The sequence below is a fragment of the Bufo gargarizans genome, chromosome 2 (genome assembly GCF_014858855.1).
Source record: "Bufo gargarizans isolate SCDJY-AF-19 chromosome 2, ASM1485885v1, whole genome shotgun sequence".
Classification (NCBI taxonomy): Eukaryota; Metazoa; Chordata; class Amphibia; order Anura; family Bufonidae; genus Bufo; species Bufo gargarizans.
In genome coordinates this window covers 187410638-187519673 of record NC_058081.1, presented here as the reverse complement: position 1 = coordinate 187519673, position 109036 = coordinate 187410638, and the positions used below count along the sequence as shown (strand labels likewise).

The 109036-nt window shown below is 43.6% G+C and overlaps 1 protein-coding gene across 1 annotated transcript; it reads left to right on the top strand.

The window, feature by feature from the left end:
- Positions 1 to 6652: 6652 nt before the first annotated feature.
- Positions 6653 to 90906, top strand: LOC122927685 (very long-chain acyl-CoA synthetase-like). The gene is made up of 10 exons (XM_044279771.1): positions 6653 to 7227; positions 17340 to 17549; positions 39433 to 39591; positions 60130 to 60254; positions 60716 to 60910; positions 63880 to 63970; positions 76692 to 76890; positions 80719 to 80816; positions 88769 to 88899; positions 90231 to 90906. Exons 1-10 carry the CDS (start codon positions 6738 to 6740, stop codon positions 90405 to 90407), a joined length of 1875 nt encoding a protein of 624 aa, XP_044135706.1. The 5' UTR covers positions 6653 to 6737; the 3' UTR covers positions 90408 to 90906.
- The last annotated feature ends 18130 nt before the right edge of the window (positions 90907 to 109036 follow it).

The window sequence follows — 109036 nt, the reverse complement described above, 5'->3', positions numbered from 1 at the left end:
AGGTATGCTTCTGATGTGAGTAGAAGGAAGGATCCTAGATATAAGAGCTGAAGCAACCTTTTTTCTGTGAGGCAAATGCCCAAGAGGGAGCATCACGCTGCTGGAGGCCCTGCTGTAGTGGTTGCTGCAACAAGGAGATAAAAGAGCCTGCTCCAGAGCTAGGGAGCAAGAAGCGGAGAGGTCCCTGAGGAGGAAAGAGAGATGGTCACAATTGAGCAAGTAAGGCTGCAGATGATAAGGTGGCCTACAGGTGGTGGTATGTGAAAATGGCACAGGAGCACCAAGGATTGTGCCACAGTCAGGCCCAGAAGCAGACTGCAGACCAAGGTTGCCAACCGTCCAGAAATTCCTTGACAGTCTGTAATAATAGGAAACTTTGGTGGTCATTTATTAAGACTGGCATTTTAGATGCTGGTCTTAATAAAGCCCTATGAAGAGGCACAGGCATCTTCATAACTTTGGCTGATCCTCCACCAGTTCTAAATGAAAGACAGCTTCCTAGCTGTCTTACATTTAGACCTTCCTAGCTGTCTTACATTTAGACCTTCCTAGCTGTCTTACATTTAGACCTTCCTAGCTGTCTTACATTTAGACCTTCCTAGCTGTCTTACATTTAGACCTTCCTAGCTGTCTTACATTTAGACCTTCCTAGCTGTCTTACATTTAGACCTTTTCTCCGCTTACACCACTCCCACTTATTTAGACCTGGTGCGAGCGGGAAAAAGTCACAGATTGCTGCACAAGTAACTGTTGAGCTGCAATCTGCGCTTTAAATACACCTAATTTAGGCATATTTCAGCTTGATACATGACCCCCTTTTTTCCAGTGTACATGATTATATTTTTTTGGCTGGTGGTACATCATTTTTTACCTCACACTAAATGCTGATAATGTATTCAGTATTATCTGACCTATAGACATGACTTATAATCTTTATAGTTATGGTTTTCAAATTTGTCTGTAAAAAATGTTGTCTGTCTGTGATTTTTTTATAAATTGTCCAGAAAGAAAAAAAAAAACACATTTCGGTTGTCAACCGTGCTGCAGACTAGGCCTGACATATTTACTTAATTTATGCACTTATATATACTGTATATGGCCTCTGGCTGGAATGAATGGCAGTGGGCTCTTTGGTAGTAGTGAGATGGTTGCATGAGCTGGAAGGCTGCAGTGGAACATGTGAGGAGAGGAGTCTGCCCATAGGATACCACAGTTAGCTGCCAGAGGACGGTGATGCCAAACAGGAACCACCATCCGCTTGTATAGCCTAACATTGCTTCTATACCAGGGAGGTCCTCATTGTAACTAATTGGACTATTATGGACTTACTGTATAAGGATTGTTTAATGGCCTTCATTGATCAGGACTCTATATAATTAATAGTGACACTATATACTGTACTGTGAATGTTTCCCCCTGTGTCTGTAAGGCCTGTTAGACTGAATCTGTTATGCAATGTATACATATTTGTGCCCTCCTGTGCAGTGTAAATAATGTTATTTGGTTGATGCTTCAGGACTATGTCTCCTCCTGCCTTAACCCTTACATGCCATCAAACCAAGTTTGCATTCCCTGGTCATTAACAGCTCATAAAAGTGTCTGCTGTGGCTGACCATGGTTACCATGGCAACCAGAGAGATAACACAGGCATCCAGGCTTGCCATGGTATCTAAGTCTGACAGGGTCCTTAGTGTAAATGAAAATACACTGCAGTGCACTATACAGTGCAATTTTTCCCACCTCACTTCCCAAAAAATTGTATAAAAAGTGATTTAAAATGTCATATGTACCCCAAATTAGTACCAATCAAACTGTATAAAATAAAAATAAATATGGCTTTCAGAAAATAGACACAAAAAATGCTTTTAATGTGAAAAAACTAAATAAAATAAGAAAAATAGACATAATAGGTATTGCCACGTCCCTAACATAAAAAAAGCATAATTCAAAGTGACCAAAAAGTCCAATATAGACCAAAATAGTACCACTCAAACCATCATCTCATCCCGCAAAATATTATCCCCTACATTAGACAATCACCCAAAAAATAAAAATAAATGGCTTTCATAAAATGGAGACACAAAACATGATTTCTTTTCAAAAATGCTTTATTATGTAAACTGAAACCATAAAAAAGACATATTTGGTATCAACGTGTCCATAACGACTTGCTCTATAAAAATAGCACAACCTGTCAGGTGAACACGAAAACAGCAGTTTGGTTACCTTGCCTCACAAAAAACGTAACATTGAGCGATCAAAAATCATATGCATCACAAAATAGTACCAATAAAACTGTCACCTTATCCCGAGGTTTCCAAATGGGGTCACTTTTTCGTAGTTTCAACTGTAGGGGTGCATAGGTGGGCTTCAAATGTGACATGGTGCCTAAAATTCAGTCCAGCAAAATATGACCTCCAAAAACCATATGGCGCTCCTTTCCGTCTGCGCCCTGCCGTGTGCCCATACAGGGGTTTATGACCACATGTGGGGTGTTTCTGTAAACTGCAGAATCAGGGTAATAAATATTGAGTTTAGTTTGGCTGTTAACCCTTGCTTTGTTGCAGAAAAATAGATTAAAATTGAAAATATGCAAAAAAAAGTGAAATTTAGAAATTTCCTCTCTATTTTAATTGTTGTGGAACACATAAAAGGTTAACAAAGTTTGTAAAATCAGTTTTGAATAACTTGAGAGGAGTAATTTCTAAAATCAGGGCATTTATGGTGGTTTCCACTATGTAAGCCCCACAAAGTGACTTAATAACTGAACTGGTCCTTAAAAAGAGTGGGTTTTGGAAATTTTCTTAAAAATTTTAAGAATTGCTTCTAAAATTCTAAGCCTTCTAATAAAAAAATAAAATTACATTTACAAAATGATGCCAACATAAAGTAGCCATATGGGAAATGTAAAGTAATAACTATTTTGTGAGGTCTCGCCTCATCCATTTGCTCGCACCGTGGTGAACACCAGCTGTTGACTGGATAATGCAGGACAGGACCTGAGAGACGTCACAACGCTGGAGCACAGGTCCTGTCCTGAGTTTCCAGTGAGCAGTGAGTGTTCATCGTGGTGCAATCATATGGAGGAGGTGAGGTTTTGGGGTTTTTTTGCACAGAAAAGTGACGGTGACATTACTTTTACTGGGAGGCACTAATGGGGGGCACTACTATTACAAAGGGGCACTAATGGGGAATTACTATTACTGGGGAGCACTAACGGGGGCATTATTATTACAGGGGGGCATTACTATTACTGGGGCCAGGTGATATTAATGAATTGATAGTAATAATTGGAGTTACTCTTTTTTCTTCTGTATGTGGGCCATATCACCATGATAACTTCTCCTGGCCATGGCTTGTGCAATGAGCAGGACACTGGTGCAGTGGCCAAATATGCAGTGGGTCAGGATAGATGTGTATAAGTCTATAAGTGGTTTGTGACGCCAATTGCAATGTGCGCAGGGTACGGTTGCAGGGCCCTTTAAGATGTAATAATTCACGTACCAGGTGAGGAATGCCAGAGTGGGGATAGTGTCTCTGTGTAATGTCAACGGTGTCTCCTACCTGGGTACGGCTGGACTCCTGGATCCTGGCTCACTTGCAATAAAATGAGTGCTTTGCTAGTAGGAATAACTGAGGAACTTTGGTAGCAAGAAATGAGATCCAGACTGGTGATATGATCCAACTTGTCTTTACTGGATCCAGCATAAATCCATACGAGTAACAGCAATAGTCTTGGGTCCCAGCAGGTATTGGCAATATGTGGCAGGGATCAATATCTCTTCTGCTTCTGATCATATGCCTGGAGAATCTGGCAGGTATCTATCTTCTGCTCTGTCCATCTTCTGCTTGTTATGGGCCTGACTAGCTGAGGAGGAATTTGGCTTCTCCTGAATTCTGGATATGTACTCACAGTACTGCTCGCAGGGAATGGTTCTTCCTGGAGATCTATAGTTCTGGAGGTGCTGCTTGCTTGTCCACAGTTGAGGCTGCTGGGCTCGGACTGGGAAGAGTGATCTTTGGCCTCAACCGAGGTTCGATCCTGTCTTGGGATCCCTGTTTTCTGGGAGCTCCTACTAACACACAGCCTTCCCCTAGTCGGGGTGGCTGGTACACTAAACTTGAACTTCCTTCTCTTCCCCACGAGACAGGACATGGGACCAGCCCACTTCTGCTCACAGGGGGGGGGCTAAAACTGGAATGAACTATTCCAGTCTAGCAATAATAAACTGGCTATGGTCCTGCTACATACTGCTGCCACCTGCTGGTGTACATGGAAATTACATCAAAAGTATAAAACAGGCCTAGAAATACATAAAATGACAGTAATGACAATATAATTACACAAGATGACAATTTACATACACCTAACATGTTGTAGTGGGGAGAAAGAGTTTGGTAACATGTTACACTTGTCTCTGCAGAGAATGGCACTCAGATATCTTTATTAGTCTCGCTGTCTTTAATAGAGCTGGTCTGCTCTTCCCATCACCACTGACCTGAGTATTTACCCAGTTATGTTAAAGTAGAGTGAGAGTATTCTTGCTGGTCAAATCGAGGTAAAATGTAACTCTGAGCATGACTCTAGTAAAAGTGCAAATCCCCTCAAGACCTGACAAAAAATCAATCCAAAAAAGATTATTTCAGAACACATATCCCTAACACACAGACATTACACAACATATTACTCACAGTCCTCCTCCTCTGCTGTATCTGGTGCTGGACCTTTGACATGTGACTAATATGTCATTTAAAGGGTTTCTACCACTTAGGTGTCACATATTTAGCTGTCAGACACTAGCGATCCGCTAGTGTCTGCTCTGCCCAACCATCCTTAATATAATTGCTTTTGGGGCAGCCGTTTTGCTAAAAAAAGAACTTTTATTAATATGCTAATGAGCCTCTAGGTGCTATGGGGGCGTCATTAGCACCTAGAGGCTCCGTCTACAGAAACTGCCGCCGCCCAGCGCGTCCCTCCAGCCCGCCCATCTCTTCCTGAATGCGATCCTCCTTGTGAGCGTATGTATTCTGCGCATGCGCAGTGAATGTCTGACCGCTTCCTTGCTGAGACATCTCCACTGCGCCTGCGCGATGACGCCATAGTGCTCCGAGGAACAGGCGCAGTGGAGATGTCTGAGCAGGGAAGCTGTCAGACATTCACTGCGCATGCGCCGAATACAGGCGCTCACAAGGAGGATCGCATTCAGGAAGAGATGGGCGGGCTGGAGGGACGCGCTGGGCGCGTTTCTGAAGGTAGACGGAGCCTCTAGGTGCTAATGACGCCCCCATAGCACCTAGAGGCTCATTAGCATATTAATACAAGTTCTTTTTTTAGCAAAACGGCTGCCCCAAAAGCAATTATATTAGGATGGTTGGGCCAGAGCAGACACTAGCGGATCGCTAGTGTCTGACAGCTAAATATGTGACACCGAAGTGGTAGAAACCCTTTAAGGTTCTTCATTCATTCTAGCGTATCTTTTGCTGCAATTTATGCCAAATTAAATAAAAAACATAGTTTTACAGCAATTTACGAAGAACTACATCGTAAACAACATGATTCTAGGCAAATTGTAGCCAGTTTCGCTGCAATTTTGTAAATCGCAAGAAACCTAGCATATATCTATATAGCCAAAGACTATGGGTCCTATTTTGTAAGATGCTGGGACTGGACATCGAAAGGATGCCACAAGCATGTGAAGGATCCAAAGCCAAACAGCCAAAGATCAGACTGTCAGTAAAAGTGATGCCAGAGGTTGCCCATCACTTTTACTGACAGTGTGCCCTCTGTAGCTAGCTGAGTGTCGACCAGCTGTGCCCCAGCCCTTCGCGGTCAGAGAGCGACATGTCTCACAGGTCGCACATCCCTAAGGGCTCTTTCACAAGAGCGGATCCCGTGCGGGTATTTTGTAGTAAAAAGGTCACAGAGATGCACGGAGCGTTATCAATCATGTTAGTGCTCCTTGTCTCTGCTGCTCCTGCTCCGTACAGTATTAGAACAAAGTTTTATGCAAATAGACTTCGGATGTTTCATCCAAAGTCGATTCGCTCATCCCTATCTATGACCAATCCACCCTTGGCATGGGTGATCAATGTATGATCATTGGGGATCTGACCACTAATCACAATAGAGGGTCCCCAAGTCCCTTGTAAGAATGGAGTGATGATTTACATGTGAGACTATCTCTCTATTCACTTCTAAGGGAGTACAACACTTGGCTATCTCCTCATTCCAGTGATCAGTGGGGGTCCCAGCAGTTGCTCCCCCAACAATCATACATTTATCAGCCTGTGGGTAGGTGCTCAGTGTTATTAACGGGGAAAACCCTTTAAATGTCTGAAAATGGAATACCCCTTTTAATCATATCCAACCATATCATAGTAGCCTATTCAGCTACTTGTGGGTCGATGCACTGTTCTTTCCTACAAGGGATAGCAAAGTGGAGGGGACATACACTGTAGGCTATGCTGTCCTGGAATGTCATGTACCTATAGGATTTAGTTTTATCTCCCCGAAAATAATAGCGTCAACACAGGTAACTTCTGTGAAGGGAACCTATGACATTCCTTTAGTTATGGAGACGAGCTACCATGGTAGTTATAAGGTTAAAGGTATGAAATGCAATCTATTCAGAGTCCATAGTACAGGATAGTCTTTGTGCTGCTTGCTAATTCTAAGCGCACACCTCCCCTGCTTCATTGTTCGTAACCAGGCTGTGACATTCAGTAAGGCTCACACTATGCAGTTCTACAGGATGCCTATCGTGAAGAAAGCTCTGATTGGGATACCGCTCCTATGGATGTTGAAACGGATATTCCTCCCTTACCTGTGGCAGGACCTCAGGTTTTTTTATCGAGCTATTGGCTATATGCGGCAGATCGAACGAGCAGTTAAACGCTGCCCCTCTTTTGGCCTGTTGGACTTGTTTGCGAAACAGGTGTCCATAAGACCAAACCAGACCTTTATTCTGTATCAAGACCAGTCATATACCTACAAGGAGATAGATCTGAAAAGCAACCAAGCAGCGTGGGCTTTGAGTCACTATGCGAAACTGAAAAAAGGTGATTGTGTCGCCATCTTCCTGGGCAACGAGCCTGCATATATCTGGCTTTGGCTGGGACTAGCCAAATTAGGATGCCCAATGGCTTGTATGAACTACAATATCCGTTCTAAATCCTTTCTGCATTGCTTCAAGTGCTGCGGGGCAAAAGTGCTAATTGCTGCTCCAGGTAAGAGGACCCCAATACAGAGCGTAATCCGCGATATTTAATAAGATTGGTAGCAATTGCATGCGTACAGTTATACATTTGGCTTCTAAATATTATTTAGTGCTGTAGTTGCCTATGTGTAGTAGATGTATGCAAAGAAATGCATATGAGATTATAAAGAAAGGGTTAATTATTACTGTTCATAAACGGCATGGAAACAAACACTGATCCAGTCCCTAGGGTGTCATATAGAAGTCAGAGATTGTCTTTAGTAATGTGCTTTATGATCGCTGGCAGCCCCTATGTAATCACAAGACAATCCTGATTACAAAATATTGTCATTTTTTCTGCTCCCTTCTGGTAGAAAACGAAAGTTTTTTTTCTTAAATGCTTAGTGCGTAACCTACAGCCTTCACCTTCACCGACACACATTCTTATCAGTAAGATAATGATTGAGATTTCATGAGTGTTTATAAGGTCTAAGATCAGAGATAAGGAGCCGTAAGCTAGCTATCTGACAGAGCAGAGAGATCCCGCTAGTAAAGCATCTCAGCTCTGTACAGAGAAAAGGACTCCATATTTTTAATAAAGACCAATTGAAAAAATGATTTCTAGCTCATAATGAGTGCAATGCGCTAATAAACAAAAATTAATGAGCCTCTTTAGTGTCACCCACGATGCTAGGGAGGCTCATCCCTGTCCCCTCCTGACATTGGCTTCTCCCACCCGACACCGGATGTTTTCATCCGTGTACAGGGAGAAGCAGCAGCGGCAGTGCGGGCACCGGGAGCGGGGTAAGTATATTCCCTCTGAGGGGCACGGCACATGGGGGGGCAGTTTGGGAAATTGGATAACCCCTTTAAGGGTAGGTTGACACAGAGGCAGGCTCGGACTTGCCCACTGGGGAGCCAGTGAAATCCTCGGTGGGCCCCTTGCCTGTCTGCTTATACTAGTCGGGGGCAAACCCAGCTGCCTGCTGACAAGCGCTGTTGTAATAAACAGCACAGCATTTACCATAGGCACAGTGTATATGTAGCAAGCAGACAGATGCTTGTCCTCTTTAAATAGGCAGGTTTGGGGAAGAAAGGGGACATTTTGGTGTGAAAAAATCGAGAGCTGTGCGATAGTGTAAGCGTTACTTAAAGCAATGGAGCAGCTGGATGCTGTGCTGGGAGAGTTGAGGGCAGAAGCAGCGGTTCGTGGAACTGGCAGGTGCAGCAGTTACTTAGGGGGGCGACTGAGGCGCCTACTTCGCCTCAGCCTTCTTCATTATGGCCACAGCTGGCCCGCCTCCCGGCGCTCCTTAGCCCGGAACTATACCCCCCCTCTGGCTCAGCACTGCAGACGGAGCCCTTCACAGGACCCTTCACGCCTGCGGGCGGCAGGTAAAGCCAAAGCCTGAGCGCCCAGGAGTGGGTGGAATCCAGACAGTTGTCAGAGCCTGGGGGGAGGCCTTGCCATGTCTCCCCAGTCAGCAGTGAACCGCAACTGGGAAACAGGAGCAGGTACGGTGGGCCCCTTCCAGGACGGAGTGAAGAAGGGGCCCCTCGGTGGGAATGCCATGATGGTGGAAATGGGCCTGCCGCAGGCCACGTGGATGGAGGCGGCAGGCCCTCGTCTTCTTTGCAGCAGGAGTTGGTAGGCTCCTCCTCCCCTGAGGCAGTTGAGGCAGTGAGCGAAGATGCCATCGACAAAATTCTAACATTTTTGGCTCTAGACACCATCACAATGGATTTGAAATGAAACGAGCAAGATGTGCTTTAACTGCAGACTGTCAGCTTTAATTTGAGGGTATTTACATCCAAATCAGGTGAACGGTGTAGGAATTATAACAGTTTGCATATGTGCCTCCAACTTGTTAAGGGACCAAAAGTAATGGGGCACAAAAATAATCAGAACTCAAATTTTCATTTTTTAATACTTGGCTGCAAATCCTTTGCAGTCATTTACAGCCTGAAGTCTGGAACACATAGACATCACCAGACTCTGGGTTTCATCCCTGGTGATGCTCTGCCAGGCCTCTACTGCAATTGTCTTCAGTTCCTGCTTGTTCTTGGGGCATTTTCCCTTTAGTTTTGTCATCAGCAAGTGAAATGCATGCTCAATCGGATTCAGGTCAGGTGATGGACTTGGCCATTGCAAAACATTCCACTTCTTTCCCTTAAAAAAAACTCTTTTGTTGCTTTTGCAGTATGCTTTGGGTCATTGTCCATCTGTAGTGTAGTGTAAAGCCCCGTCCAATGAGTTCTGAAGCATTTGGCGGAATATGAGCAGATAATATTGCCCGAAACACTTCAGAATTCATCCTGCTGCTTTTGTCAGCAGTCACATCATCAATAAATACAAGAAAACCAGTTCCATTGGCAGCCATACATGCCCACGCCATTACACTACCACCACCATGCTTCACTGATGAGGTGGTATGCTTAGGATCATGAGCAGTTCTTTTTCTTCTCCATACTCTTCTCTTCCCATTACTCTGGTACAAGTTGATCTTGGTCTTGGTCTCATCTGTCCATAGGATGTTGTTCCAGAACTGTGAATGCTTTTTTAGATGTTGTTTGGCAAACTCTAATCTGGCCTTCCTGTTTTGAAGGTTCACCAATGGTTTACATCTCGTGGTGAACCCTTTGTATTCACTCTGGTGAAGTCTCCTCTTGATTGTTGACTTTGACACACATACACCTACCTCCTGGAGAGTGTTCTTGATCTCGCCAACTGTTGTGAAGGGTGTTTTCTTCACCAGGGAAAGAATTCTTCGGTCATCCACCGCAGTTGTTTTCCGTGGTCTTCCCGGTCTTTTGGTGTTGCTGAGTTCACCAGTGCCTTCCTTCTTTTTAAGAATGTTCCAAACAGTTGTTTTTGCCACACCTAAAGTTTATGCTATCTCTCTGATGGGTTTGTTGTGTTTTTTCAGCCTAATGATGGCTTGCTTCACTGATAGTGACAGCTCTTTGAATCTCATCTTGAGAGTTGACAGAAACAGATTCCAAATGCAAATAGCACATTTGAAATTAACTTTGAACCTTTTATCTGCTCATTGTAATTGGGATAATGAGGGAATAACACACAACTGGCCATGGGGTATGGCGGGGAGCCCTAGCAGAGCTGGGGGTTCAGGTGCGGCCATTTTAGGTTTTCGTGGTAACATGGCGTCGGTCCAAACTCAGGCGGGTGGTTCCGGGGAGGAGGAGGATGATAATGCAAAAGGAGAAGTCTATGTTTGTTTTGAGGGCCCATTGGGGGCGCATTTGAAACAGGAGGTGAGGGAGCAGATTTGGAAAGGGGAGTATGAGGATATATTTTCCCTTCTCTCCTTGGAAAGGTTTAATTTGGATAGAACTAGGAAGGATGAGGGTAGGAAAGAGGACAAAGAAAAACTTAGATATCGGTTAATACCACGTACGTTCCCGAACTGGTTGTGGGCGTTGGCGATATTAGCATGTGTGATCGGGAAAACAATCGCCGGAGTGTTGCTCGGTACTTTTTTGTTTTCTGGATGCTATCGGGGAAGCTTATCGGGTGTATGGGGGACTAGCATGGCTGCGTTACGATGAGCAGTTTAGGCAGCAGAAGGCAGTACGCCCCAATATTAGTTGAGATCACAATGGTTGAAGGTGACGGTGCCAGTTAGATCCGGTCAGTCCTTTCAGAGTAAATCATGGGGCGGTTGACAATCCAGTTTAGCGGCGCTGTCTGTAAGGGGATTGTGCTTCCTGTTCAATGAAGGGGGGTGTAAAATTGGAGCCAAGTGTAAGTTTAAGCACGAGTGCTCCACTTGTGGTGGGTCCCACGGAGCCACACTGTGTTTCAGGGGAAGCAGGCAAAAAGGGGGTGATGTTAATAGAAAAGGGGGAGACACCGATTCGTCTGGAAAGGATAGAACCGTACCTTGATAGGTACCCGAATAAGAGGGCTGCAATTTGTTGCGGGAGGGGTTTTCGTTGGGTTTTCAGATTCCGCTTGTCTCGTTGCGTGCGGTGTTAGTTAAAAAGAATTTGCGTTCGGAGATGGAGCACCCAGATGTAGTTGTTATGTTATGGTTATGGTATTAAATAAAGGTTAAGTATTTATATGTGTATTTTATGTTAATAAAACGGATGCTGTGGCCGATTTAATCCAGTCTGGTGTCCATGTTTCATCGGGGGTTGGTTAGGTCCGGGAGGTATAGTTTGAGGAGGCATGGGTAGGGGCCGATGTAAAAGGTAAGTTAAGTAGTGAAGGGGTCGAGCGGAAGGTAACCAATACCTCCGTCAAGTAATGGCCGGACCAAGGGGCGGGAGCCTTTAGGGGAGGCTATCATGACGGGGGTTGGTTCAGAGAGACCCCGGGGTTTAGGGATTGGCCAGTTCAATTTAGGGGGGGCAGGTATTGGGGGCTTAAATAGGCAGGTTTGGGGAAGTAAGTGGCCATTTTGGTGTGAAAAAATCGAGAGCTTCCACCCACCCACCCTGTTTTGAGGAGGTTTGATGGTAACGTTTGATGGAAGAGGGATTCAAGGTAAAGCAAGGGTGGTGGGTTTGTGGGGCTGGGTGATGGTAAATTTGCAATTTCTCATGGCGGCTGTGGCGGTGGGAGGTCCTTGAAGTTCGTGAGATTCTCAGGTGGAGAGGATGGGAGGGCTTCACAGTTGGGGTTGGACTCCCATGGTTGGCGGTCGGTTGTGGCTAGGTTTTGGGGGCCATCAGTGGTGCCTCTGAGCTGGTGCTCAACAACTGGAGGCAAGATGGCTCACCCCCGCGGGGTAACTCTTTTGTTTTGAGGCTTCAAGGACCTCCCCCGTTAATTGATTAGTATATGTTGTACATAAGTTATGTTATGGTTATGGTATTAAATAAAGGTTAAGTATTTATATGTGTATTTTATGTTAATAAAACGGCTGCTGTGGCCAGTTTCATCCAATCTAGTGTCTGTGTCTCATTGGGGGTTGGTTAGGTCCGGGAGGTGTAGTTTGAGAAGGCATCGGTAGGGGCCGATGTAAAAGGTAAGTTAAGTAGTGGAGGGGTTGAGTGGAAGGTAACCAATACCTCCGTCATGAGTTGCTTAGTGAGAAACTATTTGATATAGTGCAGTGCACAATACTGTTCTGTTTAGCATACTGTATTGTGTGCTAAAATGCATACATTCCTGTGCGTGAGACTGAAAAATGAACAAGTAATATCTCCAGCTCTAGGGTGGGCCCCTAAAATCAATTCCACTGGTGTGCCCTAGGCACCCCAGTCCGACACTGACCAGAGGGGTAGCTTTATCAACACTAGTGTAAAGCAAAACTAGCTTAGTTGCCCATAGCAACCAATCAGATTTGACCTTTCATTTTTCAGAGCTCCTCTGGAAAATGAAAGATGGAATCTAATTGGTTGCTATGGGTAACTAAGCCAGTTTTTCATTACATTAGTTTGATAAATCTCCCCCAGAGTTTTTTGGAGCAGATTTTGAGGCAGGTTTTCATGCAAGTTTTTCAGCCAAAGCCAGAAGTGGATTCAGACAGAACTAGAAATATAAAGGAAGGAACTTACACGTCTGCTTCCTGCTGGGCCAGCCATGACCTCTTATTGAATATAACCACTGCAGTCAATCACTGGTCTCAGCAGTATATGGCATGAGACCTCTGAGGCCAGTGTTTGGCAGCTGCAGTTATGTGTATTATACAGACATATCACTGCTTTAGTAACGTGAACAAAGCCCGGCTGCGGGAGCAGCAGGTTTTATCTTTTTTTCCCTGCCATTTACCACTTTTTAAACTCCGACAACCCCTTGAACAATGTGCATAAATGTCATTCAAAGTATTCAAAGTCCTGTGTTTTGCGTTATATACAGTATCATTGACCACTTGGTATATACAGTAAGTACCACAGTCCATTACCATTAGTCATTTTGGATGACATATTGTTTAGTCATTTTTGTTGCCATACTTTGTCTTTTTATTAGCTGGCAGTCCTGATACTGAGGCCTCCTTTGTGTCCCACAGCCTGTAGTATCCCAGCAACTGTTACCCGGACTGTGCATGCTCAGCACACAAGGGACATTTCAAAGGAAACCGAGATGAGGTAATTTGTGAAAACAGTCCCTGATAATGTATCTAAGAACGAACCTGTGACCTCCTGTTTCATCCATATGGAGCCTGCAAGGAGGCAGCATGTAGCAGCTACATAGCGAAATATGGTGATTTTCTCGTGTCGAGATCTTATCACGGTTTTATGCCATTCATTTCATGTTTTTCTGAAAATCAGTTCAACACAGATAATGCATGAACCATCCATGTACTAATATCATATAGCTATATACAAAAAAAAGTTTTTATTACTACTTCCAGATATGTAAAGCAGCACGGTAATCTTCTGAATTGTACCGTGCTATAATACGATGTCTGTAGAAATGTAGTATGTGGTCATTCCGTACCTCCATATACACTCACCTAAAGAATTATTAGGAACACCTGTTCTATTTCTCATTAATGCGATTATCTAGTCAACCAATCACATGGCAGTTGCTTCAATGCGTGTAGGGTTGTGGTCCTGGTCAAGACAATCTCCTGAACTCCAAACTGAATGTCAGAATGGGAAAGAAAGGTGATTTGAGCAATTTTGAGCATGGCATGGTTTTTGGTGCCAGACAGGCCGGTCTGAGTATTTCACAATCTTCTCAGTTACTGGGATTTTCACGCACAACCATTTCTAGGGTTTACAAAGAATGGTGTGAAAAGGGAAAAACATCCAGTATGCGGCAGTTCCTGTGGGCGAAAATGCCTTGTTGATGCTAGAGGTCAGAGGAGAATGGGCCGACTGATTCAAGCTGATAGAAGAGCAACGTTGACTGAAATAACCACTCGTTACAACCGAGGTATGCAGAAAAGCATTTGTGAAGCCACAACACGCACAACCTTGAGGCGGATGGGCTACAACAGCAGAAGACCCCACCGGGTACCACTCATCTCCACTACAAATAGGAAAAAGAGGCTACAATTTGCACGAGCTCACCAAAATTGGACTGTTGAAGAAAATTGGTTTCTTGAACATGACAATGAGTTCACTGTACTAAAATAGCCCCCACAGTCACCAGATCTCAACCCAATAGAGCATCTTTGGGATGTGGTGGAACGGGAGCTTTGTGCCCTGGATGTGCATCCCTCAAATCTCCATCAACTGCAAGATGCTATCCTATCAATATGGGCCAACATTTCTAGAAAAAATTATCAGCACCTTGTTGAATCAATGCCACGTAGAATTAAGGCAGTTCTGAAGGCAAAAGGGGGTCCAACACCGTATTAGTATGGTGTTCCTAATAATTCTTTAGGTGAGTGTACATCTGATTATATATGTTGGGTTGCGGCATACTCTAATGGATGCCATATGATAGAGCTATTCTCCAATAGAAGCATTACTTTTCTGGAAGCATAGGTGCTAATATGGCGCTCTACAGAGCACCATAGGGCAGTATTGAGCTGTGCCACCATATAGTCTTCTGCATGAGGCCTAAATCCCATAATCACTTTATTCCTGAGGTCAGCATGTAGCTGGAGGGTTCTCAGGATGCCTCGCAGTGACACCCAAACAGTGACTCATCGTGGATGCCGCTGCCTACGCTGCAGTAATAAAGGATCAAGCGAGACGTTTTCTGCAGAAGTACCAACCATTGTAGATTCCCACAGCCAGTGAAAGCTGAATGTGCATCCAAACCTCACTTACATTGACTACATAGTGTGAAAGGGGTTTCTGACTTTTTTTTTTTACTGATAGGTCATCAGTATCTAATCGGTGGGGGTCCCAACACTCAGGACCCCCGCTGATCAGCTGTTTGAGAAGGCACTGGCACTTGCAGTAGTGCCGTGGGCTCCTCCCAGCTCACCAAGCACAGAGTCGTACATTGTATAGCGGCTGTGCTTCATATCGCAGCTCATTCAAGTGAATGCGCCTAGGTCATGTGACCGATGAACGTTGTATTACTGGCCTAGGGAAAGCTGAGAGAAGGCCACAGCGCTACTGCGAGCGCCATGACTTCCTATACAGCTGATCAGCAGTAGCCCCGTTTGTAGGACCTTCACCGATCACATGGTGATGTTAGTGGCTTAGTGCTATACTTAATATAAGAGATCCATCAACAGCAGCTTGTAGATAGTTTTCAGATGAAAATAAATATTAACTTTCTACAATCCACACAGTAAAGTAAACTGTAAAATAAGTTACAATAGGAAAGAAGTGATGATATATTACAGATATGCCACATTTTACTCTTCCTAACAGTATAGCCAATGTTAGTCAAAGGAGGTGGTTCAGATTTTAACATTTCACCTATTTAGACTGTTTAACATAGTTTATATCTATGATCTAGATAAAATGCAGTGTTACTTTGCTAATGTGGTACATTACTTATCTGATACTGATAATCTCTACTTGCAGACAGCATCTGCAAAAAACTGCAAGGAAGAGTTCACATCTGTGTTGGACGCTCTATTAGTAACCCAGCATGTAGTGCTACGAAGGCTATTTTCACACTAGCGGCACTAGCGGCATCCCCTATTGACTATAATGGGGACGTCGGGCAGAGCTCCAGCGCAGCATGGCAGTGCACGGCGAGAGGCCGCTGGACTAAAAGTACTGAATGTCTGACTTTTTAGTCCGGCGGATTCTCACCGCGAACTGCCGTGCTGCGCTGGAGCTCTGCCCCCGTCCCCATTGTAGTCAATGGGGACGGAGCGGCGATCCGACGGCACGGCGAAATAACGGCAGGACGGATCCAACACGGTGAACAGCCTGTCGGATCCGTCCTGCCACTAGTGTGAAAGTACCCTAAGAAAAACCACGAAGGGACCCCGATGGACCCCAATACAACTCAGTGAGGTCCAATGAGCACCATTAGTTTCAGTTGTATGACAGATCTGGTACTCCCATCATTTTCATTTTTCTGCTCCTATGATGGAAAAGAAAACCAGAAAGGACGGCAAAGATGTGAACTGAGCCTTAGCTCCTGTGATGCAGAAGGCCACTTGTGTTGTAAGCATCACTACAGAGATTACATTATGATTCCCATAATACAAATCACCTTAGGAAGCAGTGTGGAACTGGGGTTCCTTGGGCACACAAGAGGTAATTATGCTTAGGGCCTAAACCCTATATCATAAATAATGTCTATACCATAGTGGCAAGTGACTGGCTCAAAAGGCAGCTCTAAACAGATTTTATAACTGACCTTTGGGGCCCACTATGGTATCAGAGCCTGGGCCCACTGGAGGACCCTCTGATATTCTGGTGGGCCAGTCCGACACTGTCAGGAAGTTCTGTTCAGGCACTGAGCCAGTCAGGAATGCTGGGATATGTTAGCCCTGAAGCCTACAGAATTATAACTATATGCAAACTGTAAAACATCGTTTACCATCGTATTTAGATAATTGTGAATGTGTGTGGGTGTGCACCTACTAATAACCTATAATGTAAAAGAAAGTGTAAGGGGTTTTCTAGCACTATCATGGGTTTTAACAGATATACTCATGCTAACCTCATGTACATATTCCCCCCCTTTTTATTTAGACTCCCCCATTTTTACCATGGGCACCATGGTGGCTCATTGGTTAGCACTGGTGCCTTGCAGCGCTGGGCAGTGCCAGACTGGGATGCCTAGGGCCCAGCAGTAAGATTTATTCTTGGGTCAACTGGTGAGATGCATGCAAATATTACCTGCACACACAGTGGGGGAAAGCAGTAAGACACTACAAGATAAAGGATTTTAGGGGTTCCTTCAAGAAGCTGGGTCCCTAGGAAATGAAGATAGTGGCTGACCTGCTTCTTTACGTAGATGTCATCTCAGCCTCTTGATTTATCTATAATAATAAATTGGGTGGTTTCTTAAATATTGTTATTATATGAACATAGAGATGCTGTCTGCCTCATATCTGAATGTAGTGCAGTAACTCTACTGTGTTATGTGTCACTAGTGCAGGGGTGGGAGACTAGGGGCCCACCTTGCTCAGGGGCCCATGGAGGGATTCACCTGTACCCCTGTGGGCCAGTCTGAGCCTGCAGCTGGTGTCCAACGGTGCAACGGAATTTGTACCTTTCTGAAAATAGGTATATCTACTCTCTACAAATATAATTGTTATTAAGCCTGCAGTACATGACATCTCTTTTCATTTTCTTAAGAACTGAAGGCTGCTGTGGAGGAAGTACTGTCCGATCTCAGAGAAGATGGGGTGCTGGTTTTTTACCTGAGCCGAGACTCGTCCACGGAAGGTGTTATAACTTTACTTGACAAAGTGGAAGCTGCCTCTGAAAAGCCTATTCCTGAGTCTTATAGGGCAGGTTCTACCATGAAGACACCAGCTCTGTATATTTACACATCCGGGACTACAGGTAAATCATCTATAATAACTAATGATTCAGGGTCCAAAAACAGAGCCTGGAAACTATAGGCCGGTAAGTTTAACATCTGTTGTGGGTAAACTGTTTGAAGGTTTTCTGAGAGATGCTATGTTAGAGCATCTTAACGGAAATAAGCAAATAACGCCATATCAGCATGGCTTCGTGAGGGATCGGTCATGTCAAACAAATTTAATCAGTTTCTATGAGGAGGTAAGTTCTAGACTTGACAGCGGCGAATCAATGGATGTCGTGTATCTGGACTTCTCCAAAGCATTTGACACTGTACCACATAAAAGGTTAGTATATAAAATGAGAATGCTCGGACTGGGAGAAAACGTCTGTATGTGGGTAAGTAACTGGCTCAATGATAGAAAACAGAGGGTGGTTATTAACGGTACACACTCAGATTGGGTCACTGTCACTAGTGGCGTACCTCAGGGGTCAGTATTGGGCCCTATTCTCTTCAATATATTTATTAATGATCTTGTAGAAGGCTTGCATAGCAAAATATCAATTTTCGCAGATGACACTAAACTGTGTAAAGTAATTAACACTGATGAGGACAGTATAATACTACAGAGGGATCTGGATAGATTGGAGGCTTGGGCAGATAAGTGGCAGATGAGGTTTAACACTGACAAATGTAAAGTTATGCACATGGGAAGGAATAATGCAAGTCACCCGTACTTATTAAATGGTAAAACACTCGGTAACACTGACATGGAAAAGGATCTAGGAATTTTAATAAACAGCAAACTAAGCTGCAAAAAACAGTGTCAGGCAGCTGCTGCCAAGGCCAGTAAGATAATGGGTTGCATCAAAAGGGGCATAGATGCCCGTGATGAGAACATAGTCCTACCACTTTACAAATCATTAGTCAGACCACACATGGAGTACTGTGTACAGTTCTGGGCTCCTGTAAACAAGGCAGACATAGCAGAGCTGGAGAGGGTCCAGAGGAGGGCAACTAAAGTAATAACTGGAATGGGGCAACTACAGTACCCTGAAAGATTATCAAAATTAGGGTTATTCACTTTAGAAAAAAGACGACTGAGAGGAGATCTAATTAATATGTATAAATATATCAGGGGTCAGTACAGAGATCTATCCCATCATCTATTCATTCCCAGGACTGTGACATGTGACGAGGGGACATCCTCTGCGTCTGGAGGAAAGAAGGTTTGTACACAAACATAGAAAAGGATTCTTTACGGTAAGAGCAGTGAGACTATGGAACTCTCTGCCTGAGGAGGTGGTGATGGTGAGTACAATAAAGGAATTCAAGAGGGGTCTGGATGTATTTCTGGAGCGTAATAATATTACAGGCTATGGCTACTAGAGAGGGATCGTTGATCCAGGGAGTTATTCTGATTGCCTGATTGGAGTCGGGAAGGAATTTTTATTCCCCTAAAGTGAGGAAAATTGGCTTCTACCTCACAGGGGTTTTTTGCCTTCCTCTGGATCAACTTGCAGGATAACAGGCCGAACTGGATGGACAAATGTCTTTTTTCGGCCTTATGTACTATGTTACTATGTAATGTCACATCCATTACAAACAGGATCTGACAAATCTCTGCTTTATCAAACACTAGCAAAAGGACCTCGGGTATATTTCATCTATTTCATTTACTGTTTGTGTGTGTTGTTAAAAGATATCGACAGTAACCCCTATAACAGTGACCTCCACAGCCCCCCACCCCCTAACACTGTCTGACCCCCCCACAGTGCCCATCTTATTAAAATAGGACCTCCACAGCAGCCCACCCCCTTAACTTTGACCTTCACAGCAGCCTGTCCCTTTAACAGTGAGTTCCACAGCACCCTTGACAGTGACGTCCACAGGGGCATGCCCCCTTAACAGTGACCTCTACAGCACCCACCCCTTAACACTGACCATAGGTTATAGTCCCCTTAACTGTGACCTCCACCATTCCCGGCCCCCTTAACAGAGACCTCCACAGCGACTGGCCCTTTAATAGTGGCCTCCACAGTCCCCTTCTCTCTTAACAGTGGACTCCACAGTGCCCACCCCTTTAACATTGACCTCCACAGTGGCCAGCCCCCTTAACAGTAACATCCACAGCACCCTCCCTTTTAACAGTGACCTCCACAGCGGCTCTCCCTTTATTAGTGACCTCCACAGTACCCCGTCCCCTTACCAGTGATTTACACAATAATCCGCCCCCTTAATAGTGACCTTCACAGAGCTCCGTTCCCTTAAAATTTGACCTCGACATCACCTATCCTCCTTAGCAGTGACCGTCTGCAGCACACTGCCCTTTAATAATGACCTCCATAGCAGACTGTCCCCTTAACTGTGACCTCCACCGTTCCCTGCCCCCTTAACAGAGACCTCCACAGTGTCCGCCCCTTTAACAGTAACCTCCACAGCATTCTGTCCCCTTAACAGCGACCTCCACAGCGACCCGCCCCTTTAACAGTGACCTCCACAGTGGTTGTCCCTTTATGAGTAACCTCCACAGTAACCCGTCTCCTTACCAGTGATTTACACAATACTCGCCCCCTTAAAAGTGACCTCCACAGAGCTCCGTTCCCTTAAAATTTTACCTCCACAACACCTCGCCCCCTTAACAGTGACCTCTACAGGACCTCGCCCCTTAACACTGATCCCCGTAGCAGACCGTCCTCTTAAGGGTCCATTCACACGTCCGCAAAATGGGTCCGCATCCATTCCGCAATTTTGCGGAACAGGTGCAGACCCATTCATTTTCAATGGGGCCGGAATGTGCTGTCTGTATCCGCATTTGCGGATCCGCACTTCCGTTCCGTAAAAAAATAGAACATGTCCTATTCTTGTCCGCATTTTCTATGAAAGTGTCGGCGATGTGTGGTTTGCAAAATGCGGAAAACACATTGCCGATGTACGTGTTTTGCGCAAAACACATACGGACATGTGAATGGACCCTGATCCAGGGAGTTATTCTGATTGCCTGATTGGAGTCGGGAAGGAATTTTTTTTTTTATTCCCCTAAAGTGGGGGAAATTGGCTTCTACCTCACAGTTTTTTTTTTTGGCGTTCCTCTGGATCAACTTGCAGGATAACAGACTGAACTGGATGGACAAATGTCTTTTTTCGGCCTTATGTACTATGTTACAATGTTTATTGTGCCCTCCACAGCAGCCTGCCCCTAGGTTGGCCAGAGGTCCGGTTTTAGGCAGGACAGTCTGGCTTTCAGACTCTCTTGTCCTCTGTCCGGCGCAGGGCCTGGACAGACACAGGAATGTCATTTTGAACAACTCACTCTCAGACAGCAGCACTGTGCAGTCTGAGCGTGAGCTGCAGGGAAAAAGTCACCCTTCCTCCCACCCCTGACAGAAGTTTATTTTTACCTTCATTTTTTCAATCCCTGTCGACTTACCGAGTTGGGCGTGGCTTAGCAGGACCTGGGGGGCGTTTTTTTTTTAGTTCATCTTTTGACCTGCCCCCTGAACTGTGACCTCCACAGCACTCCACGCTCTTAACAGTGTCATCTACAGTGCCCTGCCCCTTTAAAATCTATTGCTGGAACAAAGGTACATCTGAAAATAAGGTACTAAGTGCTATTAGGCCACGGCTTTACTTCAATAGCGATTATCCTGGTGACAGATTTCCTTTAAAGCTGACCTACAGCAGTGAAGAAAAATGGCTTGTTTGTTATGGAAACCTGGAGTAAAGCTGTGTGTATGTGGAGACTAAGGGCCTGCGAGCTTCTGTTGGCTGATAAGGGTCATGTGACCAGGCTTCTATTGGCTAATGCATTTTTGGGGAATATCTCAGGAACGGTACATGCTAGAGAGTTGAGATCTGGTCTAAAACCTTCCCGGACACCTGGTGTACCTGTGTGCCAAATTTCATGATTGTAAAATGCGACAGTGCGGATTCCTTTAGTGGACATACATAGACACACACATACATACATACATACATACACTCAGCTTTATATATTAGATTTTTTATTATTAGGTAGAGAAATGTGTATAAATTAGTTTGTAGCCCAAATGAAATAGGTTAAAAACTTCATAATCACTTCCACTGTACCCCTTTAACCCCTTCTGGAAACAACCAGTTTTCAGCTTATGGAGCAAGCGCAATTTTGCTAATCTGACGTATCACTTTATGTGGTAATACCTTTGGAATGCCTTTACTTATCCAACCAATTCTGAGATTGTTTTCTCATTACATATTGTTAGTGATAAATTTTGGTCAATATATTTTACCTTTATTTATAAATAAATAAAAATCCAAATTTTACTGAAAATTAGGGGGGGGGGGTCACAATTTTTACAATTTGATTTCCTCTTCATTTAAGACAGTGTGTGATACTTCACAAAATAGAAGCAATTTTTTTAATGTTCAATAAAATTCCAAAACCAACTTTTTTAATGGGCAATTCAGTTTCGAAGTTACTTTGAGGGGTTTGCATATTAGAAACCACAAGACATGAGCGAATGGAAGCTGATGAAGTGGAATTCGATCCGAATTTCAGTAAAAATTCGATTTGCAACGAATGCGAATTTCCTCACGCTTTATGGTAACAAATCACATTTTTCCTAAAATGGCGGCTACACGTGTGAGGACTGAGGACATGGAGCAAGGAACTCTGGGAAGGGGAGATCACCCAGATTAACATGCCTGCATGTAGCCAATCAGCAGCCAGCCAGCCCTGTGATGTCACAGCCCTATAAATATGGCAACCATTTTAGATTCTGCCATTTTCCAGCGTTGTGTGCAGGGACAGAAGGGTGAAAGTGCTAGGGACAGCAATTGGAAAAACCTCTATGTTTAAAAAAAAAACTCAAAAAAGGATTTATAAGTGCAGGGAAAGGATAGGGAGGAGTCATTTCACAGCATCTTAGTACGGGGGAGATGTCAGAAGGCGCTAGGGACATTGATGGAAAAGTGATTTACAAGTGCAGGTAACAATTATTTGGGGATCCAAATAGTCATTAGACAGCTCTGTCATTCCATCTTTTTGTTATTGGGCTGCAAGTGTTGCATTGAAGAGCTTATATCTTAAAGCGTATAGGGGCGTATTTCAGGACAACAAGAAAAATATATACGCACTGCACTGTTGCAGTTATTTCTGGTGAAAGCGTATAGGGGCGTATTACATAAAAAAATGAAAAAATATATACGCACTGCACTGTTGCAGTTATTTCTGGTGAAAGCCTATAGGGGCGTATTAAAGTAAAAAAAAGAAAAATATATACGCACTACACTGTTGCATTTATTTCTGGTGAAAGCAAATAGGGGCGTATTTCAGTAAAATAAGAAAAATATATACGCACTGCACTGTTGCAGTTATTTCGGGGGAAAGCGTATAAGGGCGTATTTCAGTCCAACAAGAAAAATATACAGTATAAGCACTGCACTGTTGCAGTTATTTCTCGTGAAAGCCTATAGGGGCGTATTTCAGTAAAATAAGAAAAATATATACCCACTGCACTGTTGCAGTTATTTCTGGTGAAAGCCTATAGGGGCGTATTACAGTAAAATAAGAAAAATATATAAGCACTGCACTGTTGCAGTTATTTCTGTAGAAAGCCTATAGGGGCGTATTTCAGTAAAATACGAAAAATATATATGCACTGCACTGTTGCAGTTATTTCTGGTGAAAGCATATAGGCGCGTATTTCAGTAAAATAAGAAAAATATATATGCACTGTTGCAGTTATTTTTGGTGAAAGTGTATAGGGGCGTATTTCAGTAAAATAAGAAAAATATATATGCACTGCACTGTTGCAGTTATTTCTGGTGAAAGCCTATAGGGGCGTATTTCAGTAAAGTAAGAAACATATATACGCACTGCACTGTTATTGAAAAAATGGTGAAAGCCTATAGGGGCGTATTTCAGTAAAATAAGAAAAATATATATGCACTGTTGCAGTTATTTCTGTTGAAAGCCTATAGGGGCATATTTCAGTAAAATAAGAAAAATATATACGCACTGCACTGTTGTAGTTATTTCTGGTGAAAGCGTATAGGGGCGTATTTCAGTAAAATAAGAAAAATATATACGCACTGTACTGTTGCAGTTATTTCTGTAGAAAGCCTATAGGGGCGTATTTCAGTAAAATAAGAAAAATATATATGCACTGCACTGTTGCAGTTATTTCTGGTGAAAGCATATAGGCGCGTATTTCAGTAAAATAAGAAAAATATATATGCACTGTTGCAGTTATTTCTGGTGAAAGTGTATAGGGGCGTATTTCTGTAAAATAAGAAAAATATATATGCACTGCACTGTTGCAGTTCTTTCTGGTGAAAGCCTATAGGGGCATATTTCAGTAAAATAAGAAAAATATATACGCGCTCCATGTTGCAGTTATTTCTGGTGAAAGCGTATAGGGGGATATTACAGTAAAAAAAGAAAAATATATTCTCAGGGCATTTCTGCAGTTAATTCTGGTGAAAGCGTATAGGGGCATATTTCAGTAAAATAAGAAAAATATAGACGCACTGCACTAATGCAGTTATTTTGGGGGAAAGCGTATAAGGGCGTATTTCAGTGCAACAAGAAAAATATACAGTATAAGCACTGCACTGTTGCAGTTATTTCTGGTGAAAGCCTATAGGGGCGTATTTCAGTAAAATAAGAAAAATATATCTGCACTGCACTGTTGCAGTTATTTCTGGTGAAAGCATATAGACGCTTATTTCAGTAAAATAAGAAAAATATATGTGCACTGTTGCAGTTATTTCTGGTGAAAGTGTATAGGGGCGTATTTCAGTAAAATAAGAAAAATATATACGCACTGCACTGTTGCAGTTATTTCTGTAGAAAGCCTATAGGGGCGTATTTCAGTAAAATAAGAAGAATATATATGCACTGTTGCAGTTATTTCTGGTGAAAGTGTATAGGGGCGTATTTCAGTAAAATAAGAAAAATATATATGCACTGCACTGTTGCAGTTATTTCTGGTGAAAGCGTATAGGGGCGTATTACAGTAAAAAAAGAAAAATATATTCTCAGGGCATTTCTGCAGTTATATCTGGTGAAAGCGTATAAAGGCATATTTCAGTAAAATAAGAAAAATATATACGCACTGCATTGTTGCAGTTATTTCTGGTGAAAGCGTATAGCAGCGTATTACAGTAAAAAAAAGAAAAATATATTCTCAGGGCATTTCTGCAGTTAATTCTGGTGAAAGCGTATAGGGGCATATTTCAGTAAAATAAGAAAAATATATACGCACTGCACTGTTGAAGTTATTTCTGGTGAACGCCTATAGGGGCGTATTACAGTAAAATAAGAAAAATATATAAGCACTGCACTGTTGCAGTTATTTCTAGTGAAAGTGTATAGGGGCGTATTTCAGTAAAATAAGAAAAATATATACGCACTGCACTGTTGCAGTTATTTCTGTAGAAAGCCTATAGGGGCGTATTTCAGTAAAATAAGAAAAATATATACGCACTGCACTGTTGCAGTTATTTCTGGTGAACGCCTATAGGGGCGTATTACAGTAAAATAAGAAAAATATATAAGCACTGCACTGTTGCAGTTATTTCTAGTGAAAGTGTATAGGGGCGTATTTCAGTAAAATAAGAAAAATATATACGCACTGCACTGTTGCAGTTATTTCTGTAGAAAGCCTATAGGGGCGTATTTCAGTAAAATAAGAAAAATATATATGCACTGCACTGTTGCAGTTATTTCTGGTGAAAGCATATAGGCGCGTATTTCAGTAAAATAAGAAAAATATATATGCACTGTTGCAGTTATTTCTGGTGAAAGTGTATAGGGGCGTATTTCAGTAAAATAAGAAAAATATATATGCACTGCACTGTTGCAGTTATTTCTGGTGAAAGCCTATAGGGGCGTATTTCAGTAAAGTAAGAAACATATATACGCACTGCACTGTTATTGAAAAAATGGTGAAAGCCTATAGGGGCGTATTTCAGTAAAATAAGAAAAATATATATGCACTGTTGCAGTTATTTCTGGTGAAAGCCTATAGGGGCATATTTCAGTAAAATAAGAAAAATATATATGCACTGCACTGTTGCAGTTATTTCTGGTGAAAGCCTATAGGGGCGTATTACAGTAAAATAAGAAAAATATATAAATTGCACTTTTGTAGTTATTTCTAGTGAAAGCGTATAGGGGCGTATTTCAGTAAAATAAGAAAAATATATAAGCACTGCACTGTTGCAGTTATTTCTAGTGAAAGTGTATAGGGGCGTATTTCAGTAAAATAAGAAAAATATATACGCACTGCACTGTTGCAGTTATTTCTGTAGAAAGCCTATAGGGGCGTATTTCAGTAAAATAAGAAAAATATATATGCACTGCACTGTTGCAGTTATTTCTGGTGAAAGCATATAGGCGCGTATTTCAGTAAAATAAGAAAAATATATATGCACTGTTGCAGTTATTTCTGGTGAAAGTGTATAGGGGCGTATTTCAGTAAAATAAGAAAAATATATATGCACTGCACTGTTGCAGTTATTTCTGGTGAAAGCCTATAGGGGCGTATTTCAGTAAAGTAAGAAACATATATACGCACTGCACTGTTATTGAAAAAATGGTGAAAGCCTATAGGGGCGTATTTCAGTAAAATAAGAAAAATATATATGCACTGTTGCAGTTATTTCTGGTGAAAGCCTATAGGGGCATATTTCAGTAAAATAAGAAAAATATATATGCACTGCACTGTTGCAGTTATTTCTGGTGAAAGCCTATAGGGGCGTATTACAGTAAAATAAGAAAAATATATAAATTGCACTTTTGTAGTTATTTCTAGTGAAAGCGTATAGGGGCGTATTTCAGTAAAATAAGAAAAATATATACGCACTGTACTGTTGCAGTTATTTCTGTAGAAAGCCTATAGGGGCGTATTTCAGTAAAATAAGAAAAATATATATGCACTGCACTGTTGCAGTTCTTTCTGGTGAAAGCCTATAGGGGCATATTTCAGTAAAATAAGAAAAATATATACGCGCTCCATGTTGCAGTTATTTCTGGTGAAAGCGTATAGGGGGATATTACAGTAAAAAAAGAAAAATATATTCTCAGGGCATTTCTGCAGTTAATTCTGGTGAAAGCGTATAGGGGCATATTTCAGTAAAATAAGAAAAATATAGACGCACTGCACTGTTGCAGTTATTTTGGGGGAAAGCGTATAAGGGCGTATTTCAGTGCAACAAGAAAAATATACAGTATAAGCACTGCACTGTTGCAGTTATTTCTGGTGAAAGCCTATAGGGGCGTATTTCAGTAAAATAAGAAAAATATATACGCACTGCACTGTTGCAGTTATTTCTGGTGAAAGCATATAGACGCGTATTTCAGTAAAATAAGAAAAATATATATGCACTGTTGCAGTTATTTCTGGTGAAAGTGTATAGGGGCGTATTTCAGTAAAATAAGAAAAATATATACGCACTGCACTGTTGCAGTTATTTCTGTAGAAAGCCTATAGGGGCGTATTTCAGTAAAATAAGAAAAATATATATGCACTGCTGCAGTTATTTCTGGTGAAAGTGTATAGGGGCGTATTTCAGTAAAATAAGAAAAATATATATGCACTGCACTGTTGCAGTTATTTCTGGTGAAAGCGTATAGGGGCGTATTACAGTAAAAAAAGAAAAATATATTCTCAGGGCATTTCTGCAGTTATATCTGGTGAAAGCGTATAAAGGCATATTTCAGTAAAATAAGAAAAATATATACGCACTGCACTGTTGCAGTTATTTCTGGTGAAAGCGTATAGCGGCGTATTACAGTAAAAAAAAGAAAAATATATTCTCAGGGCATTTCTGCAGTTAATTCTGGTGAAAGCGTATAGGGGCATATTTCAGTAAAATAAGAAAAATATAGACGCACTGCACTGTTGCAGTTATTTCTCGGGAATGCGTATAAGGGCGTATTTCAGTCCAACAAGAAAAATATACAGTATAAGCACTGCACTGTTGCAGTTATGTCTGGTGAAAGCTTATAGGGGCGTATTTCAGTAAAATAAGAAAAATATATATGCACTGTTGCAGTTATTTCTGGTGAAAGTGTATAGGGGCGTATTTCAGTAAAATAAGAAAAATATATACGCACTGCACTGTTGCAGTTATTTCTGTAGAAAGCCTATAGGGGCGTATTTCAGTAAAATAAGAAAAATATGCACTGTTGCAGTTATTTCTGGTGAAAGTGTATAGCGGCATATTTCAGTAAAATAAGAAAAATATATATGCACTGCACTGTTGCAGTTATTTCTGGTGAAAGCGTATAGGGGCGTATTACAGTAAAAAAAGAAAAATATATTCTCAGGGCATTTCTGCAGTTATATCTGGTGAAAGCGTATAGCGGCATATTTCAGTAAAATAAGAAAAAATATATACGCACTGCACTGTTGCAGTTATTTCTGGTGAAAGCGTATAGCGGCGTATTACAGTAAAAAAAATAAAAATATATTCTCAGGGCATTTCTGCAGTTAATTCTGGTGAAAGCGTATAGGGGCATATTTCAGTAAAATAAGAAAAATATAGACGCACTGCACTGCTGCACTGTTATTTCTGGGGAAAGCGTATAAGGGCGTATTTCAGTCCAACAAGAAAAATATACAGTATAAGCACTGCACTGTTGCAGTTATTTCTAGTGAAAGCGTATAGGGGCGTATTACAGTAAAAAAATATATATATATATATACGCACTGCACTGTTGCAGTTATTTCTGGTGAAAGCCTATAGGGGCGTATTACAGTAAAATAAGAAAAATATATACGCACTGCACTGTTGCAGTTATTTCTGGTGAAAGCCTATAGGGGCGTATTTCAGTAAAATAAGAAAAATATATATGCACTGCACTGTTGCAGTTATTTCTGGTGAAAGCATATAGGCACGTATTTCAGTAAAATAAGAAAAATATATATGCACTGTTGCAGTTATTTCTGATGAAATTGTATAGGGGCGTATTTCAGTAAAATAAGAAAAATATATATGCACTGCACTGTTGCAGTTATTTCTAGTGAAAGCATATAGGGGCGTATTACACTAAAAAAAGAAAAATATATTCTCAGTGCATTTCTGCAGTTATTTCTGGTGAAAGCATATAGTGGCCTATTTTAGTCCAACAAGAAAAATATATGTTCAGTTCAATTCTGCAGTTATTTCTGTTGAAAGCATATAGGGGCGTATTACAGTAAAAAAAGAAAAATATATACGCATTTCACTGGTGCACTTATTTGTGGCAAAAACATTCAGGGGCCTATTTCAGTATAGAAAGAAAATATATATATGCACTTCACTGGTGCATTTATTTCTGCTGAAAGCGTTTACTGGCCTATTTCAGTGCAAAAAGAAAAATGCATTCTCAGTTCACGTCAGCGGCGGTTATGTGTTGAAATCGTTTAGTGGCCTATTTTAGTACAAAAAGAAAAATACATTCTCAGTTCTAGTCGGCGGTGGTGATATGTGTTGAAAGCGTTTAGTGGCCTATTTCAGTACAAAGAGTAAAATACATTCTTAGTTCAGGTTGGCGGTTATATGTGTTGAAAGCATGGCTGGGATTCAGCAGGGTGGCAGCATTGGGAGGTCGGAAGCCAAACGTGCCCGGGGTAGAGCACCTGCTTCTCAGCAGCCTACCTACCCGGGAAGTAGTGGTGCAGGGGTTCACGGAAGTAGCGGCAGTAGCAGTCAGTCAGTGTGGCAGTTATATGTGGTAAAATCTTTATTGAAGTATTTTGGTCGAAAAACTAAATTGATTCAGCGGTCAGCGCTGCGGTTATATGCGGTTAAATCTCCATGATAAATCTTCAGCATGGGGGCCCCGTGTGGCTTCTACACACTTTCAAAATAATCCTTCAGCAGAGCGAATAGATGCTTGATGACCGGGATGCTGTTGGGAGCAGCGGTTCATTTCTGAGATGTCTATATAGTGCGGGGGGAATCCGAAGACCCTTTCCATCTCCGTGCTCCGTTATATATGGTAAAATCTTTATTTAAGTATTTTGGTGGAAAAAAAAATTCATGCAGCGTTCAGCGCTGCAGTTATATGTGGTAAAATCTTTTGTGAATTATTTCAGTGGAAAAACAAATTTCATGCAGCGTTTAGCACTGCAGTTATATGCAGTGATTCTAAGAGTGACGCCTGTCATCTGCATGTCATACTGACTCAGTATTATTTCACTACCAAAGCAGACTCCCTATGTGTGTTACTGCAAGGCAGTGTTCTACACCACTACAAAGGCTCTCAGCAGCAAGGAAATAGCAGTTTCTTAACGCGATTCGCAGCAAAAAAATTTGGATCTAAGTGAATTTTTCCGAAAAATTCGGCAAACCGCCGGAATCGAATTTTTAAAAAATTCGCTCATCTCTAGAAACCACCCATATTTACCTAATTTTAGAAACTGCACTCCTCAATTTATTCAAAACTAATTTTAGAAACTGTCCAGCTGTCCAAGATCTGAGGCCGATCATTTACATATGTTCTGGACCTATACAGAATTAGAAGGATATTGGAGGGTAATACATAATTATACTACCCAAAAAGAGAAAGTGGCGATACCATTTACGGTAGAGTCCTGGATCTTGAGTGATCTATCCAAGGTTGGGTGCCATAAATGTAAAGGATTCTTTTGCTTAAAGGGAGTCTTTCATCTAAAATACCCATTATAGAACACTAACCCCATGATCTACATTATAGTTGCATATTTGAATGCTACTTACCGTATAGCTGTCCGTCGCTTATTTTCGCTGAAAAACACTTTTATTCAATATGTAAATTAGGTTCTGAAGGTGCCCAGGGGCCCCAGGCCCCTCATCGCTTTTCATATGAAACCCCTCTCCTTTCACCCCTCTGGCCCGCCCTAGGTTCTTCAGAAATCCAGCACCAGCGCCGTTCACAAGATTTGCCACGTCTACGCACTTTATTCCCCATTATGGGCAGAGGCACAAGGCCGGATAGATGTACGGGCCAGCACATGCGCATTAAACGCTCTTGAGCCTCTGTTTGGGAGGGAATTGGGGGGTTAAGGTTTATGAAAATGGAAATGATTATTTAGATTTTTTATCTTCTATGGTAATATTATTCTTCAATAAAAACTTATGAAAAAAAAAACTTTTTAAACCTTTTAGATTTTCCGCAGGAATTAAAGCAAAATGTACGTTATTGGTACATGGCAGAGGTCAGAAGAGTAGCAGAGTCATTTGGCTTTTGGAGGGCAGATTTTGCAGAAATGTTTTTCAGGTGCCATGCTGCATTTGCAGAGACCCTGAGGTACCTCTACAGTGGAAACCTCCAAAAAGTGATGGCATTTTGGAAACTACACCTCTCAATGAATTTATTGAGGGGTGTAGTGAGTGTTTTGACCTCACGAGGATTTCATAGAATTTAGTAACACTTGGCTGTGAAAATGAAAAAAAAAATTCTAATAAAATTATGCTTCAGCTCCAAATTTTTTATTTGCACAAAGAGTAACAGGAGAAGAAGCACCTAAATATTGGTTACCCATTTTGTCCTAAAAAATTGCAACATCCTATATGTAGCCATAAACTGCTGTATGGGCATACTGCAGGGCTCAGAAGGGAAGGAGCACCATTTCACTGGAAAGGGGTGTTGTGAACATTTTGACCCCATGGGTGTTTTGCAAAAATGCATGCACAGCATATTGCAATTTTTACACAGATATGCCATTTCAGTTGCCAATATGTTGTGCCCAGCGTATGTCAGTGTGAAAAACAAGTACTCTTCTTATTAGGCGGTGCTTCCTGTTTTAGAAACACCCTAAATTTGGCCCTATTAATTTGCCTGTATACGTATAAGAGGGCTTAGGAGTATGAGAGAACGTGCTGTAAGGGATCATCTCTTTTCGGGGGGGGGCACACTCACAGATATCTTCGCAGACACGGTTATAATGTCCAAACTCTTGGTTTATTTCAGACACTTCAGCAAAGCACAGGTTATGAAGTCGCAGCTTCAACTTATCACGTGTGACATCTACACAAAATAACAAACCCTTGCCCGGCTAGGCTCTAACTAAACACATAAACGTATCCCTGACTCGCCTAGAGAGCTCTGTTCACACATGGAACACAAATGCGGCTTTCCTCGGCCATACAGTCCAGCAACCTCCAGGCTGTGACACTTCAATACCTTTAGGGGGATTGTGGCCCAGTAGTCCTCCCGACTCTGGCCTCGTGATCCTTGTTTCACAGGCGTCACTGTGTCCCCCAAAGTTCAGGCTATCGCCTAGCCTCGTGGCCCCTCAGCCAACCCGGCTGAGACCACTCACACAAAGCCTCTGCTCCAGGGTCACAAACACTACCCCCAGACTGACATACTGGGAGGCGCTTTATGCCGGCCTGATTACAGTAGGCCTCACCTGCGATCACATCAGGTAGAAGGGAATACCCGTGCTGAAAGGGTGTGGATTGGCAGATCCCACTGCCAAGCCTATCTGCCAATCCAATTAAAATCCAGCCCAGAATTAATAAACAAAACTGTCTCAGCAAACTATGCTTTGCTGAGACTACTGCAACTCTCTGGATTTTAGTTGTCTCACCAATCTGAGGTACCTGAGTGGAACATAGACGCCTTCCAGCACTGTTCACATTACCACAATGTGCATTTTGAGTCCCACCTTTTGTGCTGCCAACTGTAGAGCCTATGGGGCAAAATAATAAAAACTTGGAAACTCTGCCCCTCAAGGTATTATGGAGTGCAGTGAGCATTTTGACGCAACATGTATTTTTTAGAAATTAATTTGCAGGTTTTAGTGGATACGGAAATGCCATAAATGTGGACATAAGCTGCTGTATGGGCACATGGTAGGACTCAGAATTGAAAGAGCACCATTTGACTTTTGGAGCATGGATTTTGCTGGAAAGATTTGGTGGACCTACACCACATGAAGACCCTAAAGTACTTATACAGTGAAAACCCCCAATAAGTGACCTCATTTTGCAAACTACACTTTTCAAGTTATTATTGAGGGGTGGAGTGAGCATTTTGACACCACAGATATTTTGCAGAAATTAATAAGCAGGTGACCGTGCAAAATGAAAATTGAAAGTTTTTAGTATGGAAATGGCATAAATGTGGATGTACTGTAAACTGCTGTTTGGGTACACTGCAGAGTCCAAAAGGGAAAGAACACCTTTTGTTAAATCTGTGCTAGCAAGGGAGCTGGTGTAAATTTAGGCTGGTGGTGGATCAGTTATGAAGAAGTCGGCTTCTCTGCATAACTTAGGCGCATCAAGCGCCAGAGCAGGGGTACTAATAAATAACCCCAAATGTTTTTGTATTGCCATTTTCTGAGAGCCATATTTTTTATTTTTATGACAATAGTCTTGTGCAAGGGCTAGTTTTTTGCAGCATCAGGTAACATTTTCATTGGTACCATTTTGAGGTGCATAAGATAGTTTGAGGTGACTAAAAAATAGCTGTTCTGGCATAGTTTCTTTTTTTTTTTTACTGTGTTTACAGAATGTGATATTTTTATAGAGCCAATTGTTACAGATGCAGCGATACCAAATATGTCTGTATTTTATGTCGCCATTTTATTTTATTTTATTACCATGGGAACGCTTCAAGTTAAAATATACCATCGGATTGGAGAAAACTCAGATAGGGACTCCTGACTTTACATTGAAAGTCAATGGGGGACGGATCCGTTTGCAATTGCACCATATTGTGTCAACGTCAAACGGATCCGTCTCCATTGACTTGCATTGTAAGTCAGGACGGATCCGTTTGGCTCCACACGGCCAGGCGGACACCAAAACGACTTTTTTTTTTACTTTCCTTCATGTCTAGTGATCCTCCAAAAATCACGGAAGACACATGGAAGAAAAAACGGACACGGATCACGGAACATAGGAACCCCGTTTTGCGGACCATGAAAAAATACTGTTGTGTGCATGAGGCCTTACACTTAGTTCTTAGTAGCCCTAAGGCCGTTTTAAGCCTCCCAGGTACCATGGAAACCATCAGCACCCCAAGATCGCATCACGTGGAACCAATGGAGTTACAGAGGGGGGGTCCTTGTCTTTTCATACCCCTTGTATATCCCTCTGGCAGTCCCATAGATAATGAATGGAGTGAAAGGACACATACTACATACAAGGGGATGCAGGAACCACATTCTCAACCACACTTATCACCAGCTGGTGGATAGGGAATAAGTTTAAAAGGCTTGTGCAGTGCTATAATACTGATAACCAGTCCTCAGGATGTGTCATCAACATACACCACCGCCAATCAGCTGTTTTAAAGTTGTGCTTCCACTTCAAAATTACCTGCGCGTCGTCTCCTTTTTAGAGGCAGCGCAGTGTAATTACAACTGCTTGTCCCATTCGAGTGAATATATCTAGTTACACTGCACAGGTAATTTTGAAGCGAGACCAGAATGCACACGAGCACCATTACCTCTTCGAACAGTTTATCGGAGGGAGTACCAGGAGTTGGACCCCTGCCGATCTGATATTGATGACCTGTCCCAATATTGTACCCCTGTAAACCCCTTTTATATCTAGGTGCAACCCCTTTATATCTATGTGCAGTTTATCCTAGCATACGACCTATATACTGTATGTACCATGATGAACAATTATACAGAAAAGCGTATAAATCTCTGAATTATAATTGAGGTGGAGTCATGGACAATAAGCCATCAAAAAAATTTCTGGTAAATGCCACCACAACCAGGCTGCATGATGTGGCCTTCCGCCTATCAGTCTTCTCCAAAGAATTGTTGGCATTTCTCTATAACAGCTCCCAACTGAAAGGTTGTTATGAAGTTTTCATACGTATAGTACAGTACATAGAGTACTTATCTGACTGCATTCATTTCTTCTTTTCAGTCTTGTGTTTTGTTTTTTTGTTTTGTTTTTTAATATTTAACTTGTATTCTTTGAATTAGTATTGAACTTTTGGACTTTGGGTACTTATGTGCTGCAATAACTAATGTGCAAATCTACTAGTCTACTGCTGCATACGATAGTTTAAAACTTTCGACTAACCTGAGATCAGGAATTTTATGGATTTATATAAAAATTTATTCTACTGCAAAACTGTCAAGCCATACTGGCCATTTTTGACCAATTAAACAACAGAAAAAGATGTCTCTTCAGCCTCCTAGGCTAGGTTCATGACAACAAAAACTCAGCACATATGACAGATAAAAAACACTGTAGATTTTTGTTACCCATAGTTTTCATTTGTCATATGTTTGCCTCAACTATATTTGAATATAAAAAAATGCAATGGATTGTGCTTTTTAATTCAACTCTAATCAAAAAAGTACAGTATGTGTTTTCTTATATAGGGCAGGTGCACGCAACTATAGAAGCATCCAGTTGCATAGGTCTGGGGCGTAAGTTAGGTGGTCTGTTATAAGTAGCCCTGCCAAACATAGTTGATAACTGTTGTGTGAACCTAGAATATACTAATAAAGCCGTTCTCCACGGACAGCACCCGTCCCCATTCAGTTTAATGTGTGTATTCACACATCAGTTTTTTTGACCATGGTCCGTTGGTTCATGTTTTTAGGACGGATGCTTGCTCTATCTTGTCCGTGTTCATGGCTCTATCACGCCCAATATAGTCTATGGGTCAGTGAAATCCATGGATGCCAAAACAAATTGCTTACAGGGATAAATTGGCAACATAATGTCCACGCTGTGGGTACATCTGTTTTATAGGGAGAAACCTGTCAACCAGAGACTTGAGACGCGAGGGGGGTTGTGCGGAGAGGCCATTTATTATGCATACCACCAAACTCCTTGCTGGCTGCACAGTTAAAATTTACACACCACATTACCTCCTAAGTGACAGTCTGATGAAATCAGCATATCTGCCATTCCAGTATGTTGCGCTCAGAGAGGGCAGCATAAGGAACCTGACAGGTTTCCCTTAAAGTTGCAAAGTTCTTCGGGAAAACTTCTGATATGTCATAGCGACATCAAAAGTTTTGATCAATGGTGCTGAGACTCCCCCTGATCGCTAGAACGAAGAGGGAAAAGACCTCGCATAGAACGTTCTCTTGGCAGGAGAATGAAGAGAGACTCAATAGAAAGTCTATGGAGTTGTCTCAATTCGGTGTCCTAATGGAGGAGAGAAAGTGCGCTACGTGAGTGCCTCTCTCTCCTCGTTCTAGCCATCAGTGGATGTCGCAGTGCTCGGTACAAAACTTGGATATGTTGCTATGATGCTATGACATATCAAAAGTTTTCCTAAAGTACAGGGAAACTAAACATTTGGCCATTACATTTGAAATGATTTGCGGAACATATGCACAACACATAGGTAACTTTACATCTGTACATTTACCACTGACTGCCATTTAAAAAATACTGGGCGCTGAAGCTACACAGCTTGGCACTGTCTGCAATGTTTGGACAATGTCACAGTGTAGATTCAGTGTCAGCCTGTGTTTTCTTCCAGAGGAATTTATTCTGAGGGACCACCCTTTGTGTATACAGGACATATGCATATTCACTTATAAGTAATTTCTGTTATCATTGTAAATTCAGGACTTATCATCAATACAGTTTCATTAGTTCCAAGGTCAAGGGGGGCAATAAGGACACAGGGCCCCTTTTAGTGATATCATGGATGGTACCCAGGTGTAGGAATGGCCAAGTGGTATAGGGTGGCCTAAAATGTCCCTTGGTTTAATGTTGTGTCACGGTGCTCCTACCTGGATACACTGGACACCAGGCGTTGGCTCCGAAGCAGAAAAAGGGTATAAGTTAACATGGGGATGAAGAATAAATTGAGTCCAGACCTTGAGATAAAGTTCAATAGCAGCTTTACTTTGCATAAACATTTCTCCAAACGGTTTGCAGACTTCATCTTGGTCCCAGCAGGCTTTAGCATTAAAACTCTGGCAGGCAAACAAACTCAAACCTGCTACATCTGTTGATTTCTGGCTCTGCTGTACTGACAGGCTGGCAATATAACTTTGCTTCTTCTGTATGCTGCAACTTCTCTTGGTAGTCTGTCTCTAGATTTGTCCAGGGGAAACTCCTCCTGGCTTCTGAGACTTCAAGCTGTGGCCTCTATATCCAGCAGAGATGAAGGTGCTCTAGCTGGCTTATACAGGGCACGTCCAGCAGGGACGTGCTCCCGCACAGCCTCCCTTAACAGGGGGTAAGCTGGAGCTGACTCTAACTAGAACTCCACCCTCCCTGCAGCAAGTGGGACAGGCGCACCACACCACAGAGGGGGTGTTAGAATGGAAGAGAAGTTCCACTCTCTGTAAATGTAGCACTTCCAAGCTTGCTGCCACCTACTGGTGAACCAGGTATATTACACTTTAACATAACAGTTACAAATTTAAGAATGCACATTGTAAAGGACCTGCAATAAATACACAGATGCCATGATATTAGCCCATTAGAGATAGTACCAGGGTGCAGAAGTGGCAATGCCACTCTGGAGCGTTACACTAGTCCTTAGAATCCCTGGCCCTATTATTTTGTGTTTATAGGGCTACACCACCAACTAGTAACAACCAGTTGACAATTAATTAATTAATTAATTTCTAGGAGGATTAATAGAGGAATGGTATTATTAATCTTAGGATAGGTCATCAATATCAGATCTGCAGGGGTCCGACTCCTGCCACCTCTGTTTGAAAAGGAAATGGCGCTTGTGTGAGCACTATCGCCTCTTCCCAGTTTAACTGCACGGTGTCTTATTCAAGCACATGTAGTCAGTGTAGAGAAGAATTTGCGGCACTTACTGATTAAAAACATGGCAATTTAATTTTTTCATCAAAATGTAGCTTTGCTTGTGTTGGCAAAAATCCTTGCACTGGCCCTGATTGCCTGTGAGTACTATTGATCTTTTGGGACTGAGATGAGTAGTTGTAGTTATGGCATGGCATGCAGTTAAACAGTGAAGAGGCCGCAGCACTCACACAAGTGCCATGACCTCTATAAACAGCTTATCAGCGGAAGTTCCACAAGTTAGACCGCCACTGATCTGATATTGATGACCTATCTAAAAAGATGGAAACACATTTAATATATTTTGGAGTATTTGCAAGTGACATTTATGTTAAAGGGGTTGTGCAGCCGGTATATATTAATGACCTATCCTCAGAATTGGTCATCTATATCTGATCAGCAAGGGTCCGGCGCCCCACCGATCAGCTATTTGAAGAGAAGGTGGCGCTCTGAGCAAGCGCTAATTCCTCATGATTACACTGCCCGCCTTCTCGGAAATCTTGGCAGCGCAGTGTAAATACAAGCAATTGCCGCTGCCGCAAGGGAGATGACGAACAGTGTAATAAAGAGAAAACGGCACTTACATGGAGCTTCACATCCTCTTTAATATAGATGATCACCGCGGGTGCCAAGTGTCAGACACATGCCGATCTAATATTGATAACCTCTCCTGAGGATTCATGATTAATCAATTAATATTTCCAGTAATTGACTCTGTGCGGGTATTAAGAAGAGGAGGAGACAGGGAGATGATTCTTAGGAGGAAGGAATTGAAATGGATTTTCACATTGAGATCATTGCAGTCTTTTGGATTGAATATAGAATTGAATGTAAGTGTAGAGTAGGAAATTCCTTGTCAATGTTGCTTTTAGGCTATAAGTATGATGTTGTTTTTAGGTTAATTTATCTTTTTCCTGTTTACACAGGAGAGAATGAACAACAGTGGACCCTTATCATGCACAAATTTATACAGTTGGTGGTCCGTGGGTTAATACACTGCAACGGCAATTGGATATTGATATATAAATTTAAACTGCATCTATAACTGAGGATGGATTCATTTAAAAGATGCCCTGTGATCAGCAAGATTTTGCCTTGTATGGGATTGTGAGGGCTATCTCTATGACTACATGATGCTATCTACGTCAGAGGCATAGTTAGCGTGAGTTGCGATCACTTGATCGCAGTTCAATCACATGACCTGAAGACTCCAGGGAGGAGCGCAGGAAATGTGATCACTATAGTTACGTGGAAGCCAGTGAGGCCGGAGAACAGTCGGGCTAGATAGAATAGCGCGAAGATCGCATTTTGATCACATGACCTGCTGATGTCATGAATTGTTAGGTGGATCGCTACGTGTAATTGTACATGCGCAGAGATGATGTTGAGACGCCAAACTGAAGTAATGTGAGGTAGGGTGTCCATTGCTGGATATTCTCCGTTTCATATTTATGCAAAGGTGAATTGCGATAGTAATCATGATGCAGTGAATTTCTATTGGTGGCCTTTCAAGTCGGGTATTTGTGATCATTAATTACCTATTTTGATAGGTTTAGGTGATGTTGTGGGCGGCACTAGATGCACTATAAAATTTGGTGGGGGAGCACTTTATACTATGCTTGACAAAGACTCCAGGGTAGTCGAAACGTTGCTGCTTTTTATTGGCCTTTTTGTACATTGTTCATGGAGTAACGACTAATAGAGGACGTTTGAATGAATATGCTGCCGTCAACTTCTATTTGAATACTATCCTGAGGATAGGTCATCAATATATACTGCCTGCATAACCCTGTAAAATTTCCAAAATATAAAAACAGAAGATTTTTGTATAACAGCTAGTGACATTTTTTATTCAGTTGTCCCAGGAAATATGATTTAAAATACATTGTAAGCATAGATGTGTTAAATACACATCACACAAAACTGAACATATGTCACATAATGTCATTCTGCATAAGGAATAATAATAATGTAAAATAATACTAATGGCTCAATATATAAAAATGTCAAGAAGGCATAATAATGACTTCCGACTTGATATAAGTAATAATGCCTTTGGTCTGACTTTACGCAAATCTTAATTTCATATAGAATTTTTGCAGTCAGCAAACTTAGGTATAGATTATATTTAAAAATAATCGAACATTGCTATTATATTTCTGATGCATACGTGTTAGCAGTATAAAAATGCACAATTTTTCTTGGTAGGTCTTCCCAAGGCAGCTGTGATAAATCAAGGACGCCTTTTGATAAGTTCCTCGATAAGTACCCTGGCTGGAGTTTCATGTAATGATGTTTTGTACATTCCATTGCCTTTATACCACAGTGCTGGTCTTATGATTGGGGTCCGTGGATGCATCCAGCAAGGTAACTCTGTCTTATGTGTCTGTCTATCTGTCTGACTATCTATCTGTCTATTTATCTTTGGAATCATAAATCCCCTTGCAAGCATAAGCCTACATATTGGTCAACACTTAAACCCTTGCTATATTATACCTTTACTATTACTATTGCATACTATGACATGTTTGTCTGCAAACAAGTAAATTAGTTAAAAAATATGAAAATATAGGCAATTAAGTACAATGGTAAGAAAACACACATTTAAAGTTTTAATCATCTTTCCTGTGCAATATGGCTACATCTCTGCTCTACTTGCTCATACACATTCAATAAATATTGATTGAACCCATTCAGATAGGACCGACTGACCATCTCATGTGCATGTGAGCCTCCCTATTCTCCTTCAACACCATCGGGCATTTCAAATACCCAACATTTGTTAAGCTTGCGTGTGTATGAAGGGGTCAGGAGAAATAGCTGTTGGCCGAATAACAGGTGTATGCAAAACTTCAGCTGGGCAAAGTAAAAACGGGCATGCCTCCACTGCTCTAGCCTTATTTTAAGAGTAGGGGAATGAAGTCTGAGCTATAACACTCACCAGAGCTAACAAAAGGTTACTTTCAGCCACTTGGTCTTGAATATCACTGGCAAGATGGTGGCTGCCCTACCAAGTGGCACTACCTAAGGAAACTTAACAAGCGAAAGTAATGAGACATCACATACTTTTACCTTGTTCCTCCTTAAAAATGGAGCAGTTGTCACTACCAGAGCTTTGAGACGTTCTCACAGCTCTGTGTCTCCACCCCTGTGATGATGTCACTTAGAGTTTGGAGGTGTTCTCACTGTTCTGTTTCTCCGCCCCTGTGATGAGGTCTTTACTCCCAGCTGTCTCTCCTGTGTTTGATTTCCCTGCCTTTAAATCACCCCTCCTCCTATTGCAGGGCGTGGATTATATTTCTCATTTCAGTTGTAGCTCTGGCTTGAGTATCTTCACTTCTTAAGCTACTAGTTCTCTGGACCTGTGTTCTGCTGCTGCAAGCACTCCGGATATTGCCAGCGGCCCTTGGATCTGTCTTCTCTGCGGCTGCAGCTCCATCAGCTAAGTGTGCAGACTTTGTTGTGTACCTGGTGATTTCCTGACTGGATCTGAGGTGGCCACGGTTCCCTCTATATTCTGAGCAGGGCATCGATGGCCGTGCCCCTTCCACTATTGTAGGGGTTACAGGGCTCATCAGTCTAAGGTACGCGGTCATGCCTCGTTCCACCATTTGGATCCGGGCATGTGCTTTAGCAGCATAGGGAGAGTGTTGAGGGTCTGACAGGGGTCACCCTTTCTCTTCCCTAGTTTGGGTCCGGTCAGTAGCTCTTGTTACTGTGTATGCTCTGGTTACCCTTAAACAGCCGTGATATTATAATCCACCAAAACCGTCCTTGTTGACATGGATCCGCTTTCTGGCTTGGTTGACCGCATGCAGGGTCTTTCTTTGGAAGTAGCGGATCTCCGTCAATCTGTGACTCAGCTACAAACATTGGGCTCTGCTCCGGCTCATGGAGTCTGTTGCGAGCCAAAGGTCTCACTTCCGGAAACGTTCTCCGGGGGCAGTGAGAATTTTGTTCGCTTCAGAGAGGCATGTAAACTCCATTTTTGTTTGTGTCCCCACTCCTCTGGTAATGAGGAACAGAGGGTGAGGATTGTCATCTCCCTGCTCAGGGGTAATGCTCAGACTTGGGCTTTTTCGCTGTCATCAGGGGATCCCTCCCTTCGATCCGTGGAAAGATTTTTTGTGGCCCTGGGGCAGATATATGATGACCCGGATCGTGTTGCTCTGGCAGAATCGAACTTACGTGTTTTATGCCAGAACAAACTGTCTGCGGAGCTTTATTGTTCTGAATTTCGGAGATGGGCAGCTGATTCAGGCTGGAATGATGCTGCACTCCGAAGTCAGTTCTGCCATGGTCTCTCAGAGGGTTTGAAAGATGCCTTTGCTTTCCATGAGAGACCAACGTCCTTAGAGTCTGCCATGTCATTGGCGGTACGCCTTGACAGGCGTCTAAGGGAAAGAAACAAGACCTCTCCGTCCATCCATTGTCAGTCTAGGGGCAATGGTGCGGACTCATTCAGTATGCAGGGGTCTCATCCTGTCTCGCTCCCCTCTGAGGAGGAGCCCATGCAGCTAGGCCGACACTCTTATTGACACTCAATTTGTAGCCTTGCATGGTTTTCAGGTTTGTACATTAGAAAAGGATATACCTGTTTTTGCTATCGACTCTGCCCCACTCTCGCAGAGATCTCTGAAAGGCATTGTTCACAATATCCGGCTAGCTGTAGGTGACACTCATGTGGAGGAGATATCTTGTTTTGTCCTTAACGGATTGCCTTCTCCTCTAGTTTTGGGGCTACCCTGGCTCACTAGACATAACCCCACTATTGATTGGCAAGGAAGGCAAATAAATGAGTGGAGTGACTTTTGTAGAGAGAATTGTCTCACAGCGACTTTTGCAGAGGTGTCTACTAAAACTGTGCCATCATTTCTCTCTGATTTCTCGGATGTGTTTTCCGAGAGCGGTGTTCAGGAGCTACCTCCTCACCGGGAGTTTGACTGTCCCATTAACCTCATTCCCGGCGCCAAGCTTCCAAAAGCACGCCTCTACAATCTCTCACAACCGGAAAGACTCGCAATGCGAACCTATATCTCCGAGAGTCTCGAGAAGGGGCATAGTCGTCCCTCAAAGTCACCTGTTGCCGCGGGGTTTTTTTTTGTTAAAAAAAAAGATGGCTCTCTGAGACCTTGTTTAGATTTTAGGGAGCTGAACCGTATCACGATTCGCGATCCCTATCCCCTTCCTCTGATCCCGGACCTCTTCAACCAAATTGTTGGGGCCAAGGTGTTTTCCAAATTGGATCTGAGAGGCGCGTACAACCTGGTCAGGGTCAGAGAGGGGGATGAATGTAAAACGGCCTTTAATACCCCTAACGGGCATTTCGAGAATCTCGTTATGCCTTTCGGCCTGATGAATGCTCCGGCCGTCTTTCGGCATTTTGTTAATAGTATTTTCTATCATTTAATGGGGAAATTTGTATTGGTGTATCTTGATGATATTTTGATTTTTTCCCCTGATGTTCAGACCCATCAGGATCATCTTTTTCAGGTCCTGCAGATACTGCGGGAGAATAAACTGTATGCCAAGCTGGAGAAATGTCTTTTTATGGTATCGGAGATTCAATTTCTGGGTTTTCTCCTCTCTGCTTCTGGTTTTCGCATGGATCCGGAGAAGGTCCGTGCTGTGCTGGAGTGGGAGCTTCCTGAAAATCAGAAGGCATTGATGCGCTTTCTGGGTTTTGCTAACTACTACAGAAAGTTCATTTTGAATTATTCCTCTATTGTCAAACCCCTTACTGACATGACAAAAAAGGGGACGGATTTTTCCTCTTGGTCGGAGGAGGCGCTTGCAGCCTTTTCTAAGATTAAAGAGAGTTTTGCGTCTGCTCCCATCTTGGTGCATCCCGATGTTTCCTTACCTTTTATTGTTGAGGTGGATGCTTCCGAGGTGGGTGTGGGTGCAGTTTTGTCCCAGGGCCCCTCTCCTGCCAAATGGCGACCTTGTGCCTTTTTCTCTAGAAAACTCTCCCCGGCAGAGAGAAACTATGATGTGGGAGATAGGGAGTTGTTGGCCATCAAGTTGGCTTTCGAGGAATGGCGCCATTGGTTGGAGGGGGCCAGGCACCCTATCACCGTTTTTACCGACCATAAGAATCTGGCGTACTTGGAGTCGGCCAGGCGTATGAATCCGAAACCATCCAGATGGTCTCTGTTCTTCTCCAGATTCAATTTTGTTGTTACTTTCCGCCCTGGGATCAAGAATGTGAAGGCTGATGCTCTCTCTCGCTGTTTTCCGGGAGGAGGAAACTCAGAGGACCCGGGTCCCATTTTGGCGGAGGGGGTAGTTGTTTCTGCTCTATATTCCGATTTGGAGGCCGAGGTCCAGGCTGCCCAGACTGAGGCACCTGCCCGTTGTCCCTCCGGGAAGTTGTTCGTGCCTCCTGAGGTACGTCACAACCTCTTTAAGGAACATCATGATACGGTTCTTGCTGGTCACCCCGGGAGTAGAGCCACGGTAGATCTCATTGCTCTGAGATTTTGGTGGCCGGCTCTTCGTAAGTCTGTGGAGGGTTTTGTGGCTGCTTGTGAGACGTGCGCTCGCGCTAAGGTCCCTCGTTCACGACCTTCAGGTTCCCTTCTCCCGTTACCCATACCTTCCCGTCCTTGGACACACCTGTCCATGGACTTTATCACGGATCTTCCTCGTTCCTCGGGGAAGTCGGTGATCCTGGTGGTCGTGGACCGTTTTAGCAAGATGGCTCATTTCGTTCCTTTCCCTGGTTTACCCAATGCTAAAACGTTGGCGCAAGCTTTTGTCGACCATATTGTTAAATTGCACGGCATTCCCTCTGATATTGTTTCCGATAGAGGCACGCAGTTTGTGTCCAGGTTCTAGGAAGGCTTTCTGTTCTCGCCTGGGGGTTCGGCTGTCCTTCTCTTCTGCTTTTCACCCGCAGTCGAATGGTCAGACTGAGCGCCTCAATCAGAATCTGGAGACATATTTGCGCTGTTTTGTGGCGGAGAACCAGGAGGATTGGTGTTCATTTCTCCCTCTTGCTGAGTTTGCTTTGAACAACCGTCGTCAGGAATCTTCTGATAAGTCACCATTTTTTGGTGCATATGGGTTCCATCCGCAGTTTGGGACATTCTCGGGAGGGGCTCTTTCTGGTTTACCTGAGGAGGAGAGATTTTCCTCGTCTTTGTCTACCATTTGGCAAAAGATTCAGAGTAATCTCAGAAAGATGAGTGAGAAGTATAAGCGTGTGGCTGATAAGAGACGTGTGCCTGGTCCGGACCTGAATGTGGGTGATCTGGTGTGGTTGTCTACAAGAAATATTCAACTGAAGGTTCCCTCCTGGAAATTGGGTCCCAAGTTTATTGGGCCTTATAAATTTTTGTCAGTCATCAATCCTGTTGCCTTCCGTCTTGATCTTCCACGGGTTTGGAAGATGCATAATGTATTTCACAGATCTCTCTTAAAACCATATGTCCAGCCCACGGTACCCTCCTCTTTGCCTACTCCTCCGATTTTGGTTGATGGCAATCTGGAGTTTGAGGTTTCCAGAATTGTGGACTCTCGCATTGTCCGCGGTTCTCTTCAGTACCTCGTTCATTGGAAGGGTTATGGTCCTGAGGAGAGGATGTGGGTTCCGATGTCGGACATTAAAGCCACTCGCCTTATCAGGGCATTTCATAGGGCTCATCCTGGGAAGGTGGGTCCTGGGTGTCCGGAGTCCACCCGTAGAGGGGGGGTACTGTCACTACCAGAGCTTTGAGACGTTCTCACAGCTCTGTGTCTCCACCCCTGTGATGATGTCACTTAGAGTTTGGAGGTGTTCTCACTGTTCTGTTTCTCCGCCCCTGTGATGAGGTCTTTACTCCCAGCTGTCTCTCCTGCGTTTGATTTCCCTGCCTTTAAATCACCCCTGCTCCTATTGCAGGGCGTGGATTATATTTCTCATTTCAGTTGTAGCTCTGGCTTGAGTATCTTCACTTCTTAAGCTACTAGTTCTCTGGACCTGTGTTCTGCTGCTGCAAGCACTCCGGATTTTGCCAGCGGCCCTTGGATCCGTCTTCTCTGCGGCTGCAGCTCCATCAGCTAAGTGTGCAGACTTTGTTGTGTACCTGGTGATTTCCTGACTGGATCTGAGGTGGCCACGGTTCCCTCCATATTCTGAGCAGGGCATCAGTGGCCGTGCCCCTTCCACTATTGTAGGAGTTACAGGGCTCATCAGTCTAAGGTACGCGGGCATGCCTCGTTCCACCATTTGGATCCGGGCATGTGCTTTAGCAGCATAGGGAGAGTGTTGAGGGTCTGACAGGGGTCACCCTTTCTCTTCCATAGTTTGGGTCCGGTCAGTAGCTCTTGTTACTGTGTATGCTCTGGTTACCCTTAAACAGCCGTGACAGCAGTGGTCTGGTAAGATTTTCTGGGGGTCATTGTCTTTCTGAATTAGTACTTCACCATCCAGAGTGTGTAGTGAAGGTAATGTCTTCTCTTTCAAGATTTTTGCATTATATCGGAGGATTCATGAAGTACAGCTCCCCCACACATTTAGCACTTACACACCCACTGCTGCAATCAAATCTGTCACGATCACAACTTACACTCAGGATGTGAGCTCCAAGGGTTCCCCAGATTTAAACGTCAACCTCTACCTCTACCTTACGCCACATCTTCCCCCTATAGCTATCTGACATCCACATCTAAGGGATATTGGCTGCCACCACTTGTCATATTCAGCAGACAAATCACAATTTCCCACTCAAACCCACTATGCTCTCTAGCATTCACAGATTAATATACAAATATATGTAATTCTTCTTCTAAGGTCATGGAATCATTTAGAAAACAAGAAGTTTTAATATCCAAAGGACAGTGCATACAAAAATATAGTTATCAAAATGTAGCAATACAATGCAACAAATAACAGTTTGAAAATAAAAAGGATAAAAGAAATGGAACTTAATATGTTATGAAAAGGTAGAAGTCCGGTTGCTTAGGGGTAGAATGAAAGTCGTCCAGATCATCAAAGGAGTTGTACCCCAAAGAAATGACAATTTGCTAAAGGGACATACAACTTAAGAAGGTTTGCAGATTCCACCACTAGCCCCTTTCCTCAGATGTCATGCAGAGGCAAGTGTGTATGCTAATGGGTGTTTGGCTCAAAATCTGCCCTCTAAGATATATTTTCTTGTGGGCATCATGCAACTTCATACTACCTTCATCCAACCCATCATAATGTTCCACACATGGCGGGTTAGAGGCAGTACTTGATGAGTTCATTAATTACTACATCTTACAGAGCCTTGATTAAGGTGACATTAACAGAGGTGATGCCAGTAAATGGCCTAAATCCAACATGAGCACCAGGCTGCCAAGTTATGGATTAGGTCCAGTATTTCTTTGATGAATATTCACCTATATGGATTTTTATACATGACCCCTTCTGCAGGTCAAGGTATCCTCAGCCTGACATCCCAAGGTCCAGCAACAGGTTTTATGAGGGGGTACTTCATGTCTGTTGTACTCCTTCCCTCGTTTTGTTTAGACATACCTTGGTTCCTACCACTCTGCTATCTAAAAATGTTTTTTATATCTATACCACCACACATCTCTAGATGGGAACTTTATCACCATCATACTTCTGTATGACCATGCACTTCTCAACATACTCATTCCTCTTATAACACTCTACATTTGAGATGCCATCAGATCCAAAAATGTTGACTTTAGTCTCAAACCAGAGTATTGGTTGTCATATGTCTTGACCATTAACAGTATGATCGTTGCTAAAATATAGAGGGAATTTCTTGTGCTTTGGCTTTAACAGTTGTGTTCTAAGTGGACAAAAACTAAGCATTGCTCTTCTATGCATGAGATGCATCTTACTGTGCGATGAAACAGGCCCTCCAGTTGGGCCTGCCATAGCTTTTACCAGCTTTGAGACACTTTCTCGATGATTTTCTTAGCAAAATCCTCTTATCATTAGGTGAAAGCTTACAGTATTTAAGTGAGCTTGTCGTGGACCACATTTTTTGTAGCATTCAGGAAGCTGTGCTTGTATTGTTACTAGTGATGAGCGGCAGGGGCTATATTCGAATTTGCAATATTTCACTAATATTTGGGCGAATATTCATCATATATTCGCAAATTCGAGATTATTTTCTTGATTGCGAAAAAACGGCAATGTAATATACGCATAATGCGCATGAAATACAGGCGTGGGTTTCTTTTGCTACGTTTTCCAATAAAATTGGAAATTTCCATTAAAAATAGCTTTAAATGCAGATAGAGTGCTCCAATATAATCGCGATTGCACTAATTGGCACTAATGATGATAATATTTTGGTGCAATACATGAAACTTCACATTTTCGCAGGTCTGCATGTCTGTATGGACAGCAGAACCTATCACACTACCTAACACACTGCACAGCTACACTATATCAGGATATAACCTATCTAATGTAGTGTAGATGGCACAGAGCACAGCAATGACATTGCTGTCTCTCTCAGAACTTTAAAAAACTGTAGAAATTGGCTTCTGGGGAGGTTCTTATGTAGTAAGGGGTAGGCAACCTTCCTATTGGTTGCTAGGGATGTTGCTAAGCTCAGACAAAGACATTGCAGCCTTCTCATTGGCCCACAAGCAAGAAGGGAGGTTACTGATGAAAAAAATATAAAAAAAAGTATTCGAAATTACTAAATACTAATGAATTCTCGAAGTGCCTATATTCACGATTAATATTTGCGATTCGGATATTCGCGCCCAACACTAATTGTTACTTGGTCTTTATATAATTTTGATCATATTTCATATTTTCATATTTGAAAATTATATTTTCCTTTTTAGTATTGTCATGACTGGTTGGTAGCCAGAGTTGCTGGAACATTACATTAAATATAAACTCTAACTGCTGTATTCTTTACAAACAGAAATTGCTGAATTTATTAGGTGTTAACAACAATATTCTTAGGCTACTTTCACACTCGCGTTTTGGCGGATACATCATTGATCTGCAAAAACGGATCTGTTACAATAATACAACCGCATGCATCCGTCGTGAACGGATCTGTTTGTATTATTTGTAACATAGCCACGACGGCTCCGTCATGAACTCCACTGAAAGTCAATGGGAGACGGATCTGTTTTCTATTGTGCCAGATTGTGTCAAAGAAAACGGATCCGTCCTGGCATGCATTGTAAGTCAAGAAGGCAGCATTTTGGTGTCCGCCTCCAGAGCAGAATGGAGACGGATCGGAGGCAAACCGATGCATTCTGAGCGGATCCTTTCCAATTCAGAATGCATTAGGGCAAAACTGATCCGTTTTGGACTGCTTGTGGGAGCCCTGAACGGATCTCAGAAACGGAAAGACAAAACGCCAGTGTGAAAGTAACCTTATTTACGCAGTGTACTGTATCTGCAAAAGAGATTTATCAACCATTAGTAGGAATGAGAGGGCATCCTGTGACATGAGAGAGAACTGATCGGTTGAATGCTTTTGTTTAGAGTGCCATAGTCCAGGTAAATATCTCTGGTGTTTTTTGAGCGTGGGCGGACATACCTTTAGCACAGCCTGTGTAGTTGCACAGGGTCCCTTTAAAGAAGGGGGGTCCACACTACAATAAAAAAGGAGCAGCAAGGTTCCCCTGGGGTGCACCTAGTCTTCCTGCTGCCAGAAGCAGAAAGTGCAATGGCTCCCTCTTCCTCCCAAAAAGTACGTAGGTTCAGAAAAAAATAGCATTGAACGGTAAAACAGAGGTAGAAAAACATTTTTTATGGTGGTTCAGTTAACACCTTAGTGACTGTCCACTGTACAACATACACACACATTCATATACTCACTACCTGTAAACAAGCAATCATACACACATCCACTACAACAACACATATGCATACTTTGCACACGCATATGCCCAAATAGCTGCATGCTTATACACACTAACTACATACATACACAAAGTGATATAACTAAAGTCCTATGGCAGTAAATTTTGGGTCAGGATCCCCTTTTCCTCCAGTACCATTCACAGACATATTGGGTGAAGGTTATCATCCCCTGTATGGGAGAAAAGGGGCACTAAGAAGTTACAATGTTTGTCTGCATGCTGCACTGGAGCAAACTTTGGTGAATTTTCTGGGGTTTTGTGCCCCGCTTGTCACTTTTACAAAAATGGGAGGGGCAGGGCGAGGACGGTCTGGGGCCAGACACAGCCTATTTATTAAAATCTACACCAGGAAAAAGACATAGATTATACCTGCACAGATGTGCCACCGTTATTAAAGGGGTGATGCCATGATTGATTGACGTCATATAGTACATGACAATAACTTTCTAAGGCCTCTTGCACACGAGCATATGGTTTTAAACGGATCCGTTTTCCAGTTTTTTTTTTCAGTAGTGTTTCGTTCCGATTCTGTTCCGTTTTGCCGTTCCGTTTGTCGCAAATGGAAACGGAAGCATGGCATATACAGTAATTACATAGAAAAATTGGGCTGGGCATAAAATTTCAATAGATGGTTCCGCAGAAAAACAGAACGGGTACGGAAGACATACGGATGCATTCCGTATCCGTTCCTTTTTTTTTTACAGCCCCATTGACTTGAATGGAGCCACGGAACGTGATTTGCAGGCAATAATACGACATATTCTATCTTGGAAGGGAAAACAGAAATACGGAAATATGGAAACGGAATGCATACGGAGTACATTCCGTTTTTTTTGCGGACCCATTGAAATGAATGGTTCCGTATATTGAACGCAAAAAATGGAACATAAACGGAAAAAAATATTCGTGTGCAAGAGGCCTAACAAAACTAGAACTAGCCCTGTTCTTCACATAGATCCAAAGCCAACCTAATTAACTGCCCCAGTTACTCTGCCAATTTCCCTTCAGACTGGCAGCTCTGGGTGCGTGTCCTTTCTCAGGAGGCATGCCACAGCTTCTGACACTAGATATGGGTGGTGTAGTTAAAGATGCATGTGCACATTACTAATTGTTCCGCAAACCCGTTCTGCAACCCATTCATGCGGATGTGTGAATGGACCCTAAATACTAGTGGGCTCCATTGTAATGAAGTAGGAAGAGTATCTCACAACTGGGGCATTTTTCTACAGAAAGTATATTACAGAAATAACTAGTTTTTCAGAATGAATTATACTAAAATAACATTTAATGGTGGCACAACGTTTTTAAGGGGCATGCGCCTCCAAATAATTGTGGCACATCTGAAGCCAGCAACGTGTAAAATGCCAATCTTAATGAATGTCCCCCCTTATGTTCCTTTCAGCTTCCTCCTTGCAACTTCCTCAGTTAACATAATCAGAAACTTTAATACATGTTAAATGCCAGAAAGAGACCCTAATTGCATTCAGACCCCAGAAATAGGCACACAGATTCAATTCAGACTCCCAAAATGAATCTAGACCACAGACTTAACCCCTCGGAATTTATTCAGACCAGACCCCAAAAATCTGTCAGACCTCAGACTACAAAAAAAAAAAATCTAAGTTTTTGTTCAATATTTAAGGCTGCATAGAACAGGCAATGTTAGTGTTTAGCTGCTACCCATATTTTTCCATATTTTTAAAGGCGATCTAAAACCAGGTTTGTGCTGCCCTCTCTGACAACATAATTAGGGGTGAGCGAATTGACTTCGGATGAAACAACGAAAGTCAATTTGCATAAAACTTTGTTTCAATACTGTCTGGAGTGAGCGCTCTTGATTTCTACTGTAAACCCGTACTCGGGTTCGTTTCCAAATGAAGTTTTATGCGAATCGACTTCAGATGTTTCATCCAAAGTCAATTCGTTCATCCCTAGACATAATATATTTTTTACTATAGCACCAAGACAATCTGCTACTCTTTACAATTAGTAAAGCCCATATGGTTGCAGCCACATGTTCCGTTTTTTTTTGTTTTTTTTTAAAGCAATAGTTGTAAAGAAATAAAAAAACTGGGTGGATTTAAAAAAAGAGTGGAATTCATTTCTGTCCTTATGTTTTTCTTCTTTTATGATCCATCCTGACTTTTGGTTTCAAAAACTACATCAGAAAAGCTGATCATGTGGTAGTGCCCATAGTAAGCTTGCTGCTTAAAGGGGTTGCCCCATTACAAGAACTTATCTCCTATCCATAGGATAGAAGATAAGTGTCTGATCAGTGGTGGTCCAATCGCTGGGGCCCCCGCTAATCACAAGAACGGGTGCCCATGTTTCACCAGTTTTCTCTGAAGTGGCAGACACACCCTGTATTTTTGTAAATCATTTCTGTAGTTTTGTACTGTTAGGGTACATCCACATGAGGGTGTATGCACTGTGGATTTTCCACCACAGAATTGCGGGTGGAAAATCCACAATATTTTACATTAACAGCATACGTGGATGACATTTAAACAAACCGCATACACATGCTGCATAAACATTGTGGATTTTACATAGCAATGCATACAGTGAAATAAGCATATTATGTCTCATTTGGATGATCATAGCATAAAATATCTATTGGCAAAGTATCCCCCTATTCTAAAGAAAATAAATAAATAAATAAAAAATAATCTGTGTCCCACGGAAAAAATATGCAACTATCCGCTGTCCCGCGTCTGCTTGCCCTACTGCACCACTCCTGGCTGCTTCTGGTCCCTGCAGGACCATGGGGTGGCTTAGTCCCATGACTGCTACGGCTAATTTCTGGCATCACCGGTCACATGTGCTTGAACAGCATGTCATTAGGAGCGATGTGCATTTCAATCAGATGTGACTGTTGAGACCCGTATTTGTAAAAGTATCTGCGGCAGACACTTGCATTTGTTCCACGGACGCACAGTTGAGGTGTTGTGGGTCTGCTAACATGCTCAATCTTGTCACTAATAAGGCTAGGGCTACACGGCGACATGTGTCGCACGACTTCTTGTCTCCGAAAAGTCGCACAACATTTTTTATAATGATAGTCAATGGTGTCACACTGCGACGACTGCGACGCGACAGTCGAGACACCATTGTCATTACAAAAAATGTTGCGCGACATTGGTGCGACACATCTTGCAGTGTAGTTGTACCCTTTTTGTCATGTGAATTAGGCTTCTTTCACACGGGCGTCATGTTTTGGGCCCGGATAAGATGCGGGTGCGTCGAGGGAAAATGCGTGATTTTTCAGCGCGACTGCAAAACATTGTAATGCGTTTTGCAGCGCATGAGAAAAATCGGCATGTTTGGTACCCAAACCCAAACTTCTTCACAGAAGTTCGGGTTTGGGTTAGGTGTTGTGTAGATTGTATTATTTTGCCTTATAACATGGTTATAAGGGAAAATAATAGCATTCTTAATACAGAATGCATAGTACAATAGCGCTGGAGGGGTTACATTTTTTTTTTACTCACCTTAATCCACTTGCTCGCGCAGCCCGGCTTCTCTTCTTTCTTCTTCTTTGAGAATTAGGACCTTTGATGATGTCACTGCGCTCATCACATGGTCCATCACACAATCTTTTACCATGGTGATGGATCATGTGACGGACCATGTGGTGAGCATAGTGACGTCACCACCGGTCTTTTTCCTGTGCACAGCAAAGATGAAGACAGAAGAGAAGCCGGCTGCGCAAACAAGTGGATTAAGGTGAGTTAAAAGATTTTTTTTTCTTTTTTTAACCCCTTCAGCCCTTTTTGACCAAGCATTCTGTATTAAGAATGCTATTATTTTCCCTTCTAACCATGTTATAAGGGTAAATAATAATGATCGGGTCTCCATCTAGATCGTCTCCTAGCAACCGTGTGTGAAAATCGCACCGCATCCGCACTTGCTTGCGGATGCTTGCGATTTCACACAGCCCCATTCGCCTGGGGCCTGCATTGCGTGGAAAAGAGGAGCATGCTGCGATTTTCACGCAACGCACAAGTGATGCGTGAAAATCACCGCTCATCTGCACAGCCCCTTAGAAATGAATGGGTCCAGATTCAGTGTGGCTGCAATGCGTTCACGCCTTATTGTCACACCACACATGTTGCCATGTAGCTCTAGCCTAAGGCTACATATACATCTCCGGTTTAAATGCCAGAATCTCTGGATCTGTCGCTGCCGGATGTGGACGAAATGTCCGCCAGCCCCATTAAGTATAATGGGGTCCGGAGGAGATCCGTACGAATTGCGACAGGCAAGCAGAGAATGCTGCGGTTTGTGCCCGGCCGATCCTCCACTTGTCTGCCAGTTGGCCTTGACGGAGTATGCCTCATTTTTTAACATTAGTGGCAGAATGTATGGGGATCAGATAAAATCCTGAATGTCAGAATGGGCCCTTATATTACACACATATATTGTACATATTGCACACATACATATACTCATACATTACACACTTATCATTTTTTGGAAGGCTAGATGTGTCATAAAGTGCTGAGAGACTACAGAGAAAAGCACTAGATAAAGGGCCTGAGTATATGGCAGGACTCACGCTTCCTCAGCGCTGTGCAGTAGCCTCCCCCCCCCCCCCCCCCCCCCGTCCTTCTTGGCCAGGCTTCCCAGCTAGATAAAATTACAGCTACCAAGGAAGCTCTGTCAGTGGTACAGGACAGTGAAGAAGACCACAGGGGAGATGGTAGGGGGAGTTATTAAGGTTGCAGCAGGACTTTTGCTACTGCTAATAAAGAACTTTCAGCCAGAAGCTCCTAGTTGCAGTACCACCTCTTCCATCCTCCTAATCTGTGAGCGGGGCAGGCTGACAGGCAGCTAAACTCCCTCCCACATTACAGTACAAAGCCATGCAACACAAACGTGCATGAAATGCAGCGGCCCTTGTAGCAAATTGTTTCATACCAAGCCTTGACTTTAAAGGGAACCTGTCACCCAAAAATCGTCTATCAAGCTGGTTACAGTACCTTATAGTGCTGTGTCCTCGTTTCTCGATGCACTTTTTCTTCGTTTGGCCGCATGTCTGCTCATTCCGAAATCGTAGTTATATTCAGCTGCTGCCCCGTGCTGCAAGTCAGGCTTGAAGTCACGGGGGCAGCGGCCTCGGCGTCTTCCATGGCCCTCTCCCCGCCCCCTGCCTCTGTGACTGACACCCGAACATCCGAATCCGGGACCGCGCTCAACGGCCGCATGCGCAGTAAAGGGCGGCAGGAGCGCGGTCCCGGCTGCCGCGCGTACTACGCGCCGTCTTACTTTCGCCGCACTGCGCATGCGCCCGACATCCTGTATCAAACGCGCCCGCGCCCAGATGCCGGGCGCGGGCGCGTTTGATACAGGATGTCGGGCGCATGCGCAGTGCGGCGAAAGTAAGACGGCGCGTAGTACGCGCGGCAGCCGGGACCGCGCTCCTGCCGCCCTTTACTGCGCATGCGGCCGTTGAGCGCGGTCCCGGATTCGGATGTTCGGGTGTCAGTCACAGAGGCAGGGGGCGGGGAGAGGGCCATGGAAGACGCCGAGGCCGCTGCCCCCGTGACTTCAAGCCTGACTTGCAGCACGGGGCAGCAGCTGAATATAACTACGATTTCGGAATGAGCAGACATGCGGCCAAACGAAGAAAAAGTGCATCGAGAAACGAGGACACAGCACTATAAGGTACTGTAACCAGCTTGATAGACGATTTTTGGGTGACAGGTTCCCTTTAACTCTGCCCAATGCATACCTATACACACCCAATCCTGCCCAGCCCAGTCCCCTTAATGCCTCCACATAGTAACTATTCCCCATTTTGTGCTACCACACAGTAGTTATGCCTACATTGTGCCCCTCACAGTAGTTATGCCCACATTATGCCCCTTACAGTAGCTATGGCCACATTGTGCCCTATCATAGTAGTTATGCCCACACTGTGTCTCGTCACATTAGTAATGCCCACACTGTTCCCCTCACAGAAGTTATGACCATATTGTGCCTCATCACAGTAGTAGTGCCCACACTGTGTCCCACACAGTAGCTTTGCCTACATTGTGCCTCATCACAGTAGTTATGACCACACTGTGCCCCATCACAGTAGTAATGCCCACACTGTGCCTCCCACAGTAGTTATGACCACATTGTGCCCCATCACAGTAGTAATGTCCACACTGTGCCCATCACAGTAGTAATGTCCACACTGTGCCCATCAAAGTAGTAATGTCCACACTGTGCCCATCACAGTAGTAATGTCCACACTGTGCCCATCACAGTAGTAATGTCCACACTGTGCCCATCACAGTAGTAATGCCCACACTGTGCCTCCCACAGTAGTTATGACCACATTGTGCCCCATTACAGTAGTTTTGCCCACACTGTGTCCCACACAGTAGCTTTGCACACACTGTGCCCTATTACAATAGTTATGACCACATTGTGCCTCATCACAGTAGCAATGCCCACATTGTGCACCTCACAGTAGTTATGCCCACATTGTGCACTATCACAGTGGTTATGGCCACACTGCGCGCCATTATAGTAGTAATGTCCAGACTGTTGTCCTTACAGTACTAATGCTTACCTTCGCAGTAATACAGTAAAGTAAAAAAAAAAAATGTAAATACTCACCTGGTTCCTCAGGGCTCATCCAGCTCTCCTTAGCATGCACAATGAGGTCACACATCGCGCTGCTGAGCTGTGTAGGAGGAGTGCACAGGCTGATTCCTGGGCCTGCAGGCTGCTCCTACACGGCCCAGCAGGGCAATGTGTGACCGCGTATTAATATGCATGAATATACAATCCAGCAATGCCAACAGTCTGAACATACCAGTGATGCCACATTGTTCGTGTTACACATCTGTTCACTGTTCACCATTTTATACCATGTTGACTGGTTGCCATACATTATGGAAGTGTGTCTAGGGCCATGAGTCAGTGTGGAAGTGCACATCCGCCTCGGTTGTTTGCGTACTGGCCGCAGATTACTTGTGGTGGTGAATTGCTCTATTATGACGTGTGGCTTTCCAATCTGGTTCAGTAGGGGTTAACTTCCCAGTCTGTGTCTGAATCTGTACCTGTTGTCCATGTGCTCTTTTAGCCCTGCTACTTAGTTCTTGAGCTCTGTCTGTTTGTGGTAGTTCTGTCTGAAGTGTGGGCCCGGACTCTGGCTGTGCAACAGTGTTTGCTTCTAAGTCTCAAGCCTGTTCCTGTGTAGTAGTATGTCTGGGTTCTGGAAGTCATTGCCATGTCTGCTTGCTATTTCTGGTATGTTCGAGTTCCAGAAACGTCTGTCATGTGTGCACTGGTCACTGCAGTTCTTACTGTTTGGACTAGTTGTCTCTGTATGTCTGGGTTCCATAAGTCTTGATCCAAGTGTGAACAAGTTCAAAGTCCATGTTTCTATATGTCTGGGTTCCATAAGTCTTGATCCAAGTCTGAACAAGTTCCAAGTCCATGTCTCTGTTCGGCCCTGTAGGTGAGCTGATAATGAGGATGATAATGGATGCTGCTTTGTCCTGCAGTTGATCTTTGAAAACATAGCTGCTATTGATGCAACCCGGGTCAAAAAAAAAAAATATATGGTGGCTCTCTTGGGACAATGAAATAAATGCTTGCTAGAAATTGTGTGCAGAAACAGCCACTTAATGAAGCCATAACAGCATGTGGGTGAGTATCGCCTGATAGAAAGAGAAGCCTGCAACTGATTTCAGGCCAGATCCCAGATTGAAGTGTATATGGGTGAATTCCTCCTAAGAGATAGAGGAGCCTGTGACTGGTTTAAAACCAGATTCCAGGTCGAAGTGATTTATGATGAGCCTGCAAGTGGTTACAGACCACTGCCCACTGTAAACTTTGTGAATTAGGGCATGTTCATATCTGCATTATCAGTTCAGGGCCTGCATTCGAGATTCCACCAAAAAGAGGGGACAGACAAACAAAAACAATACAGATTCCATTATAATCAAAGGGATCTGTTTGATTCTGTTGGTTTCAGTTATGAGCCAAATCCCGCTCAACTGTTATTTTTGTTGTTGAGTTCCTCCTAAAACCCTGTACAATGTGACCTAGGCCAAGCGAATCAGCGAGTGTGACTGCCTGTGAACGCTTGAGCAGTTTTACGCTTTAACACTGTGTATGGAAAAGCAAATTGCACTGAGACTATGAATAGTGTGAACTGAACTGTAGTCTACTACTGTGTGCCAAGAGTCCTTCTAAGCGGAGTGTCGCATGATACGCCTATAGTGAAGAAAATTATATAAGAGACAGTTTTTTTCACTACCGTACTTTTATGAGATTGATTCCTGTTACAACATCTGCCAAGTATTGTGCTTTTGGCAAGAAGTAACCGCCAACTGCTAGGCCTTGTAAATAATTGTTTTGTTGTAACTAATAGGCGTGTACCTTCTGTAAGAGAGAGAGACTATAACTGCTATGCTAGTTGCCTAAAGTCTTAGTAAGCATGTAAGGGGTACAAGTTTGATAGTGGCAAACCACCTTCAATACAATATTGACTTGTGCATTCCAATGCCATTACTGGTGCTCGGCTGCCATCTAGGGGCAAACCTTGCATCTATTTTGGACATTAATTGTAGGAAGATTCTGGATGATGTCACTTCTTGGAAGGAACAGGAAAGTTCTGGCTGAGAGGCAGAGAAGAGAGAGAGCTCAGAGAATAAGGTTGCATAAAGTCCTGCAAGGCTACAAATCAGGATAATATAAGTTGATCGTCTGCTTTGAGAAGAGACGCTTCCTCCCACAAGTGCAGACTACACACAGAGACTTTGTCCAAAGCAGGCTGCACGTGGGCCTAATTTGATGCTATACACCTGAAACATCATCACTGTAGGAGATACATCCTCTGCCCAAAAAGGGAAACCATAAAGTTAAGTGTTATGTTACTTGGCATGTAAGAGGACTATAAATACATATACAGTGATCCCTCAAGATACAATATTAATTGGTTCCAGGATGACCTTTGTATCTTGAAACCATTGTAAGTTGAGTAATTGGTTCCAAAGCCCTAAAATGTCATCCAAGATAAGAGAAAATGAAGATTTAAGAAAAATAAGCAGATAACTAAGACGGATAAAACAAGTCCTTACATATAACAGGCAGGAATAGTTGCTTACTAGCAACTAATACAGCTATCTTACCAGAGAAGTGGCCTTGATTGGTTGTATCTGAGTCATTGTATGTTGAGTCTAGTTTCAACTTACGATGGGTCAGAAAAGACCATTTTATGTTGAAATTATTGTATACTGAGGTTATTGTATCTTGAGGGATCATTGTACATTGTGCACTGGCTGATAACTAGGAGTTCCTCGGTGGTGGATAAAGAACATTGGAATAATCTAGAAAGAGACTGTCACCGTTAATAACTGTTTGAGCTACCAGTTTGCTTGTGTTCCTGTTCATAAAGAGGCTATATTAGATATCTGTACTGAACCACTTGCTGAAGAAGTTCTTGAGTAAAATATCCAGTTCTATCATACTCCATTGTGGTCTCTCTCTCTCTCTTTGTCTCCCACCTTTAAAGAAATTGATGTTGGCAAGGAATAGGCTATTCTAACCAGTCTGCATGAAAAAGAGGTGGTGTTTACAGCTCCCTAAATGTATCGCTCTACAGCCTGGTGCTTAGCGTGCCATGATCTTGTTCATTCTTCCGCTACCAAATCCAGCAACCTCATCAAGGTGGGCACAATGCCAATATGAAGTGGAACAAATCTTCTGCCTCAACATGTAAGGGGGCCAGACCTTATGAGAATTATAGGCCTCATGCAAACACCTCTTAATGTCAGTCTGTGACAGTCACTGTGTCATTCTCGTTTAGGTAAATGGCCAATACAACCCATACTGTCTGATACCCTTATGAGGAAAATGAGGTTAAATTACATGTGACAGATACTGGTGTAGCAGAGATGACTTCATTGTGGTGCAGCAATAGGAAGTAGAATGGTCTGGTAAGCTGTGGTTTATCAGCAAAGATATAGCAGGACCAAGAGTGTAGTACACAGAACATCCAGATAGTCGCTGGGTAATCAAGGGTCTGACAATGAAGATATATCATTTTTGAGCATTTGGTACAGGTTGGTCGTCCAAGAAAGGTGCTGAAAAATTCAAGGTTTGTCAATGGAGATGTATTACAGCTGAGTAGGCAAAATCCAAGGGAATGTTTAGGAAATCCTGGGTCTGTCATTTGTAAACGAAGATGAATCATAGCCAAGTATGCAATAAAGAAGAAATATCCTAGAGATTAGTCTGTTGAAGAAGCAGGTCACAAAAGCAAATACTAATACTAATAAAAGTTCAAAGCACAATTATCTTGGCGAGGCACATACTTACAACTGGCCTTTAGATTACTGTGCAGGTGATTGGCCATGATTAGTCAGATGGGGTAAGTTATTTCAATGGTTTAAGATCTTTTGCCACCTAAACTTTTTGTACTGTAGCACTTTTAATTGATTTTAATTATAGAGCTATAGCTGTGGTCCAAAGAAGTAAATTGACTTGTATGCAATCTTGTGCAGTGCAGATGTCGCTCAATTAAAATCAAAGAAAAGTGTTCCAAAAAGTCTAGGTATGGCTCACTGAATATCGATGACTAATCCTCAGGATAGGTGACAGTATCAGATTGGTGGTGGTATGATACCAGGCGCTCCCACCGACCAGCGCCAGAAGCAATACCGTGTACAGAGCCAAAGGTATTAGGCTCTGTCCACTGTGTAATGTCTGTGCCCACGTTCTGCTGCTCAGCCGTAAGCCGGCACAGCCACTACACAGTGGATGGAGCCTTCAGCTTTCAGCGCTGTCTACTGTTTTGTTTCCAGCATCTGCCAAAAACAGCTGATAAGTGGGGGTGCCAGACCCCACAGATCTGATATTGATTACCTGTCCTGAGGATCATCAATATTGAGAGACTAGAAAACCCCTTTAATGTTAAGGTTCCATTATCCAGAGACCTAATAAAGGGAATTATCCACCAGAGTATACTATTTGTATGACTACCAAGCATGTATTGTAAGCCACACAGGGCCACAAATAAACTCATAAATGATATATACTAATACAACTTATTTTACCCAGGAGCCACCTGTGTTTTAAGAAATAAATTCTCAGCTAGCCAGTTCTGGGATGACTGCAGGAAATACAATGTTACAGCCTTCCAGTATATTGGAGAGATCCTTCGATATTTATGCAACACTCCTAAGGTATGGCCAAGTTAATTAATTTCTGAATTCTTTGCTCCGAAAACAAGCATGAGACCTACACACACAGGGATGAAGAAGAGCTGAATAGCTCAATATATGTAGTCAAATACATGCACAATACTACAGTTATCTAAATATCACATTACTCTCATATATTGGAGATTATTCTTCGCTCAGAAAAACTATGAAAATCAGGTGACAGACAGTAATATGGCAGAACAAGTTTCTCTCATCCAAATGTGTATGGGTGAAGAAAAGTAAAAGAAGTAAAAGGTAATAAATGCCCTAGATCCTCATTATTCCCAGTCAACTCTACACTGAATCTTTGCTGTCCAGGAATACATAGCCCTACTTTTTGAGGTCGGGTGCTTAGTAAACTTCTATGCACGCAATTTCGTCTCGGAGAAACAAGCATACACTTACATTCATACGGAGTATACAATTTTACTTGCTTCTTCCAGAAAGACAATGATAAGGAACACCGTGTGCGGCTTGCGGTTGGAAATGGACTACGGTCAGATGTCTGGAAAGAATTCACTAATCGTTTTGGTAATATACATATTTATGAATTTTATGCTGCAACAGAAGGAAATTCATTTTTTTTCAACTACACAAGAAAAGAAGGAGCAACAGGCCGATGCAACAGCTTATTAAAGGTATGTTGCAGAACAATGTAGTTAAAGGTAGGGTTGTTTTACACATAGTTTTTTATAATGTTCTTTATCATTTTTTGCTGTTTGTGCCACTTTTTGCAACTTTTTATGCAGCCAGATGTTACTTATGAAATGTGTTCCAAAAGTCTGCATGCTTTATGCACACCATGTTTTTTCTGGTGTTTTTCCTATAGGCTTTCCTATAGCAGTTGAAAAATGCCAGACGAAAATGCATGTTAAAAGTGTTGTAATGAAAAAAGCTTTTAAAATGCCTCAAAATGCTAGAAAAGGGCAACATTTGCTTGTCATGGCTAGATCTTAAAGAAAAAAGTAAAATTAAGCAGAAAAAAAGTTTTTCCACAAGGTTTTGACTGATGACCCATCCTCCAGATAGGTCATCAGTATCTGATTGGCGGGGAGTTCCGACACCCGTGTTTACAGTAGCATGGGGGCCTTCACTCAGCTCACCAACCACAGCGACGTACATTGTATAGCGACTATGCTTTGTATTGCAGCTCACCCTATTCACTTTAATGGGGCTGAGCTGCATCTAGGTTATGTGACTAATGAACATGGAGAAGGCTGTGGCACTAATGTGAGTGTCGGTGCCTTCTCAAACAGCTGATCGGCGGGGGTCCCGAGTGTCAGGCGCCACCTATCCAGAGAATAGGTCATCAGTAAAAAAGAACTCTTCGAAAACACCTTTAGGTCCCTTTCACACGAGCGAGTTTTCCGCGCGGGTGCAATGCGTGACGTGAACGCATAGCACCCGCACTGAATCCTGACCCATTCATTTCAATGGGTCTGTGTACATGAGCGTTGTTTTTCACGCATCAGTTCTGCTTTGCGTGAAAATCGCAGCATGTTCTATATTCTGCGTTTTTCACGCAGCCCTGGCCCCATAGAAGTGAATGGGGCTGCGTGAAAAACGCATTGTATTCGCAAGCAAGTGCGGGTGCGATGCGTTTTTCACTGATGGTTGCTAAGAGATGTTGTTTGTAAACATTCAGTTTTTTATCACGCGCGTGAAAAACGCATCAAAACGCATTGCACCCGCGTGGAAAAAACTGAACAACTAAACGCAATCGCAGACAAAACTGACTAAACTTGCTTGCAAAATAGTGCGAGTTTCACTGAACGCACCCTGAACGCATCCGGCCCCAATCTGCAACGCCCGTGTGAAACCAGCCTTAATGGAGAAATGATCAATATTATGTATTGTAGCAAGACCACTTGGCCTCTGTTCTGCAAAGGAATGGATGTATTGCATCATTGAAATGCCAAATCACACTGTGTGCCCTCTATGACATCAGTCCCCTTGTGTAGTTTGGAACTACCAATACAACAACAGCCTGGACCTGTAGTCTGGAGCATATCTGGCTGTGTATTCTGGATTGTCTCTTAAAACAGCAGACCTCCCATGTAGCCTGGACATACCTCTATAACAGTAGTCTGGTTACATAATCTGGACCACCACCACAGCAGTCCTCTCATTTAGTCTGGATCTGCCCCTATACTAACAGTCCTCTTGTGTAATTAGGACATTCCCCCCTTTAACAGCAATCTGGCTGTATAGTCGGGACTGCCCCTATAACAGCAGTCTGACTGTGTAGTCTGGACCAACCCATATAACTGCAGTCTGGCTGTGTGGTATGGACTATCCCCAATAACTGCAGTCGGGCTGTGTAGTCTGGACCACCCTCTGAAACTGCAGTTGGGCTGTGTAGTTTGGACCACCCCCTATAACTGCAGTCTAGCTGTGTAGTCTGGACCACCCTCTGTAACTGCAGTCCGGCTGTGTAGTCTTGACGTCCCCCTTGTAACTGCAATTTGGCTGTGTAGTCTGGACATACCCCCTATAACTGCCTATAACTGCAGTCTGGCTGTGTAGTCTGTACCGCCCCTGATAAATACAGTCTGGCTGTGTAGTCTGGACCACCCTCTATAACTGCAGTCTGCCTGTGTAGTCTGAACCACCCCCTATAATTTCAGTCTGGCTGTGTAGTCTGGACCACCCCCTATAACTGCAGTCTGGCTGTGTAGTCTGGACATGCCTCTATAACTGCAGTACGGCTGTGTAGTCTGGACCACCCCCTATAACTGCAGTCTGGCTGTGTAGTCTGGACATGCCCCTATAACTGCAGTCTGCCTGTGTAGTCTGAACCACCCCCTATAATTTCAGTCTGGCTGTGTAGTCTGGACCACCCCCTATAACTGCAGTCTGGCTGTGTAGTCTGGACATGCCTCTATAACTGCAGTCTGGCTGTGTAGTCTGGACCACCCCCTATAACTGCAGTCTGGCTGTGTAGTCTGGACATGCCCCTATAACTGCAGTCTGGCTGTGTAGTCTGGACTTACCCCCTATAACTGCAGTCAGGCTGTGTAGTCTGGACATGCCTCTATAACTGCAGTCTGGCTGTGTAGTCTGGACATGCCCCTATAACTGCAGTCTGGCTGTGTAGTCTGGACTTACCCCCTATAACTGCAGTCTGGCTGTGTAGTCTGGACATGCCTCTATAACTGCAGTCTGGCTGTGTAGTCTGGACCACCCCCTATAACTGCAGTCTGGCTGTGTAGTCTGGACCACCCTCTATAACTGCAGTCTGCCTGTGTAGTCTGAACCACCCCCTATAATTTCAGTCTGGCTGATTATTCTGAATAATTTTGTAAAATAGACACTTGACACACTTTGGTTTTTGGTTTGTTACTTACAGCACTCCAATGCTAATTTTCTAGGGGTGTACAGAGCCTTTGTAGAAAAGCATGTCTAAACCATGTTCCCCTCAGTCAAAGCTCAAGTGTGTTCAAATGTCACCTTTCATATGCAAAAACTAGAAAGGGGCTTATGTTCCCTATCAGTGTATCTGAAATATTCTCTATTCCCCACATATTCTGCATATTTAGATTTTATTGCAAGTTGTTATGTACAATATGATATAATTCAGTTGATTGTGGAAATTGTTGTATTTTAGCGTGTAAGACCTTTTGAGCTGATCAGATATGATGTGGAAAAGGATGAACCAGTCCGTGACGCTGCAGGACACTGCATTCCTGTTGTAAGGGGTAAAATTATTTCTCATACTCTGAGCTAAAAAAAAAAATATTTTAAATAGATGCAAAAAAAAAAAATGTATTTGTCAGTGATTTGGTAAGGTATAATGGAAAGATTTGAACTTGTTTGTTTATCACCCTCCCTTGATTTTGGCTCACAACCACTGATGGAAATCGCTGATCAAACACGGACCAGAATTGGCTGTATGAAAGCAACCTAAGCCAAAACTGAAGTGGGGCCAAAACACACAAGAGGTGCAAATATTTGCATTATACTTTCTCTCTGTCATGCCCATTTAGTTTGGTTTACATAAAATGATAATACTGACCAAAATACTGCCTTGTGAACATAGCCTAAGGCTCTGTGCACATGAATGTAATACTAACCATAAGGGTCCATTCACACATCCGTTTTTTCGTTCCTGATCTGTTCCGTTTTTTGCGGAACAGATCTGGACCAGATTTGGACCCATTCATTTTCAATGGGTCCTGAAAAAAAATCGGACAGCACAATGTGTGCTGTCCGTTTCCGTTGTTCCGTTCCGCATGTCCGAAAAAATATAAAACATGTCCTATTCTTTTCCGCAAAAATCGAATCCTGGTACAATACAAAGTCAATGGATCCGCAGAAAACGGAAGACATTCGTATGTCATTACGTATGTCATCCGTTTTATGCGGATTCCGTTCCTGGAAATTAAATCCTGCAAACAGAAACTTTTTTTTTTCAATTTTTTTTCAAAGAAATCCAAACAACTTTATTTGCTTATTGAAATTTATACATGTTTCCGTTTTTTGCAGATCCGCAAAAAACAGATGACATACGGAAACATTTTCTGGAACAACGGATCCGCAAAAAACGGACCGAAATTCGGGATATAGAAAAATACTGACGTGTGAATGTAGCCTAATACTTAGTGCTTTAAAGGAGTTGACCCATCTCAGCCTTTCATGGCTCCGATAAGAATAACTGCAGTAAGCACTGGCCAAGAAAGGCAGAGTTATGGAAATGGCAGAGCGGCCAGAGCTCCAGTATTTCATAACTCCCACAGTATTAAATTAGAGCTTCGCAATTAGCGCTGTACAGAAAGCTACAATGCTCCCAGGAGTTATGGAAATAGTGGAGAACCGGCTGCTTGGAGGTTTCCGTAAGTCAGTCCACCGTCGGCCGACACTTACTGCTATTCTTATCTTGCAAGGGTGTTGCTAGGGTCTCAAAAGATTCAAGGCCCATATCCCAATGCATATGTGTTAAGTAGGGATGAGCGAACTCGAACTGTATAGTTCGGGTTCGTACCGAATTTTGGGGTGTCCGTGACACGGACCCGAACCCGGACATTTTCGTAAAAGTCCGGGTTCGGGTTCGGTGTTCGTCGCTTTCTTCGCGCTTTTGTGACGCTTTCTTGGCGCTTTTTGAAAGGCTGCAAAGCAGCCAATCAACAAGCGTCATACTACTTGCCCCAAGAGGCCATCACAGCCATGCCTACTATTGGCATGGCTGTGATTGGCCAGAGCACCATGTGACCCAGCCTCTATTTAAGCTGGAGTCACATAGCGCCGCCCGTCACTCTGCTCTGATTAGCGTAGGGAGAGGTTGCGGCTGCGACAGTAGGGCGAGATTAGGCAGATTAACTCCTCCAAAGGACTTGATTAACTGATCGATCTGCAGCTGTGGATCATTGAGCTGCTGATCCTCAATTGCTCACTGTTTTTAGGCTGCCCAGACCGTTTGTCAGTCACATTTTTCTGGGGTGATCGGCGGCCATTTTGTGTCTTGTGGTGCGCCAGCACAAGCTGCGACCAAGTGCATTTAACCCTCAATGGTGTGGTTGTTTTTTGGCTAAAGCCTACATCAGGGTGAAGCTGTCACACCAAGTGCATTTAACCAGCAATAGTCTGTTTATTTTTTGGCCATATACTACATCAGGGGCAAGCTGCGCCTGTCACCAAGTGCATTTAACCCTCAATGGTGCGTTTGTTTTTTGGCTAAAGCCTACATCAGGGTGAAGCTGTCACACCAAGTGCATTTAACCAGCAATAGTCTGTTTATTTTTTGGCCATATACTACATCAGGGGCAAGCTGCGCCCGTCACCAAGTGCATTTAACCCTCAGTAGTGTGGTTGGTCAAGCTATCACACCAAGTGCATTTAACCAGCAATAGTCTGTTCATTTTTTGGCCATATACTAAATCAGGGGCAAGCTGCGCCCGTCACCAAGTGCATTTAACCAGCAATAGTCTGTTCATTTTTTGGCCATATACTACATCAGGGGCAAGCTGCGCCCGTCACCAAGTGCATTTAACCCTCAGTAGTGTGGTTGGTCAAGCTGTGACACCAAGTGCATTTAACCAGCAATAGTCTGTTCATTTTTTGGCCATATACTACATCAGGGGCAAGCTGCGCCCATCACCAAGTGCATTTAACCAGCAATAGTGTGGTTATTTTTTGGCCATATCCCAGTCTAATTCTGTCACTAAATCCATACCGGTCACCCAGCGCCTAAATACTAGGCCTCAAATTTATATCCCGCTAAATCTCTCGTTACCGCTGTCCTGTTGTGGCTGGGAAAGTTATTTAGTGTCCGTCAAAGCACATTTTTTGTTCTGGGTTGAAATACAATTCCCAATTTAGCAATTTAAAAATTTAGTGGTTTCTGCTGTATCAGAGCTATTTGAAATCTATCCCTAAAAGGGTATATAATATTCAAGGTGCACATAGGGTCATTCAGAATAACTTCACACACCCGCTACTGTGCATTTCCAAGTCTAATTCTGTCACTAAACCCATACCTGTCACCCAGCGCCTAAATACTAGGCCTCAAATTCATATCCAGCTAAATCTGTCGTTAGTGCTGTAGCTGGGCGAGTTATTTAGTGTCCGTTCAAGCACATTTCTTGTTCTGGGTTGAAATACAATTCCCAATTTAGCAATTTCATAATTTAGTGGTTTCTGCTATATCAGAGCTATTTGAAATCTATCCCTAAAAGGGTAGATCATATTGAAGGTGCACATAGGGTACATTCAGAATAACTTCACACACCCGCTACTGTGCATTTCCAAGTCTAATTCTGTCACTAAACCCATACCTGTCACCCAGCGCCTAAATACTAGGCCTCAAATTCATATCCAGCTAAATCTGTCCGTTAGTGCTGTAGCTGGGCGAGTTATTTAGTGTCCGTTCAAGCACATTTCTTGTTCTGGGTTGAAATACAATTCCCAATTTAGCAATTTCATAATTTAGTGGTTTCTGCTATATCAGAGCTATTTGAAATCTATCCCTAAAAGGGTAGATCATATTGAAGGTGCACATAGGGACATTCAGAATAACTTCACACACCCGCTACTGTGCATTTCCAAGTCTAATTCTGTCACTAAACCCATACCTGTCACCCAGCGCCTAAATACTAGGCCTCAAATTTATATCCAGCTAAATCTGTCCTTAGTGCTGTAGCTGGGCGAGTTATTTAGTGTCCGTTCAAGCACATTTCTTGTTCTGGGTTGAAATACAATTCCCAATTTAGCAATTTCATAATTTAGTGGTTTCTGCTATATCAGAGCTATTTGAAATCTATCCCTAAAAGGGTATATAATATTCAAGGTGCACATTGGGTCATTCAGAATAACTTCACACACACCCGCTACTGTGTATTTCCAAGTCTAATTCTGTCACTAAACCCATACCTGTCACCCAGCGCCTAAATACTAGGCCTCAAATTTATATCCTGCTAAATCTCTCGTTAACGCTGTCCTGTTGTGGCTGGGAAAGTTATTTAGTGTCCGTCAAAGCACATTTTTTGTTCTGGGTTGAAATACAATTCCCAATTTAGCAATTTCATAATTTAGTGGTTTCTGCTATATCAGAGCTATTTGAAATCTATCCCTAAAAGGGTATATAATATTCAAGGTGCACATTGGGTCATTCAGAATAACTTCACACACACCCGCTACTGTGTATTTCTAAGTCTAATTCTGTCACTAAACCCATACCTGTCACCCAGCGCCTAAATACTAGGCCTCAAATTTATATCCTGCTAAATCTCTCGTTAACGCTGTCCTGTTGTGGCTGGGAAAGTTATTTAGTGTCCGTCAAAGCACATTTTTTGTTCTGGGTTGAAATACAATTCCCAATTTAGCAATTTCATAATTTAGTGGTTTCTGCTATATCAGAGCTATTTGAAATCTATCCCTAAAAGGGTATATAATATTCAAGGTGCACATTGGGTCATTCAGAATAACTTCACACACACCCGCTACTGTGTATTTCTAAGTCTAATTCTGTCACTAAACCCATACCTGTCACCCAGCGCCTAAATACTAGGCCTCAAATTTATATCCTGCTAAATCTCTCGTTAACGCTGTCCTGTTGTGGCTGGGAAAGTTATTTAGTGTCCGTCAAAGCACATTTTTTGTTCTGGGTTGAAATACAATTCCCAATTTAGCAATTTCATAATTTAGTGGTTTCTGCTATATCAGAGCTATTTGAAATCTATCCCTAAAAGGGTATATAATATTCAAGGTGCACATTGGGTCATTCAGAATAACTTCACACACACCCGCTACTGTGTATTTCTAAGTCTAATTCTGTCACTAAACCCATACCTGTCACCCAGCGCCTAAATACTAGGCCTCAAATTTATATCCTGCTAAATCTCTCGTTAACGCTGTCCTGTTGTGGCTGGGAAAGTTATTTAGTGTCCGTCAAAGCACATTTTTTGTTCTGGGTTGAAATACAATTCCCAATTTAGCAATTTCATAATTTAGTGGTTTCTGCTATATCAGAGCTATTTGAAATCTATCCCTAAAAGGGTATATAATATTCAAGGTGCACATTGGGTCATTCAGAATAACTTCACACACACCCGCTACTGTGTATTTCTAAGTCTAATTCTGTCACTAAACCCATACCTGTCACCCAGCGCCTAAATACTAGGCCTCAAATTTATATCCTGCTAAATCTCTCGTTAACGCTGTCCTGTTGTGGCTGGGAAAGTTATTTAGTGTCCGTCAAAGCACATTTTTTGTTCTGGGTTGAAATACAATTCCCAATTTAGCAATTTCATAATTTAGTGGTTTCTGCTATATCAGAGCTATTTGAAATCTATCCCTAAAAGGGTATATAATATTCAAGGTGCACATTGGGTCATTCAGAATAACTTCACACACACCCGCTACTGTGTATTTCTAAGTCTAATTCTGTCACTAAACCCATACCTGTCACCCAGCGCCTAAATACTAGGCCTCAAATTTATATCCTGCTAAATCTCTCGTTAACGCTGTCCTGTTGTGGCTGGGAAAGTTATTTAGTGTCCGTCAAAGCACATTTTTTGTTCTGGGTTGAAATACAATTCCCAATTTAGCAATTTCATAATTTAGTGGTTTCTGCTATATCAGAGCTATTTGAAATCTATCCCTAAAAGGGTATATAATATTCAAGGTGCACATTGGGTCATTCAGAATAACTTCACACACACATGCTTCTGTGCATTTCCAAGTCTAATTCTGTCACTAAATCCATACCGGTCACCCAGCGCCTAAATACTAGGCCTCAAATTTATATCCTGCTAAATCTCTCGTTAACGCTGTCCTGTTGTGGCTGGGAAAGTTATTTAGTGTCCGTCAAAGCACATTTTTTGTTCTGGGTTGAAATACAATTCCCAATTTAGCAATTTCATAATTTAGTGGTTTCTGCTATATCAGAGCTATTTGAAATCTATCCCTAAAAGGGTATATAATATTCAAGGTGCACATAGGGTCATTCAGAATAACTTCACACACACGCTTCTGTGCATTTCCAAGTCTAATTCTGTCACTAAATCCATACCGGTCACCCAGCGCCTAAATACTAGGCCTCAAATTTATATCCCGCTGAATTTGAATACAATACATTGGGCCAAATAATATATTTGTTGTTGTGGTGAACCATAACAATGAGAAAAACATCTAGTAAGGGACGCGGACGTGGACATGGTCGTGGTGGTGTTAGTGGACCCTCTGGTGCTGGGAGAGGACGTGGCCGTTCTGCCACATCCACACGTCCTAGTGTACCAACTACCTCAGGTCCCAGTAGCCGCCAGAATTTACAGCGATATATGGTGGGGCCCAATGCCGTTCTAAGGATGGTAAGGCCTGAGCAGGTACAGGCATTAGTCAATTGGGTGGCCGACAGTGGATCCAGCACGTTCACATTATCTCCCACCCAGTCTTCTGCAGAAAGCGCACAGATGGCGCCTGAAAACCAACCCCATCAGTCTGTCACATCACCCCCATGCATACCAGGGAAACTGTCTCAGCCTCAAGTTATGCAGCAGTCTCTTATGCTGTTTGAAGACTCCGCTGGTAGGGTTTCCCAAGGGCATCCACCTAGCCCTTCCCCAGCGGTGAAAGACATAGAATGCACTGACGCACAACCACTTATGTTTCCTGATGATGAGGACATGGGAATACCACCTCAGCATGTCTCTGATGATGACGAAACACAGGTGCCAACTGCTGCGTCTTTCTGCAGTGTGCAGACTGAACAGGAGGTCAGGGATCAAGACTGGGTGGAAGACGATGCAGGGGACGATGAGGTCCTAGACCCCACATGGAATGAAGGTCGTGCCACTGACTTTCACAGTTCGGAGGAAGAGGCAGTGGTGAGACCGAGCCAACAGCGTAGCAAAAGAGGGAGCAGTGGGCAAAAGCAGAACACCCGCCGCCAAGAGACTCCGCCTGCTACTGACCGCCGCCATCTGGGACCGAGCACCCCAAAGGCAGCTTCAAGGAGTTCCCTGGCATGGCACTTCTTCAAACAATGTGCTGACGACAAGACCCGAGTGGTTTGCACGCTGTGCCATCAGAGCCTGAAGCGAGGCATTAACGTTCTGAACCTGAGCACAACCTGCATGACCAGGCACCTGCATGCAAAGCATGAACTGCAGTGGAGTAAACACCTTAAAACCAAGGAAGTCACTCAGGCTCCCCCTGCTACCTCTTCTGCTGCTGCCGCCTCGGCCTATTCTGCTGCTGCCGCCTCGGCCTCTTCCTCCGCCTCTGGAGGAACGTTGGCACCTGCCGCCCAGCAAACAGGGGATGTACCACCAACACCACCACCACCACCTCCGTCACCAAGCGTCTCAACCATGTCACACGCCAGCGTTCAGCTCTCCATCTCACAAACATTTGATAGAAAGCGTAAATTCCCACCTAGCCACCCTCGATCCCTGGCCCTGAATGCCAGCATTTCTAAACTACTGGCCTATGAAATGCTGTCATTTAGGCTGGTGGACACAGACAGCTTCAAACAGCTCATGTCGCTTGCTGTCCCACAGTATGTTGTTCCCAGCCGGCACTACTTCTCCAAGAGAGCCGTGCCTTCCCTGCACAACCAAGTATCCGATAAAATCAAGTGTGCACTGCGCAACGCCATCTGTAGCAAGGTCCACCTAACCACAGATACGTGGACCAGTAAGCACGGCCAGGGACGCTATATCTCCCTAACTGCACACTGGGTAAATGTAGTGGCAGCTGGGCCCCAGGCGGAGAGCTGTTTGGCGCACGTCCTTCCGCCGCCAAGGATCGCAGGGCAACATTCTTTGCCTCCTGTTGCCACCTCCTCCTTCTCGGCTTCCTCCTCCTCTTCTTCCACCTGCTCATCCAGTCAGCCACACACCTTCACCACCAACTTCAGCACAGCCCGGGGTAAACGTCAGCAGGCCATTCTGAAACTCATATGTTTGGGGGACAGGCCCCACACCGCACAGGAGTTGTGGCGGGGTATTGAACAACAGACCGACGAGTGGTTGCTGCCGGTGAGCCTCAAGCCCGGCCTGGTGGTGTGTGATAATGGGCGAAATCTCGTTGCAGCTCTGGGACTAGCCAATTTGACGCACATCCCTTGCTTGGCGCATGTGCTGAATTTGGTGGTGCAGAAGTTCATTCACAACTACCCCGACATGTCAGAGCTGCTGCATAAAGTGCGGGCCGTCTGTTCGCGCTTCCGGCGTTCACATCCTGCTGCTGCTCGCCTGTCTGCGCTACAGCGTAACTTCGGCCTTCCCGCTCACCGCCTCATATGCGACGTGCCCACCAGGTGGAACTCCACCTTGCACATGCTGGACAGACTGTGCGAGCAGCAGCAGGCCATAGTGGAGTTTCAGCTGCAGCACGCACGGGTCAGTCGCACTACAGAACAGCACCACTTCACCACCAATGACTGGGCCTCCATGCGAGACCTGTGTGCCCTGTTGCGCTGTTTCGAGTACTCCACCAACATGGCCAGTGGCGATGACACCGTTATCAGCGTTACAATACCACTTCTATGTCTCCTTGAGAAAACACTTAGGGCGATGATGGAAGAGGAGGTGGCCCAGGAGGAGGAGGAGGAGGAGGAAGAGGGGTCATTTTTAGCACTTTCAGGCCAGTCTCTTCGAAGTGACTCAGAGGGAGGTTTTTGGCAACAGCAGAGGCCAGGTACAAATGTGGCCAGCCAGGGCCCACTACTGGAGGACGAGGAGGACGAGGATGAGGAGGAGGTGGAGGAGGATGAGGATGAAGCATGGTCACAGCGGGGTGGCACCCAACGCAGCTCGGGTCCATCACTGGTGCGTGGCTGGGGGGAAAGGCAGGACGATGACGATACGCCTCCCACAGAGGACAGCTTGTCCTTACCCCTGGGCAGCCTGGCACACATGAGCGACTACATGCTGCAGTGCCTGCGCAACGACAGCAGAGTTGCCCACATTTTAACCTGTGCGGACTACTGGGTTGCCACCCTGCTGGATCCACGCTACAAAGACAATGTGCCCACCTTACTTCCTGCACTGGAGCGTGATAGGAAGATGCGCGAGTACAAGCGCACGTTGGTAGACGCGCTACTGAGAGCATTCCCAAATGTCACAGGGGAACAAGTGGAAGCCCAAGGCCAAGGCAGAGGAGGAGCAAGAGGTCGCCAAGGCAGCTGTGTCACGGCCAGCTCCTCTGAGGGCAGGGTTAGCATGGCAGAGATGTGGAAAACTTTTGTCAACACGCCACAGCTAACTGCACCACCACCTGATACGCAACGTGTTAGCAGGAGGCAACATTTCACTAACATGGTGGAACAGTACGTGTGCACACCAATCCACGTACTGACTGATGGTTCGGCCCCATTCAACTTCTGGGTCTCTAAATTGTCCACGTGGCCAGAGCTAGCCTTTTATGCCTTGGAGGTGCTGGCCTGCCCGGCAGCCAGCGTTTTGTCTGAACGTGTATTCAGCACGGCAGGGGGCGTCATTACAGACAAACGCAGCCGCCTGTCTACAGCCAATGTGGACAAGCTGACGTTCATAAAAATGAACCAGGCATGGATCCCACAGGACCTGTCCGTCCCTTGTCCAGATTAGACATTAACTACCTCCCCATAACCATATATTATTGGACTCCAGGGCACTTCCTCATTCAATCCTATTTTTATTTTCATTTTACCATTATATTGCGAGGCTACCCAAAGTTGAATGAACCTCTCCTCTGCCTGTGTGCTAGGCCTAAATATATGCCAATGGACTGTTGCAGTGGTGGCTGACATGAAGCCTGATTCTCTGCTATGACATGCAGACTAATTCTCTGCTGACATGAAGCCAGATTGTCTGTTACGGGACCTCTCTCCTCTGCCTGGGTGCTGGGCCTAAATTTATGACAATGGACTGTTGCAGTGGTGGCTGACGTGAAGCCTGATTCTCTGCTATGACATGCAGACTGATTCTCTGCTGACATGAAGCCAGATTGTCTGTTACGGGACCTCTCTGCTCTGCCTGTGTGCTAGGCCTAAATATATGCCAATGGACTGTTGCAGTGGTGGGTGACGTGAAGCCTCATTCTCTGCTATGACATGCAGACTGATTCTCTGCTGACATGAAGCCAGATCGTCTGTTACGGGACCTCTCTGCTCTGCCTGTGTGCTAGGCCTAAATATATGCCAATGGACTGTTGCAGTGGTGGGTGACGTGAAGCCTCATTCTCTGCTATGACATGCAGACTGATTCTCTGCTGTCATGAAGCCAGATTGTCTGTTACGGGACCTCTCTGCTCTGCCTGTGTGCTAGGCCTAAATATATGCCAATGGACTGTTGCAGTGGTGGGTGACGTGAAGCCTCATTCTCTGCTATGACATGCAGACTGATTCTCTGCTGACATGAAGCCAGATTGTCTGTTACGGGACCTCTCTCCTCTGCCTGTGTGCTAGGCCTAAATATATGCCAATGGACTGTTGCAGTGGTGGCTGACGTGAAGCCTCATTCTCTGCTATGACATGCAGACTAATTCTCTGCTGACATGAAGCCAGATTGTCTGTTACGGGACCTCTCTCCTCTGCCTGGGTGCTGGGCCTAAATTTATGACAATGGACTGTTGCAGTGGTGGCTGACGTGAAGCCTGATTCTCTGCTATGACATGCAGACTGATTCTCTGCTGACATGAAGCCAGATCCTCTGTTACGGGACCTCTCTCCTCTGCCTGTGTGTGTGCTGGGCCTAAATATATGCCAATGGACTGTTGCAGTGGTGGCTGACGTGAAGCCTCATTCTCTGCTATGACATGCAGACTGATTCTCTGCTGACATGAAGACAGATTCTCTGTTACGGGACCTCTCTCCTCTGCCTGTGTGTGTGCTGGGCCTAAATATATGCCAATGGACTGTTGCAGTGGTGGCTGACGTGAAGCCTCATTCTCTGCTATGACATGCAGACTGATTCTCTGCTGACATGAAGCCAGATTCTCTGTTACGGGACCTCTCTCCTCTGCCTGGGTGCCGGGGCCTAAATATCTGAGAATGGACTGTTCCAGTGGTGGGTGACGGGAAGCCAGATTCTCTGCTATGGAACCTCTCTCCAATTGATTTTGGTTAATTTTTATTTATTTAATTTTTATTTTAATTCATTTCCCTATCCACATTTGTTTGCAGGGGATTTACCTACATGTTGCTGCCTTTTGCAGCCCTCTAGCTCTTTCCTGGGCTGTTTTACAGCCTTTTTAGTGCCGAAAAGTTCGGGTCCCCATTGACTTCAATGGGGTTCGGGTTCGGGACGAAGTTCGGATCGGGTTCGGATCCCGAACCCGAACATTTCCGGGATGTTCGGCCGAACTTCTCGAACCCGAACATCCAGGTGTTCGCTCAACTCTAGTGTTAAGTTTTCAAACCAATGCCCCAGGACTAAAGACATATTTGGAAGGATATTATATTCCAAACATACAAGAATACAGAACTACATACCTCCTACATCCAGTAATGTCTCTCTGATGTAGACATTGTCTTCCCTTACCTTCTCCGTTTGATCCAGACCACACATGACAACTTCTTTCAGCCGCGTCTCGTTTCTGCAGAATTTGCCACACAGACACCTTAAAGTGGATTTCCCATCTCAGACAATGGGGGCATATCGCTAGGATATGCCCCCATTGTCTGATAGGTGCCGGTCCCACCACTGGGACCCGCACCTAAAATGAGAACGGAGCGGGGAAATAAACGGAGGGCGTACTGCACATGCGCAGCCACCCTCCCATTATTTCTATGGGGCCGCCGAAAATAACCGAGCACTGGCTCGGCTATTTCCGTCTGCCCCATATAAATGAATGGTAGCATGGGCCGAGCATGCGCGGTGCGCTCTCATTCACTTCTATGGGAGCAGCGCTCAGTAGTTGACGGACCCCAGGAAATCCGGGGTCCTCCAGCCACAGCGCTCCCCGCTTCGTTCTCGTAGGTGCGGGTCCCAGCGATATGCCCCCATTGTCTGAGATGGGAATACCCCTTTAAATTCCTCACTTTTTCATCATCCTCCCCCTCCTGGCGCCCCAACATTGTTATCCTGCTGCTACCCCGGGCTCAGATACACAAATGTAAGTGCTCCATAGTCCGTATTATGGACTGCAAACGGCAGGTCCGCAATATACGGGCATTGGCTGTGTGCACTCCATGCTGCGGATGTGGACCCATTGACTTGAATAGGTCCGCAATCCACAAGATACTGCAAAAGATAGGACATGTCCTATCTTTTCCAGAGCAGAGGCGCGGGTCGGAAGCCCACAGAAACACTCTGAAGTGCTTTCATGGGCTTTCAGATCCGTGCCTCTGCACTGCAAAAGATAGGACATCCGCAGCACGGAGTTCACATGGCTGGTGGCCGTACAGCACAGGTAAGGAGCCCTTACGTTCCTGTGCATGAGCTCTAATACTGTGCCCACTGTGCTCCCCAATACTTACAAAATAACAGTACCATACAGATAGCCCCCTGTGGCCTATAAGAAAGAATGGCAGAGCAGAGAGCAATTGGCTTATGTGTCCCATCACAATAATTCAACTGTATCGCCATCCTGAGGACAACAATACACTTGTATAGCTGGTAGCCAGCACATTCAGGGCCCAGGACAAAACATCCGGGGCTGAAGTGCCCAATGTTTTGACCCAGCAACACCCCTGTCATCGTGGCCATAAATGGAGATGGGACAACCCCTTTAAGCCTTTTTAAAGCTGGCCTTGAGAAATACTTTCTTGATCTCACAGGACAGATCGGATACGGCTCCTCGCACTAGATTCTGTGCAGAACAATATTACAGCCACATGCACATAGGTCTGGATAAATTTACATAGGTCTGGATAGAAGCTTTAGACACAAAGCATAGTTGATCAAAATGTTTATTAATTGACTTATAAACTGACAATTGCCATTTTACATGCGATTACTCTGCTTACACATTGCTCTGTTCATTACTGCTCATTTTCAGGAGAGGCTGGTTTGCTAATATCCGAAATTACAGTTACCAATCCTTTTGTGGGATACGCAGGAGATGAGTCACTGACTGAGAAGAAGAGACTTCGAAATGTGTTTAAAAAGGGCGATCTGTATTTTAATACAGGAGATTTGTTAATAATGGACAAACAAGGTTTTATTTTCTTCCAGGATCGAGTCGGAGACACGTTTCGGTAAGGTGGCAGCAAGTTTCTTGCAAGAGTGAAAGCTCCATTTGTCTGTAGAATAGCTATGGTCAGTGGTGTAGTTTTGCAATATACAGGCAAGATTTAATCAAGAGGGTCACTGCACAACAGGAGGAAAAGTGGGGGCTTCAATCACTGTGACTGACTGCCAGGGGTAGGTGAGAGAGGAAGAAATCCTGTGGTGACCGCGTGACAGAAAACACATCCGCATGAAAGTTAATCGAGTGTTGACCACCAGTCCTTAGGATAGGTTATCAATATCTTATTGGTGGGCATCTTGGCTTCCGGGAACTCCTGCTGATGAGTTGCTGGAAGGGGGGACGATGCTGCTGTGATCATTTCTTGGGCCTGCAAAATCACATCTGTTGGCCACATGGAGTTTGGGTGGTTCAGTCCGGTTCAAGTGAATAGGACTGAGCTGCAATACCAAGAACAGCCACTATACAATGTGTGGCGCTATGCCTGGTATACTATAAAGAAGCCACAACACTTGTCTAAGCACTGCAGTCTCTTCAAACAGCTGATTGGGTGGGTGTGCTAACACTCATATATCTTCTGATGTTGATCACCTATCCTGAGGTTAGGCCATCAATATTGAATTCCCAGAAAATCCCGTAATATCAGTTTGGCTGAGAAGGCTATCAGTTTGGCTGAGATACTTTCACACCAACATTTTCCATCAGGGAAAAGTCAGGAGGCTCCATGCACATTAGATGGTCAGTATTTAAGAGCCCAAGCCAGGAGTGGAGCCTGCAGAGGAACAGTATAATGTAAAGACGGCAGATGGGCTCAAATAATTTTGTACAAAATGATTTGCCAAGCATCTCTAATTTATAGGTATAGCACTAGCAATTATTATGCATTTTTGTACTTGATTTGGTTTGCAGAGAGCTGTTGCATTGCATGTTTTGTTTTACAGTGTTGTTTTCAGCCATAGCAACGTGCCCCTGCGCATTGGGATGTGCTGACTGACCCCCTTTTCTTTGCAGTTTGTACTGGAGGTGTGGCTGACACCTCCGTTGTGCACTCCTGACCAGCTCGCCTGCCCCATAGGCTGATTTTAATCAGTGTGAGTATATAGCTTGGCCTGCTCCCCCTCACTCACTGGAAGCCATTTGGCACCAGGAGAGATATAGTTATGGACTCTCATTGCAGTCTTTGGTGGCCATTTGGCACCAGGAGTGGTGTGGAGTAGGCTCGGCATGCATGTTGGTACCTGCATTCCTTGGATATACTGGAGGCCATTTTGGCACCAAAGATGATGGAAATTAAAGCAGGCCCAGCATGTACGTGGAACCTACACTCCCTGTATTGTATGGTAGCCGTCATGGCACATAACAGGTAGAATATAGTGTTAGGAACCCATCTTACAGAGATCGCCTTGACGTGCGGCAGACGGGCTCAAATAATTTTGTACAACATGATTTGCCAAGCATCTCTAATTTATAAGTATAGCACTAGCAATTATTATGCATTTTTGTACTTTATTTGGTTTGCAGAGAGCTGTTGCATTGCACGTTTAGTTTTACAATGTAAAGATTGGCATCTCTTCTGTGTTTTGGATGCACTCCTGGCTTTGGCGTACAAATACTGACCATATGAAAGTGGCCCCTGGCTTTAGGGAAACGGAGCAGAAATAATAAAACTATTTACAGTAAAGCCCAATTCCTTAAGCAATTAGAATGTTTTATATCAAGTATAGGTTTGGGATACAATGCAGAGTATCCAATTTATCCGAATCTATTCTTCCAGCGGCCTGAATGCACCCTGTGGACCGGATTAAATAGCTGGGACATTTTCCAAATTGTATTTTCAGCCAACTGACCCTGTTATTAGTGGAAATTGTAGAATACCTAACACCTGAGCTACGCAGCTGCTTAACAACAGTAGCAGACACAAAAGACAGCTGCATAATACATGTGTGTACATTACATTAGAACATGCATGATGCTCACGTCTGCATATAAACTATTTCATTCCATACATAAACTGAAGCTGGCCATACACGGTAGATCTATGTCGGCAAAACTACGATTTGAGCAGATTTGGCCGACCATCTAATGTATATGGGGCCTCCTTTATGTCAAGGGAAATAAGGATTTGGCATTTCTGGCAGCAGCTTCCTCCCCTCACCCCTACAGCGGAGCCGAGCATGGATTAGGTTTATAACAGGGATATGAGCCCAAATAGAAGCATGGTTTACCTATATGCAGATAGCCTGTATAAGATGACTATGTGGGATACATCTATAGGAAGCTATGAATGCATACGTGAACAATAAGTAATATCTATGAACAAACCTGCAGGAGGAGCATACAGTGAAAAACTACCTCCTCTGCACCAGGGACATAATTAACCTCTGGGAGAGATGTTTATGTCAGCGTGGGGTCAGTTGCTATAGCTCTACGCCAGAAAGTTGCAGAAGTCACAAATGTTGTCACATGTGCCAGTTTGCAACAAAATTTTGCCACTTGCCACTTTTCTCCCCAAAAATAGGCATGGTGTGGGCAGGCCGTCTCACTCATTTAACATGTGCACCAATTCCTGAATGGAGTAGAGTTCATTTCTGGCACGTGGGCAGTAGAAGATTCGACAAATATAATAAGAGCCTTGCACCTCTTAATAAATTGGTTGAATCTTCCTCCAGTGGGGTTTTTACAATGCCAATTTTAGTACACGAACCTCAGTAATTCTTGAGCCTGCGTTTCTGTAATTTGCTCCAAATGTATCCAACAGTGCATATTGGAGGAGATTTATTAAGACTGGCATTGCCATACTCCAGTATTGATCTCTCTGCACTAGAGCAAGATGCACCTAATTTGTTAAGCAAATACCTCTTAATAGATTAGGCTACTTTCACACTAGCGTTCGATGGGATCCGTTCTGAACGGATCCGATCATATTAATGCAGACGGAGGCTCCGTTCAGTACGGATCCGTCTGCATTAATAACTTAGAAAAAATTCTAAGTGTGAAAGTAGCCTGAGCGGATCCGTTCAGACTCTCAATGGGGGACGGATCCGCTTGAAGATTGAGCCATATGGTGACATCTTCAAGCGGATCCGTTCCCATTGACTTACATTGTAAGTCTGAACGGATCCGCTCGCCTCCGCATGGCCAGGCGGACAGCTGAACGCTGCAAGCAGCGTTCAGCTGTCCGCCTGTCCGTGCGGAGGCGAGCGGAGCGGAGGCTGAACGCCGCCAGACTGATGCAGTCTGAGCAGATCCGCTCCATTCAGACTGCATCAGGGCTGGACGGAGGCGTTCGGGTCCGCTCGTGAGCTCCTTCAAACGGAGCTCACGAACGGACCTATGAACGCTAGTGTGAAAGTAGCCTTAGTCGCATCTCTTTTCTCACCTCTTTGGAAAATGTTTTGTGTAACAACCTCTAATAGAGTAAGAATGCAACATTTTTTGCAACTTTTTTAAAAGTTGCTATTGCTAAATCTGCTGTTCAACATAGCTAATCATGCCCACTTTCCAACCCATTTTCAGAAATGTCAAGAATTACGTAAAAAGTTTCAAATTTTTCGCAAAAATGGTGTGCTACACAATTTGACATTTTTTTCTTGACAAAATTCGGGAGCAAATGGCATGATAAATGAACTCCTATGTGTTCTGTCTTCAAACTTTCAACCTCTCCATTTGTCGCAAGAAAACCCCAAAAATTCATCTTGCTTCTCAAGAGTGAGATTTTATACACATTGTTGTCATGACTTCATTTGAAAAAAAACTTCTACATGGATGAGACATTCATCAACTTTTCTTGATATGATGCTAATGTAAAGGCGGTTCATACTATGTCATTCTTTTGCAGTTGGAAAGGTGAAAACGTAGCAACTACAGAAGTAGCAGATATAGTAGGGATGACTGACTTCATCGAAGAAGCCAACGTGTACGGAGTTCCAGTGCCTTGTAAGTAGTGAACTTGTAGTTTACTTGGCTTTATTAGGCCTCTTTCACACTTGCGTTGTCCGGATCCGTCGTGTACTCCATTTGCCGGAATTACACGCCGGATCCGGAAAAACGCAAGTGAACTGAAAGCATTTGAAGACGGATCAGTCTTCAAAATGCGTTCAGTGTTGCTATGGCAGCCAGGACGCTATTAAAGTCCTGGTTGCCATAGTACACTACGTGCAGAATTATTAGGCAAATGAGTATTTTGACCACATCATCCTCTTTATGCATGTTGTCTTACTCCAAGCTGTATAGGCTCGAAAGCCTACTACCAATTAAGCATATTAGGTGATGTGCATCTCTGTAATGAGAAGGGGTGTGGTCTAATGACATCAACACCCTATATCAGGTGTGCATAATTATTAGGCAACTTCCTTTCCTTTGGCAAAATGGGTCAAAAGAAGGACTTGACAGGCTCAGAAAAGTCAAAAATAGTGAGATATCTTGCAGAGGGATGCAGCACTCTTAAAATTGCAAAGCTTCTGAAGCGTGATCATCGAACAATCAAGCGTTTCATTCAAAATAGTCAACAGGGTCGCAAGAAGCGTGTGGAAAAACCAAGGCGCAAAATAACTGCCCATGAACTGAGAAAAGTCAAGCGTGCAGCTGCCAAGATGCCACTTGCCACCAGTTTGGCCATATTTCAGAGCTGCAACATCACTGGAGTGCCCAAAAGCACAAGGTGTGCAATACTCAGAGACATGGCCAAGGTAAGAAAGGCTGAAAGACGACCACCACTGAACAAGACACACAAGCTGAAACGTCACGACTGGGCCAAGAAATATCTCAAGACTGATTTTTCTAAGGTTTTATGGACTGATGAAATGAGAGTGAGTCTTGATGGGCCAGATGGCTGGATTGGTAAAGGGCAGAGAGCTCCAGTCCGACTCAGACGCCAGCAAGGTGGAGGTGGAGTACTGGTTTGGGCTGGTATCATCAAAGATGAGCTTGTGGGGCCTTTTTGGGTTGAGGATGGAGTCAAGCTCAACTCCCAGTCCTACTGCCAGTTTCTGGAAGACACCTTCTTCAAGCAGTGGTACAGGAAGAAGTCTGCAAGGTAAGAAAAACATGATATTCATGCAGGACAATGCTCCATCACACGCGTCCAAGTACTCCACAACGTGGCTGGCAAGAAAGGGTATAAAAGAAGAAAATCTAATGACATGGCCTCCTTGTTCACCTGATCTGAACCCCATTGAGAACCTGTGGTCCATCATCAAATGTGAGATTTACAAGGAGGGAAAACAGTACACCTCTCTGAACAGTGTCTGGGAGGCTGTGGTTGCTGCTGCACGCAATGTTGATGGTGAACAGATCAAAACACTGACAGAATCCATGGATGGCAGGCTTTTGAGTGTCCTTGCAAAGAAAGGTGGCTATATTGGTCACTGATTTGTTTTTGTTTTGTTTTTGAATGTCAGAAATGTATATTTGTGAATGTTGAGATGTTATATTGGTTTCACTGGTAAAAATAAATAATTGAAATGGGTATATATTTGTTTTTTGTTAAGTTGCCTAATAATTATGTACAGTAATAGTCACCTGCACACACAGATATCCCCCTAAAATAGCTAAAACTAAAAACAAACTAAAAACTACTTCCAAAAATATTCAGCTTTGATATTAATGAGTTTTTTGGGTTCATTGAGAACATGGTTGTTGTTCAATAATAAAATTAATCCTCAAAAATACAACTTGCCTAATAATTCTGCACTCCCTGTAGTAGCGGGGAGCAGTATACTTACCGTCCGTGCGGCTCCCGGGGCGCTCCAGAATGACGTCAGAGCGCCCCATGCGCATGGATGACGTGTCCATGCGATCATGCACGTGGGGCGCCCTGACGTCACTCTGAAGCGCCCCGGGAGCCGCACGGACGGTAGATATCCTGCTCCCCAGCTCCCCACTACACTTTACCATGGCAAGCAGGACTTTAGCGTCCCGGCAGCCATGGTAACCACTCTGAAAAAGCTAAACGTCGGATCCGGTAATGCGCCGAAACGACGTTTAGCTTAAGGCCGGATCCGGATTAATGCCTTTCAATGGGCATTAATTCCGGATCCGGCCTTGCGGCAAGTGTTCAGGATTTTTGGCCGGAGCAAAAAGCGCAGCATGCTGCGGTATTTTCTCCGGCCCAAAAACGCTCCGGTCCGGAACTGAAGACATCCTGATGCATCCTGAACGGATTTCTCTCCATTCAGAATGCATTAGGATAAAACTGATCAGGATTCTTCTGGCATAGAGCCCCGACGACGGAACTCTATGCCGGAAAAGAACAACGCAAGTGTGAAAGAGCCCTTACCCGTTACCCACAGTCTATGAAGGAGAAACTGACACTCAACATTTAATTAAACCGTCCTCTCGCATTTACGCATTCCTTATCCCTGGATGTGACTATATATATAAAAAAACCTATTTTCACAATGAGAAACTAGTCCTAAAATCTTAATGTATGGATGATTTCAACAACTTTACAGGACTAATCCTTTAGTCACTTAAGGAGGACCTTTTATGGGTCCAATCATGAAATAAGTAGGGGATAGTGCAGGGATGTAAGATCGCTTACTAGTGTGTCTGGCCGGCTCTCTGTGCCCCCCTTTTACTTTTCCTGCCTGGTATGGAAATGAATATCATCGGTTCCGGGGGGAGGAGACTGCCCTGTTTCTCAATGGGCATCTCCTTCTCCCTGGCTGTAGCGCGGTCCAATCACAGCGGAGAGCGTCACAGCCAGGGAGAAGGTGAGTTTTTTTTTCTCCCTGGCTGTGACGCTCTCCGCTGTGATTGGACCGCGCTACAGCCAGGGAGAAGGAGATGCCCATTGAGAAACAGGGCAGTCTCCTCCTCCCTGTACCGATGATATTCCTTTCCATACCAGGTTGGAAAAGTAAAAGGGGGGCACAGAGAACCGGCCAGACACACTAGTAAGCGATCTTACATGCCTGCACTGTGCCCTACACAACCCCCTACTTATTTCATAATGTCTAGACCCATGAAAGGTCCTCCTTAAAGGGGAACTTGTCACCATGAAATGCACCTTTATCTGGAGGCAGCATGTTATTCAGCAGGTGGAGCTGAGCAGATTGATATATCATTTTATGGAAAAAAGATTCAGCAAAACTTGTAATTTATACAATAAGTCTCTGTTCTTTTTATGCTTAGTCGTCATGTGGGTGGTACCACTCAATGATTGCCAGCTAGCTCTGCATGACTAAGTATACAGGGAAGGCCCTCAGTCATTGAGTAGTGCTGCCAGCCACATGGGAGGTGCAGGGGTAAATGTAGGAGTGGTGACCGTGGCCCTGAGACAGGTAGTAGTACTTAGAGTTCCCTGTGGCAAACCCCACTTTAGCACTGCCTAGTGCCATGCAATGACTGGATGGCACATTTTATCTTCCCTTCAGGCACGCTCTGGTAAAGGGGCTCCTGCCTGGTTGTAGTTGGGGTGCCCTTTGATGGTAAACAGCTGGCAGGATTTAAGGTAGGAGGGCAAATGTAGTGGCCAGCAGATGGACGGTTAAGTCAATAAACAGGCCTGTTGGTAGTGAATAAAATCTTTCGTTAGTGAACCAATTATAGGAGTTGTAGTAGTATAAAGAGCAGCAAAAGGCACGGTTCCAAAGTATATCAGTGCAGTCTTCACATGGTATAGTCCATCACCCTGGCAACCTAAACAGTCTGCCAAAATTAACCATATGCTGCCCATACATTACTGTTAGGATAACACAGTACATAAAGAAGTGAGTGCTTCAACAATGAATCACAATATTTACCTTGGCAACATTAAATATCCCTTTTGGCAATAATTATCCCTTTGCAGTAGTCCGGTGGGGTACTCCACATGACCCCTAAGCATAAAAAGAGCAGAGGTTTAACCCCTTAAGAACCACCCACTATCTCTTGGCATTGCTGCTTTAGAGACAGCAGAGCACTTCTGTGAGTACTCCTGACCTATGAATGGACTGTCACTTACAGCTCCGGTTTTCTCTGCAGCCAGGATCAGAGGTAGCTCCAGTCCTAACTGTTTACCCTTTGATTACCAGAGTCTGTGACCACAGCATGATCAAATGGGAATTTCCCCCGTCTGAGTCCCAGTAATCTGATCGGAGGCTGGGTAAGCCCTCTGAAGTCAGCCCTATGGCCCTTGAAAGGACACCACCAGTTTTGTATGTAACTTCAGTAATCCTGTTGTTAGGAAACACTAGTATTGTCCTAACCGCAGCCTGTGAGATAGAGATCAACTCATTTTGTAAAAGAGTAATTCCTTAATGGGATTATAAAAAATGTTATAAAAACATTTTCAATAAAAAGCTTTCAAAAGAATAATAAATAAGTGAATTTTTTTCAGAAAATACATTTTATTGTGCGTACTTTCATAAAAGCAAAAACTACACTTATTAGGTATCCAACCTTTAACAGCTTATAACATTTAACATGTTATTCATTGTGAAATACTGTACGTAGAGTGTAAACAAGATGGTGAAAAATGTATGGTCAAAAATGCAGTTTCTATATTTGTAATGCAAAAAATGTGTATAAACTACAAAGCATAAGTACCCTTAAACGGTACCAAAAGCTGTATAAAAATAGTATTGTTTCTGCGCAAACTATCAAATGTAAACCGTCTCTTAATTGGCTCCTGTTGAGATTCCACCACACCCAATATTCCCCTATACGAATACCATGTTTTTCCCATTTCCTCTTTCACAGCTGTGTTTAGGTGACGTCACCCCGCTCCATATCGGAGCGTGAGCATCAAACAGGAGGCGTGCTGCCGACCGGGGCAAGCTTCCATCTGAAAGAAAGCACTAAACTGCCTCTAAAGGACTCCGGGATTGAGCCAAGCCATTGGAGCTTTGCCCACAGCTGGACTATCAAAGGAACGGACCCCGGGAGAAACAAAGGTAGGAGTGAATGATATCAGAAACCAACTGCACTATTCGTATAGGGGAATATTGGATGCGGTGGACTCTCAACAGGAGCCAATTAAGAGACAGTTTACATTTGATAGTTTGCACAGAAACAATACTGGTTTTTATATTGCAATTATTTTAGTCGGTTGCGGTACTATCAGTTTGCATTGTGAAATAGCGCCAGTGATGACAATTCTTGTCAAAAAGCAGCAATTTCTCTTGCATAAAAATTGGCATTTCATTGAAAAACGTTATGAGTGCTTAAACATGGAAAAGAAAATACTGAAAAAGGGTCATTAAGGAGTTAAATGAATAAATTACATGTCTTACTGAATCTTTTCCTATAAAACTATGTATGCTCAGCTCCTCCTGCAGATTGCACAGTATTTTCATGGTGACAGGTTCATTTTAAACCGGCCATGGGATCACTCTCATGCTGAACATTTACCTAGCTGACAGCTGTTAAAGTAGAACTCCCGCAAAAAATGTTATTCTCTGACCTGTTAGAAAGGTGCATGATGTAATCTGTAGTGAATGTAATCTTCTCATCAGTGACTATATTTGGGAGTTATCAACTCTAGCTGTGTCATGTGACCAACTCTCTGATCTCCAACTGACACAGGACAGGAAGTCACTTACTTCTCTATGAGACAGAGTGAGGCTCCCATAGGAATACATAGAGAAACTGACTTCCTGTCCACACATAAGATGCTGTGTCAGTTGGAGAGTCTGATTGCTGGTCACATGACACAGATGAGAAGCAGAAGGGAGGTTATAACTCACAAATATAGTCACTGGTAAGAAAATTACATTCACTACAGTTTACATCATGTACCTTCCTAGCAGGTCAGAATATAAATTTTTTTGCGGGAGTTCTTTTTTCATCTTGACTCCTCCATAAACATCTCTTCTCATCTGAAGATGCATGCCAATTTCAAAAGGAACAGGAGAAAGAGCCACTGCCAGACCACCCCCTCCTGCCAGAAGCTTCTCTCCAAGGGGAAAAAGTTTAAGCTAACAATCGAGTTTACAAGTTTTTATAGCTGAATGACAGCAGTTTTTCAAATGGTTTACAGCTTCAGTCTTGAGCTATTGACTATCCATTCCCTTCACTTAGACAAGTGTCTCTAGTCCTGCAAAAAACATATTTACTTAATCAGTCATCAGTGAGAGGCTAGGTTAACCATGGGCGTTGCGTTCCCTGTAACAGCGGAACACAACACAATGGAAAGTATAAGTATTGCCGCTCCTTAACTGTGCGTTGCGTGCATATAGTGAAGCATGCTTCTTCATGGTCACTTAACGTGTTCGTTTTGCGGTAACGTGATGCACTGCATGCATTGGCCTTTATTCTTACAGTAGAGAAGTACCGTATTTTTCGCAAAAGTGGGGGAAAAATAGCAGTGCATCTTATGGGGCGAATGCTACGACCGTCCAGTGAATAGGCTGAGAGGGAGGAGGGGCTGGGGCCGACATCTGTTTCTGTAATGGCAGCGGGGCCCGGTGCAGTCACTGTATTCTACTACACCGGGCTCCGCTCACTGTAGTATACAGTAATAATATCTAACTTGTGGGTATTGTTAAAGTATTCCAATCATCTTAAAAACTTCTTGGCAATCAGGAGGCCGGGCGGGCGCTCGTAGCGTAGCTCACTATGTCACGCGCCTGCTCCGCCCACTTTATGAATGAAGCAGGCACCGGGCCCCGCTGCCATTACAGAAACAGATGCCGGCCCCCATTCACTACACAGGGACACTGTTATGGGGGAGATCTGTGGATGACACCTAAGATAGTATGCACAGAAACAATACTGGTTTTTATATTGCAATTATTTTAGTCGGTTGCGGTACTGACAGTTTCTTGCAGCACTATCAGTTTGCATTGTGAAATAGCGCCAGTGATGACAATTCTTGTTGATACACTACCAAAAGATGCTATATATGTGTCATCCACAGATGCCCCCACAATGATCCCCCATAACAGTGTCATCCACAGACCACCATTAGTTCAAAAACCACCAAAAGCACACCTTTTGGTTCAAATTTTTTTTTCTTATTTTCCTCCTCAAAAACCTAGGTGAGTCTTATAGGGCGAAAAATACGGTAATTAATTATAACTTTTTGTGACTTGGGACATTTAAACTTGCTTTTTTTAATTTTTATTCCAATTTAAATCTAGTAGGAGTCGCAGTCGGTTAATTTTTTGCCGACTCCGACTCCAGGTACCCAAAATTGCCTCCGACTCCACAGCCCTGTATTCACGTGCCGTTCTTGCACACATGACTGCTGAGGCTAGTGACTGGGTGCAGTGGTCAGGTGAATCATATGGGATAACTGCAGGCCCAACAGGGACCAGGGAGGCGGCACTGGAGCAACAAGACATTTAAAAGGTGAATACGTTTTTTCTTACACAATTACCTGCTCTTTACCGATTTCTTAAAAATCTTGGAAAACCCTTTTAAAGGTGTATTCCATCTGTGGGGACTCGCTCTGGTAGACAGAATTAGCGGACGCAATAATAGAGGCAAAAGTTCTTTGGATCAAACAGTTCAGTGTTTTATTCACACTTTAGGCAAGTGACAAAACAGTCATATTCAAACAAAAAGTCACCTTGTGGTGTTGGTAGTAATTCACACCATGCGGCGATTCTGCCTAAAAAAAAAGTCCTTGCTGATAGCAGCACCAACCTGTTTTCACACCAAACAGGTAGCAAGCCTTCATCCAGACACAAGGCTCCAATATCCCAACACAGAGACATGGCTTCTGAGCCCAGCTGTCTATTTAAGGACAGCCAGGTGCTGCCAAAACCCGGACCGGCATTTAAAATTCGGTCCGGTATTTGACCTCACCTGGCTATAAATCAGCCCAGCAGCACATACTGGGAGGAAAATACCTGTTTTCCCAGACCAAACCTCTCACTGTGTCACACATCTTATAGAAAATAATTGTAAGTATATACTCAGTTGAAAACGGTAGAATTTCATGTGACTTTTCTCCTTTTTAGATCATGAAGGAAGAATTGGAATGGTATCCATCAAACTTAAGCAAGGGGAATCATTTGATGGGGTCAAACTGTACAAAACTGTGACAGATTATTTACCTAACTATGCCCAACCTCGTTTTGTGAGAATACAGGTAATTTTTATCTTTATTAAGCCATTTCTCTTTTTATATCTTGGTTTAAACAAATCAGTCCATGATCTTTTTTATAGCAATATTATATATTCTAAGTAAATTATTCCAAATATTTGAAAATTCATTCACTAAAATTTTCCATAGACAATCCCGTCAAAATCAGCAGTTTTGCCAACTTCTATTCGTTGTCTGACAATCTAATGTGTATGGAGACTTCCCTACCAGGGGTAGAGGATCGTGAATGTTCAAATAAATGCAGAACGTCTATTGATGCAATCAATAACCTGGACACCAGTCATACAGTTTAAACGAGGCCAGCTATAATAGACCATTAGTCTACATTTAGAATGTGAAGACCATTTCATAATATCTAACATTTGTGTCAAGATATTATTGTGGGACGTGACAGGCCCAAAGCCTGAGGCCGTGAGCTTTAAAGGGCATCTTCCAGTAGATTTGTACCTATGCAACTGGCTGACCTGTTGTATGTGCGCCTGTCAGCTGAAGACATCTGTGTTGGTCCCATGTTCATATGTGCCCACATTGCTGAGAAAAATGATGTTTTAATATATGCAAATGAGCCTCTAGAAACAACGGGGGCGTTACCATCACACTTAGAGGCTCTGTTCTTTCTGCAACTGCCGTGCCCTCTCCACTTTAATTGACAGGGCCAGGCAGTAAAAACCTGATCATGACTGACACTTGTCTCTCCCGGCCGGCGATACACAGGTAAGCCTTTACCTGTGCTTGTGCCGCAAGCTGGTCTGAAATCAAATGTGGTCACCGGGAGCAGGCAGTTCCGAGAACAGCCCGATGAAGGCCCCTGGCGGCTGTCTCGGAACTGCCTGCTCCCCGTGACCGCATTTGATTTCAGACCGGCTCACGGCACAGGCAAGAATCGCCGGCCGGGTAAGTCAAGATAGCAGCCCGCATGTGTTCGCAGGCGAACACTGCGAACTGGCCATCACTGATGACTGGCCCTGACAATCAAAGTAGAGAGGGAGCAGCAGTTTCACAGAGAAGCATAAAGCCTGACGCTGGGTTCACACCTGAGCGTTTTACAGCGCGTTCAAACACGCTGTAAAACGCTCAACACATGAAAACCAATGCTTCCCTATGGCCCTGGTTCACACTTGAGCGTTTTACAACTCAAAAAAGTTCTTGAGCTTCTTTGGGGCGTTTTGTCGCACGTTCCCGTACATAGACTGCAGGCTCCAGGTAAAACTGGTCAATAAATTAGAAGTTCAAACAGCAGACCAAGTTTGGTAGAAATGTAATGGAAGTATCTATTAGAACTGTGATGTCTCAGTAAGTATTCTTTACATTTACAGGACGCTATTGAAGTTACTGGAACCTACAAGCAGCGCAAAGTGGAACTAGTCAAAGAGGGCTTTAATCCACTCACTATTAAAGATGCATTGTACTTCTTAGATGAGAGCAAAAAACAATACAAACCAATGGATCCCCACATTTACAATTCAATTATGGAAAACAAATTAAAACTTTAATGTGGTCACATACCAAGAATCAATATTTTTTACATGGAATTTCTTACATCGAATAATGCCCCAATGCTTTACTATTGATCACAGTTTAGATTAAACGTGTTCCCAGCTCCGATTTATCACATTGAATATGTGTATCATAATCACATGAACTTGCTGCAAAAAATTTAATAAATAAAAATGAAACCGCAGACTGGACAAAACAGGACATTTCAGCATGTCTGATTGAAAGAAGCATAGGATGACATTAATAAATTATAGGCTCACATTATGTATTATTGTTAATATACTGTATGGTGTTTCCACATGAAGTTAACACATTAGGAAGCTTGAAGGCTTATTTTTTTTGTATTAAATTTCCCTGTATTATTTATTTCACAAAATTTCTTAATTCAATATAAACCAAGCAAAAACTATGTACATCATTAATTGATATCACTAACAATATTGGCAGGTATTAAGACATTTAGTGAAATAAATTAAAATAAATAATCTAAGGGGACATGACTTTCAGTTGATCCTTTTTTTTATTATTATTATTATTACTTTGTATTAATTTTGGGCTAAAAAAATCTTTTGTTTAATTGGTCTTTTATTAAAAAATTTCAACAGCTTTTCTTCTACGATTTTGAGTTACACTGCACTTACTCACTGTTCCTTCTCCTTGGGAAAATCTGTTAGAGAGCTGCTCAATTTGTAGCCTTTATCTAGTTCCCTGACAGCTCATGTTTATAAACTGTTAGGATAGTAAAAGATAAGGGACTGTTAGGATAGTAAAAGATAAGGGCTACAGATGAATCCATCGGAGCAGCTCTCCTAGGGATTCACTGGAGAAGCAACAGTCTGCATAGGTGCAGTGACGCTGAAAGCTGTAAAGGAAAAACTGTTGACCAATTTCAGCCCAATATAAGAATGCAATAATAGAAAACTGCCCCTAAAAGGTGCCCATAGCCTTTAAGGTGATCTAGAAAAATATCTAGAAACCTGTGCATAGAGAGAACCAGTGCATTACCACAAGTACAAGGACTAATTTGCAGTAACCCTTTTGGACATTATTGTATGCATTGGTAGATTTAGCTAAATTATATCTTTAACAATTATCAAAGAACTTTGCAAATATTTTTATTAATGTGGAGTTATTCATGCAGCCTTCTCCACTGTTATATAAAATGAATTAGCAAAATCTTGACACCCTTTCACTTTTTTCACATTTTATTATGCCTTGTGCTAAAATCAAAAAGTCAAGTTCCCCCCTATCAATCTGCACTGAATACCCCATACTGAGAAAGTAAAAACAGAATTTTAGACATTTTTACAGATTTATTAAAAGGGGAAAATTTTTTTTTGCATGGACTTAATTATTCAGACCCTTTGCTATGACACTTGAAATTTAAATCTGGGGACCTCCCACTCCGCTTGATCTTTGAGATGTTTCTACACCTTGAATGAAGTCCACCTGTGGCAAAGTCAGTTGATTGGACATGCTTTGGAAAGACCCATGCTCGTCTGTATAAGGTCTCACAGATGACAATGCATCAGAATGAAAACCAAGCCATGAGGAGGAAAGAACTACCTGTAGAGCTCAGAGACCGGCTTGTGTGGAGGCACAGATCTGGAGAAGTGTACAAAAAAAATCTGCTGCACTGAAATATCCCAATAGCACAGTGCCTTCTATAATTCTTAAATGGAAGAGGTTTGGAAGAACCGGGACTCCTCCTAGAGCTGGCTGCCCAACCAAACTAAGTATTTGGGGATAAGGGCCTTTGTAAGACAGGTCACCAACAACCCAATGGCAACTCTGCCTAAGCTCCAAATATCTGTGTGCAGATGGGAGGAACTTCCAGAAGGTCAACCATCACTGCAGCACTCCACCAATCTAGGCTTCACGGCAGAGTACCCAGTAAAAAGTCTCTTCCGAGTAAAGCACACATAAAAAGCCCGTCTGGAGTTTGCAAAAAGCACATAATGCACTCTCACTCTGTGAGAAACTAGATTCTCTGTTCTCATTAAACCAAGATTGCACTTCTTGGCTTTTTTTTCTTATTTCTTTGTCCGACTCGCTGAGAAGGCCGCACTTGCTCAGTTTCATCCTTCAACTGCCTCCTGAGCTGTGATGGGGAGAGCTGAGACACGCCCCCTGAGCTGTGATAGGGAGAGCATGGACACACCTCCTGAGCTGTGATAGGGAGAGCTGAGACACGCCCCCTGAGCTACAGCAGAAAAGACACTCCCCTTGAGCTGCCAGGTTGATATTAATCTAGCATGAATGGGGACATTTCTGGATCCATGTGAGGTACAGGGTTGGTTCTAGCTTTGTTAGAAAGAGATTGTCATGTACTGTATGTCAGATTTTTATTTTTTACATTAGTCATGGGACAACCTCTGAAGCAAAGAACGGAAACATTCGTAAAGAAAACTAAACAAATGTGCTCTGAACCTAAGATAGTCTTCCAGCAAGACTGTGAATGTCCTTTAGTGGCCCAGCCAGAGTCCTAACCTCAACCTAATCAAACATCTCTGGTGAGACCTGAAAATAACGGTCCCCATCCAGCCTGACAACGTTTGAGAGGAACTGCAGCGAACATCTCCAAATCTAGATGTGCAAACCTTGTGGCATCACACTCAAGAAGACTGGAGGCTGTAGTCATTGCAAAAGGTTTTCATTTTGTCATTATGGGGTATTGAGCACAAACCCAAACTGCCCCATAATAGTACAGTAGAGGTCGGGTCTTTAAAGATGGCGCCCGCTCGCAAACGCCATAGCCGCCAGGTTCTGCTTTTTCATGCAGCAGACACCCAGGACTAATTAACCCCTCAAATATGACCATGGCATCTGAGAGCGCAAAATCCCAGAAGCACATGTAACGCTCCTCCACACAGGGATTTGGGGGAGCCATTCGTTCCCTGTGAAACACCCGGGCCTGCTGAGGCTCTGATGCTTTTCACAGGAACATTCCAACGTAGGCTTGAATGTTCTATTTATCGATGGATTTATTTTGATCGGTAGCTAGAAGTGGCAGTCTAAGGGTTGCATGTTATTATTGATGTAAAAAAGTATTAAAAAAAAAGTTTTCAAAAATCGAAAAAAATAAATAAAAATATATCCAAATTAAAATCGCGCTCCTTTCCCCAGAATAAAAACTGAAAAAATAAACATCATGGGCATCACCGCATGAAAAAAAACGTACAAAAAAAATAATAATAATATATATATATATATATATATATATCTCTATATCTATATCTATCCCATATGGCGAACAGTGTAACGAAAAAAAAATCAAAATGGCTGATTTGCCTTTTTTTCGTCATTTCCACTTCCCAAGCAATTTTATAAAAAAATTGACCAAAATGGTATCATTAAAAACTACAGATTGTCATGCAAACAATGAGCCCAGCAACGCAGACATAGCTATAAAAAAGTTATGGGGGTCAAAATATGGCAATGAAAATGTGGTATCACTGTAATCGTACTGACCTGGACAATGAAGGTCATGAGTTAGTTTTACTGGATTGGGAATGCTGTAGAAACAAAACCAATAAAACTGGCGGAATTGTATTATTTTCGAATATTACCCAATTTGGATTTTTGGCCAGCTTCCCACTACATTGAATGCAATATCAAGTGGTGCCATTAGAAAGTACAACTTGTCCTGCAACCTGCGGCCCTCTAGCTGTTACAAAACTACAACTCCCAGCATGCCTGGACAGTCTACAGCTATTAGGGCACGCTTGCAGTTGAGCATCCTTGGTCTATGTGAATGAAAAAAACAAAAAAAACAAACTTATGGCTCTGGGTAGGCAGGGAGTGATAAACGAAAATGCAAAAACTGAAAATCTCCAGGGGAAGAAGTAGTTAAAGGGGTATTCCCATCACAATGATCATAGTTTAATCTTTTGCTGAGGTGCCAGTGATAATTTTTGCAAATATGTTGTATTATCCAATTCCCACCTTTCTTGATAAACTTCCTTCCCTCCTACCCGAGTGTTGTATTTTGGTTTCCCATAGTTACGGCCACCGCTTCTTGGCTAAATCCACGTGCAACGCACGACATGCAGCTAGGGTCCTTTTAAGATGTGATAAATGTAATTTTTCGTGACGCCAGTTGAATTTCAGCAACGAGGGACGAGGTCGCTCTATGTAATAGGTGATGGTGGAACCCAGGTGTAGGAATGCCAGAGTGGTATGAGGGTGGCTTAAGATGTCCCTCTAGGTGCGGCTTTGCACTTGTTATGGTGCTCCTACTTGGATATCTGGGAACCCCAGACATTGCCGGACGAAGCAGAGCAAATAAGGTGAATAGGTGGTGGAGAGGAAGAAATTGAGTCTAGACTTTGTAAGAATTTCAACTGCAGCTTTACTTTGCATAAACATTTCTTCAAACGGTTTACAGACTTGGTCTTGGTTTCCAGCAAGCTTTAGCATGAAAATGGCTATTCTGACAGGATTAAATAGGAACTTTTCCTTTTGCTTTCTGCTGCAACTTCTCTCTTTGTCTGACTCTGTCGCAAGGCACAGGGCATCTTCTTCCTGGCTAATGAGAATTCTAGAAGTAGTCTCGCTGCTCCAGCAGAACTGAAGGTGTTCTGGCTGGTGTGGGCAACACACGTCCACACAGCACTGCACACCTGCTTCCTTAGCAGGGGTCAGCTAGAACTAACTAACTGGAACTAACTGGTCCCCACCCTTCCTGCAGGACATTGGACTTGCCCACTCCTCCAACAGGGGAAGGGGGGATAGAATGGACTGGAAGGTTCCATTCTATTCTACATACTGCTCTGCTATATTTGCTGCCAACTGCTGGTGAACCAGGCACATTACATTTGAACATAAACCGATGCATAACAGGAAATGCACAATATATGGGACCTGGAATAAAGGTATAAAATGACTGCGATTACGTACCCAGATAGAAACAGGTCGTAGGTGTAGTAATGCCACTCGGGGCGTTACATTCTCCCTTACTTAAGAGGCAAGCCATCCTCGGCTTGTGCTTAGAGGTGCTCTAAGGCTAGGTTCACACCTGAGCGTTTTACAGCGCGTTTCTACGCGCTGTAAAACGCTCAACAGGCAAAATCCAGTTTCCCTATGGGCATGGTTCTCACCTGAGCGTTTTACAGCGCGTACGAACGCGCTGTAAAACGCCCTACGCCCCAAGAAGTACAGGAGCTTCTTTAGGCCGTATTGTCGCGCGTAACACCTCTGTTTTTCATTGTGGTCAATAGTAAGAACGCTCGTACGACGCGCGTTTCCAAAATACAAAAAACGCCCCAAAATATGCCTCAAAAACACCCAATAAAAACACCTGTAAACAGCGCTTATCGAATACGCTCAGGTGTGAACCCAGCCTAAGGGTACCAAATAAAAGTTAAGGTGCTGCATTAAACTATATACTGTTACTAATTGATAAAGCAACGACTACCAAAAGGTCTCTGCCCGTATGAGTAGGGTGTCCATTCACTGTCTTCCCTCTTGGTATAAACCAGAGAACCAAAAGGTGTGCAAAAAGCGCTCATTACTGGCTTTCTTTTGAGTACTCTGGCCATGAATACCAAAGAAGGCATGGGGGTGTCTTTACTCTGTAATCCCGCCACTATGCAATGAAACGCCCGCAAATAGAAGGGTGGCCTAATCCTGTACTTTTCCTTCCAGCACCAAGCTTTACGCTTTGTCACCTTGATGACTGAACTGGTAGCTAAACATTTATGTCCATAAGGCAGTGCACGAGGCCTTAGGAGAAGCTAAACTAGGAGGAGGGGCCGGCTCCCTCTCAAAACTCCCACAAGGGCTAAGTACTCGCTCTAAAGACACATTAGCAGCGGGGTTAACCTTGACGTTATTAGACCTGCTTGTGACGTAGGTTAACTTCCTCAGAGGCAGTCCGTATGAGCAATGAAGCAAGGATGCTAGCTATCTGGCTAACTATATTAAGTCCATAGTCCATTTAAAGTGCATAGTATCACATTGTTGTACCTGCAAAAGAGCACATACGAAAGGTTAAGGTGCATAAACATTGCATAACATTTTTTAACATTTATGAAAAACAGTGCAAAAATATGATAGTAGTAATCACAAAGAGCTCAGGTATACTTTTGAGTCTATTCCTTGGGTGCGTGGCTTGTAACTGGAACCTATAACGCAAAAAGTCATTTGCAATCCACATAAGGTAGTAGGTAATTCCCACAGTGGGTAGCTTTCCTCACAGCACTGGTTCACTTACAGGAAGGGCTGGAAGTCTCCGCCTCGGCCGCTGCGGCAGAAAGTCCCTATAAAGGGCAGACGGCTGACCGTTTGTGGTCCATTGGGATCTCCGCAAGGACCGTTCAGAGTCTCCGGGGGCGGAGGTAGAGTCTGGGACTTGTGAAGGGGGATCAGCTGTCTGATTTGCCACTGCAGATGCAGTAATCCCAATAACTGGCATCGAATTTGAGGCTGGAGAAACCACTGAAGGGGGTCAAGCATGGAAGGCAACTCTGTTGGAGTCTCATTTTCTGAAGACAATGGCAGTGCAGGTGACTTCTCTTGACTGCTCCTGAACAGGTTCCTGCAGGCACTTCTTGAGCCAGTTGCGGAGTACTCACTGAGTAACTTTATTTTCTCTCTGGATCTCGTAGTCCTCTGATGAGGGGACAAACACTACTGTATATGGCTCGCGATTCCAGCGACTATCCAGCTTGCTCAGTGGTTGATTGTTTGTGAGACCTTGTCTCCTGGTTGTAAGGGCTAAGTATGTGCATGTAGATCAAAGTCCTGTTTTTGCTGGGCCTTCTCTAATTTAGAGTCCACTATTTCTCGGGCATCCTCCAGGCGCTTCTGATGCTCTTTGACCCACTCAGATTGGGGAAGGAGTGGTTCAGAGTCCAGCACGGGGATATAGAGGGTGAGGTCTGCAGGTAAATGGCCCAGTCTTCCAAACATGAGGTAGTATGGGGTGCACCCGGTGAAGCAATGAGTGGTGTTATTGCTAGTGGTGAAAAAGGTAAGGCAGATGTAGCAGAGCTGTATTCATATAGCAGTTCATGGAAGACAGGTGTAGCAGATTTGTATATGAGGCGGTTCAGCCACAGTGCTGGTGGGACAGAGAAATAGACAGATGTAGCAGAGCGGTATATGAAGCTGTTCAGCCACAGTGCTAGAGGGGAGGGGAAGACAGATGTAGCAGAGCTGTATATGAAGTGATTCAAACACAGTGCTGGTAGTGGAGAGGAAGACCGATGTAGCAGAGCTGTATAGGAAGTGATTTAGCCACAGTGCTGGTAGGGGACTGGGGAAGACAGATGTAGCAAAGCTGTTTATGCATCTATACAGATACATGGTCTAAGGGTTATACACAACTGTAGTAGAGCTGTAATGGAAACAAATCTGCATAAGTGCTGGTCGGTGGAAGATGGTCATGTTTTATGGGAGATCATATGGCGACTAGCTAACATGCGTTTGGGCTAATGTATAGTAGTGAATTATTGTTTCGCTGATCAGACGGATCTGTTCAGATAATACAACCGCATGCATCCGTTCAGAACGGACCCGTTTGTATTATCCTTAACATAGCCAAGACGGATCCGTCTTGAACACCATTGAAAGTCACCATTGGAGGACGGATCCATTTTCTATTGTGCCAGATTGGGTCAGAGAAAACTGATCTGTCCTAATTGACTTACATTGTGTGTCAGAACGGATCCGTTTGGCTCAGTTTTGTCAGACAGACACCAAAACACTGCAAGCAGCGTTTTGGTGTCCACCTCCAAAGCGAAATGGAGACTGATCGGAGGCAAACTGATGCATTCTGAGCGGATCCTTTTCCATTCAGAATGCATTAGGGCAGGCATGCTCAACCTGCAGCCCTCCAGCTGTTGTAAAACTACAACTCCCATCATTCCAAGACAGCCTACAGCTATCAGCCTAAAGAAGGGCATGGTGGGAGTTGTAGTTTTACAACAGCTGGAGGGCCGTAGGTTGAGCATGCCTGCATTAGGGCAAAACTGATTGGTTTTGGACCTCTTGCGAGAGCCCTGAACGGATCTCACAAATGGAAAGCCAAAACGCCAGTGTGAAAGTAGCCTTAGAATGCAGGACAGAACATGTTACTGTCTACTTAGCTCACTTCCCATTGCTCCCTGAGTGACGATTCCCCAGCAGGGGAGAGGGGCCTCACAGACACTGCAGGCTGCCAGACTGACGATTCATACTATCCACATGAACCAGCAGGCAAGGACTGAGTTCTGTGTGATGTCATAAAGAGGCGTGGACGGCCATCAATCAAACTGCCTAAGCCCTCTCAGCCTTAGGGCCGTTTTTTGCGGTCCGCAAAACACGGATGGCGCCCGTGTGCCTTCAGCAATTTGCGGAACGGAACAGGAGGCCTATTGTAGAAATGCCTATTCTTGTCCGCAAAATGTCCGTAGGACATAATTTTTGCGGGGCCACGGAATGGAGCAACTCTGTGCTGTCCGCATCTTTTGCGGACCCTTTGAAATGAATGGCTCCATATACGGACCATATGCAGACCGCTGAAAACGTTCGTGTAAACGAGCCCTTAGGCTTACTGCCGTATTACGGACCGCATTTGCGGATCCGCAATACACGGGCAACGTTCCGTGTGCATTCCACATCACGGATGTGGACCCATTCACTTGGGGGTCAAGCAATTCACAATGGGTCAGCAAATCTGGAGATGCGGAATGGTGCGGAACGGAAGCACTATGGAGTGCTTCCGTGAGGTTTCCTCCCGTACTTCCGTTCCGCAAACAGATAGAACATGTCCCATCTTTTTGCGGAACGGCCGGATCGCGGACCCATTAAAGTGAATGGGTCTGCGATCCGCTGCGGCTGCCCCACGGTAGGTGGTCGTGCATTGCGGCCCGCAATTTGCCACGGGGCTTTAGGGCTCATGCACACAGCTGTTGCCCCACCGTGGCCGTGTTGAATGGGTCCGCAAACCCGGAGATGCGGTGCGGAAGCATGGTTCGGAACCCCACGGAAGCACTACGGAGTGCCTCCGTGGTGTTACTGGCCGTGCCTCCTCACCGCAAAAAAGTAGTGCATGCACTACCGTCGGATGTGGATTGCGGACCCCATTCAAGTAAATGGGTTCACGATCCGCATGCGGCTCCCCCACAGTCTGTGCCCGTGCGTTGCGAACCGCAATTTGCGATCCGCAGCACTGGCCCAGCCAGCACACGGTCGTGTGCATGAGTCCTTAGCAGCAGGAAACCAGGAAGTGAACCAGAGCAGGCTGCAGGGGAGGATGAATTAGGGTACTTTCACACTAGTGTTTTTCTTTTCCGGCACTGAGTTCTGTCAAAAGGGCTTAGGCCTCTTTCACACTTGCGTTGTCCGGATCCGGCGTGTACTCCACTTGCCGGAATTACACGCCGGATCCGGAAAAACGCAAGTGTACTGAAAGCATTTGAAGACAGATCCGTCTTCAAAATGCTTTCAGTGTTACTATGGCACCCAGGACGCTATTAAAGTCCTGGTTGCCATAGTAGGAGCGGGGGAGCAGGGGAGCGGTATACTTACAGTCCGTGCGGCTCCTGGGGCGCTCCAGAGTGATGTCAGAGCGCCCCATGCGCATGGGTGATCCATGCGCTTGGGGCACCCTAACGTCACTCTGGAGCGCCCCGGGAGCCGCACGGACGGTAAGTATGCTGCTCCCCGCTACACTTTACCATGGCTGCCAGGACTTTAGCGTCCCGGCAGCCAAGGTAACCACTCTAAAAAAGCTAAACATCGGATCCGGCAATGCGCCGAAACGACGTTTAGCTTAAGGCCGGATCCGGATCAATGCCTTTCAATGGGCATTCATTCCGGATCCAGCCTTGTGGCAAGTCTTCAGGATTTTTGGCCGGAGCAAAAAGCGCAGCATGCTGCGGTATTTTCTCCGGCCAAAAAAAGTTCCGTTCCGGAACTGAAGACATCCTGATGCATCCTGAACGGATTTCACTCCATTCCGAATGCATGGGGATAATCCTGATCAGGATTCTTCAGGCATAGAGCCCCGACGACGGAACTCTATGCCTAAAGACAAGAACGCAGGTGTGAAAGAGCCCTTAATGCCGGAAAAGAACTGATCAGGCATATCCCCATGCATTCTGAATGGAGAGAAATCCGTTCAGGATGCATCAGGATGTCTTCAGTTCAGTCATTTTGACTGATCAGGCAAAAGATAAAACCGCAGCATGCTATGGTTTTATCTCCGGCGAAAAAACTGAAGACTTGCCTGAATGCCGGATCCGGCATTTTTTTCCATAGGAATGTATTAGTGCCAGATACGGCATTCAATATACCGGAATGCCGGATCCGTCCTTTGCAGACAGAAAAAAAAAAGGGGAAAATAAATAAATGCCAGATCCGTCCGGATTCGTTTTGCCGGATGACACCGGAAAGACGGATCCGGCATGTCAATGCATTTTTTTTTTACTGATCAGGCATTTTTAAGACTGATCTGGATCCTGATCAGTCTTACTAATGCCATCAGTTGGCATGCTTGAACGGCTTGCCGGATCACTCTGCCGCAAGTGTGAAAGTAGCCATAGTAAGATGGGATAACCCTTTTAATGAGGAAAAACTTGATTTATTTTTTACATTTTAGCACAAGGCTGACTGTGAAAGGGTCTGAAGACTTTCTGAACGCATTGTACATGAATACTTTCAAAAAGATCTCTTCATTAACGTTATCAATGAAATAAAACTTGCCTGACTTGTGATTTGTAATCACTACTTGAACTGTTTCTGTGCAAAACCATTTACATTCACCTAATGATTAATAAAACATAATGGAAGGCTGAGGCCACATGAAAACGGATGCAGATTTATGTGCGTTTCTGCAGCATATCCGTACCAAAATCCGCAATATCTAATTGCAGATTAGATGCAGTTTTAACAGAGATCTTACCCTTCCATTGAAAAGGGTGAAATCCACAGATAAAACTGCAAACATAATTGACATACTATTTAGGGGTCATGCACACGAACCTAATTTTCTTTTCGTGTCCGTTCAGATTTTTTGGGCGGACCGTATATGGAACCATTCATTTCAATGGGTGTGCAAAAAAAAAACGGAAGTTACTCAGTGTGCATTCCGTTTTCCTTATGTCCTTTGCACAAAATAATAGAACATCTATTATTGTCCGCATTACGGACAAGGATAGTACTGTTCTATTGGGGGCCAGCTGTTCCGTTCGAAATGCACACGGATGTCATCAGTATTTTTTGCTGGCCGCAAAATACATATGGTCGTGTGCATAATGCCTTATTGTGAGATCTGCATGGAAGGTCATTTTCTGCACCTAACAAACCTGCAAAGTGTACATGAGATTTGTGTATTTTTTCATTGTATTTTTCCAAAAACTATAACTTATTTTTCCATCTATGTAGCTGTTATGAGTATTTGTTTTCTGAGGGACAAGTTGTAGTTTTTAACCCGTAGAGGACCCGCGCCGTACATGTACGGCGCAGATGTCCGTGCCTTAATGGCCAGCACAGTACATGTACGGCGCTGTGATCAGGCGGGTGCAGGAGATGCGCCCGCCCGATCCGCAGCAGGGGTCCGGCAGTCACTGATAGCCGGACCCCTGCTGCATGCGCCGGCATCGGTGAAATCATGGGAATGGGAATAGGACCTGCCATCGTGTCCCCGTGCTGCTGTGACGGGGACCCGATGGCATGGAAGGCAGCCCGATGCCTTCCGGTGGAGAGCCTGTGAGATCCAGCCCCCTGGATCTCACAGGCAGGAAGCTGTATGAGTAATACACACTGTATTACACATACAGCCAATGCATTCCAATACACTACGTGCAGAATTATTAGGCAAATGAGTATTTTGACCACATCATCCTCTTTATGCATGTTGTCTTACTCCAAGCTGTATAGGCTCGAAAGCCTACTACCAATTAAGCATATTAGGTGATGTGCATCTCTGTAATGAGAAGGGGTGTGGTCTAATGACATCAACACCCTATATCAGGTGTGCATAATTATTAGGCAACTTCCTTTCCTTTGGCAAAATGGGTCAAAAGAAGGACTTGACAGGCTCAGAAAAGTCAAAAATAGTGAGATATCTTGCAGAGGGATGCAGCACTCTTAAAATTGCAAAGCTTCTGAAGCGTGATCATCGAACAATCAAGTGTTTCATTCAAAATAGTCAACAGGGTCGCAAGAAGCGTGTGGAAAAACCAAGGCGCAAAATAACTGCCCATGAACTGAGAAAAGTCAAGCGTGCAGCTGCCAAGATGCCACTTGCCACCAGTTTGGCCATATTTCAGAGCTGCAACATCACTGGAGTGCCCAAAAGCACAAGGTGTGCAATACTCAGAGACATGGCCAAGGTAACAAAGGCTGAAAGACGACCACCACTGAACAAGACACACAAGCTGAAACGTCAAGACTGGGCCAAAAAATATCTCAAGACTGATTTTTCTAAGGTTTTATGGACTGATGAAATGAGAGTGAGTCTTGATGGGCCAGATGGCTGGATTGGTAAAGGGCAGAGAGCTCCAGTCCGACTCAGACACCAGCAAGGTGGAGGTGGAGTACTGGTTTGGGCTGGTATCATCAAAGATGAGCTTGTGGGGCCTTTTTGGGTTGAGGATGGAGTCAAGCTCAACTCCCAGTCCTACTGCCAGTTTCTGGAAGACACCTTCTTCAAGCAGTGGTACAGGAAGGTCTGCAAGGTAAGAAAAACATGATTTTCATGCAGGACAATGCTCCATCACACGCGTCCAAGTACTCCACAACGTGGCTGGCAAAAAAGGGTATAAAAGAAGAAAATCTAATGACATGGCCTCCTTGTTCACCTGATCTGAACCCCATTGAGAACCTGTGGTCCATCATCAAATGTGAGATTTACAAGGAGGGAAAACAGTACACCACTCTGAACAGTGTCTGGGAGGCTGTGGTTGCTGCTGCACGCAATGTTGATGGTGAACAGATCAAAACACTGACAGAATCCATGGATGGCAGGCTTTTGAGTGTCCTTGCAAAGAAAGGTGGCTATATTGGTCACTGATTTGTTTTTGTTTTGTTTTTGAATGTCAGAAATGTATGTTTGTGAATGTTGAGATGTTATATTGGTTTCACTGGTAAAAATAAATAATTGAAATGGGTATATATTTGTTTTTTGTTAAGTTGCCTAATAATTATGTACAGTAATAGTCACCTGCACACACAGATATCCCCCTAAAATAGCTAAAACTAAAAACAAACTAAAAACTACTTCCAAAAATATTCAGCTTTGATATTAATGAGTTTTTTGGGTTCATTGAGAACATGGTTGTTGTTCAATAATAAAATTAATCCTCAAAAATACAACTTGCCTAATAATTCTGCACTCCCTGTACAGAAGTATTGGAATGCATTGTAAAGGGGATCAGACCCCTAAAAGTTGAAGTCCCAAAGTGAGACAAAAAATGTGAAAAAATAACGTTTTCCCCCCAAAAATTAAAAGTTTTAAGTAAAAAAAATAATATATAATTTCCCAAAATAAAGTACGGTACATTTTTATTTATTTTTTTAAATAGGGAAAAAAAGAAAAGTAGACACATTAGGTATCGCTGTGTCTGTATCGACCGTCTCTATAAACATATCACATGACCTAACCCCTCAGAAGAACACAGTCAAAAAAATAAAAACTGTGCTAAATAAACACATTTTTTGTCACCAAAAGCACAACACCAAGCGATCAAAAAGGCGTATGCCCGCCAAAATAGTATCAATCTAACCATCACCTCATCCCGCAAAAAATTAGCCCCGACCTAAGACAATCGCGCTCCCCCCCCCCCCCAAAAAAATAAAAAAATATGGCTCAGAATATGGAGACATTAAAACATTGTTTTTTGGGTTTTAAAAATGCTGTTGTGTAAAACTTAAGTAAAAAAAAAAAAGGATACATATTAGGTATTGCCGCGTCAGTAATAACCTGCTCTATAATAATATCACATGACCTAATCCCTCAGGGGAACACCATAAAAAAGTGTAATAGCAAGCGATCAAAAAGTCATATGAACCCCAAAATAGTACCAATCAAACAGTCATTTGATCCCGCAAAAACGGTTTACCGTTTCACTTGAATGGAGCTTAGCCCCGCCCAGGCAAGTTGATACTAGTCGTGACGTCACTGGGCCTGCGGTAAACAGTGAGAAGGCCGCGGCGCTCCTGGAGTGCCACTGCCTTCTCAAACAGCTGATCGGCAGGGGTCCCGGGTGTCGGACCCCCGCCAATCAGATGCTGATGTTCTATCCAGAAGATAGATCATCAGTTTAAACAAACTGCAGAACCCCTTTAAGGTGAAAAATGGCAGGGTCCTGAAGGGGTTAATGGTGCCATTTTGGAGTACGCCGTTTTTATGTTTATTTTTTGGCATAAATAACACAAATAACTTTAATTTTGTGGGTCGGTACAATTAAAGCAGTACCAAATACATAGTTTATTTTTTTTTTACATTTTACTACTTTTGCACAATAAAACTAAAAAAAAAAAAACTAAAGACATTTCCGCATCCCAAGACCCATAACGTTTTTATTTTTCTCTCTATGGAGCTGTGTGAGGGCTTGATTTTTAGCAGAACGACTTGTAGTTTTCATTGGTATCATTTTGGGGTACATAACACTTTTTTACGCCGTTCACCGCACGAGATAGTTTACATAATATTTGTGTAGTGTGGGTCATTATGGATGAGGTAACTATGTGGAGATTTTACTTTTGCTAGTTTTTTTTATTTAATACATTTTTTTATTTTTTTTTACTTTAAAAGAGGACCTCTCATGGGTTTGTAGTAAGTGAGATAAATATCTGTACCTGCGGGGTACCCTCCGCTGTGCTGCCACCCTGCCTGTTTTTTTTTTTTTTTTTTTTTAAACCTCCCTGGCTGTGATGCTCTGTGCTGCAATTGTAGAGCGCTACAGCCAGGGGAGAAAGAGACACCCACAGAGAAAGACTGCGTCTTCTCCCCATTGCTCCGATGCTCAGTATTAGCATATTAAGCGCAAAATTTGCGGTGGGCCATAACGGGGAGCAGGAGCGCTATTTTAAAAGAACAGGCAGCATCAGTGGGGGGTACCCCGCAGGTAGATATTTATCTCACTTACTACAAACCCAAACCCATGAAAGGTCCTCTTTAACCATTTAATAGTGCCACAAGGGGACTATAACAGGCGATCTTTTGATTGCTTCTAAAATACAATCCACTATTCCCATGCTATACTGACATTAAGGGCTCGTTCACACAACCGTGACGTTTTTTGCAGTCCGCAAATTGCGGATCCACAAAACACGGATGGCGCTCATGTGCCTTCCGCAATTTGCAGAATGGAACAGGAGGCTTATTATAGAAATGCCTATACTTGTCCGCAAAACAGACAAGAATAGGACAGGGCTCCATTTTTGCGGGGCAATGGAACAGAGCAACGGATGTGGACAGCACAGAGAGTGCTGTCCGCATCTTTTGCGGACCCATTGAAATTAATGGTTCCGTATACGGACCGTATGCGGAACGCAGAAAACGGCCTGTATACAGAACGCAAAATACGTTCGTGTGAACGAGCCCTAAACTAGCAGGCTGTGCCAGAGAGGTGCAGCCTGCTGGGGAACACTCGTGGCAGGCTTGGAGCCTATAGTAGGTCCCAGCCTGTGTATACACACATCGGCACCCCGCAATCTAATTTGCGGGGTGCCAATGGGAGACCAAGGTCTGAATGTAAGACAGCTTGGAAGCGGTGGTGGATCCGCTGAAGGTATGAAGAGGCCGGTGCCCACCGCTGATGGGTCAGAAAATCTGTCAGATAATCTGTTGGTGTAATACAGCTCTAAGAGATTACAAAAAACTGCATGTTTGCAGGCTATGACGCTCTTTCTCATTGAATCCCTTCAGCTGGCAGCTCATGTAGAGCTCTTATCTTTGACCTCATACACTCATTATCGCTCAATTCTTAAACTGGTTTAAAGAAGACAAAGTCACAGCTGGCAAACAGACGGATTTTTTAACTCCTGTTAATCTCAGCAACAGCTGAACATTCTTACACAGTCCTGTTCCTGCGGTGACCATGTCCTGAGGAAGAGATTATTCAACCACAGCTCTTATGGTAAACAAGCCTTGTCGCCTCAGGAGACTGAACTTTTCTTCTCAGGGTGAAGGAAGTGACCTCTTGTCTATTGAGGGGATTTCACATGGAACTGCTTTTCACCATATTTTTGTATATTTGTATAGGTTAATCACATCCTCCCTTCGACACCTTTTCTCATGACTAAATAAATGTAGTTCTTTAAATATTTGCCCATAACTAAGACCCTCCATGCTCCTTATCAGTTTAGTTGTTGTCTTTTGTACTTTTTCCAGCTCCAGAGCATCCTTTCTATGGACTGGTGCCCAAAACTGAACTGCATATTCCAGAAGATACTGCACCAAAGATTTATAAAGTGGCAATATTACATCCCTGTCCCACGAGTCCATGCCTCGTTTAATACATGACAATATCCTGTTAGCCTTAGAAGCAGCTGATTGACACTACATACTGTTACTTAGTCTATGATCTACAAATGCACCCAAATCCTTGTCTACAAAGTGACTCTCCCAGTGTTACTTGTCCTAGATTCACCTACAGTAGATTATTACTACCAAGATGCACAACTTTACATTTATTCACACTGAACCTTATTTGCCAAGTGGCTGCCCAAACACTCAGTGTCCAAGTCAGCTTGTAGTTTACAGGAATCCTCCATAGACTGCAAAGTACTACATAGTTTTGTGTCATCTGCAAAAATAGAAACTGTGCTTATCCTATGTTGGCCTGTAAGGCCTGCTATCGGCGTTATTGCTAGTCGCAGATATCAGCTGTAGGTCTGTGCTGTTTGAAACAGCAGAGACCTGCTGGCTATGGAGCCCGCAGAGCACGCGCCATATATTTAAACACCCTCCCAGGCGTACAGTCCTGGGAGTCTAAGGGTTTATTCCACCCTCTATATCATTTATAATAAGTTGCAGAATAGTGAATCCAGTATTAAACCTTGGGGTACACCCCTTTATAACCAGGGACCATTGAGAATAGGAATCATTGGGCACAACTCTCTGGACACGGTCCTTCAGCCGGTTTTCATTCCAATTACAAACTATACCTTCTTAGCCTATAGACCTTATTTTACCCATTGTAAAATTCTAGGAATAGTATATCCACATATTTTTAATGGATTTTTTTATTGTTTCCTCTAGCTCCACTATGGGACTTGACTGTGCTATACACCTTACTGCATGTCAGTTATCTACTCTCATGCAAATTATTAGGTGTTGCCTTAGGCAAAGTACTGGAGTTCAAGGTTTAAATCTGACTAAGGACAACATCTGCATAGAGCTTGTACGTTCTCCCCATATTTGCAGTGGTTTTCTGCAGGTACTCCAGTTTCCTCCCACAATCCTGAGACATACTGATAAGGAATCAAAATTGTGAGCTCCACTGGATACAGCAAGTGATAATATATGTAAAGAATATTTTGGTGGTATATAAAAAAGTGAAATAAATAAATGGCATGCATTGTGTGGAGGGGGTGCCAATGGGGTAACAGAGGGCATAGCTTCTCAGCTCACATCATGTTTGCAACATAACTGTACAGTCGTGGGCAAAAGTTTTGAGAATTACATAAATATTGAAAATTGGAAAAGTTGCTGCTTAAGTTTTTATAATAGCAATTTGCATATACTCCTGAATGCTATGAAGAGTGATCAGATGAATTGCATAGTCCTTCTTTGCCATGAAAATTAACTTAATCCCCCAAAAAACTTTCCACTGCATTTTATTGCTGTCATTAAAGGACCTGCTGAGATCATTTCAGTAATCGTCTTGTTAACTCAGGTGAGAATGTTGACGAGCACAAGGCTGGAGATCATTATGTCAGGCTGATTAGGTTAAAATGGCAGACTTGACCTGTTAAAAGGAGGGTGATGCTTGACATCATTGTTCTTCCATTGTTAACCATGGTGACCTGCAAAGAAACGCGTGCAGCCATCATTGCATTGCATAAAAATGGCTTCACAGGCAAGGATATTGTGGCTACTAAGATTGCACCTCAATCAACAATTTATAGGATCATCAAGAACTTCAAGGAAAGAGGTTCCATTCTTGTTAAGAAGGCTTCAGGGCATCCAAGAAAGTCCAGCAAGCGCCAGGATAGTCTCCTAAAGAGGATTCAGCTGTGAGATCAGAGTGCCACCAGTGCAGAGCTTGCTCAGGAATGGCAGCAGGCAGGTGTTAGCGCATCTGCACACACAGTGAGGGGAAGACTTTTGGTAGATGGCCTGGTGTCAAGAAGGGCAGCAAAGGAGCCACTTCTCTCCAAAAAAAAAAAATCAGGGACAGATTGATCTTCTGCAGAAAATAGGGTGAATGGACTGCTGAGGACTGGGGCAAAGTCATATTCTCCGATGAAGCCTCTTTCCGATTGTTTGGGGCATCAGGAAAAAGGCTTGTCCGGAGAAGAAAAGGTGAGCGCTACCATCAGTCCTGTGTCATGCCAACAGTAAAGCATCCTGAGACCATTAATGTGTGGGGTTGCTTCTCATCCAAGGGAGTTCACTCATAATTTTGCCCAAAAACACAGCCATGAATAAAGAATGGTACCAAAACACCCTCCAACAGCAACTTCTTCC

What these genes read in the sequence shown, in the direction of transcription:
- LOC122927685 (XM_044279771.1), top strand. Translation starts at nt 6,738, where the DNA reads ATGCAGTTCTACAGGATGCCTATCGTGAAGAAAGCTCTGATTGGGATA. An exon ending in TTACACATCCGGGACTACAG is followed by an intron (nt 17,550 to 39,432) that starts GTAAATCATCTA and finishes TTTTCTTGGTAG; the next exon opens with GTCTTCCCAAGGCAGCTGTG. An exon ending in ATTTATGCAACACTCCTAAG is followed by an intron (nt 60,255 to 60,715) that starts GTATGGCCAAGT and finishes TGCTTCTTCCAG; the next exon opens with AAAGACAATGATAAGGAACA.